We start from the raw sequence: 127,304 nt of genomic DNA, 5'->3' as shown, positions 1-127,304 counted from the left end.
AGGCGAGACATGCTAATGAACAAATCCGGTTATTCATTCTGGTTAAAGAGGTTAAACCCAGAGGGTCTCAACCAGGGGCAATTTGTCCCCCCACTCCCAGGGGACACTGGGCGATCTCTGGGGACATTTGTGGTTGTTATGCCTGGGGTTCCTCCTGGCATCAAAACCTGGGATGCTGCCAAACACCCCACAATGCATAGGACGCCCCCAAAGCAGCCTCCCAAATTGTCCACAGTGCGGGGGGGGGGGGTTGGAAGACCGTGGTTTAACCCCACTGCTAAGCAAGGAGAAAGATTTAGGTCTAGAAGGACCCTGAAGAGGGAAAATTTTCAATCTTTCCATTTTCTCCCTGCTCCACTCCTGCAAGAACCAAGGTATCCGTTCAACGTCTACCCTTGGAAGGCAGTGGCTGGAGGGTAGAACCCACCTCCTAGAGTCCCCCCCGCAGCCCAGCTCCTCAACCCTGTAGGACCCTGAGAGTCCAACCCCCTGTGTTTCTCCTCTTAATTTGCAAAGCATCTCTTGGTGTCCCAATCTATTCCTATGTGAAACAGCACTCCAGGAAACCATCCTGCTGGAAGCTAATCACTCTTTTCTTTTCTAAATACTCAGATTAATGTATGCTTTAGTTTAACTTTTTTTTTTTTTTTAGAGACGTCTTTCCATCCCTGCATGTCCCACTCAAGCTAGCCAAGCTAGCCAAGAGTCCCTGTTTTGCTGATTTTTTTTTTTTTTTTTTGGCCCTGCCACACAGCTTGTGGGATCTTGTTCCCCAACCAGGGATTGAACCTGGGCCCTTGGCAGTAGTGAAAGCACGGAGTCCTAACCACTGAACCGCCAGGGAATTCCCTGCTGATTTTTTTTAATGCTCTTTAACTGGTATGTTATTAAAAGCAATGCCTAGATTATTTGCCTCTAAAAAATGAATCTCTTCAATGTATCTTTCTGCTTACTTTTAATTTCTCAAATGCAAAAACACATACAGGTACGGATGTAAAATGGTGCAGCTGCTGTGCAAAACATTGTGGTGGTTCTTCAAAAACTTAAACAAAAAATTACCCAAAAATCCAGCAATTCCACTTCTGGGTATATACGGAAGAGAGTGGAAAGCAGGGACTTGAATGGATACTTGTACACCCACGTTCATAGCAGCATTATTCACAATAGACAAAGGGTGGAAACAACTCAAGTATCTGTCATCAGATGAATGGATGAACACAATGTGGTCCATCCATACAGTGGAATATTACTCAGCCACGAAAAGGAAGGAGATTCTGACACCTGCTATGACATGGATGAAACTTGAGGACGTGACGCTCAGTGAGAGAAGCCAGACACAGAAGGACAAATACTGTCTGATTCTGCTCACAGGGCGTCCCTGGAGGAGTCACAGCCACAGAGACAGGAAGTAGATGGTGGGGTCAGGGGCTGGGGGAGGGGATGGGGAGTGCCTGCTAATGGGCATGGAGTTTCCTTTGGGGTGATAAATATGTTCCACAGTTAGATAGGACTGATGGTTATACAACATCGTGGATGTACTCTCTATCCCACCAAATTGTACTGTCGAAACAGTTAATTTTGTGTTGTGTGAAATTCTCCTGAAAACAAGAAAGACATAAAAGAGAGAAAAGAAATGATCCCTGTCTCTCTGCCTCTTGTTTGCATGCTGCCTTCATTTCCTTACCGGACAGGGACAGACAGGATTTCGGCAATCCTCTGGCTGCAACCTGACAGCTGCTGGCTGGCCTCCAACCCACCTGTCTACCAGTGGGGTCCCCTTGTCCAGGGACCCTGCTGTCAGGCTGTCCATGCAGACAAATGTCTGCCTACAACATAACATCCTCTGTGTCAACACAAAGAACTCCACTTTGGGGAGAAAAACCAACAAAGACCCACTGAATCTTTCTTTTTTCTTTCTTTTCTTTTTTCTTTTCTTTTGGTTGCACTGCACAGCAGCAGAATTTTGGGATCAAACCCGGGCCCGGCGGTGAAAGTGCTGAGTCCTAACCACTGGACCACCAGGGAATTCCACACACACCCCCGATGCCTGCCACTGAATCTTTCTAATGGAAGTCACGCACCAAGTCTGTGCATCCACAGGGCAGCGCTAAGGCGGGGAAGGAGAGGCAGTGTGGCGGGTGGGCAGAACAGGGCACACACACATAACAGCTTGGTCCAGGGGTGTCTCTTTCACTCGGGTACTGCCTGGTCATCGGCATGGATACAGCAGAGGGGGTGAGAGGGGGGTGAGACTGGAGTCAGGGCATTGACTCTCAGGTGCACACCCCAGAGAATTAAAAACAGGGACTCAAATACTTGTACATGAGTGCTCCTAGCAGCTCTACTCGCAACAGCCCAGACCTGGAAGCAACCCAAGTGTCCATCAATGGACGCGAGTGGATAACCAGAACAGGGGCCTTCCATACACTAGCGTATTATTCGACATTGGTCCTGGATCAGGAAGATGGGGGAGCTGCCTGTGCTTATGTTTCCAGGACTGGGATGGGGTGGCAATGGAAATGGGTTGGCATCTCCTTACTGGAAACCCCATCAAAGCCGGGCAATTGTAAGTGGTGTCTGTGTTCTATTCTCTTAGGATCCAGCATACCCTTCTGGACATGGCACTCCAATGTTTGTGGGGGACTGTCCTTCTCACATGCTCATGTGGCTCTACAGATCCATTATCAACTTAGCCCCCCGTCAATCAGAGAATTTCCATCCACAGAGATTCCATCCACAGTGATTGGTTCGGGGAATGAACATGTAACTCAAGTGGGACCAATGAGAGTCATCCCAGGCACTTTGTCTGAAATATAAGCAGTGTCGCTCATGGTGCCATACAGTGGAAGCCCGGAGCTTCCATGAGTCATTTTTTGCCACCCAACAGCTCTGAGATCTGGAGGGCGTGACCATGTCGCACATAGACTCTGACCCTAGATACTAGCCACTCTGCTGTTCCTCGTTTGTGCATTCACCCCCACCTATCAGCTGGACTTAAGCCTTCTGGGAGCATCATTGTGGTTGTTTTGCATTTGTATGTCTGGACCATGAGCCTCAGTTAAAAAAAAATGGGGGCTTCCCTGGTGGCGCAGTGGTTGAGAGTCCGTCTGCCGATGCAAGGGACACGGGTTCGTGCCCCAGTCCGGGAAGATCCCACATGCCGCGGAGCGGCTGGGCCTGTGAGCCATGGCCGCTGAGCCTGCGCGTCCGGAGCCTGCGCTCCGCAACGGGAGAGGCCACAACAGTGAGAGGCCCGTGTACCGCAAAAAAAAAAAAAAAAAAAAAAAAAAAAATGTAATGAGAATGAAGACAAAACAGAAGAGGGCGGATCTTAGAGAGAAAGAGAAGTTGAGGAGTCCATGCCTTCACAACATTGTTTAAGCACCTTTTTTTTTTTTTTTTTTAGCTGTGCCACACAGCATGTGGGATCTTAGTTCCCAGAGCAGGGATCAAACACGTGCCCCCTGCATTGTAAGCATGGAGTCTTAACCTCTTGACTACCAGGAAAGTCCCTGTGTAGGCACCTAGATCCAGCCATACCTGAAGCAGGTGGCCCTTAGCCCTTCCTGTGTATTTTGTTTTGGTTTTTTGGTTTAAGCTAATTTGAGTCATGACTTCAGTCTTTTGTAAACCAAGAGTTTCGACTGATAGTGTCCCTTTTGTTTTTTGGGTTTTTAAAATTTTGCATTTATTTATTTATATGTTTTGGCTGAGTCAGGTCTTAGTTGCAGCACTCATGCGGGCTCTCTAGTTGTGGCGTGCTGGCTCAGTAGTTGTGGCATGTGGGCTTAGTTGCCCTGCGGCATGTGGGATCGTAGTTCCCCGACCAGGGATCGAACCGGCGTCCCCTGCATTGCAAGACAGATTCTCAACCACTGGACCACCACAGATGTCCCATGTCCCTTTTGTTTTGATGTGATTCATCATCCAGCACCTCTCACAAGTAACGTGATCCTCAAAACTCACGGTGGTAGGTTAGTGTCTGCCACCAAAATGTGGCGAAACCATGGAATCGGTTCCCCAATTGGAAGCTCAACAGCAGCAGAAAGCACCCTGGAGTCAGTCAGAAGCCTGTGTCAGCTGCAGAGGTAAGACTTCCACCTCTGCAGGGCAGTCAGTCAACAAATGAGTCCAGGGGGAAGAGAGGCTTCCCCCCAAGCCACCTCTATCTCCATGCGGCTGGGGCCAAAGTCAACATTTCTTCAGCCAAGTTGTGTGGCTTGTGTTTATCTGGCTTTTCATCCTGTTGACTTTCTTAGGTTGCCATGGGCAGCTGTATAGGCCCCAGGTGTTTCCCGCCTCTCTGGGGATCTTCCTGGAAATGGGTTGCAGGGGGCTTCCTTCAACTGCCCAGGAAAGGCAGATTAAAGGCTGTGAGAGCCTCACAAGGAGGGGAAGGTTGCCATCTCCTGTTTCCCGGAGGTTACAGGACACTTTCAATAAATGAATCCCTGCCTACCTACCCAGACTCTAACACACACACACACACACACACACACACACACACACACACACACACAGCTCATCTGGCCATTCCCCCAGGCCGGAAAACATTAGTTTCCAAAAAGCAAATTCAAGTGTTGTAAAATTCTAAAACACAACCTCTTTTCTCACAGCCCTTTAACACTTAGTTTACACACAATTAAAACCTACAGCGTCCTCTGCGTTCCCAGGTCTCAGATGCTGAAAGTAACGTTCCCAGGTCTCAGATGCTGAAAGTAATGATAATAATTAATAGAGGTTAGGGACTTCCCTGGTGGCTCAGTGGTTAAGAATCTGCCTGCCAATGCAGGGGACATGGGTTCGATCCCTGGTCTGGGAAGATCCCACATGCCGCGGGGCAACAAAGCCCGTGCGCCACAACTACTGAGCCTGCATGCCGCAACTACTGAAGGCCGCATGCCACAACTACTGAGCCCATGTGCTGCAACTACTGAAGCCTGTGCTCCTAGAGGCTGTGCTCTGCAACAAGAGAAGCCACCGCAATGAGAAGCCCGTGCACTGCAACGAAGAGTAGCCCCCACCTGCCACAACTACAGAAAGCCCGTGTGCAGCAACAAAGACCCAATGCAGCCAAAAACTAAATAAAATTTTTTAAAAAATAGTGGTTAATATTGAGACTTCCCTGGCGGTCCAGTGGTTAGGGCTCCATGCTTCTGCTGCAGGGGGCTTGGGTTTGATCCCTGGTGGAGGAACCAAGATTCTGCAAACTGTGTGATGCAGAAAAAAAAAAAGTGGCTAATATTTACTAAGTGCTTATTTGGAAACAGACACCATTCTGAACACTTTATATCATCTCATTTAGTCTTTTCAGCAAGTCTGTAAGACAGCAGTGTAACCTGTTTTAAAGATGAGGAAACAGAGATGCAATCTCCTAACCACCCAGCTATCTTTCATTGAATCTGTGTCCTTTTGATTATTTTACATTTATGCTTACATTTATGTGTGCACCTCCCCAACTGACATCCCAAGGTCTGCCTAGCTGTCCACTGTGGTTCTAGCTTAGCCAAAAACAGGGCCTGGCACAGCTAGGAAGACCACAAATCTTCGTCTCTGAGTTTTGCGGCTGCGGAATCACCCACCCCTGGCCACGTGGGATTGGGGTGTCAGAGAGGAACCCTCATCTCTAGTACTCCCTATTCTTTCCCGGCCAGCTCTTTATTGTATTGTCTTTCCAGCATTTATATTAGCTGGTGATATTTACCTAGAATGTCTGCTCCATGTTGTCTACGGAGGTGTCCCCATTGTCCAGAGTGAGAGCGCAATTCGTGCGAAGGGACCACGTTATTATTGTTATTATGCTGACAAGTCAGTCGCTCACGCATCCCGCCCCGCCCCCACCCCCCACCCCCACCCCCGCCGCATCCCTGCGCCCCTTCCCCGACCTCCAGGATCAAGCGGGCACTGTCGCCACCTAGCGACGAAAGGCACCATGGTCCGAATCCCTGGCTTCAGGCCCGATCTGGAGATGCAGTCATTTGAGCACTTCCCCCCCAAACATCTACCCCCCCCGCCCCCCCAGTCCCCCCCACCCCGCCTCTGGCTCCTCCCGGTCAGAAGGAGGCAGCACCTGGCTCCAGTGGCTCTCAGTCTGGCAGGGGCGGCGTTACAGCAGTGGGTCTCCAAGAGGGATTGCCCACCACCAGCAACACCTGCATCACCTGAGGTCCTTTAGAAATGCAGATTCTTGGGCCCCACCTCAAACCTGCGGAATCAGAGACTTGGAGCGAGGCCGGACCTTCTGTGCTTCAGCGGGGTCCCCGGGGGATACCCCTCCAGCCCTGAGCAGCAGTCTTCAACCACGTTTGCTCCCCAACATTTTCCACAATTGGGGAGTCCTCCAGGCATCGTGCAGGTGGGGACCAGGGATGCTGCTCAACACCCTACAGTGCCTAGAAGGGCCCCAACTCAGAGAACGATTTGGCTCCAAGTATCAGCAGTGCCGAGGTTAAAAAGCCTCACACTATTTGGGGGGAAAAATGGAATCTGACTCAATTGAGTCCCTGCTCACACTACGCACCAGGACAAATCCCCAATGGTCAGACAGGGTAAACCAGGGTGACCCCCAGTGTCTGTGTCTCCTCCCCTCCCTCCCACTCAGGTGTGTATTTAAATGTGTGCAGCATTCCGGGACCTCAGAGGTCAGATGGTTATGGAGTACACTGTCCTGGGGGGGGGGTCCATGAAATCCCCTAATCCAGTGAATCTCACCCATGGTGATCTTGCCAACCCCCCAGGGACACTGGGAGATGTCTGGGGACATTTGTTACTGTCATGACCGGGGCACGGGGGTCCTGGCATCCAGTCGGTGGGGGGCCAAGGATGCTCTCCACACCCCGAAGAGCCCAGGATGCCCCCCCGCAAGAATCATCCACCCAGTCTACTGTCTAGACTGAAATTCCTGCCCCAGAGCCAAGCAGATACGCTAATCATAGTGGGGGACCTTGGGCAAGGGTCTTGGGGCTCCAAGCCCCAACTTTTGTAAGTTGGGAATGATAACAGGACCTATCCGCCTAAGAATGTTGCAAAGAGAGCGACGAGCATGGACAAGGAAAGACCCAGTCCCTGGGTCTGGGAGGAATCTATGGGGCGGCAGACCCCTCCCCTTTAAAACGGAGGCCCGTATGGGACTTGAGGAAATGGGGGCCCTTCTGCAGAAGCCCGTGCCACTGTGCCAGGGACTGGGGGAGCCCCTTGTCCTTCCGCCTTCTGCTCTATCCTGCAGGTACAAATACCTGGCCGCGTCTCTTCCGCGAGAAACGCGGAGACCTACTGGCTGCCCGTCCCGCCTCCGCCTGGAAAGGCTGCTTTCTATTGGTCTCGGGCAGCAGAGGCGAGGGCCGATTGGCCTAGAGGCGGGCCGTGGCGCGTGATGGACAGACCTGGGGGCGGGGCCTCGGGGCCCTGAGAGCTTTCAGCGCGCATAAGGCTGGTCCTGGCCGCTGGAATGGGGGGCGAGGAGGGGGCGGACAGAGCGCCCCAGACCCCGCGGAATTGCCCAGGGGCCGATTCGTAGGGGTGGAACCGCAGCCGCGGGGACATTGCCTGTCTTGCTCCCACCCTCTCTTTTCCTTTCTCAGATAGGGAAACTGAGTGTTTATCCAAAATTTTATTTCCTCCACCATGGCTTTTTAGCATTAATCTTTTTTTTAATTAAAAAAAATTTTTTTAATTGAAGTATTTGATTTACAATGTTGTGCTAATTTCTGGTATACAGCAAAGTGATTCAGTTATACATATATATACATATCCTTTTTCATATTTGTTTCCATTATGATTTATTACAGGATATTGAATATAGTTCCTTGTGCTATACAGTAGGACCTTGTTGTTTACTTATTTTATATAAACTAGTTTGTATCTACTAATCCCAAACTCCTACTCCCCCACCCCCTTTTCCCCTTTGGTAACCATAAGTTTGTTTTCTGCATTAATTATGATTTTTAAAATATATTGCAATACAATGGTATTTACCTCTATGACTGAGTTTTTCTGGCGTGACCCAAACCCACCTCTGCAGAGAAGGATCCAGGCAAGTGAGCCCAGGGGATCTGCTGCTGCTTCTTGGGCCTCCAGCTGCTGGGGTCAAATCATCACTCCCAGATCTGACCTTTGTGGGGCAGAGGGAGGGGCCCTGGCTCCTTTGGCCTTACTTTTTTTTTTTTTTTTTTTTTTGGCGGTACGCGGGCCTCTCACTGCTGTGGCCTCTCCCGTTGCGGAGCACAGGCTCGGACGCGCAGGCTCAGCGGCCATGGCTCACGGGCCCAGCCGCTCCGCGGCATGTGGGATCTTCCTGGACCGGGGCACGAACCCGTGTCCCCTGCATCGGCAGGTGGACTCTCCACCACTGCACCACCAGGGAAGCCCCGGCCTTACATTTTAAAATTGATTAATTAATTAGGTACAATGACTTAGTTTTGTAACATGTGTATTGAGACATAATTTTCATGCCTTACAATTCACTCATTTAAACTGTACAATTCAGTGGTTTTCACAAGGCTGTGCAACCAGCACCAGGATCTATTCTAGAGATTTTCATCACCCCAAAAGGAACCCTGCCCCCCTCATTAGCAGTCACTCCCCACTCCCTTCCCCAGCCCCTGGCAACCGCTAATCCACTTTCTGTCTCCGTGGATTTGCCTGTTCTGGAATGTTATATAAATGGATCAGACAACATTTGTCCTTTGGTAACTGGCTTCTTTCTCTGAGCATCATGTTTTCAAGGTTCATCCACATTCTAGTGTCAGTGCTTCATTACTTTTTACTGCTGAGTAATAGTGTGTGGACAGACCACACTGGTTTATTCATTCGTCAAGTTATGGACATTTGGGTTGTGTCCACTTCTTGGTGGTTATGAATCATGCTGCTGTGAGTTTGTGTGCATACATTTTTATGGGGCATACATTTTCATTTCTTGTGGGCATGTACCAAGGAGCAGAATTGCTGGATCATATGGCAATTTTGTGTTTAACCTTTTGAGGAGCTGCCAGACCGTTGTCCACAGGGGCTGCTCCATCTTACATTCCCACTTGCCACGTGTGAGGTTCTGATTTCTCCACACCCTCACCAACATTTGTTATCACCTACCTTTTTGAATGCAGCTGTCCTAGTGGGCATGCGGTACCATCTCACCATGGTTCGGATTTGCATTTCCCTGATGGCTTATGATGTTGGAATGCCTGCTGTGTGCCAGGTTCTCTCCTGAGCTTGGACATAGAGCGTGGACAGCAAACTTGGTCCCTGTTCCAGGAGTACTCACGAGCCGTAGAAGGAGACAGGTAATAACCAAGTAAGATAAAATTGGGACTTCACAAGCAGTTCAGTGGTTAGGACTCTGAGCTTCCACTTCAGGGGACCCAGGTTCAATCCCTGGTCGGGGGACTAAGATCCCGCATGCCACGTTGTGCAGCCAAAAAGAAAGATGAGGTCACAGGAAGTGCTCTACGGAGAATGGAAGGTAGTTGCTGCCTTCAGGATGACCATGTGGCCATGGTAAAGGGAGCGGTCAAGAAGGTTGGGCTTCCCTGGTGGCGCAGTGGTTGAGAGTCCTCCTGCCGATGCAGGGGACACGGGATTGTGCCCCGGTCTGGGAAGATCCCACATGCCGCGGAGCGGCTGGGCCCGTGAGCCATGGCCGCTGAGCCTGTGCGTCCGGAGCCTGCGCTCCGCGACGGGAGAGGCCACAACAGTGAGAAGCCCGCGTAACGCAAAAAAAAAAAAAAAAAAAAGAAGTCATCTCCGCAGAGTGATGCTTTCCCTGAATCCTGAACGATGAGACGTTTTCTGTTGGAAAAGCATTCCAGGCAGGACCTGGCTCTGCATATTGAAACCAGGAAGATTCCCTGGGATTTGAGTTTGGGGAAAACAGGGGCAGGTGGAGGAGATGAAGCCAGGGAGCCAGAGAGCCCGGCTACTCTGAAAAACCATTTGGCATTTTGGACAAAATCTAAACTCATGGGTATTCCGTGACCCAGCAAATAAGCTCCCGAAGGCGTAGGTGTCTGTTAGGGACTAAATTTTGTCTCCCTAGATGCATACATTGAAGCCCTAATTGCCTGGACCTCAGAATGTGGCTGTATTTGCAGACAGGGTCTTTACAGAGTTAATTAGGGTAAAATGGGTCTAGACCCTAATCCCATCTGACTGGTGCCCTTGTAAGAAGAGGAGATTAGGACACAGGATTGAACAGAGGGATGACATGGGGAGAAGATGGCTGTCAAGGAGAGAGACCTCAGAGGGAACCAGCCCTGCCCACACGTCAATCTTTGGAGCTTCCAGAACTGGGAGAGAATCAATGTCTGTCGTTTAAGCCCCCAGATTGTGGTACTGTGTTATGGTGGCCCAGGCAAACGAATACAGTGCCCAATAAAATATGAGTGCAGGCTTCCCTCGTGGCTCAGTGGTTAAGAATCCGCCTGCCAATGCAGGGGACATGAGTTCGAGCCCTGGTCGGGGAAGATCCCGCATGCCGCGGGGCAACTAAACCCGCGCGCCACAACTACTGAGCCTGCGCTCTAGAGCCCGCGAGCCACAACTACAGAAGCCCGCACACCTAGAGCCCGTGCTCCACAGCAAGAGAAGCCACTGCAATGAAAAACCAGTGCACTGCAACGAAGAGTAGCCCCCGCTCACTGCAACTAAAGAAAGCCCGGGCACAGCAGCGAGAACCCAACTCAGCCAAAAGTAAAAAAAAAAAAATATATATATATATATATACACACAACCAGGAAAAGACTCATAGTAGCTGTGTCCATAATAGCCCTACAGTGGAAACCACCCAAGTGTCCATTTGCAAGAGATGGGTCATGAAATGGTGGTGCGTAATAAACAATGATAAACCATAGTGAAAAAGAATATATATTTAAAAGAAAAGAATGTAAGTACTTCCCTGGCAGTCCAGTGGTTAAGACTCCACGCTTCCACTGCAGGGGGCACAGGTTCGATCCCTGGTCAGGGAACTAAGATCCCACATGCTACACAGTGTGGCCGGAAAAAAAAAAAAAAAGTATATATATGTATAACTGAATCACCTTGCTGTACAGCAGTAAGTAACACAATATTGTAAATCAAGTATACTTCAAAAAAAAAAGAGACATCATAATTCTTAGGTCAGTGCATCAGAAGAACAAGAATGCTTCTGAATTCTTGAAATCTGTATTTTGACTTAGGATCATGCAGTGCATTGTGAAAGAGTTCATTTAGACTATTTGTGAATTTAATATATGTCAATTAATAAAATTGAACGGTTTTTTAAAATAAATTCATTTATTTATGTATTTATTTTTGGCTGCGTTGGTTCTTCGTTGCTGGGCGTGGGCTTTCTCTAGTTGCGGCGAGCAGGGGCTACTCTTCGTTGCCGTGCAGGGGCTTCTCATTGCGGTGGCTTCTCTTGTCGTGGAGCATGGGCTCTAGGTGCGCGAGCTTCTGTAGTTGTGGCACTCGGGCTCAGTAGTTGTGGCACGTGGGCTCTAGAGTGCAGGCTCAGTAGTTGTGGTGCACGGGCTTAGCTGATCCGCGGCATGTGGGATCTTCCCAGACCGGGGCTCAAACCTGTGTCCCCTGCATTGACGGGTGATTCTTAACCACTGTGCCACCAGGGAAGTCCCTTGTGTGCAGGATTTTTTTTTAATTTATTTATTTTTGGCTGCTTTGGGTCTTTATTACTGTGCGGGGGCTTTCTCTAGTTGCGGCGAGCAGGGGCTACTCTTCGTTGCGGTGCGCGGGCTTCTCATTGCGGTGGTTTCTCTTGTTGTGGAGCACGGGCTCTAGGTGCATGGGCTGCAGTAGTTGTGGCTCGCGGGCTCAGTAGTTGTGGCGCACGGGCTTAGTTCCTCTGTGGCATGTGGGATCTTCCTGGACCAGGGCTCGAACCCATGTCCCGTGCATTGGCAGGCAGATTCTTAACCATTGCACCACCGAGGAAGTCCCCCTTGTGTGCAGTTTCTAAAGACAATTTCTCAGAGCAGTTTTAGGTTCCCAGAAAAATTGATCAGAAGGTACAGAGATTTCCCACTTCCCCTCCCCCCCCCCCACGCACAGCCTCCCCCACTATCAACATCCCCCACCAGATGGGACGTTTGTGACAAGGATGAACCTTGTCATTATCAGCCATTGTCTGCAGTTGACACTCGGTTTCACTCTTCCTGGTGAACGTTCTACGGGTTTGGACAAATGCATAATGAGAGGCATCTATCATTATGGCATCACAGAGTATTTTCACTTCCCTGAAACCCCTCCGTGCTCCACCTGTCATCCCCTCCATCCCCCGACCCCTGGCCACCGTGGATCTCTTTACCGTCGTGACATTTGCCTGTATGTGTGTAATTTCATTAAGTCGTGCGACATTACGCTCTGTAAGATACATCTCTTTGTTTTTTCTTTTTTGTCCTCACCATGGTGGCTTGCAGAATCTTAGTTCCCCAACCAGCGATTGAACCCGCGCCCTCTGCAGTGGAAGCTTCGAGTCCTAACCACTGGACCGCCAGGGAATTCCCAATATATCTTCATTTTTTAAACTTGATTTCTGGTGTGTCTGTGCAGGGCTTTCCGGATGAGGTGGTCCTTTGAATTGGTGGACCCCGTAAAGCAGATGGCCCTCGCCTAAGTGGGCATCAACCAGTCCATTGTGGACAAGAATGAAAAGCAAGGCAAAAAAGGGAGAATCTGTCCCTTCTGCCTGACAGCTGGCAGGACCATCCATCACCTCCTGCCTTTGGCCTTACAGCACCAGGTCTCCTGGGTGTCCAGCTTGTAGACGGTAGATCCAGATAGAGGGACTTCTCAGCCTCCATAATACTGATTATACATCTCTTTCTGGGTAGCAATATATCTATATCTATATATTAATAAATTTTCTTTCTTTATTTTTTTGGCCATGCAGCATGTGGGATCTTAGTTCCCTGACCAGGGATCGAACCCACCCCCTGCATTGGAAGCGCAGAGTCTTAACCACTGGACTGCCAGGGAAGTCTCCACAATATATCTATATTTGTATCCTTATATATTCTGTTGGTTCTGCTTCTCTTGAGGACCCTCATCCAAGCTCTTAGGGTGGTCCACCGGCACCTCTTTGCTTTGAAACCCAACTCCTGAGGCTGGGCTGGTAGGGCCATGGTGCAAGGTCTGGCTGAGTCCAGGGAAGGAGCAGGGCTGGGTTCCGGGGAGGGGGCTTCCTCAGAAAAGTCCCATCCAAGCCCCTCTCCCCGTCCTCACCCACAATCAGCTGGGTGAGCAGTGCTATTTTCAGACCCTCCTCCCCCCACTTCCTTCCGTGCCCTGTCAGAAGCCCACTTCCTGACTGGGTCTCATCCTCTCCCCTCAGGGTGGGGCAAAGACAAACTTGCATATTGTGGCATTTCTCCACCGACTTCAGTGTCCCAGACCCCGATCTTGAGTCCTTTCCCCGAACCAAGACTGGCCACATAATGTACAGATCCCAGTGCAGAATGAAAATGAAGATGCCCTTGCTCAAATACTATGAGGAATTTCAAGACACAAGCCACAGGGCAGTAAATCATGGGTGCAGCCCTTCTGAGCGTGAGGTCCTGGGTGACTCCATGGGTCTCAGCCCAGAATGCTGGCACTGCCCCCAACCACCTGCAGCCCTCCCTCCACCTCCTGGTTTCATAAAGTTTTATTTATTTTATTGTGTTAAAATACACATACTATAAATTTTCCATCTTAACCATTTTTAAGCACACAGCTCAGTGGCATTAAGCACATTCACATTGTCGGGCAACCGTCCCCACCATCATCTCCAGAACTTTCTCATCTTCCCAAACTGAAACTGTGTCCCCAAGAAACACTGACTCCCCGGGCCCTCCCCCAGCCCCTGGCCCCCACCATCTACTTCCTGTCTCTGTGGATGTGACTTCTCTTGGGACCTCACATGACTGGAATCAGACAGTATCTGTCCTTCTGTGTCTGGTTTCTCTCACTGAGCATCATGTCCTCAAGGTTCATTCGTATGGTAGCAGGTGTCAGAATCTCCTTCCTTTATAAGGCTGAATAACATTCAACTGAGTGGATGGACCACGTTTTGTTCATCCATCGATCCACGCATGCTGCTTCTACCTTTGGCTGCTGAGAACCATGCTGCTGTGAACATTCCTGTACAGGTATCTGTTTGAGTACCTGTTTTCAGTTCTTTTGGGTCTGTACCCAGAAGCACAAACATTAATTTTAAAAAATTAATCAGTTAATTAACTTTTGGCTACGTTGGATCTTCATTGTTGCACGCGGGTTTTATCCTTTCTTTTTTTTTTTTTTTTTTTTTTTGCGGTACGCGGGCCTCTCACTGCTGTGGCCTCTCCCGTTGCGGAGCACAGGCTCCGGACGCGCAGGCTCAGCGGCCATGGCTCACGGGTGCAGCCGCTCTGCAGCATGTGGGATCCTCCCCGACCGGGGCACGAACCCACGTCCCCTAGCATCGGCAGGCAGACTCTCAACCACTGCGCCACCAGGGAAGCCTCGCGGGCTTTCTTCAGTCGCGGCGAATGGGTGAAACCCTTCATTACAGTGCGCGGGCTTCTCACTGCGGTGGCTTCTCTTGTTGCAGAGCACAGGCTCTACGCGCGCGGGCTTCAGTAGTTGCGGCACGCGGACTTCAGTAGTTGCGGCACGCGGGCTTCAGTAGTTGTGGCTCGTGGGCTCTAGAGCGCAGGCTCAGTAGCTGTGACGCACCGGCTTAGTTGCTCCATGGCATGTGGCATCTTCCCAGAACAGGGCTCGAACCCGTGTTGCCTGCATTGGCAGGTGGATTCTTAGTCACTGAGCCACCAGGGAAGTCCCACAAACATTAATTTTTAATAGCCAGCCTTCCCTTAGGCATCTAGTTTTATCTCAGCTTCTGGCTGATCCTAACAGTGAAAACACTCCCTTTGCCTGGCAAAACCAACGAAAACTCAGAAGACACATCAAAGAGTGAAGAAGAGAAAAAAAACAAAATCTCCTGTAACCTCATGCCCCAGCGTCCCCCTCGTTTCCACTGTGGCGTGTGTTTGGGGGCGGGGGTGTCGGCTACAGTTGCGCTGGTTGCGCTGTTTGCTGGATGTGGTGCGTGAATCTTCTCATTAGAATCCTCTGCTTCCAGGAATCTTCCCCTCAAGTCCCGCCCACAAGTGGTAAATGCCCCAAGTGCTGTTTTTGTCCCGCCCACAGCGGAAACAACCTAAGTGTCCAGCAAGAGCGGACTGTGTACACAAACAGTGGGCCAGCCCTAGGGGTTGCATGAGAGGATCGCAAGAGCAGTGTTGCTGAAAGCTACTATATGTGTCAAAAAATAATAATAATAATGGGGATTGTGTCTTTACACCTGCTCGCAGGTGAACACAGATGCCTGGGTTTCTCAGCACTGAATGGGTTGCAACTGAGAATATTGGCCGCCTTAAGATGGGGTCATCTGTTTCCTGTGCAACAGGATTGGGGGAGAGAGGTTTTCTGCACAGCCTTTTAAACCCTTTGAATTTTGAACCATGTAAATATATTTCCCATAAAAACATAAATCAAAGTAAAACTTTTTTTTAAAATTTATTTATTTTTGGCTGTGTTGGGTCTTCGTTGCTGCGCGCGGGCTTTCTCTACTTGTGGCGAGCGCGGGCTACTCTTCGTTATGGTGCGCGGGCTTCTCATTCCGGTGGCTTCTCTTGTTGCAGAGCATGGGCTCTAGGCGCGCGGTCTTCAGTAGTTGCAGCACGTGGGCTCAGTAGTTATGACTCGTGGGCTCTAGAGCACAGGCTCAGGAGTTGTGGCGCTCGGGCTTAGTTGCTCTGCGGCATGTGGGATCTTCCCAGACCAGGGCTCAAACCCGTGTCCCCTGCATTGGCAGGCGGATTCTTAACCACTGCACCACTAGGGAAGTCCCCGCAAACTGTTTTTTTTTTAAAAAAGACCGACAGCCTAGTATGGGTCCGCATACCTCAGGGCTGCAGTTTTTTTCATCAAAGGTTGACCATAATCTTTTTACTTAATTTCCTCTCTTCACTTTGAGGGTGTTTTTTCTGTTTTCTTTTATATTTTCTTTTATTTTTTTATTGGAGTATAGTTGCTTTACAATGTTGTGTTAGTTTCTGCTGCACAGAAAAGTGAATCAGTCATACATGTACATACATCCCCTCTTCTTTAGATTTCCTTCCCATTTACGTCACCACAGAGCACTGAGTAGAGTTCCCTGTGCCAGCAGTCCCCAAACTTTTTGGCACCAGAGACCGGTTTCACCGAATAAATTTTTTCCACGGACCGGGGGCAGGGGGCGGGGGCTGGGGGGTGAGGGGGTGGGGGTGATGATTCAGGCAGTAATGCGAGCGATGGGGAGAGGCAGATGAAGCTTCCCTCGCTTGCCCACCGCTAACTTCGTGCTGTGCAGCTGGTTCCTAACAGGCCAGGGATGGGTACCTGTCCGCGGCCTGGGGGTTGGGGACCCCTGCCCTGTGCTATAAAGTAGGTTCTCATTAGTTACCTATTTTATACATTGTAGTGTATATATGTCAATCCCAACCTCCCAGTTCGTCCCACCCCCACTTCCCTTCTTGGTAACCATAAGTTTGTTCTCTACATTTGTGACTCTATTTCTGCTTTGCCAATAAGTTCATCTGTACCATTTTTCTAGATTCCACATATAAGCGATATTATACGACATTTGTTTTTCTCTTTCTGACTTACTTCGCTCTCTGTGACAATCTCTAGGTCCATCCATGTCTCAGCAAATGGCATTATTTTGTTCTTTTTATGGCCGAGTAATATTCCATTGTATATAGGTACCACAGCTTCTTTATGCATTCCTCTATCGATGGACACTTTTCACTATTGTAAATAATGCAGGGATGGACATCTATGGATAGAACTTGCTATCTTCATCAGATTATTTACTTTGATTCCTACAAGGAGAATTCCTTCTTTCCTCCCTCCCTCCTTTAAACATTCATTGAGCACTGACTGAATGCTAAGCTCCAAGCTAGGCACCAGAGACGCAACAGGAAACCAAAAGGATACCAACGCAGATGCCTTTCCTCTTGGAGCTCAGGGGCTAGACCGGTGCTTCCAGAACTTTCTGGGTGATGGACTTGTTCTCCATCTGTGCCATCCAAAATGGGAGCCCCCAGCGCCAGGTGGCTCTTGAACACTTGAAAATGAGCCCATAGCGACTGGAGAAGTGAAATTTAATTTACTTCTAATCAAGTCATTTCAATTTATTACTTTTTTTTTTTTTGCAGTATGTGGGCCTCTCACTGCTGTGGCCTCTCCCGTTGCAGAGCACAGGCTCCAGATGCGCAGGCTCAGCGGCCATGGCTCACGGGCCCAGCCACTCTGCGGCATGTGGGATCTTCCCGGACTGGGGTACGAACCCGTGTCCCCCTCATCGGCAGGCGGACTCTCAACTACTGTGCTACCGGGGAAACCCAAGTCATTTCAATTTAAATAGTGGCTTGGGGCTGACGGCCTCCATATTGGATAGTGCGGGGCTGAAACTTATGGCTCCAGGTGGGATTGATCTCGGAGAGAGACAGCAGTGAGCGGGGGCTTGAAGTGTGATCTTAGTTCCCCACCCAGGAATTGGACCTGGGTAGCCTGGATGAAAACCAAGAATCCTAGCCGCTAGTCCACTAAGGACTAGAGGCTAGAAGCAAGGTTCCCCTGGCTCTCGCCCCCATTGAAAAATGCATTTCTCAAGGAGGCAAAAACTGTAAGAAACAGGTACAAAGTCTGTTATTAGAGACACAGCACAACAAGCGAGAGAGCACACAGAAAAACAATTTGTTTAGTTAAGACAGAAGCAAGGCAGAGATGCACCCCTGGACAGAAAGATATGGGCGTCCCCACTAAAGAGGAGGAGCGCAGCAAAGGGGCGGTTAAGTCATTCATATAGGGCAGTTCTTCCGGTCTTTGTTTACCTTTGGCCAATTATCTGGCTTATTTTTCCACACCTGAACCTTTGGCCAATTATCTGGCTTATTTTCCACACCTGAACTAGGACCTTCCCCAGCACGCGTGCGCAACTTTTTTCCAAGATGGATTCCAGTCCAGAGGCCTATGGGCGTCCTTGGCATCACCTATTATGGGGTGACGCCCCCTCCTTTTTGTCCCCGAAGGAAGGTTTCTGCGCATGTGCGGTGTCTCCCTTTCCCCAAGGATGGGAAATATGTGACCTCTTGATCTTTTCCTCAAACAGGATTGCTTTTAAGACCATTGATTCCCGTGGTCACGTTATTTTGCCAATGGGTTGAGTGTCTCGGGAGAGAAGGAAAAGCACAGCATCCCGCCAGCCTGAGGTCTGTGCCAGTGGCACCGAAAATCTCATGGAGCCTCCCTCCACCCTCCCGAAAGCCTTCCTCTGGGCTGGGAACTACCCTTCTCCTGTGCATCCATTGATTCATCAGACAGCATGGGAGACAGCTGGGGACCTGGTGGGTAAGAGCCTGGGTGTCTGCCCCGGGGAGCTCATGGAATGGGGGGAAGACAGATGATAAGCAAACAACTCAATAAAATGATGTCAAGTTCTATGATGGAAATGAATAGGGTGTGGTAGGGATTTTGACTGGGGGTGGTCAGGGAGGGCTTTCTGAGGAGGTTATATTTGAGCAGGTGCTTGAAGAGGAGGAGAAGCTGGCCATGTGTCTATCTGGGGGCACTCCAGGCAGTAGGCACCACTTGTGCACAGGCCCTGAGGTAGGAACAAACTTGGCAAGGATGGTTTGGATGGGGCAGAGAGAGCAGGGGCAAAAGAGGTGGGGAAGGGACTTCTCTGGTGGCCCAGTGGTTAAGACTCCACATTTCCAATGCAGGAGGCATGGGTTCGATTCCTGGTTGGGGAACTAGGAACCCACACACCTCGTGGTGCAACCAAAAAAAAAAAAAAGAGATGGGGAAAATGGGCCAGCAGCTGCATGGCAACACCAAGCAGGGGCTTTGGGGAGGGGAGGAGAGAGGGGTGACTGACCTTCTGAGACCTTGGGGTATTCACAGCAGTGCCTTCATCCTTTCAGAGTGTCCTCTGGTTGATGGGGGATCTCCGTGGGAGCGGGTCAGGCCACATTTGGGTGGGGACTAAGCCTATCCCCACATCCTGGCCACCCTCTTCACAAGTGTTCCCCTTGGGGCATTTCAGTCCTGGTTGAGCTGGGCTTTCTGGAGGCGCCACTGCTCTGGCCCTTTCTAGCCCAGGCCTGGAGGGGAAGATGGGCAGGGGAAGGAAGCTGCGGACAGGCCTCTTCCTGTTCTGGCACAAGGAAACTGGAAGGAGCCTGGCCCAGGTGTGACCTTTGGACCTCAGGAGAACAGCTGATGCCAGGAGCCCTGAGGGGGGCAGCCGAGGCAGGAGGACTCCGGGGCACCCCTCAACAGCCCCCTGGCACATGGTGTGGAAGGTGGCAGCTGATCCCGGGGCCAGGGGCCAGAGGAAACCGGCTGGAAACTACCTCTGGACAGTGTCCACTCCTGAGCCTAAGCCTCTCCGGGAATGGGGCCCTGGGGGAGGGCTGGCCAGGGAGGCTTATCTCTGCAAATGAAGCTGAAGGTTAGGCGTCCCGGGGAGGAGAGGGGCCTGGGGTTGCCTGCAGCTGGTGGGGCGGATTTTGAGCTGGAATAGGCTTGCCGGCCCAGGGAAAGGAACACGCAAAGGGCGGAGGCCTGGAATGACGAAGCTGTCCCACTAACTCATCTCCCTGACTCAGGCTGGGCCCTGTTGGCCTCTGCAGCCTTCCTGCCCCTGTCCCTGTCACTCCTCAGGAAGGCCTGCCCTGACTACCCTCGAAGGGATTCCCTGGTCACCTTCAGCCACACCGCCACTTTGCTCTCAACTGACATCCTTTTTCATCTCCCCTACCTTCAGCTCGGTAACCATCCGCCTCCCTGCCCGCGGGGTGAGCTGAGTGGGAGGGGCTCGAGATCCATAATATTTTACTATATTATTTATTTATTTGGCTGCCCCGCGCGGCATGCGGGATCTTAGTTCCCTGACCAGGCATGGAACCCGTGCCTGCTGCAGTGGAAGTGCAGAGTCTTACCCACTGGACCTACTGGACCGCCAGGGAAGTCCCCGATCCATAATATTTTAATTGCACTAGTAAAAAAGCCAAAACCAAGGCAAAAGAACCCATGATGAACAAAATAAAGGCAGGATCACTTGCCTTACCCCAGTCAGGGGCCTGGTTCCAACAAAACTTTGTGGGTTTTTTAGTAGTGCATTAAAATATATTTTTTTACGTTGACTACTGAGTTTTTTGGCACGCTGTAAGCTTATTTTCTAGGAGAGTGCCTCACTTGCCTCACCCGAGTCCTGGCGCTGGAATGAGTGAAGGATCGAATGAATGGTTGTGAGTCTCCACTGCCTGAAACCTAAGGGGAACCCAAAGCCCGGGCCCGCCCACCCACTCTTGCCCCGCCCACCACGACGTGGTCCCGCCCCTCCAGGGAGCCAGCTCCACCCCCAAACCCTGCCCAGCGCCCAGCGCCCGGCGCCTGGCCCCCGGCCCCTCCGGCCCTCGCGCACACCTGCGCGTCACTTCCGGGGCGGCGGTGGGAGTGAGGTTCACTTCCGCCAGCGGGGGAGCGGCGGCGGTGGCGGCGCAGGAGACCGGGCCGGGGCCCCGGGGGATCGACGGACGCACGGGCGGGCGGCCGGGAGCCATGGAGCGCGGCCCCGGGGCCGGGGGGCGCGGGCCGCGGCGGTGAGTGTCCTGTAGGGGCTGGCGTGGCTGCGCGGAGCGGTCTCAGTGCTTTTCGCGGCCGTTTGGAGAGCCGGGCCGGGCCGCGAGGCCGGGGCAGTCCGGCCGGACGCCCCCGAGACCCCGCACTCCCGGGGCGGCCGAGGTCGCAGCCGGAGGACCCCAGGATCAGGGCCAGGGACGGCGTCTCAGACTCCGGCAGAGCCCCGTCCGCCGTCCATTCAGCCCTCCGACTTGGGGTGTGTTCCCACCTTTCCGGGTACGCGGCCCCGCCTTCGGGGAATGCGCTGTCCGAGCCAAATACTCTATCCCCGGCCCCGAACCAGTGCCCCAGCCTGACACCCGGACCCGCCGAAGCAGCCGGAGCCCTGCTTCCTAAACGTCTCCAAGACACCTCTGCCCTTTCTCGGGCGTCCTCTGGCGCGCTGGGACACCTGGACAGGCTTCCCAGCCTTTGCTCCAGTCCCATCTCCAGGCTACAGCTAGGGCATATCCACAGCTTCTAACCCACGGGCTCCATTCCCAGCCCGGGACTCCTCCAGGGCTCCTCCTTTTCCCCCAGGATGAAGTCCAAACTGCAGCAGGGCTTACGGGCGCGGCCCGACCCAGCTGTGGCTCTCTCCAGGATCCCTCTGCTCTCCTCTTCCTCCCAGTGTCCCTCTAGCCTGGGACCCGCAGTTCCTGGAACCCGCTGTCACTTCTGGGTTTTGCCTGTTTTCTCCCCTCCCGGCACCCGGCACTTTGCCTGTGCCTTTCAGGCTGACTGGCTGAATGAGGTGCGGTCATAGTCGTCCGTATTTAGGTCGTCCTGGAGTATTGTAATTGCCTGGTTCCATGTTGGTCCTCATGACACTGCCAGCCTGCACCGGCCCGGCAGCGGGGTGTCCGATTATGTGCTTGTGGGTGAAATCGCTGGGCTCTTGGTGCCAGGGGTGCCTGCCCAGTGAGTGAGGTATCTGGATGTGCTCTGTCCAGTCCGAGGCCAGGCTCTCAGGTCACATTCAGTGACATCCATAAAAGACAGCGGGAGGTCCCAGGTCTGCGTGGCTTGAGAAGAGACCTTCCCCCCTCTCTGTCAGATGTCAGACCTGGCGGACTGTAGCGTCCCCCCTTCCCTTTTGCCCCTGGTACTTTGTCCATTCGTTCAGTCAGTGTTTACTGAGCAAGAACAGGTAGTAGTCTTGCCCTCATGGAGTTTCTCTTTGGTTTGAGGGGTATGGTTGAACATGCAACTACAAGCTGCAGAGACAGATCTGAGCCATGAGAGTGTGTATGGGGGGCTGACCCTGTTTGGAAGGGTGCTGGAAGGGAGATGTGAAGGGTGGGTGGGACAGGGGTCACGGGCTCTCTGGTGAGATTAGGGGAACTACTGGGGCTTCGGCTCTGAGTCAGGAGAAGGCAGTGGGGCTCATCAGGGGAGAGTGAGGTACAAGATGCGTGAGGCTGGAGAGGTCGGCCCCACGCCTGGTGCCAACCTGGCAGATTGTGGTGAAGGCTTTGATCTCTATCCTGAAAATAGTGGGGCTACTGGGGCACCCCAAAAGGGAGGTAGCATGATCAGATTTGTGTTGTGAAAAGATCTTTTGGCAACTGGGGTGAGAATGGCCCAGAGTGGGTGATGGTGGCCCAGCCGGGGGTGGGGGTGGGGACCGGCGAGGAAGGAGACTGTGCATGCCCCAGGCAGAGTCAGCAGGCCCTGTGACGGGCGGATCTGAGGGTGCAGGGAGGTGTGTCAAGGATGGCATCCCGGTTTCTGGCTTGGTCAGTGGGACCTTGTCCACCTTAGTATGCCTGTTCATCCTCGGGTCACCAGAGGCCTCCTACCTGCCCACCGGCTCTCAGCCAGACCTTCCTCTCAAAACAAGCCTTCCCTGTGCCACCCAAACTCCAGACCCGCCAAGTCACCAAAAGCACCAGGGCAGTGTCCGCTGTTGGGGCCTGGGCCTCTTTGAGAATGTGTTGGAGCAACATCGGTTTGGTTGACACTCTGGAGGGGGAGGGAGGGTGTCCTGGGCACTGTGGGGTGTTGAGCAGCACCCCTGGCCCCACCCACTCAGTGCCATTAGTAACCCCCTCGCCCCCAACTCATGACAGCCAAAGATGTCTCCAGACCTTGGCAAGTGTCCCCGGGGGGCAAACTTGCCTTCGTCTGAGAACAGTGTGATGGACTTGTAAAGCGAGCATCCCACCTGGGAGTCTGGGGGCTCCTGGAGGCGGTCCGTGTCCCCTCCTTGGCTTTAGCCACCCTCTCCCACACCCCTCCGTGTGCCCCCATCCGAGTGACTGCAGTGCGGCTCTCTGCAGCCCCCGGTCTCAGATCACAGCTCTGGAGGGAGCAGGTGTATTTCTGGGCCTCGGACTGCGCCGACCTGCTGTGCATCCGCGTGTCCCTGGCCCAGTGGTTTACAAATGCTGTGGCCCCGAAACAGAACAGGCTCAGGTGCTCTGCTGCTGACACTTGAGTTGTGAGCGTGTGTCCCTCCCTCACTCCAGGCTGTAGGGAAAATGTAGTAAGCGAGTACTCCGTATTTTCAAACCTCTGTATTTTCTTCCAGTCTCCCTGTTGGCAGCTCCATGTACGATTGTAGTTGCTTTAGCAATTTTGCTGTAGTCTGTTCAAGGCCACGTTTCACATGACATTCTGCATTTCTTCTCTGAGCCTGGCCCATTCCACCACTTTCTCCTCATCTTATTCACTGTCTCTGTGACCTGAGTGGTGTCTGATTGATAGATGAGGAAACTGAGGCCCAGGGATGCTAAGCAACTTGCCCAAGGCCACAGACACCTAAGCTGGCAGAGCTGGGGAAGGAACCCCAGGCTCCCATGACCCTGCCCTGCCTCCCCCCTGCAGCAGGCTGACCCCTGGGCCTGGCCCCAAGCACTGGAGAGAGCCATTGTCTCAGCCCAGTAGGCCTTCCCAGCCTCGAGATGTATCCTGCTTTTGTTTCCAGAGCCTTTGTTTGTTGTATTTCCTCTGCCTGGGCTCCTGTCTCCGGACTTCGCAGGCCCTGGGAGCTGGGAGCGTGCTCCTGGGTCCCTGTGGTCAGCAGTCGGTCCTTGCCTGGCTGAGCTGTGGCACCTGGGGGTGGCAGATGGGGATGGGCCCCAGGGCAGAGTCTGGGCCGGCCGTGTGGACAGAGGCATGGGGCGGGGGTGGGCTGGGGTGACATTTCCCAGGGCCTGGAGCAGGAGCTGTGCCCGGGAGAGCTGGGTGGGCCAGGGCTCTGATCGCCCCGCACAGCCTGCAGGCCGAGGCTGGGTTGATGAATGGGCTTAAATGGCAAGAGTTGGTGTCTGCCAGCGGAGGAAGGGTGGTGGCAGGCGGGGTCCTGGTCAGGTTTAGGTCCCACCAAGGTCACTTGGGAGCCCCGGGGGAACTCCACATCTTGCTGTCCCCCTGCAGGGTTTCCCTCTGTGCGACATGGACACACGAGGCTGCGAGGCTCCCAAGGGCTCAGCTTGGACCGCGATGGGGCTGGGCTGCAGCCTCCTAACGGGGCTCTCGTCTGGGGCGGTGGCCGGGGGTCGCCCTGCCCCCTGCCCGTGTCTCCGAGCACCCCCATCCCTCCCCTGCCGGGCAAGGCCCGCCCCGGGGCCCGGCGCCCGCCATGAACGGCCTGTCGGTGACTGAGCTCTGCTGCCTCTTCTGCTGCCCGCCCTGCCCCGGCCGCATCGCCGCCAAGCTCGCCTTCCTGCCTCCAGAGCCCACCTACTCGCTGGTGCCTGAGCCCGAGCCCGGGCCTGGTGGGGCCGGGGCCGCCCCCTCGGGGACCCTGCGGGCCTCGGCCAGCACCCCCAGGCGCTGGAAGCTCCACCTGATGGATCGCGCCGACTTCCAGTACAGCCAGCGTGAGCTGGACACCATCGAGGTCTTCCTGACCAAGAGCAGCCGGGGCAACCGCATCTCCTGCATGTATGTGCGCTGTGTGCCCGGCGCCAGGTGAGCCACATGGACTCGACCCCCCCGGGGTGGAGGGACCGGGTGAGGGGTGGGAGCCCAGGATGTGCTCCATCCTCAGGGCTCTCGTTTCGGCCACTGGTGGCCCTTGGAGGGCCAGAGACTGGCGAAAGCCCATCTGGAGGTGCGGGTGCCCCGGGGATTCTTCTCGCCAGAGGGGCAGCAGATGAGATCTGCCCATGGCCACCGAGGAACTGCCGGGGGTCCTTCCACTTGCAGCCCTCTGGGGGGCCCTCTCGGCACCCTGTCTTGTGGACAAGAACCCTGAGGCTCGGGGGTGGCTCTGAGTGGCTGCGTCACGTCACCTGCTCGATGTGGAGCCGTCTGCTTCCGGGTCTCGGTGTTCACCTGCCCAGGGCTGGTCTCCTGGGCCCTGGGTGCCTGGTGAGGCCCGGCACCCGCTTCGGGCCGGTGGCCCCTGAGGCCTGGCTGGCGGCTTGGGCCAGGTCTGACTGCCGGAGCCCTACAGTGGTGCAGAGGGGGACCTTCCAGCTGCTTCCGCCTCAGAGCAGGCTGGGTCCAAAGGGCAAGCTTTTACCTTTCAGCTGGGCTGGGCTAGGGCCGCAGTGGGGCTGGAGGAAGAAGGCTCTGCAAGGCTGTCAGCCGGGATCCAGCCTGGTCACCTGCCATCGGCATGACTGCCTGGCAAGGCCGCCATGGGGCACAGGGCAGAGGTGGCGGCCCGGGTCATTCCCTGGAGGAGCGGGAAGAGCTGCACCGCGGTGACCGGGGCTTGGCTCTCTTCGCCTGTGGTCGGAGGGCCGCGTCTCATCCTCCAGGATGGTTCCGAGCAGTAGGCAGACGTGCCTCCCATCCTCGGGCCGTCAGAGTCCCTCCAACAGGAACAGTTCCAAGGGAGAGGTGGCTGCTGCTCAGGGCGTCAATGTGATGGTCACTGCGGCTTCCTGGGCTCACGCTGGGGGTCCACCTGTGGCAAGAAGGTGACTGGTGGGCCCAGCGGCCCCCTTAGATGAGCGGAAGCCCGAGGCTCCACTGTGTGTCATGGCCTAAGTCACACCGGGCAGAGCCAGGCACTGTTCCCCTTGGCAGGGCTCCTGCCCCCTCCGCCCTTCGCCGTCTGACCTGTGCTTCCCCACTGCCCACCCCAAGGTACACGGTTCTCTTCTCGCACGGCAACGCGGTGGACCTGGGCCAGATGAGCAGCTTCTACATTGGGCTGGGCACGCGCCTCAACTGCAACATCTTCTCCTACGACTACTCGGGCTACGGCGTGAGCTCGGGCAAGCCCTCCGAGAAGAACCTCTACGCCGACATCGATGCCGCCTGGCAGGCCCTGCGCACCAGGTGAGCTCACGCGGCGGGGAGGGGCTGGTGGACGTGTCTCCTCACAGGTGGCTGGTCCTGGTGAGACCAGGTGGGAGGAAGCCCAGGTGGGTAGCCCCGCAGGAGAGGGAGCTGATCTGCGGCCACACTGGGCCACAGGAAGAAGCCCGACCCCTGTTCCCCCTGCAGGGTAACAGGCATGCTTGGTGTGCAGGGGGAGGGCGGTCCTCCAGCCTCCCTGGGGGGGGCCCCTCCTGGGAGCCACTGGCCTGGGACTGTCCCCATGGGAATGGAGGTTCCGCCTGGAGGGAGGGGGCAGGCAGAGGCCGAGGCCCCTCCTGAGCCCAAGAGGTGGCGTGTGAGGGCGGTGTGAAAGGACTCTGGGAGCCCCGAGGCTGAGGGAGCACTTGGGGTGCGGGGAGGGGCTGGGCCTCTGCATCAGGGTTCTGGTCGTGGAGCTTGGCCTCATCCTGAGGAGGGTCTCCTCTGGGCCTGGAAGGTTCTGTCGGGCAGCTTTGTACCCAGCACAGTCCTGGTGGCTGGAGGGAGGTCAGCTCCTGGAGGCTGGGTCCTCCGCAGGCATTGTGCCCAGCACACAGCTGCTTGCTTGACTCAGACAGGGCCCCCACTGTCTGGTCTACACCTCCGTCCCCAGACCCCACTGCCCCGGTCATCCAGGTCCTGGCAGCCCCCTTCCACCCCGTGCTCGCTCACTGAAGCACAATAGCTCAGTCTCTGTGCAGAGATGGCCCGGCGCCCTGTGCTGCTCTAGAGAGAGACCCACCCAACCCCACCCTCCCAAAGGTGGTGCCCTCTGCCTGCCCAGGGCTGCCCCATCTTGGCCCTGCCTGGCCGACTGGCACAACCAGCTCCTTCAGGGACCACAGCCAGCCTGCCATGGGGAGGCGGGGCCCTGGTTGCTGGAGTGATGCACCAGGCAGTCCCTGATGCAGGCCCTGGGAGCAGGGTCCGCTGGCACCACCCTGGCACTGGGACCCGTGCTGGGTGGCGTGGTGCAGGTGTGTGTCCACACTCGGCTGCCGCAGCCTGTCCCCACTGGCTGGGGGTTGCTGGCAGAATCATATCCCGCCGAAGGGTCAGGGGTCTGAGCTCTGTCATCCATCCATCTGTCCTGCTGCCAGGCTTGACCTCCAGAGACCTGGTCCCTCAGACCCAACGGCTGAGAATCAGCAGGAGGGTGGGAGGCTGGGGCCCAAGTGGTGGCCTGGGGCGGGGCAGGCACTGGAAAGAAGAGCTGTGTCATCCGGCACCTGTCATGTTTGTCCAGGTGGAGACAGCCAGGTGGCAGCTGGGGGTCCCTGCCTGGAGCTGGGTGATAGGACGAGGCTGGTGCTCAGCACAGCAGTACTCATGGTGAACCAGGGAGCAGGTCGGGGAGGAGCTTGCAGGGTGGTAGGCACAAGGCCAGATGGCATCCCCGAGGCCTGGGGGTTGGGACCGGAGGACAGGGACAGGGGCAGATGGCGCCTGGGTGCCCAGGTGGGTTGCCCAGGTGAGACTAAGACCTTCCCTGGCCACTCGGAGAAGGGGCACCCCCTTTGAGATCAGGATGTGGGTGTGGGGAGGAAGGCCGTGGAGGCCCCCTGCAGTGGGAGGGTGGTGAGTGGGTCCTTGTGGGGTCAGGAGAGGACTGTGCTGGGATGGCGCTGGGGGAGGCCCGTGTGGAGGGGGTGTGTGGGGGGGGTCAGGACCTGGCCACTGTGTAGGAAAGATGCCCAGGGAGGGAGGTGATGGCCACCCACCTCCTCCCCTCAGGAGCCGCTATGCCTGCTCACCCACGTTGTACTAAGCAGCTGAGGGGCTGCAAACTGGCTGAGATAAGAGAGGACGAGGCTGCCTCCATTCCCCGAGGCCAAGGGGGTGGGTGAGGGTGACGGATGCTGGGAGGAAGACACACCCCCTTGCCCTGCGACCTGGAAATGCTGTCGAATTCCGAACAGCGAGGACAGGAGGGCCCCAAGCAGGTTCTGCATGTGGCCCTGGTCGAGTGTGTGTAGGGGTGGGGGTGGCCTGGTGACCAGGAGGAGCAGGAGAGGCCCCAGGGATCTGCCCCCAGGAACCACACAGCGCAGGTACGGCCCGCACAGGTGTACTGCCCAGGTGTGACCAAGTAGATGCTGTCGAAACTGAGGGTAGAGCTGGGGGCTTGGGGCTGCGGGCAGCCAGCTCCCCTCACACCTGTGGGTCCTGCCTCCCCTGCTGAACGGACCGCCTCGGGGCTGGGAGGCAGGGGAGGGTGCCTGGGCGCCACCCTATTGCTTGGAGCCTAAGCGGAGAACAACTGGGGACTGCACTAGGAGGGCAGGCAGTGGGAGGGGTGTGCGTGTTGCGTCGCGGCTGATCTGCCCCCACCGCCGCCAGGTACGGCATCAGCCCAGACAGCATCGTCCTGTACGGGCAGAGCATCGGCACGGTGCCCACCGTGGACCTGGCCTCGCGCTACGAGTGCGCCGCGGTGGTGCTGCACTCCCCGCTCACCTCGGGCATGCGCGTCGCCTTCCCCGACACCAAGAAGACCTACTGCTTTGACGCGTTCCCCAAGTGAGCGCTGAGGGGGGCGGGGCCGCGGGCGGGGGCGGGGACCCAGGGGGCGGGGCCGCGGAGGGGGCGGGGCGTGGAGGCCTAATGTGCCCCGACCCGCAGCATCGAGAAGGTGTCCAAGATCACGTCGCCGGTGCTCATCATCCACGGCACGGAGGACGAGGTGATCGACTTCTCGCACGGGCTGGCGCTCTACGAGCGCTGTCCCAAGGCCGTGGAGCCTCTGTGGGTGGAGGGCGCCGGGCACAACGACATCGAGCTCTACAGCCAGTACCTGGAGCGCCTGCGCCGCTTCATCTCCCAGGAGCTGCCCAGCCAGCGCGCCTAGCCTAGCAGCAGGCCCGAGCCGCGCCGGGACCTCAGCAATAAGGCGGCGCCCGGCCCCGGCCCCGGCCCCGGGGGCTGCATGTGAACCCCCGGGCGCCCCACGTCCTCGAAGCAGCTGGCCGGTAGGGGTCGGGACCTGACCCGGCCCCTGGGCCGTGGACAATGTACAGGCGACGGAGCTATGCGCTCCTTTCCTTCTGGAAGAAAAACGAAGGAAAAACGTGAGAACAGAAATTAAAGATTTAAAATTTTAAGGTTCCTCTCCCTTTCTTGGCTCATGCGTGCTCTTCCTGGGGCTCAGCAAGCACGAAGAGGGGGCCGGGCTTTGTCCCCAACCCCCCAAGGAAAGTTCACAACTGCGGATGTCAGGTCACTCCCTACAGAAGAGGGGTCCAGTTCGGGTCCTTGGGGCTGCAGGTTGCCTGGGTGGTGACGGAGGGGCAGCAGCATTTGAACCCAGGACGCTGCGTGCTCAGAGGGCGCGCCTGGGGAGGGTGGTGGGCTTCCTGTCTCCGAGACAACCCTGGGGGTGGAAGTGGCCGCCGCCGGTTTAGGCTGGGCCTGCTCCGGGCCCCCAGAGAGGCAGACAACCCTTCCGTGCCCGTGTGGTAGACATCGCAGGGCTGCTCTTCCCATCCCACCCCACCCGTCCTCGGCTCCCGCTGCCCAGAGAGCTAAGAGAGTCTTGCAAACGGGGACGCTTGGGTCCAGTGGAGGGCAGTGGCAGGTCCGAGGCCGCGTGGGGCCTCCCCAGGAATGAGGTCACCATGAGCACCCCGCAACACGCCTCCGGACCTTGGTCTGAGTTGTATCCTCCGCCCGGGGTGCCCTTGAAGACAGGGTCGGTCCGCGTCACCCTGGACCCTGGCCAGACGCCTGGCTCATCAACGGCCTCCGGAGTACCCCTTGCGACCTCCAAGGGCGGCACTCTAGAGTGGGTAAGGCCTCAGAGGCCTGTCATCCACCCCGAGGTCGGGCGGCGGCTCGGCGTGTGTGGCGACACTAGGCAGTGGCGAGGCCGGGAGCCGGCGATGCTTCCGCCTCGGCCCCTCGGGGTCCGCGGCCCCTTTAAGAGGGGGCAGTGCTTCGGCCTGGGGGCGGGGAAGACGGCAAGGGGCGCGGCCGGGCGAAAGCGGAAGTGGGGTGGCGCGCGCACGGCGGAGGCGGTGGGTGGCGAAGCGCGAGGAGACCGCGGCGTGCGCGGTAAGTGGCAGCGGCTGGGGCTCCGGCTGGCCGGCCCTGCCCTTGCCGCCGTCCCGGTCGTGGGGGCGCGCCCAGCGGGCCGGCCGACGGCGGCGGGTGTGTGTCAGCGCTCTCTGTGGCTCACAGCTGGCCCTCGGGCCTGGGGCGCTGGAAGAGCCGGGAGTGGCCCCGGGCACGCCGTCCCTGACCCAGGACGGTGCCCGCCCTGACCCTCCCGAGCCCCACGGGCCCTCCCGCTGGGAGGCTAGGCTCGTGTTTGATAATCCAGGACGTCTAGGAGCAAAACTGAACGTGGGGTGTGTTCTCTCGGGAGCAGAGAGCATCGGGTCCTTTCCGCCGCGGGGCCTTTGCACGGAGTGGTCCTCGTGACCGACGTGCCGCCACTATGGCCCGGCCTTTGCCGATCCCCCTCAGCACGTCCGGCTCCTCAGCCTCCCGCTGCAGTATTTCTTCCTCGAAGCCGCCCCCCAGCCCTGTGCTCCCACTGACCCCACTGCTGCCCGTGTCACAAGAGCCCGCCGTCTTTTCACCCCATCAGAATGTGAGTTCCCTGAGTGCCGGGGCTCCGCAGTGCAGCAAGTCCAAAGCGACGGCCCACGATTGAACAAAAATGTTTTCAGACACACAGAGTAATTCAGAGTATAGAAGAGTGTTGGGTGAAAACTCAGTGTTCTTCCCACCCCTGACCTCAAGTGCTCCCCTCCACTGGGGCAGAGAGGAAGCAGTTTCTTATGTGTCAACAAAGAAAGTGCATGTGTACCTAATGAGTTTATACAAAAGTGTGATCCTCTTACTCAGCGTGCCTTGGAGAGTGTTGAGTTTCCCCTACATAGATAGACTGGATCCAGTCCTCCTGGTGGCCACGCCAGTTTATTAGCACTATAATTTATTCATCCTGTTTCTTGTTGGTTGAGATGTAGGTTTTTTCCAGTCTTCTGTAGCAGGCAATGCTAGGTCCAGTATCCTCGTACAAATATCTTCCTACCCAAGTACGAGTACTTCTGGAGGCTGAATTCCTTAATACAGAAGGACTAGATCCAAGGGCTTTCCATAGAACTCTAAATGGGTATGTGAGCCCTTAAAATAGTATTTCATTGTAGCTTCATTTGTGTTTCCTAGAAGTATAATCAAACATCTCAGTGCTTCTGTCAGATTTGTTTTTATGTTGATCATTTCTACCACTAATATAATCATTTTGAAACTGGAAGTCTATTATAAACATGTATATACTTAAAAAGCCATTTGTATTTCACATTCTTTGTCCATTGGGTTCTTGATGTTACTATTGGGTTCTTGGGTTGGGTTCTGTTGGGTTCTTGGTTTACTGTTTTATAGGAACACTTTACAGACGAAGAAAATTAGCCCACTGTCTTAAAAAAGATATATATTTTTTCCAACTTGTCATTCGTGTTTGACTTGGATTGTGTGTGGGTTTCTTTGGTTTTTTTTTTTCGTTTGTTTGTTAATTTTATTTATTTAGTTTTGCCAGGCACTTAAAATCGTTATCAGTCATTACCTTATCAATATGGCTTCTGCATTTTGTATAGTGCTCAGAGATATCTTCCCTACTCCACGATTGTAAAACGTTTGATGTTTTCTTATGTAAATATAATGGTTTGTTTTCTAAATATGTATTTAAATTTTTGGTCTAACTCTAGAAAGGACTTCTGAGAAGGAGTAAGGTAGGAACCCAACCTGCTTTTTCCCAAATCGTTCGACCCCAAAGCCATTTCCCGATAAAGCCATTCTTTTCCCCGACTGAAGCACCGCCTTTACCGCACGCACGAGGGGCTCTCCATGTCCGGGGCTCTGTTTCTAGACTCTATCACCCCAGTCATCCTGAACCCTGCTGACTTCTTTACTGTCTGGAGGCCCCAACTCCCCTCGTGAAAATCAAGAAAAGTTCTGTCATAATAAATAGCTGACGGCTTGAACATGTTCCCTGTAATGCTAGTTCTGACAGATAGGATTCTGAAAACTTAAGCCTTTGGGGCCTCCCCCCTGGCCCCCATGTACAGTCACAGTGCGAGGTGCTGACCTTGCTTGAGGTCAGCACAGTGCTTTACTCGCCGGTGCCTGCCCATTGCAAGGAAGGGATAAGCTAAGGCCAGGGGCTCCTCAGGCTGGCCCGGCCGGCGGGCTCTGCCCTTCTGCGGGGGACTCGCCTTTCCCACGGGGGGTGCTCAGCCTCTGAGGGGCTCAGCCTCTGAACCGCAGGGGCTGTGATGGGGGAGTGGTACCTTCCGGGATGCACCCCCCCCTTCCTTTCCACTTGGTACGGCCCATGAGCCAGGCCGCCTGGGACAAGGGCCAACTTTCGGTTCTCCATTTTGTGAATTTCCCAGGACACACGTGTTCACACCGGGCAGCGTTCTTGCGCTGCTCAGCAGGCGCCCCCCGGCTCCCCAGAGCCTCGCGTCCTCCGCTCGACACCTGGCCTGGCGCACCTCACCTGACACCTGGCCCCTGGGTCCCGGAACCAGGGTCCAAGCTCTCTGATCCGCGGCCTAGGCACGCCTGGCACCCAGAGACCCCGGGGGACACAGCCCGCCCAGGGGGTGGGGCTGCCTCAGCCAGGCACAGGCCCCTCCCCGAAGGTGGGGTCCGGGTTGTGCGCATGCCCCTCGCCCTCAGGAGCCCCGACTGGACTTCCTGCAGGGCCCAGCCCCCGAGGGCCCTCCGTCCATCCTCCCTTCCTTCCTCCGGCGACCCTGCTTCACTGCCCACCCCCCATCAGGCTGAACTGGTGGGACCCACCCCTCTGGTTCTGCTGTCTTCGTGTTAACTGGGGGGCCCCAGGGGTCCCAGAAGAGGATGGGGAGTTCAGTGTCCTCCCTGACGCGTAGTGGCTAAGGTTATGTGAGGAGCTGTGGTCCCCCCAGGGCCCAGATCTGAGATGGGGCCTCGTGGTGGGTGCCACCCCTCAGGGCCCCCGGCACCCCGACCCAGGGCCTGGGCGCTCCCCCAGGGCAGGCACTTGTCTGTATGCTTCACGGTCAGGGTGCAGGGCCAACGTGTTAATTGTGCGATTCCGTCAGGTGGGAGTGCCAGCCCAGCATCAGCGTCCCCCTTAAGTTTCGAAGCTCCTGCCTTGTGCAGTGGATCTTCACGACGACAACCCTGGGCTACTGGGGTCGCCGTCCCCACTGTCCCAACTTCAGGGGAGATGGCTCTGGCCAAGCTGCCCAGAGAAGAAGGCCTGGGACCCTGACAGGACTCAGGCCTGGGCCCTCTGGTGCTCAAGTGGTCTTGGGACACAGGGACCACTGCCCTGGACCACTGCCCCTGGACCACACTTGGGACGTGTCCACAGCACGTCCAGGTGAGGTGGAAGGGATGGGCCTGTCTGTGGTCATGGTCATCGCTGGGAGGAGCCGAGCCAGGTGCTCTCTGAAGCCCAGCAGAGCACCGCGCAACCCACGTTACAGGAGAGGGCCTTGAAGAGGGCTTGTCATCTCCCCCAGCAGGGCACAAGGAGGCCAGGCCCATAGGTGGCCCCCACTGCATCTGGCCATCTGAAACTTTCCTCCAGAAGCCCCTGCTTTCCAGGGGTTGGTCCCAGGCCAGCAAGGAATGGAGGATGAGCAGGGGCCCTGGGGAGGGAATTCACGGGGCTCAGGCCATACCCGCCCCCTCCCGCTCCTAGAGAAGGGACGGGTTGCGGGGGTGGGCGGGTGGGCTGGGTCTCTCCCCAGAAGCTGGGAGCAGGGACCTGGCACCTCCTGTGGGGGAAGTTAGCCACATGCCCACTGCCCGGCTAGGCCTGGGCTGGGGCCTTCTGCACCTCCTATGTGTGACCAACCCCTAGGACCACGGTGAGTAATCTGACACAAGTTAGAAATAAACAGGGATGGGGGCTTCCCTGGTGGTCCAGTGGTTAAGACTCTGCGCTCCCAATGCAGGGGGCACGGGTTCGATCCCTGGTCGGGAAACTAAGATCCCGCACAGTGCACGGCTTTAAAAAAGAAAAAATATTTTTTGTGTACCTTTGCAGGCGTGGAATTGCTGGGTCACAAGGTACCACATTTACGGCTGTGACAGCTCTGTACACAGCTGTGAAAATGTAGAACTCCTGGTGCCTCCGATGTGGACTGCTAGCATCCACTCCTCGTGTTTAATTTCAAATGTTCACCTCGGACTAGTTTGGGGTTTACAGAAAAGCTGCCATGTCTAGCCTTCCCGCAGCGCCCCTCGTGGGAGGGTCTCGTGAACCAAGGACTAACTTGTGTACCTGCCCATTCTCATGCTCCAGACTTTTTTCCCTGTCTCCGCAGTTTTCCCACTAACGTCCTGTTCTGTTCCAGGGTCCGACCCAGCAGCCCACATGGCCTTCAGTCATCATGTCTCCTTACCCTCTTAAAACCTGTGACGCTCCTGCAGTCTTTCCTGGTTTTTCATGGCCTTGACAGTTTGGGGACCAGTCGGGAATTTCTGTAAATGTCCCCTAATCTGGGCCTTTCTGAGGTTTTCTCGTGATCAGACCAGGGCTATGGGTATAGGGAAGAACACCCAGAAGTGAGGTGCCCTTCTCATTACATCCCACTGGGGATTGCTGACACCCTGAAGACGACCTTGACCTCCTGGCTAAGGTGGGGTCCCCAGGTTTCCCCACAAGCAGGTTACTGTCCTCAGCCCAGCCCACACCAAAGCAGGGGAGTTATTTAGAAGATAACTTTTCAGGGACTTTCCCGGCAGTCCAGTGGTTAGGACTCTGTGCTTTCACTGCCAGGGCCCAGGTTTGATCCCTGCTGGGGGAACCAAGATCCTGCAAGCCGCATGGCATGTCCAAAACAAAAAGAAAAACAAAAACTTTTCATACGGAAAAGTATGAAAGGAAAGGGCCCATGGCCCATGATTGCACTGCCTAGATATCTACTGACATTTAAAGAAAATAAAAGTAATAAATCCACATGGATTAAAAAAAAGGTTGAACTATACAGAAAGTATTATTAAGACAAAAAGTGAAGGGTTCACTGTCTTTAAAAGAAAAAAAAAGCTATGGTCCTTCCAGAATGTCTATACATACAGACACACAGACGTACACGCAGGTACACGAGCCTAGATTCCCACTCTGACCTGTTGGGGCCCCAGGGCATCCATGTTTCCAATGCGCTCCACTTTATATTGCCTTCCCCTCACTGGCAGCTGGAAGGCTCACCCTCTGAGCCCCCTTCCCTTCCACACCTCCCTGTGTCTGCTTCTGCCCAGCTTGGCTCCATGGGCCTTGTGGTCTGGCGAGAGCCCCCCCTGAACTCCTTGGTGCCAGAAGGGAAGGCTAGAGATGGGCCCCCATCTACAGGTGAGGAAACTGAGGTCTGGAGAAAGAAGGGACTGACCTCTGTGTGGGTGCCCCGGCCAGGACAGAAGCTCAGGCCCCTGAACCCTCTGCTGCCTCCTAGCTCTTCCACGTGGGCCAGCCACTTCAGGCCACTTCTGAGACCTCTCCCAGCCTTGATGTCTTCATCTATGAAATGGGGTGACAACTCCTGAAGGGCTGTAGTGAGGATAGGGTGACAAAACATAAGGCAGAGGTGGGCATGGGGTCAGGGTGGGGCAGGGGGGGTCATCAGGGGTCACCCAGGCATCCCCCGGGGCCTGGGGTGTGAACAGAAACACTGTGGGTGGAGTGTGGTCCCCCGCCTGGGGTCTCCTGCCTGCACAAGTGGTCCGTGGAAGAAAGCCACAGGTCCAAGACCCTGATTATCCGTGGGAGCGAGTGCACACCTGGGGTTCTGAGAAAATGGTCTGTCTGGGGCTGTGCTGCCAGGCACAGCCGGGACGGCAGTCCTAAGCCCTGCTTTGCCATGGTCCACCCCTCGCTTGCCTGTGGGAAGTTATTGCCCCAGTTTCCCGTGGCTGCCCCCTTGAACTGCAGGCCCCAGGTGGAGCCATCTCTGGGATGCTACCCCCACTTGTTCTACTTGTCAGGCCTGTGTCCATCCGCTGTGCCACTGTCTTGAGTCCCAGCTGCCTTGCCCTAGACTCTGAGCCCCTGGAGGGCAAAGCCACTGGGGAGATCTTGCTCGGGGTCCTATAAACATCAGTGGAAGGAACGAACAAAGGGTCCCGGCATCTTTCTTGTCCTGCTTCTTCCCCACATGCTGGGGTGAGCTGGGGCCTATGGGGGCAGCCTCCAAAGCACTTCCTGCCTTGTCTGGACTTGGGAGAGGCCAGGCACAGGGACTTGGGGAAGACCTGAGGGTGGCTGTGCTGAGATGGTGGAGGGTGGGGCCCTGCCCAGGTGGGCCACCCTCCTAGACTTTCAAAGGCACAGGAGGCCCCGGCCAGCAGGAATGCTGACAGCCGGCGCCCACCAAGTGCCCACCTGGAGTGGGAGTGGGCTCATCTGTTAAAGGAAAAAGCGGCGTCTCCTCTCTGAAGCCTGAAGTCATTGCTCCAATGCCCCTCTCCTCTCCCTCCCTCTGTCTACCCTTGTGCAAGGGCGGGCCCCCAGAGGAGGCTGGCACAAGCTGGCACCACCAAGGATGGTCGGGCCTAGACCAGGGGGACGCATGGGGCGGAGCCAGGCCTTGTCAGCCAGCGCGTGGAGGGGGTATGTGTTGCAGGTGGCCAGGGTGAGTATTCAGTCCTGGGATGGGGTCTGGGCTAGAGCCCCCGGCCTCTGTCCACACCCAGCTCAGGGCGGGTCACCGAGAAAACAAGAACCCGTGCAGGAAGGTCCCCTGGAGGCCGCTCCTGCCACTGCACGGTCCCCGTGGCCTGCCTAGGAAGGGGCGGGGGCGTGGTCGCAATGGAGGGGACCACCCCATCGCCCCACTTCCCCGCGCCCGCTGCTTCAGACCTGAGGGTTGGGCGGACCCCGGGCATCTGCGTTCCTGGCGTCATCGACATTAAACAACTTGGCCAGGACGTCCTCGGGGTCTTGCCGAGGCCCCACTTGCCCCGTCTGCGCCCCAAAGATCCCTGACTGGCGCCGGTACTGATGTTCCCGACCCCCTTGTTCTGGCGGGGCCGACCCACTCTTCCAACCCAAAGCACCCCGCGCCCCACCCTTTGTGACCCCAACCATCTTCACTCCCGAATGGGTCAAAAAAAGAGGAACGAGCGCACGTTAGCTCGACGCTACCAGGCGGGGAGTCCTCCCCTCCCCTGCCTAGCTGTGGGTCTCCGGGAGCGGCGAGGGGGACACCCACCATGAAAGCAAGCGGGCGAGAGAAGGCAGGGGGCGCGCGGTCGAGCAGGGCCACAAACTGGGGAGAAGAGGGGGAAGGGTCGCGCACGTGGCCGGGGGGCGGGGCTAGCCGCTTCCGCACCCCCACCGGGCCACGTGGGGAACGACCCCTCCCCCATCTTGACCTGGGGCGCGCCCGGGCCAGGGTGGAAGCGTCCGAGGAAGGGGCGGGCCCCCGCCGGCCGCGCGCCCCAGCGTGGGGTGGGCGAGCCCGCGGGGAGGCGGGGCGCGCGCCGAGCAGGGAGGGGCGCGCCCTAGGGGGCGTGGCCCTCCGAGGAGGGAGGGGCGTGCCGGGACGGGGCGGGGCGCGCCCCGGAGGCGGGACCGTAGCGGGGACCGGGCGGAGCTTCCTGGTGTGAGGAGAAGGTGCTCGGGGAAGCGGACCAGGGGTGGCCGCAGGGGGAAGGGAGGGCCAGAGGGGGCTAGCTCCCCGGCCTGGCGCCCCGCGTGGGGAAGGAGCGCTAGGAGAAGGAGGGAAGGCGTACTCCGTTGCCAGAGTAGGCGCGCCAGGGGGCGGCTCCTTCGGCCCGGCCCCGCCCCCGGCGGCCGCGCGCAGCGGGCAGGGTGGTGGAGGGCGCGCCAGGCGGGGGGCGTGGCCGTGCGCCCCGAGGGGGCGTCCTCCGGGCGGGGCGGGCCGCGGCCGCCCCCGCGGGCTCCGGTGCGTCAGGGCGCGTCAGGCGGGGCGGGGCAGGCCGAGCGCGGGCGGCGGCGGCGGCGGCGCGCGCCGGCCTCCTCCTCCTCCTCCTCCTCCGCCTCCCGCACTCGATCAGCCGCCGCCGGCCGGACGGGCGCCGCTCCCGCCGCCTCCGCTCCGCCCGCTCGGCCGCGCCGCCCGCCCCTGCCTGGCATGTCGGCAGCCGTGGCGTGCGTGGATTACTTCGCCGCCGACGTGCTCATGGCCATCTCCTCAGGCGCCGTGGTGCACCGCGGGCGACCGGGCCCCGAGGGCGCGGGCCCGGCCGCTGGCCTGGATGTGCGCGCGCCGCGCCGCGAGGCCGCCCCGCCCGGGCCCCCGGGGCCGCCGCCGCCGGCCCCCGTCGTCCCGGGCCCAGGCCCGGGCGCCGCCGCCGCCGCACCCCACCTGCTGGCCGCCAGCATCCTGGCCGACCTGCGCGGCGGGCCCGGCGCCGCTCCGGGGGGCGCCTCGCCCGCCTCCTCTTCTTCGGCCGCCTCGTCCCCGTCCTCCGGCCGCGCCCCCGGCGCCGCGCCCGCCGCCGCCAAGAGCCACCGCTGTCCCTTCCCGGGCTGCGCCAAGGCGTACTACAAGTCCTCCCACCTCAAGTCGCACCTGCGGACGCACACAGGTGAGTCTGGCCGCGCGCCCGGCCCGCGCGAGGGCGGCCTCCCGCGCTCCCCCCACCCCCCCGCCGGGACCCCGAAACTGCGTGGCGCGTCGGGGGCGGGGAGGGGGGCGCGCCCGGGCCGCCGCCGCGCCGGCCGGGAGGGCGGGGCCTTGGTGGGTGGGGCGCGCGCGGGGGGCGTGGCGGCCACGCGGTCGGGCGGCGAGCGGATGGCGGGCGCCGAGGCAGCGGCAGCGGCTCGCGGGGCGCGCGTCGCGGCGGGGTCCGCGGGCGGGATCGGGGCTCCCGGGCAGTCTCCTTCACTCTCGGCCTCGTTTCTCTTTTATTTTCCGTTGGTTTCGGATCTGGTTGGTGGGTATCGTGGTCGGAGCGTCCAATTCTGAGGTTCTCGTTCTCTCTCCTGCCTTGGTTTCCTTCTCTGTAGAAAGGCAGGAGGAACCGCGCGCTGCCTCCGAGGTGGCCGCGAGGATTCACCCCAGAGAGCGGCGGAGCGCCTGGTGCAGAGCCAGGTTGGGGGGTGCCCGACACGTTTTTTTTTCCTTTATATGTATTTTAATAACGCGGAAGGCAGGGCTGGGAGTGCGGGTTAGGGCTTGAGTCTGGGGAGGAGGGGGACCCCTGAGGGTGTCACGTCCTCAGTGCGTTTCGCAGCTTCCTGGGTCCCCCCCACGCCCCCGCCTGCAGCGGGAGCCGGGAAGGCTTGGGGGCGGGGGTGGGTTCCGCGCGACACTGTCACGTCTCACAGCCCAGCCGGGGGTGGGGAAGGGCCGCTAGGGAGCCGGAGGTAGGGGGGCTCTGGCCACCCTTTCACTCCGTCACCCCCTCTTTTTCCTCCTGTGGGTCCCCCCAGTCTTCCCCACGGAGTCCCACCCTCAACCCTGAGGATTTTCTCTTGGGCTGGGGGTCTGGGGATGGTGGGCCTTGGTCACCAGCCTGAGTTTGAACATTGGAGGTGTTCGTTCTGTTGGAAAGGGCAGGGGGGCTGGGTGGGCGTGCACTTGGACTTGGTGGTTCTGTCCGTTTCTAGCACATTACCTACCGCCTCTGGGCTGCCTTCTCCTGAGGGCCGTTATGGGGGTCACGTCGGGCAGTAGGGTGCATCAGCTTGGCTCAGTGGACACGCTCCCACTGTAGGAACACGTGGAGCGGGTGCATGGAAGCGGGGTTGGACCTAGCGTTGTGGCAGAGACATGGATGGTGTGACCCCTGAGAGTGGCTCAGACCCCCTAGTGCTCTAGTTTGGTTTGTTTTTTTCCACATTCTGTTTGAGTCTCTGGGTCTGGTGAAGGGGGTGGCCACCCCCCTTCCCACTGTGGCTCTGTAGGGACACTTCCCCAGGGTATTCTGGGATCCTTGAGAACCTCGGTGGGCCCCCAGGCCGCCCCCGTAAGCCTTTGGGGGAGAAAGGACTCCTTGTCGAGCGCCTGGATGTCAGTATTGCCATTCTGGTTTTAAAGAGAAAGCGAGGCCCAGGGGACTGAGTTGGGGTGTCCCAGTGATGGGTGGGGAAGGGCAGGGTGCCATCCCCCCATGCCTTGCCCCCTGGATAATAATGGTGCTGGGCCCTGGGGTGGGGGGGGTGCTGCTCCTGAGAGTGAAAGTCGTGCACCTAGGCACCTTTGGTGCCGGTTTTGGAGGGTTTGGGGCACCTTTGTGCTCAGTGATTGCTAATTCAGCATCTGTTTAGTGCTCAGGACCACCAAACCCTACCCAGGGTTTGTGTCAAGGCCTTTGGGTTTTTCCAGCCCCCAGGGGAGGGGGCAGCTGTTTTTATGCCTGTTTTGGGGTGGGGAAGCCATGCTTGTCTGGACCTTGTTACCCACTGCTGGGGGCAGGCCTGGGGAGTGATCTGATGAGGAGCTTTAATTAGATGATGGCTGTCTGCTGCACCGTTGTCCCCCGAGGGCCTTTGGGAGGGAGTCCCGTTCCACCCGCCTCTGCCTGATGGCGGCTCTCCTCTCTGTAAAGTAAAGAGAGCTCCCATCCTGGCCTGGCCCCATTTTACAGATGAGCAAGCAGGCCCAGCAGGAGCCAGGCGAGTTGAGTGTGGTGCCTCATCATCCCTGCTCCATTTGGCACAGAGGTTTGGGGTGGGGAGACCAGGAGGGGCGATGGGGTCCTTCACAGGGCCACCCAGCTGTGGGGGAGCGGGGACGGCTGTCCTCCGGTCCCCTGTGTCTGGCCCGCAGCCCCTGGCCCAGAAGGAGCTCTCCTGCCTCCAGTGTGGGGCACGGAAGGACTGGGAAGCTGCAGGAGATGTTGACGCGGTTGCCGTGGATACCGAGAGGGAGAGGGAGGGAGGTGGGGCGGGGGCGGAGAGGCTGGCAATCTACTCCTCGCTCTCCCAACCTCCCTCGTCTCCGGACTGCTCCCCTGCCCCAGTGCCCCCAGTGTCCAGCACCTTCTGGTGGGCTCAGGCCCCCTCCCCGCAAGGAGCTGAGATCTGGAAGTGGGGCTGTTAGTCTAGGGTCTCCCCTTCGGCCCTGCTGACTTCGGGGCCGGCTCATTGTGTGGGGCGTCCTGGCTACTGTAGGGTGTTGAGCAGCCTCCCTGGCCCCCACCTGGAGCACCCCCCGTTGTGACAATGACATATGTTCTCAGACATCATCCAGTGTCCCCTGGGCGTTGCGGCAATACCTCCAGCTGAGACCCCCTATAAAACCCTGTCTGCTTGAGCCAGAGCAAGAGTAGCTGAGCCTTTACAGTGTGTGAGAGGCACTGTGGGGACGACCCAGTCCCCGTCCCCCGGGACTCCTGGAACACTGGGGGGACAGTGACAGCAGCGGTGATGGAGGAAAAGGCTTCCTGTAGGAAGAGGCCGCTGAGCGACACCGCGGGGTCAGATGTAGCAGGGAAGGGTGTGTCCCAGGAGAGGGGCTGGCACCCTGGCTGCAGGGGGTGGGGGCAGGGACCCTGGGGCGTGGATTTGGAGGGCTGCGGCTGTGGTGGGTGGGAGGTGGGGAGGGGGCAGAGTAGGTAAGTGTGCCCTTTAATCCCAAGGGCAGGTGGGGGGGGCGGGCAGGCCCGGCTTTGCAGAGGAAAATCCGTTTATGGGGAAGGGATTAGGATCCGGCAGAGGGATCGAGGAGGGGGGCCACTGTGTTGGAGGGAGAGCAGTGGGCCACCGCACGAATTGGGTGGGAGGGACAAGACCCAGGACTTGGGGGACAAGAGGCGGCTAGGGCGACCCCTGTTTGCCGAGCGGCCTAAGGGGGGTGGTGGTGGTGGTATTCTTTGCTGAACAGGCCCCCAGGAGGAGAGGCAGACAGGGAAACTGAGGCCCAGAGGGGAAGTAGCCACCGCACCCCCCAGGGCTGTCTGAGTCAGCAGACCCCACCTCCACGCCTCGCAGAGCTGTGAGCGCCCCTAGCGTGCCAGGTGGGGCACAGGAGACTGGTGGCTTATCTGGGGGGCCAGAATGGGGCAGTGTCAGGGCGTGGGGTGGGGTGCGAGTGCCCAGGACTGCCCGCCCCCCAGCCCCCTCCTCCCGCAGCAGGGTGCAGCGAGCAGCTGGGACTGCTCACGGTGCTGGTGCCCCAGCTGGGGGGCGGGGGAGGGTGCCCCCAACCTTGCAAGGGGCGATAACCACCCCCCACCCAGGCTCCCTGATAAAGCTGGCCCAGATGGCCCGGGAGTTGGCACACGATACCAGCCTGAGGAGCTGGCCTCCCGGGGAGGGAGGGGGCCACCCTCACCCAGTCCCATTTCCAGAACAGCAGGGCTCCGGAACACACATGCTCTGGGGGGCCTGAACACACAGGCACTGAGTGGGCCATCACCCCCGATGCTGAAGATGCCAGTCCGAGTGGGGAAGCAAAGCGAGGGCAGCCTGGGTTCCCCAGGAGGGAGGAGAGGTGTGGGGTGGCAGGTGGCCCGCTTTTTATGTAAACGGGGGTAGTGGTGGCTCCTACCTGGGGGGTGGGGAGGTAAACCAGATGACGCACCAGCAAGCTAGCTGGTTAGCTGCTGCTGGAGCTGTAGCAACCTGAGTGCCATTCTTGGGGCTTGTAGACGCTTTCCACGGATGTGTTAAGCACCCACGGTGTGCCAGGCCTGTGCTGTCAGCTTTATGGTCAGGTGGGGGGCACATATCATTCCCAGGAGAGACTGAGCATAAGCATAAGAAAGCCGAGAACGGGGACAGTGGGGGGGGTACCCCAGCGGGATAAGGAGCGTCTGCTCTGAAGGGTGACGTTAGCACAGAGAAGGGACGGAGTGATGGGGGAGAGGTTCCAGGCGGTGCGTGAGGAGCAGCTACCGGGGCTGCAGAGAAGCGAGGCCACAGTGAAGACTTCAGCTTCGACTCCGAGCCAGGGAGCAGAGCACAGGCTGGGCGGCCCAGGCACCCGCCGATGGGCTGCCGCCTCACTCCTGGGCTGAGCTGGGGGGGGGGGGCTGGACATATTTTGAAAGGGGCTCTGATGGGATTTGCTGCCAGGTACCACGTGGGGAGGTGAGGGCCTGCAAGACCCCTGCCTACGGTTTTTGGTGGCAACCGCAGAGCAATTGAAATGGAAAACCTACAGGAGGGGCGGGGACAGGGAGAGAGATGGGGGTGGCTAACGTCTAGGGAGTATTTAAGATCACAGAGCACATGAACTTCGCACGGGTTGGTCTTTGTTAAAGCCATCAGGATGGCCAGCCGCACGGGGACCCTGTGCTCTGACCCCCGGACCTCACCATCAATTTTCAATCCTTTTGGCTGTATGTCCGTACTGTCCTTCGCGGCCTGCTCAGGCCTGTCTCCTTTGGGAAGCCCCCTGCCCCCGCACCTGCTGCAGTCCCAGCCTTCTCCAGCTCTCCTGGGATGCTACCTTACCTGGGCCCCTCCCCCGGTGCAGTCCACCTGGTAGGTGGGCATTTGCGCAAGGGTTGGCTGTGGGCCACACACCCCCCTCTTAGGTTAGTGATGACCTCAGGAGGTCACAGTGAAGGTCAGCTGTCAGACCCTTGGCCCCCAGCCCCAGCCCGGGGAGGTGGGGCACTGTCCCCCGTGAAGGCCGAGCACACTGAGCCAGGCCTGGCGCACGGTCGCCAGGACCTCCTTTCCGGCCGTCCTGAGCTCACCCCTAGTCCCAGCCCAAGTCAGAGGGTCAAGTCCACCGCAGCCCCGCCCACCGCATCCTCCTCCGGCACCCAGGTGGACTCAGCAGACAGGCAGCTGCACCCGGCATGCCGGCTCTGAGCCTCTGAATGTTACCGCCCTTCCCGGCCAGAGGACTGAGAGGGTGGCAGGCCCTGGCATCCTGCAGGCATCCGCCCGACGTTGTGGGGAGGGAAGCCTGCAAGCCCCGGGCCGCGCCACCCACGTGTGCACGTGCGCTGCGCTACCCAGCAACCCGGCGTGGGGCGGGGTTGGCAGGCGGCCAGCCGGCGAGGCGACCCCCGGCCCCGGCGGGAGCGGGACCACGTGAGCGGGGCCGGCTGGGGCTGCGGATGTCCCTGCCGCCGCTGAGCTACGTGCGGCAGCTGTGTTCCCGGCGGCTGCAGGCGTCCGGCCCCTGCGGGCACTGGCACCGCTCTTGCAACCTGCTGGTGGCAAAGTAGAGCTGCGGGACGGAGAGAGGGGAGGGCAGGGCGGGAGGCGGGCCCCGCTGCCCTAAATGGGGAAGTGAGCCAACTGTGGGGCGCACCCGTGTCGGGCTGGCCCCCCTCTCCCCCCCTTCTCCCCCGCCTGCGTCCTGCAAGATGGCGACAAGGCCGCATGCCCCTCGGAGGGGCGTCGCTCCCCCAGGCCCCCGTTTGCTTGGAAGCCAGCAGCCCCGCCCCCAGACTTAGGCCCTCGGGACCTGTCGATTCCAAGTGGGGTGGGGTGGGGTGTACCTTCTGGGGCTGTTTTGAGCCCCGTGATTCTATGGAGGACGTCCCCGCCGGGGCCCCTCCCCCAGCGGCTGCGGACTCTGCCTGCTGGATTGTTGCAGGGGAAGCATGGGGGGTGTGTGTGTGTGGGGGGGGCAGCCCCAGGGATTTGGGGCCACCTGTGGTCTTGGACAGTTGCTCTCCCCCCAGCACCATGATTGTGGCCTGTGACCCCTGGGGGAGGTGGCACCAGCGCGTCTGGGTCCCCAGCCTCCTGGGGCGTGCCCTCCCCCAGACGTGAGTATAACCGACAGGTAACCCACAAGAAACTTTCTGGGGGAGGCTGCTGGGCTTTGACCCCCCCCCCCCCCCGCTTTTCTGCCTCGCTGGTGGTGTCCGAGTGCGACCAGGAGGAAGGGGTGGGGGAGGGGAGGTTTTAGTCCCGCTCTCTCCTGGGCAGCCCCTCTGAAGTCCACTGGTGCCCCTCAGTGGTTCGCGATCCCTTCCCCCTCCCAGCCCTTTCCCCAGGGCGGGCTTTGAGCTTCCAGAGCAGAGATGTCACTGGGTCACCCTGAGAATGCAGGTTCCCCCCACCCCACGGCTGCGGGTCTGTCCCATGGCCCCCACCTCCGGCTCCTGGTCAGCGGTGCACGCCCCCACTAGGGTGCTGCTTTTCAGGTGCTTCTCTGATCCTCGGCTGAGGATACCCTTCAGTCTGTCTCCCTCAGCACCTCCCCCACCGGTGGGCGTGTTTCCTGAGGCAGGGTCAGCCTGGGTCACCGCAGTCCCCAGTGCTCGGTGTGGGCCTCCCAGTGTGTAACCTACCCTGACCCCACTGTGGCTCCCCCTCCTGCCCCCCAGCTGGCCTCCCCCTCTTCCTCTGCTGGGTTCCGTCCAGTGCCACGAGGGGCGACCCTGCCCACGTGTCCACACTCTATCCACCCCCAACACACCCTGCAAACCCCCTGAGCATTGGGCAACACAACGCCTGGGGATTCCAGGGTCCCAGGTACCCGGCGCTGGGTCCAGAAGGGTGCAAACTCTTGGGTGCTTCACGGCCCCCGGGCCTGGGGCGTGGCGGGGGTCCCCCTGGGTCGGCTGGGGACACGCTGACAACACAGACGTTGATGTGTTGATGAGGGGGGTCGGGTGACCCCCCGGGTTGATGAGGGGGGTCGGGCGACCTTGTTCCGGGGCGGAGACCCCCCCAAGGGATGGGCGGGTGGGGACTGGCAGGCGGGGAAGGCCGTGGCCCGCAAGGGCAGGATGGGCGAGGCCGGCCTGGCGGTGGGAGGGGTCTGCGGAGGAAGTTGCCGGTGGCGGCGCGCCCCTCCCCTCGCCTTTGCTCCGCTGGGGCGGGGCGAGTCCTGGGCTGCCTCGGGCTCCGCCCCTTCCCCGCGCACACCCAGGGGCTGTCCCCGTCTCGCCTTGCGTGCCTCCGCACCTTGCGAGTGCGGCCCCGGGGTTGGCCGGGGTTGGGGGTCCCTTCACATGTCCTTCAGCTTGTAGAGGGGCCACGAGGGTCAGCAGTGGCGTAAGGCATGGGAGGCTGCCCAGACGGTGCACCCCACGGGGTGGTCATTTCCAAAAGGAAGGGGCTTGACTGGGATCGCGAGCACCTGGGAGACCCCGAATGCCCCCACAGGAAGGGCAGAAGGGAGTTTCGCGGGAGTGGGGACGGCAGGACCCGTTTGCATAAGAAGCCTCTCGGAAAACTCGACGTGCGTTCGGAGCGGACACGTGTGTGCCAAGTACACATGACACCGAGGTGGCGCCTTCCTGGGGGTGGGGGCGCGCGGGCGCGCGGTCCTGGGAGAACGCGGTCTCTGTAGATTCTCTTTTCAACCCATGGCAGCTGCTCCCAGTCTGATTACCATTAGTCGTAGGAAACAGAGGGGAGAGTATTCACGGGGGTTCGCGAAATGAGTTGGGGCCGTTTTCTTTAAACATCTACACGTTTTAAATTCACGCCCAGAATTCAGCCTCTAGAACAAGGTGGGGAGGGATGAGGCAGATGACGAGGACCTTTGGGGATCTGATGGGACTTCCTCCTCTCCCTCTCTCCCCCGACATTGACCAATGTCTGTCTGTCCTCCGCCTCCTCCGCGCAGGTGAGCGCCCCTTCGCTTGCGACTGGCCGGGCTGCGACAAGAAGTTCGCGCGCTCCGACGAGCTGGCCCGCCACCATCGGACGCACACGGGCGAGAAGCGCTTCCCCTGCCCGCTCTGCTCCAAGCGCTTCACCCGCAGCGACCACCTGACCAAGCACGCGCGCCGCCACCCCGGCTTCCGCCCGGAACTGCTCCGGCGCCCGGGCGCCCGCAGCACCTCGCCCAGCGACTCGCTGCCCTGCAGCCTGGCGGGCAGCCCCGCGCCCAGCCCGGTGCCCAGCCCGGCTCCCGCCGGCCTGTAGAGTCCCAGTCCAGCCGCCCTGAGCGCGCCCCCGCTGGGCCTGGGCATGGAGTACCAGCAACACGCCTGCTGTCCCGGCCCGGGGCGGGGAACGGACTGACCGCCAGCCCGGCCCCTTCCAGTGTCCCCCTGAGGGCCCCCCAAGATGCCCTTGCCCCCTCGAGAAAACAAGGAGGGGTCTGAGACTGGACCGGGGTCATCCGGGCCTTGGAGTTTGCTCTCGGGAGGGGTAGTGGCCCCGTGTCTGTATATAGCCATGATCGTTAACTCTCTTCCCAGCTGTTAAACAGGGACCCCGGGTGGGTGGCCAGGAGGCGTCCCCCTTCCCCCTTCGCCACCTCCCTGCTTTGAGGGACGTGTGGGCCTTGGGGGGAGGTGGCCCAAGAAAGGCACCCCCTAACCGGTGTTCACACTTGGTCCCCAGGCCCCTCTGTCCAGGTTGGGATGAAGTGTGCAAAGAGCCATAGGTGAACCAGGGGTTACCGCGGGCTGCCTCGTGTCCCCCCATCCCCCGCCCCGGGAGCCCCTCACCCCACCGAAAGCCATTGGAGACGTTCAGGGAAACGGGGGTGTGGCCCGGCCGCCCCCATTCGGGTACTCAATCTCAGGTGTCCACAGGTTCTACCCCACTGCTCATGGGAGGGGCCCCTCAGCTCCCCAGCCTCGAGGGCTGGGTGGGTGGGGACGGGGGAGGTCGTAGGGTTTCCATAGGGGTACCGGTTTTGCTTCTGAGACTTGGGGTAGGGAGGGAGAGAAAGGGGGGTTCTTCCAAAGAGCAATTTGACTCACGGTGGGGGCGGGGTGCGGGGCGCGAATATCACCGGATGGGAGTTACTGCAGGCTTATTTATTTTCCTCTGTCTGCTGGCTTGGGGGGCTGCCTTGCCCCTCTGGGTGGGTGTGCGAATGTGTCAGTGAGAGAGACTGTGGGGAAGCTGGCCCCCAGTTTAGATGGCTGGCTCCCCTCTCCTGAAGGGGAAGAGTCCCCGACTTTGGCCTTGTGCAGCATCACGTGACAATCAATCCCTCCTATTTGGGACCAGGCCAGCCTTTGGGCGAAATGCACCCCTTCCCCGCCCTGCGGATGGGGGTGAGGAGGCCCCGGGCCCTTGCTCCATCCTGCCCCGGGCATGGCCACTGGACCAGCGGTTGAGGTCCCGCCCACGCGGGCGGGCAGGCGGGCGGGAAGTGGGAGGGCTGACCCCCGAACCCCCTGGGATAGCTCGATTTTTTTGGACCGGGTAGAATATTTTTTCAGGCGCCAATCTCTTCCTTGATCTGGGCCCCGGTGGGTGGTCTGTTGTCCTCAGGCTTTGTGGGTGTGGGGGGGAGGGCCTGCGTGGTCTGAACTTAGGATGAGGAAGGACAGATGTCACGTCCCCTCCTGGTGTCTTCCCACCGTGGCTGCGGTTGGATTTCATTTTGGACAGAGGGACTGAAGACCCCGGCCCTGGAATGGGAAGGGACCCAGGCTCCCTGTCCCATACCCTGAAAAGGCCTATCCCGCCTTTGGCTGCACGAGGTCTGTGACACCCCTCTGTGTTCCAGAACCTTCCTGCCTCCCAGTTGGCGGCTGGGGCGTTTGGATGGCACTAGCGTGGACCGGAACGGCCCTGGCAGGATCCAGGGACAGGTGCCTGGGGTCCTGGGGAGGGCGGTGGGGCTGCGGAGGATCTTCCCGCGGTGGTGAGATGCCTTAGTCCAGGGGGCAGAGGGCGGGCCCGGGCCTTGTTTCCTTTTGTGTCTGTCTGGACGCCCCCCTCATTGTCCCAGCCCTGGCCGGTGCATGTCCGCGGGGGTTGGACTGTGGTCTGAGGACCCAGGGAGCTGAGAACTTGTCCCTGCCCCCCCTCCCCCCCCGTGTCCAGGAGTCTGGAGGGACCGATGGTCATTGGGGTCTGGCTCCAGCCATTTTAGCTGTGGCCTCTCGAGGTGTGGGGGGGTAGGGTCCTAAGGGATTTGTGCTTTCGGGTGACCCCCCCCCTCCCCTTGCCCTGCCTGGCCTCATCCTGGTATTTAATTAATTAAACATGTCTTTTTTAAACCCGATTTCCAGAGCCTTGTGGTTTTTCCCATCGCTGGTCCGAGCCAGTGGGCCCTCTGAGTCCCTCTGTCCCCCTCGCCAATGGGGTCCCCAGCCTCCTCTTGGGGAAACTGAGGCAGTGGGCTAGTGAATTCGGGGACCCAGTGGCGGTCTTGGCAACGCCCCTCCAGCCCTAAGGTGCGGGGGGGGGCTGCCCTCTGCGGCGCGTGGCGCGTGCTGCCGTCCAGCGGCACCCACGCCTCGAGCAGCTGCGCCCCCAGCCCGCCTTCCGGCTCCGTTACCCGGCAACCGAGGCGCGGTGACACGGCGCCCGGGGGCGTCCGCTGCCCGCCCCCTTCCGGAACCGGGGGCGGGGGGAGCCCGCGCTTCTCTAGACTCTAAAGGACTCGCGGGCTCGACAGGGCTCCTCCCCGGAGGTTCCCCTCGACCCCTGCCTGGCTCCTGTGCCCATCGTCTGGCCGCTCCTGTATCGTGTATGCCTGCTGTATGCCGGCTCCCAATTGAGAGGGCAAGGGGCCTCGGGAGCGTTGAGAAACTGGTGAGGGCTCTGAACCCCTTCTTAGGAAAAGTGCATCCCAGGTTCCAGCGGTCTCCAGAGCCCGGATGGTGTGTGGGGGACTGCGGTGGGGGGAGCGCGGACCCTCCCCACGGGTTTCCCCGCTTCCCGCCCCTGGGAAGGCGGCAGACCTGCCATCTGGTGGCCTCCCCTGGTACTGCACCACCGGCTCCGGCCCACCCCTCCCCAGGGTCCTGTCCTTGGGGCCGCCAAGGTCGCCCCAACCTGGGCACGGGGCCCTCGCCTTTAGTCGATGGTGGCCTCCCTCTGGCACTCCCCTTGCTCCCTTTCTCCTGGAATCTGGCCCGAAAGCCCGCAGATCTCGCTCCCTGGACCCCTGTCCCCCTCCAGCTCTGGCAGGCTTCTCTGCTCCTTTGTGGCAGGGTTCCTGGAATGCTGGGTCCACGCGGGCAGCCCCCCCTTGGTCGCACTCCCACGTGCCCCGGAAACAGCTCGAAGATGCCCCCTCTGCCTCCTGGACGCTTCATTGGCAGGTGGCCTTGGGACCCCTGGCCCTCCTCCCCAGGTGTGCTGAGGACACCCCCTGGTCCATGCCAGCTGGGCCTCACCCTCAACTCCAGGCCCGGAATGTTCTTACCCCTGCTCCCAGTCTGCCTTGGTCGGCTTCCCTTCATCACTGCAGCTTCATCTTTCCAGGTGTACAGGCCAAAATCTTTGGGGTCACCCGTGACTCCCCTCTTTGTCTCACCACCCACGTCCAGTCCACCCGGAAATCTCCCTAGAGCTCTACCTTCAAAACATATCCAGAATCCACCCACTTCTCCCCCCTCCTCGGCCTCCACCTGGTCCCACCTCATCATGGCCCACCTGGACCAGCATGGCCTCCCCTGTGGTCCTTGACTCCCACCCTAGCCCCTGACAGTCTGTCCACCCTGTAGTGGCCACAGGGCACCAGTGAGCACCTGTACCAGGTCCAGTCCCTCCTCTGCCCATAGGCCTGCAAGGTTCCCACCTCCCTGGGGATAAAAGCCCATGCTCTCCCCGTGGCCCACAGGGATCTGCACGACCTGCCCCGTCCCCTTCCTGCCCTCCCCTCCTCCCTCTCTGCCCCTTGCTCACTCTGCTCCAGACACATGGACCTTCTAGCTGTTCCTCCAACATGCTAGGCCCGGCCCTGCCCCAGGGTCTTTGCACGGGCTATGCCCTCTTCCTGGAAAGCCCCTCCCCCAGATGCCTGCTTAACTTCCTCATTCGCTTCCTTAAAACTGCTCAAATCCCACCTTTCCCATAGGACTATGTGAACCACCCCTTGTCCCAGCCCCCTACTCTGTTCTACTTCCCCGTCATAGCACTTTTTACCTTGTATCAAGATATTTACTGATTTCCTGTTGTCTGCCTGTCTGCATCTATAATGCTACAGCCACCAGGGTGGGGATCTTTGCTTTGTTCAGGAGCCCACCCTCCTGTTGGCAATGGAGGAGAGGCATTGAGAGACCCCTGGGGTGAGGGGTCTCAAGCCCATATGTCTGCAGAGCCAGGTGGCTGAGGTAGGGAGAGAGGTGGGTTGGGAGAGCGGGGAGGTGACCTGCACAGACTACCGCCTGCTCACAGGAGGATCCTTGGTAATTGCCAGCTGGTGGACAGGCTGGGAATTGTAGTTGTATGTGACATCTCCCTACATTTTAAAAATGGGCAACAGGGCTTCCCTGGTGGCGCAGTGGTTGAGAATCCGCCTGCCGATGCAGGCGACGCGGGTTCGTGCCCCGGTCCGGGAAGATCCCACATGCCGCGGAGCGGCTTGGCCCGTGAGCCATGGCCGCTGAGCCTGCACATCCGGAGCCTGTGTTCCGCAACGGGAGGGGCCACAACAGTGAGAGGCCCGTGTACCGCCAAAAAAAAAAAAAAAAAAGGGCAACAGGCAAATTTACATCATTTGAAAAACTAGTACTGAAACAAAACTGGTACTGAGATACACACATGTTCACAACAGCACAATTCACAATAGACAAAAGGCAGAAACAATCCGAATGTCCATCATTTGATGAATGCATAAAATACGATTTAGGGCAGGGCCTTGGTATACAGTAGGTGCTCAATATTTGATGGATAAATGAGTGAATTGGAACAGGTCTCCTCTGGTAGACCTGGGGATTAGACTGCTGACAAGAGTCCAGGTGGGAGAAATGAAGCGGTTATTGCCAGTCAACCAGGGAGGAGTTGAGTTTCAGAGCCTGAACTGGGTAACTCAGGTGAGGGTTCCCAGGTGCAGGTGAGATGCGCCCGCAGGACTCGAATCGACCCGCAGAGGGCGCTTTAGGGGGACAAGCTAATAGAACGCAAATTGAATGCAAATGAGCCGCAGCCGAGCCGTGTGGGGCGTTTTTTTTAATCAGGCGCGCCTTGGACAGCCCAGGTGCCGCAGGGGCCTGGGGCTGAAGATGGTGCTTCTGCCGCCGCAGAGGCCCGGGCGGCGGCGGCGGCAAGACACCCGGAAGCCGCAGGCAGGGCAGCCTGCGCCCCCCATCACTCCCTCCGCAGCCGCCTGTCCCAGGCCAGGGGTCCGTGACCCACCTCGGTCCCGCGGGAGCAGGCGCTTCTGATCAGGCGCACTTCGGGCAGCCGCTCCCGGGGTCCCTTGCGGCGTCGTCCCGGGGGCCTCCGGGGACCTCGGAGCAAGATGGCGGCGGCGGCGGGGTCCGTGAGCTGCGGGCGGCGGCGACCGCGGCGCCAGTGAGGGGGCCCGGGGGCCCGGGCGGCTCCGGGCCGGGGCCCCGCCGCGGGACGGACCATGCTACGCTCCACCGGCTTCTTCCGGACCATCGACTGCCCCTATTGGGCCGGGGCGCCTGGGGGACCCTGCCGGCGGCCCTACTGCCACTTCCGGCACCGCGGGGCCCGGGGTCCGGGCGCACCTGGCGAAGGCGGAGCGGCGCCCCCCGCAGCAGGTAATGTCTACGCGCCCGCCCCGGGCTCCGTTCCCTGGCGCGGGCCTGGACCCCAGCGCCCGGGTTTCCATGGTTTCCTGTTCCCCGCTCAGCCCTTTCCCTGCATGGTCGCGGGCTTCGTCCCCCCAAGCCGGGACCACCCACCCCGGGGCCCAGTGCCAGTCGCGGGACCTCTGTAAGCCACCGTTTCCATGAGTGTAAAACGTAAACAATGGGAGGACCTGCTCTCCTAGAGGTGTCGCGAGGGTGGAGCGCGCGGGGATCGGGAAATGAGCGCGGCCGACACTGGTCTGCAGGCCCGGGACTCCTGCCCGGGGAACCGTTCCCGCCGCCTCCCCGGCCCGGGGTGTTGGTTGCAGCCGTTGTTTATTTCCGCGCTTCCTCTCGCGCCGCGCCTCTGCTCGTGGCCGCTCCTGTTTACTACAGCGGAGTCGAGAGGGTCTTGTTTAGCGGCCGCCGACTGTGTGTCGAGCCTGGTGTGTCATGCCAGGGTTAGGGAGTGAGTCAAACCCGGTTGACTGTGTGTTGTGTGTGTTTTGGGGTCGGGGACCGCCTTCCGAGAGAACGCTCAGAGACTGCGCATCCCATCAGCGTGGTGATTATCAATGTCATGGCAGAGTTCGGTGAGAGCTGTCAGGGGGCAGGCAGTGCTTCTCGTAGGAAGTGTGGGCCTTGAGCCGAGACGTGAAGAACGGGGGCAAAAAGAGGGACATCACAAGGAAAGGCCCGCCGGGAGGATCGAGTGTGGTGTCATTCTTTCCGAGGGGAATTCAGGCTCCCGCTGTGGCCCCTGTCCTCCGGGACTGGCTCCCCCTTTCCATCAGGGCCCAGATTTCCCCCATAAGGCACTGGTCCTTGTCTCAGAGTCTTCTTACTTGAAGAGAGGGGCGTCATTGCTAGGATGAAACCATAGGGCTGTTTTCCCAGTTTGCCAGAAAAAAAAAAAGGTAGAATTTTTTTCAAATTTCCACTGTAAATTTGCTCAGACCGCTGGCCCCTGTAGCCCAGTGTTTGCTACAAGGTCGGGCTCCACACCTGCGCTGGGCTCCAGCCTGCGTCTCAGGAACCTTCCCTCGAGGAGGGAAGACAGACGTGCACGCAGGTGCCTGAGCTTCAGGTCTGGGAGAGGGGAAGGGGGTGAGTGGGAGGCCTCTCGGTGGTCACCCTGTCACAGGGCAGTTTCTCACTCCATCTGTTGAGTTATTGGCGTGGTGTGTGGCGTTCTGTAAAGAGCCCCTGGTGTCTGGGTTCCTCACTGTCAGGACAGACCGGGCGGGCCGGCTCCCTGAGACCCCGGGACTGACTCTTCTGCAGGCCCACAGGTGGCCTTCCAGCCGTCTGCGCTCTGGGGCGCTGACTTCTCTTCCCGTGCATTTCTCTCGTGCCAAGTCAGTCTCTTGATTGCTTCCTACACCACAAATGGCCATTTTCCCAAAGGATCGTTTTTGAGAATCCATTCGGTTGATGTAGCCCTGTCTGCTTCACTTTCCCGCAGGAAAAAGTGCAGCTGCCTACCCCTCACCCCAGTGTGTCTGCATTTTCCTTTTGCAGGTGAGAATAAGCAGCCCTCTTCCCATCACAGAGGGTGGGGCCTGGGGGGCGTGCTCTGGTTACCTTCTGGTCGAGGGCTACCTTGCCCTGCAGAGAGGCAGGGGCAGATCCCAGCCTGGCCTCTTTCTCGCTGCGGGGCCTCTCTGACACTCTCTTTTCTTCTCTGTGGCGTGCTCGTGGGCCAGGGGGAGTGTGTGCCTAGACCTCCCCCACCCCTTCAGCTCCCGTTGCTCCAGATTTTGACAAACCCACTTCCCATCGGGCTTGGAGAGACTGCAAAAATCCAGGCTTTGGGGGTCCACTTTTGACCAGATAGGCACGGCCCAAGCACAGGTGCTTTGGCAAGGGTGGGCTGCGCAAGGATGCTGAGGTGCTGGGTGATGGCCACCTGCAGGCAGGATGTGGGGGTCCCTGTGTAGCCCAGCACCTCTGGCCTTGGGTTGATGGCCTCCTGAGGGCTGGGTGGGCATCCCGTTCTTCCCGGCCCTCAAATCTGCCCTCCTGTGCTCCAGGGTCCCCACCTTGGCACTCAGCTGGGGGATGCCCAGTTACCGCCACGCACCCTCAGTCGTGCTCTTTAACCAGTGGTAGGGACGATTGTCCCCATTTTAGGGACAAGGAGACAGGCCCAGAGAGGGGAAGCCACGCACCTGTGTACACATGGCTGGTAAGTGGGGGACACGGGGTTGATCTGGACTGTCAGGCCCTTGCCCCTCACCACCGACGGCCGATTCCTGCTGCCTGACACATGTGGGACCTGGGCACCTCGGTACCCGTTACATGTGGGCTCAGTGCTGTGCCCTGAGGCTGGGAGGTAACAGTGAGAGCTGGGAAAGACGGTATAGCAGGGCCTGAGCACTGAAACCTTCCAAGGATGGGCCGGAAGGAGGCTGGAAGGCGGGGGTGGCCCCAGCTGGGTGGCAGTGGCAGCTCCCTGGGCAACCCGCTCCCCGGGGTCTCAGATTTAGGCCTCGGCAGCGGCCCCTTGTGGTCTGGAATCCTGAGAGCAAGCCCTGCTTCTCCAGGGAAGGTCGCAGCCAGGAGTCAGGCAGGGAAGGGAGGGTGCAGCCAGAGAAACGAGTGCTTCCAGCACAGGGTGGGTTTTGTTTGATTTTCTCCGCGAGCTGACTTGGAACAGGAGGGGGCAGCAGCCCCTGCAGTATCACTGCCCCGGGCCGCTGGCCACGCTGCCCCTTAGCTGCCTCCCCCGTGGGCTGGGTGCCAGCAGCTTTCCCACTGCCCTGATGACAGTGCTTTCCTTGGTTTGACACTTTCTCTTCCAGAGTGAACTGCCGTGAGCACTTCCCTCCCTCCCCTTCCTGGGAGAGAACTCATACTGAGAAAACCTCAGCAGAGAGCAGAATCGCCTTTGTGTCTGGAGGCCCAGCCAGGGTACTTGAGGACCTGGGAGGGATTTTCCTAGCTGGTTGTCAGGTGTGGTCTTTGGTCAGGCCAGCCATGGCCTCTCACTTCATCGGGGGGTCGGGGGGAGCTATGAAGAATAGCAGAAACTGGGGACATGGGGGGTTATCCTCTGGGCCAGTCCTGGGCACTTTGAGGTGTGGAGCAGCCTCCCTGGTCACAGCCCCTCGATGCCAGCAGCCCCCCCAGTCACAACGTGCACAGATGTCAGATGTCCCCAGACGTGGCCCAGTGTCCCCTGGGGGGGTGGGATCACCCTGGGTGAGACCCCCTGGTCATAGGCTGCTTCTTGCTGAGGCCACTTTTTTTAATTTAAAGTCTCCTCCCTGCCTCTCCCAGGGAACTGTGTGCCCAGGTGCAGCTCCAGCCCCAGGGAGCCCGGGCCACCAGGCTCAGAGGACAGAAGCTGTGGCCTCCCAGAGGAGGGGCCTTCACTGCCATCCCGTGGGTGGTTCTCTTGTTCTATTGTTCTTGACTTTTTTGTAAAGAGAGAGTAGAGGAGAGGTACTGATGGATTTTCAGGGCAGAGTTCGTCTCTTACACCAGGATGAGAAGAATCTAGGTTGTATTTGTGGTTCAGCCCCACCCAGATGCAGCCCTTGTCTTCGGGGGCAGTGTCCCAGCCAGCGGCAGCCTGGACACGTTGTCTCTCCATTCAGAGCGCTTTTTTTTCTGGACTTGGAGAACGTTCATTTTAAAACCACTGGAGAATGCCGCAAAGTCAAAGGAAAGATGTTTCATATGTTGTCGCAAGTCCTGCATCTGCCGGCTTGTTGTGCGTCCTCCCAGCCTCAGAAACAAAAGGCTCTGTGTCTCTTTTCTGTACTCGTGACCCTGCCTCACTGGTGAAGTTGCATTCTTTTGTGGAGGCTCCAGAGACTCCAGTGAGGTGAGAGGCCGTCCCCAGGCCTGCGGCCCCTCTTCAAGCACTTGGGGAACTTTAAAAACCTGCCTTCTTGCCCAGATCCAGGCTTGGGACACTTGAATAAGGGTACATCTGCCCTTAAAGCTGTTTTTGGTATTTTAGGAGTCTTTGCTTCGTGTCAGTAAAGCAGTGTCTCTCACCGTGGACAGTCCTGATCCCCTGGGGGACACAGGGCGATACAGGGACATCTGCGGTTGTCATGACTTGGGGGTGCTCCTGGCAACAAGGGGGCGAGGGCCAGGGATGCTGCTCAGTGCCCGCGGGTGCCCAGGATGGCCCCCTTCCCCTACACACAGACTTTTCCAGCCCCAAACGTCAGTGGTGCCAGGTGACATGGAGCAGCCTGATCAGTGTCCCAGCACCTGGCCCCTTTCGTATTTGAGAATAGGACAGGAGGGCTGGCCACGCCTGCAGGGAGCCAAGAACCCCGAGAATCGTCGCCGCCCCAGCTCCTCCGGCTCTGGAGGTGAGGCAGGGCGGCCCAGGCGCCCAGGTTGGGGTGGACAGGGACAGCACCCTGCTGGGAGAGCTCAGAGGACCACGTGGGTGCCCGAGTGTACCCCCCACCCCCAGAGCATCCTCCAGAGAAGAGGTACAGGCGCCACGGCTGGCTTTCAGCCCTGCAGGTGGAGTAGGGCCTCAGATGAAGACCTTTTGGCTCCACCTTCCGTTGTGCGAAGAGCCTGGCGTCAGTTACTTCTGCAAAACGGGGTCGCGACGCAGACCCTCTACACACAGTGCGCCTCTCTCGTCTCAGCTGTGCTTCGCAATGCTCCTGCTTTGCCGTCCTCCTCCACTCCCATTCTGCCCTCAGAATCCCCCACACAGGATCATTTCCAGTGACGAGCGAGTGCTGGGTGCATAGGAATTTGGTTTATTATTATTTAAGCTGTCCAAGTGCGGAAGGTAGACTTCTGCTGGTCTGATCTGACTCAAAGCAAAACCTGGAACGCTAAAGAGGAAAAGTGCGGAAGGAGGATCACGGGAGCTGGGAGGTGGTCAGGGCAGATCCGGCCGGAGCCCCACAGGGTTGTCTCCTGGTCCCCTGTCCTCCTTGGTGGTGGCAGGTCCTCAGGCTCCTGCGGTAGCCAATCTGCCCTTTGAAGAAGCAGGCACATGTGCCAGCGGTTTTAGGGCACTGGGTCCGTGGCTTCCTCTGAGCACTGAGGCTTTCTGTAAAGGGCCATGTGGAGCACCCTGCCCCCGAGGGCTGCGCGGGTGGCAGGCAGTGTCGAAAGCCCAGGAATGTTGCTGGGGGAACTGCCCTCCTGCCTGCTGCTGTAGTTGCTGGGGGGAGCAGGACGGGTGGCTGATGGACCTGGGTGCTCTGGGGGCTGGGACTTGGCCATCTCACAAGCTGTGGCCTCAGCCTGGGCATGCACGTGGGCACGGCACAGCTTCTGTGTCGTCCGTAAAATCAGGAGCTGGCTCTGGGGCCTTCCAGGGGCTCTTCTGGGTCTGTCTGAATTCAGTACTTATCTGGGGACCAGGCTGTGGGGACTCTGCAAGGGAAGGAGGGATGTCCAGCAGCACAGATAACGGCCCAGAGTCCGGGAGAGCGAGCCGTTGGCACCTGAGGTTGCAGGGAGTCGGGCGAGTATCCCCAAGCAAGCAGTTACCGAGCTGGGCTTTGAAGGATGAATAGAAGTTTGCCTAGTGGCTGGAAGTGGAATGTCCTCCATTCTTTATGCCTTTGAGGCCTCTGCCACTTGGGTAGCTTCCTGGGGCAGGGCTGGTCTAGTTGCTCTTCTTCGACTCATCCTTGTGTCCTGCTTACCTCTCGTGTGGCGGGATGGTGTCTGTCTTCTCCTGGCCCCCCTGCCCACCCCCTTGTGTTGTGACCGTCCCCTGGGTTGGAGGAGTCCCCACTGATGTCTAATCAGAGCACAAGTGGGCGGGGGGTAGGGGTGGGACCACTGTGTGCTTCTTGTCTTTGGAGGTGCAGTGGGGAGGAGGGGTGGGGTGATGGGGAGTCTTTCGGGGCCCAGAAAGGATCGCGCGGCGCTGGGTCTTCTGGTCTGGGGGCGGGGAGCCAGGGTTTGGGGTTAGGCAGATCCCTCACCCGCTGCCCTAGACCCAGCCTCCTCTCTCCTCTGTGAGGGGGGCTGACGCGAGCAGGGCGAACGTAGAGATTAAAGGGGAAGGCCTCGGAGCCGGCTGGGTGGGGGTCACGTGCCTCCCAGTGGGGTCTTCACGCTCATGTGTCTGCTCATTTTCGCTTGTTAATTTTACGTGCAGCTAGAGCTTGTGGGCCGGGCGTCTGCGCAGTTATGGAAGGGTGCGGAGTGTTTTCTGGAATGGAAGGGCGTGGTGGGAGCAGAGAGGAGCAGGGGGAAGGCTTGGAGGGGTTGGAGGTGGCCACCACCCCGTGTTGTCCTTCGACCCGCCGTGGGCTCTGCGTGATCCGTTCCCTGAGCGCTGTGGCCCCGAGTGTTTGCTTTTCCCGGCGTGGAGGTGGGGCAGCTGGCCTGGGCCCCGCTGTGCCGGATGCTGCTCAGAGCTGGTGATCAGAGCCGGTCGGGACTGGGTCACTGGGAGAGTGTCCAGCAGCACCAGAGCCGGGAGTGGGAGCTGGTGCACACAGAACTGGGCACAGGGACGGCTGAAGAAGGCTCGGCCCCATGAGCTGGCCGGGAGCCTTCCCAAGGGGCGTCCTTCAAGCGGTGGCCCACCTGGGCAGGCCCTTGGCCTTGTGGGTGTCCCTCTAGTGGCAGTAGCCAACCCCTTCCTTGCCCTGGGCCGGGGGCAGGAACTTCTGAGAGTGTAACCCCAGCAGCCAGGCCTTCAAGGTGCTTTTCCAGTCATCCCGAGGTTCGCCCCCTTTCCGAAAAACAGCCCAATTAATCTTGTTTACCAAAGGCATGCTTCCCTGGTGCAAGCCCCGAAGGAGCTCCCATTGGCTCCCAGCCAGGTTAACTCCCCAGTAATGGGGAGGTGCTTCTGAGGTGCTCCCACGGCCATTCCTGACCTCTCGAGGGTCACCTGTCGAGTCGCTTGTAAAACATTTTCTTGGGGAGCTTCTCCAGTTCCTACTGGTCCCTGAGGCGGGGTACGGCGGGGGCGCTAGGTAGCATCACAGATATCTTCTCCATTTGCCCGCCTCCCCCCACGAGCCTCCAGTAGCCTTGGCAGGGGCTTGGGGCTGCAGCTCCAGGGACCAAGCTCTGGGCCCCATGCACTAGCTTCTGAGCTACAGGGGGCTGCTGCCGAGCCCCTGGCAGCTGTGTCCTTGATGCGGCTAGACCTGTCTGGAGCTCCTCGGGTTGGTGATTTGGCCTTATGGTACCTTGGGGACACTGAGGCCCTGGAGGGGAGGGTGTTGGCCTAGACCGGCTCACGCCCACCTTGGGCTGTTTCTTTTGCTTTTTGGTGTAGCCTGATGGGGTGTGAGGAGGCAGCCTCCCCTGGGACTGAAAACACCCCCACGCTGACAGAGCTCCTGGAAGCTCAGATCTAAGGGGCTGGGGGCTGGGTCCCAGGGCACCTCCTTCCTCTCCTTGCTTCCAAAGCACAGACTTGTTTGTGGGTGGATCCCTTTCAAAATGCAAAGTGCAGGGGTTTGAACTCTGCCCTTACTTGGGAAGGGCTAGAGGCACTCCTGGGTGATTTGCCTGTTGTCTGTGGCCCTTTGTGACCTGTTCCAGAGCAGGTCAGAGGTGGGGAAGGACCCCCATCCATTTGATCCTCACCCTGCCCTGCCCACCTCTCCTGGGGGAGGGCATTCCCACCAGCTGGGCCCTTGCTCCTGTCCCCCACCTAGGGGAGCCGGCTGGGGTGGGAGCCATCTTGGCCTCAGGAGGGAGGTTGGGAGTGAGGTGGGTTGGGCTGGAGGCCCCCTGAGACCGGCAAGACCCGACCCACCCCTCACTTGAGATGCCCTGTAAGTGCCCCCTGGCTTGTGTCCTGGGCCCTCCACTCCGAGGGGACGGCCTGCGGGGGCGCTGGCTCTTCTGTTCCTCCGGGCGGTGGTGGGCTAGGGGTGGGTCTGCTTTAGTGCCTTCGGACCCGTTGAGGGTTAGGGTGGGCTGGGAAGAGGGCCCTGGATCTCGCTGTTGGGGTTTCTAGCCTTTCCTCTCTGTGGTGCCTTCACCTTGAACCTTGTGGGGGGGCAGAGGGCCCAGTGGCTGTGTGTCCTGACCTGTCCCCCACTCCGCCCTTCACCCTGGCATCCTCAGCTGGGAGGTGGGGGCATGAAGTGACTGCTCCCCGGCACCCCAGTCCCGCTGCCCCCTGCGGCCTCTGCAGCTTGGTTTTACCTCCCCATCTATAACCCGCATCCTGGGTGTGTCCTCGGTGTTCTGAAGCACAGATGTACGCGCGCGTGTCCTTTCTCCTTTCTAAGCATTGTTTGAAAAATAGGTTCCAAGGTACAAGCCAGACAACAGGCCTGCAGTGGGCCCCGCCCCACCTTGGGCCCCCAGGCGGCCCAGGCCCAGCCACTGGCCCCGGCAGTGCCGGGTTCTCTGGTGCTTCATCGGTGATGCGTGCGTTTCCCGGGGCTTCTGCAGCAAGACCCCACTCACCGGTGCCTTAAAACAACACAGGGTTTTTCCTCTGGTGGTTCTGGAGCTCAGAGGTCCAAAGTGGGTCTCCCTGGGCTACAGTCCAGGTGTGGGCATGGCTTATCCCATCTGGAGGTTCTGGGAGAATTGGCTGTTACTTTGCTAACCAGAAAGCACCAAATCGATCCACTTTTCTGCCAGAGGTTTTACAGATTATGTCTGGCAGACGCTCTAACAATGAACCGTCTCTACGTTCTGGAATATTTGAACACGTTATCCTTTCTCAGAACGTTGGGCTTTATTTGCTTACATCTTACTGAGAATTTCCGCACCTCTGTCCTGAGTCTCCCGTGAGCTTCGTGTCAACGTGGGTGGTATTGGGGTTGGACTGGTCTCGTGGAATACACCCTGGAGCCAGGTAGCCCGCCAGCCGCTCCGCCACCCCTGTTCAGCTTGATACAAACCTAAGTGTGTGCTGTGCCCGCCTTGCCGTCCGCCCCACTTCGTGCTTCCCCAACATTGCCCATTGCCGGAACGTCTTTCACGCCGTGGCGCTGTTCCCTGGACATCGTCGTGCCTCGCTTCCCCCGTGAGATGTGCTGTGCTGTCCTTCGTCCACCCCACCCGCTGCCCCTTCCCAGTGGACGCTTCGGGGCTTTCTGTGTCCTCACTGGTACACACGCAGCCGGTGGAGTTCTCTGTGGGCGAGAGTGCGTGTGGGGGACAGAGCCCTAAAGGCGCTGTCACCAGGCAGGGCCGTGTGCATCCGCCTGTCCACCCGCTGCTGTGGGTGGGCTGTGTCGGCCCCGCCTCCCGCTCCCTCTCGCACCCCTGTCGCCCCCCAGTCAGGCGTCTGTGCGCTCTGCGCTTTCTGCCCTGGCTCGGTGTCCGGCCTCCCCGGCTGCAGGGAGCAGCGTGGTGTGTCTTCAGTGTGGGCTGGGCCCTGGGGAGAAGCCACCCTCTCGCCCAGCTCCCCAGGCCTCACCATCCCCTGTCCCAGGCAGTGAAGTCCCCGGGATCTTGTGGCCTCCTCTGGGGCCTGGGCTCTGTGCCCTCACCCTACCTGGCAGCCTCTTCGGGGCAGGACCTGCAGGGAGGGGCCCTCTGGAAACCCTGACTTGCTGCTGGAGCCTTGGTGGGGGTCGGCCGGAGGTCTGGCCCCCGGTAGGTTCTGGAGGCTGGTACTCTGCTCTTCCTTGCTGGCACCTGGGGTCGAGGCCCGGGACGAGGCAGTGACCGATCACTGGCTCGTCTGGCCTGCTGCTATAGCCACCTGCTCATTGCTGTTTTCTCCCTCTCCGTTTCAGGGCTCGGTTATGACCCGTACAACCCCGAGCTGCCCAAGCCCCCTGCCCAGAGGGAGAATGGCGCCCTGGGCAGAGGTGCCGAGCCCCGCTCAGACATCCTGGAGCTGGAGCTGGTCAACCAGGCCATCGAGGCCGTGCGCTCTGAGGTGGAGCTGGAGCAGAGGCGCTACCGGGAGCTCCTGGAGACGGCCCGGGAGCATGGCTCGGCCGAGGCCCCCGCCCTGGCGCCCCACGGCCCCACTGCCGGCCTGGATGGGGACACCTTCTCTCTATCCTTCGAATACAACCCCGGCGGCCGTGGCCTGTTAAGCCCCGATGCCAGCTACCAGCCCACGCCTCTGGCCAGCCCCACCGAGCCTGGCACCAAGTACTCGCTGGCCTCTGTGGACCGGGGTCAGGGCCATGGTGGAGGGGCTGGTGGCACCCTGGAGTACGTCCCCAAGGCCGTGGGCCAGCCCCGGCGGTATGGCCGCCCCATCTCCAGCGGCAAGTACGTGGTGGACAACTCCAAGCCATCTACAGACCTGGAATACGACCCCCTGTCCAACTTCTCCGCCCGCCTGCTCAGCAGGGCCAGCACCAAGGACGACAGGGCCCCCAAGCGGCCCCGGGGCTCCCGCGGCAGTGAGCCCTACACACCTGCACCCAAGAAGCCCTGTGACCCCTTCGGCGGCTGCGACGCCAGGTTCTCAGACTCTGACGATGATACCGCTGCTGCTCCGGGTGACAGGCTCGCCACCGCCAGCCCCCCGAGAGCCCGAGTGGGCCCTGAGAGCAAGGCCCTGGGGAAGCCGGGCTCTAGGGAGGGCCCAGAGCCTGAGGAGGGCAGCCTTCGGGAGACCAAGGAGATGGCCGTGCAGTACGACGTGGGGGACCTCGGTCAGCCTGCCAAGGGCCCAGGCGGGCTGCCTCCTGCCAAGCCCAGTTCCCCGGGCAGGGCCTCGCAGGAGCGCAGCAGCCCCAAGGAGGGGAGACCCAAGAAGAAGAAAAGCGGGGGGCCGCCGGCCGCCGGCCGCAAGGATGGTGTCGGGAAGACAGGCAGGGGTCAGGATGGAGAGCATGGGAGGCCAGCCGAGAAGCCCTGTGTGGACAGGAGGGGCCCGCGGGCCGGCAGCCCCCGGCACAGGGCGGAGCGGCCCCAAGGGACCAAGAAGAAGCCATCTTCAGCCACTCCGGTGGCCAGCTCAGGGAAAGGCCGGCCCGAGGGGCCGGGACCGCGGCCCAGCCCCGCACAAGGGGCTGCCCACCAGCTGCCAGACAGGATGGGCAGGAAGACCCCGTCAGGGAAGCTGGCACAGCGGAAGGCCCGCTCGCTGGATGAGGGTGCCCCCCGGGGTGCCCCCAAGCTGCCGAGGCGGGCCCTGAGCCACGCCGAGCTCTTCGGGGATGAGAGCGAGGACGAGGACCCGGGGCCCGAGGCGCCCACCCCGCGGCCGCCCACCCTCCCCAGCCTCAGCTCCAGCTCCGATTCCGACTCGGACTCCAGCCTGGGCCCCTGTGGCGCGCAGGGGCCGCCCAAACGCCTCAAGGCCTCCCCACCCCCGTCGGCCAGGCGGTCCTCCCCTCCCCGCCCCTCCTCCTCCTCCTCAGGGGCGGGCTCCGACGTGGACTACTCGGCCCTGGAGAAGGAGGTCGACTTTGACTCCGACCCCATGGAGGAGTGCCTGCGCATTTTCAACGAGTCCACCGCTGTCAAGACGGAGGACAAGGGCCGCCTGGCCCGGCAGGTGAGGGCGGGCTGGGCTCGGGCAGCCAGGCTCCTTCCTGGCTTCCCCCGTGACTGGAGTCCCAGCGCCTGGTGGAGACGGCTCGCTCAGCGTCGGCCTCTCAACTCGTTCAGAATTCAGGACCCCTCGCTGGCTGCCTGCTGCCCCCCTGCACCCCGTCCAGAAAGAGGACGCTGGCTTATGGCCCACCCAGCGGGGTTCCCACGGCAGCCTTCTGAGAGCATCCCGGCCAAGGGGTATCAGGCACTACCATCCCGCCTTCCCCAGCCCTCTCTCCCCACTGAAGCGTTGCTTCTCCCCTGCTTCTCTTGCCTCTCCCCTCCTCCCTCCTTCCCCGGCTTCCCCCCCCCCCCGCAACCCGTCCCTGACCCCCCCAAACTCAGCCAGCCTCCACCTTTCTGGTCTCCTGCTGCAGTGTCCCCACCTCGCCACCAGAGGGAGCTTGCTCTAAACAAAGCAGGCTGAGCCAGTCAGTCCCTGCAGAGAACCTGCGGCTTCTGAGGGATCCCAGGGTGGGACCCTGGCCCCGCCCCTTACTGCCTCCACCCTGTTCTTGGCCCTTTGCTTTTCTGATTTCTTCCCCTTCATTCCCACGATTCTGAGCTTGTCCCTGTGCTGGCTGGGTGGGAGGGGAGCAAGAGGCAGGCGTGAGCGTGGGCTGGGCCAAGTCTGCAGAACTCACCATCCGCAGGGCCTGGGAGGGGGGCCCGGGGTTCAGGCAGCAACTGGGGGCCTTGGCTCCGGGGCGCCAAGTCTGTTTGCTCACCTGGGAGGTGGGGCAGATGCCCCAAATCGCATCTCTAGACGCGGCAGCCCTCCCTCAGCACGGTACTGTCTTCCACCCACTACTCGGGCCTGGGAGTCAGGCGTGCTGCGGGCCAGGGTGAGAAGAGCCGCAGCATCGGTGTGTGTGTGGGGGGCCTTGCTGAGGGCCGGATGTGTGTCTCAGCCCCCCAAGGAGGAGAAGACCGAGGAACAGGGGCACTCGGGGCTGACCACTCTGTTTCCTGGGCAGAAGAGGAGGATCTCTCACCTCTCCAAGCAAGGCAAGGAGGTAAGGGAGGGCCCGCTTCTGGGTCCTGGGTAGAGGCTGGCAGGGGGGAGATGGGCCTCGCTCTCCCTTGCCCATGGGTGCCTCTGGCAGCCGTGGATCCAGCACTGCCTGTGTCCTGCAGAAAAATGCCAGGGACCCACGTCCAGTCATCAAGTTGCGCTTAGTGCGCAGAGTGGGGCACAGAACAGGGACAGCGAGATGAGGGGCAGCCCTCCAGCAGGGTCGCACTGCCCCATCCCAGTCCCAGTTCAGAGGTACGCTGTGTGATCTTGGGCAAGTGGCGTGACCTCTCTGAGCCTAGGTTTCCTCCCTTGTGGTCCAGAGACAGGATCAATTGTCAGTCACTATGGCGCTGCTCAGTTAGTTAGCACAGGGAAGGCTGGAGCAGAAGACAGGGCTCCTGGCTGAAGAACTGCAGGTGATCCAATCACCAGACCCCTGCCCCACCCGGATGGGGATTTTGGAAGTACAGTTCAGAGAAGATTGGATCAAGCAGGATCTAATCTAGGTGCTGGGGGTTCCCACCCACTCTGTGTCTATATAAGGGCTGAGAGCACAGTCTGGGCACTTAGAAGCCAGGACAGCAGGGCTGGGAAGGGACCTGGGAGAGTGAAGCATCATGGTGAATTTGAGAGCCGAAGCACCAAGCTGGTTCCCTCCCGGGTATCTGCAGACTTGGGGGGAAGCTAGTTGGTGCCTTCCAGGGTATCAGCAAACTCAGAAGACCAGCTGGTTCCCTCCGGGACCCCTGCACACTCAGGAGGAGGAGAGCTGGTTCCCTCCGGGACCCCTGCACACTCAGGAGGAGGAGAGCTGGTTCCCTCCGGGGCCCCTGCACACTCAGGAGGAGGAGAGCTGGTTCCCTCCGGTGCCCCTGCACACTCAGGAGGAGGAGAGCTGGTTCCCTCCGGGGCCCCTGCACACTCAGGAGGAGGAGAGCTGGTTCCCTCCGGGACCCCTGCACACTCAGGAGGAGGAGAGCTGGTTCCCTCCGGGGCCCCTGCACACTCAGCAGGAGGAGAGCTGGTTCCCTCCGGGACCCTTGCACACTCAGGAGGAGGAGAGCTGGTTCCCTCCGGGGCCCCTGCACACTCAGCAGGAGGAGAGCTGGTTCCCTCCGGGACCCCTGCACATTCAGGAGGAGGCTTCTGAGGTGGCCTGCTCCATCCCAGCCCTGGAGCACCTGCCGCCCGCCCCACAGTACTACCTCTCTCCTGACACCCCTCGAGGCCTGCTCTGGGTACCTCTGATGTGCAGTCTGGACTTGAAATTTGTCACCCAGGCGGAACCCACAAGCAGAGGCCCAGCGCCTCCTACCCGTCCCCCGACTGCCCAGGAGGTGTGCTACCGCCGGGCCCAGCAGGCACAGAGGGAGTCAGCCAGCCGGCTCCAGGCTGCCCAGCCGCTGGCCGAGAAGCAGTCCTCCATGCACATCTCAGCCCCCGGAGAGAAGAGGAGGATTGCCCACGTCCCCAACCCCCTCCTGGCTGCAGGTGGGTCCCAGGGTTGTGGTCTCGGGAGTGCTTCTTGTCCAGCAGGAGGACCCCAAGGCCGGGCTCCTTTTATGCCAGTAGTGGTGGCCTTGAGCAGGGTCTGGCTGCATCTCGGTGATTATATGTCAAACGGGGATAAAAGTCTCCCAGCTGTGTGGGAGGCTGAGGCAGGCCTGTTGTGGCGCCCGGCAGCTCTGGGCCTCTGTGGGCTTTGGTGTTAGCAGTGGGGCGGGCCGTAGGGAGTCTGAGGGGTGTCTTCCTCTCTTCCCTGTCTGTCCACCAGCCCCAGAGGTCTGCCTGTGACTCCGCTCTGCCCCTGCTGCCTGCTCTGTTGGGGGCTCCCACCCAGGTGTGGCTTGCACCTGGTAAGGTGTTAATGGGGGGGGTGGTCCTGGAGGCCTTCACCCTTGAGTCAAGCCAGCTGATCTGGGGTGGGAGTTAGGGGCTGGTTTTCCTCCCCCTCCCACCCTGAGGGCCACTTTCCCCCCACTTGGGCTTGTCTGAAAGCTGGGTTGCCCTTCAGCAGTCCGATGCGTGAGGTGCTCAGTGGTGTGTCTGGGGCTGAGGACGTGGGACAGGAGCCGGGGCTCTGCAGCCACCTGGAGGCTCGTTCAGATGCAGTCGTTTGCCCCCTTGGACCAGGGGGACCCTTACTGTCTGAACAGCTGCCTGGGATGTCCTTCCTGCTAGTTCCAAGACCCCTTTGAGGAGTCAGCCCCGAGGAGACGGCTCCACACGCTGGTCCTGCGGATACAGACTTCCGCAGGCCTCCTTGGTTTCCCTGGGTGCTAGAGCCTCCTTCAGGAGAAGCTGGCCAGATCCCCATCCTTCCCCCGCCCCAGGATGCTGGAGGGAGCGCTTACAGCCAGGCGGCTTGTCAGCCAGGGGCTCTATCTCCGGCATGGGTTTTAGCAGTTGTTTGGCCCTGGGGATGTGAACAGAGATCGACCTGAGTTGTGGACCTGAGACGCACACTGTCAAAAGCCTGCACCTGCTCTCAGGTTGTCTGGTCATCACCGATGGCTTGGGACAGTCCTGCCACCGTTGTCACTGCACGCGCTGTGGTGGGGTGGCGGCTCTCCTGAGCCCCAGGGGGACTCACCTGTCATCCGATGCCTCATGCTCCAGATGACCGTAAAAGCGTTCCTTCCTCCATCACTGAAAAGTGTGCATTCTTAGAGCCGAGGCCGGTCGGCAGCTGGCCGCCTTTGTGGCCCGAGAGGCTGGGCCTGGTGTGGGCCCCGCCGCTCTGTATCTGTGCCTCGGTCTCCTTGCTGCTCCTGTCCTTCCTCGGGGCTGAGCCGTCCCGCCACCCCACCCACCCTCCGAGCCCTTAGAAACAGCCCTGCTGGTGGTCACAGGAGACTGTCTGGTTTGTGACCTCATCAAAGAGAGAGACAGAACAGAGGTCGCTGGGGGCAGGCTGGCCGGTCACAGTGAGCAGGCCCTCTGCCCAGGAGCCAGGGCCTTTCGTCCCTCACACTTGAGTGCCTCGGGGTCGGGGCCGCAGCATGTGGCAGAGGCTCCCCTCACCCCCCCGCCACTTGCAGGGCCACCCCAGTGGCGACCTTGCCTGAGCTGGCCTCCGAAGCCCCGTTTTCGTCGCGTCCCCTCTCGACGGACTTGCCCGAAAGCTGATAGAGCCTAATGGCGTTCCACAGCCCACAGGCCAGACCCCGGCCCTTCTGCCTGTGCCCCAAGACGCACGTCCTGCTGGCACTGAACGGCCGCAGCTGCCTGGTGCTCTGCAGCTCAGTGATGGGCGTGCTCTCCTCCCGTACTCACGTCCCCCGTCCCCCTCCAGCCCCTACAGGTGCCAAGAGGACCCTCTCGGCCGGCAGCAGCCAGCCCCCCAATGGCCCTGAGCCGGGCAGCCAGCCCCTGAAGACGCGTACGTTGTCGGGCATGGCGTCCAAGACTACCGCCACCGTGGCCCCCAAGCGTGTGGCGCACAGTCCATCCTTACAGGTGAGCCCTCTGCTTAGCTTACCTCTCCCTGCTCCCCTGTTGTTTCCATTTAACCCGTAGCCTTACTCCTTCGAGCAGTTTCAGTTTGCAGACCCTGAGTGGGGTGCCGACGGGAGCGTGCCACGCTCTGCTGGTCTCTGTTCCCCTAGAGTTTAAAGAAGCCCGTTATCCCAAAAGAGTTCGGGGGCAAAGTTCCCACTGTCATCCGCCAGCGCTATCTCAACCTGTTCATTGAAGAGTGCCTCAAGTTTTGCTCTTCTAACCAGGAAGCCATAGAGAAGGTGTGTGGGGCGGGGCTGGTGGGAGGCGGGGCTGGGCTGGGCTGAGCCGAGTGTCCTCCTGCAGGCGCTCAACGAGGAGAAGGTGGCCTACGACCGGAGCCCCAGCAAGAACATCTACCTGAACGTGGCCGTGAACACCCTCAAGAAGCTGCGCGGCCTGGGCCCTGGCACCGGGCCTGGTCTCAACAGTAAGTCGCCTCCGGAGGACCGGGGCCCAGCCCTCCCCGGGCCACCGGCAGGTTGTCAGACAAAGGCTCTGCGCGCCAGCCACCCGGTTGCCAGGCTCCTGTCAGGATGGCGCTGGGCCCATGCCCTCAGAACAGCCTCCTCTCGCTGTTAACCGCCCTCCTCAGCGAGCCGAGGGCCGCCACTAATGGGGGCCTCTTCAAAGCGCAAAGCAGGGGGGCATTTCCTGAGCCCTCTCGAAGGATGCATTAGCGCCTGTCTGCTCCGCCTGCTCTCCGGTTCGGCCCGCTTCCCTGGCAGGCAGCTGCGCACAGCGCCCGAGGTGGCCATCAGAGCCTGTGTAGAGTCCTTTCCCTTCCTTCTCCAAGGGGTGAAGACCCCCGGGGGGTCCAGGGGCGGTGGAAGGGCTGCCGGGCAGCCTGCTGCTCCCCAAAGAGTGCACATCACAGGAGGTCAGGCCGTCCCCTTCTGGAGGAGGGTGGAGGAGCACTTGTGAGGGCTGAGGTCTGAACCTCGTTTACCCTCCCCTCCCCTTCCAGAACCCAGCGGCCGGAGGGTGGTGTCCCATGAAGTGGTGCTGGGGGGCAAGTTGGCTGCCAAGACCAGCTTTTCGCTCAGCCGTCCCAGCAGCCCCCGCGTGGAGGATCTGAAAGGTGAGCTTGGCTCTCCAGGTGCGGCCCCTGGAGGCTCTCCCACCCTCCCCGGCCACTGGGTCCAGCCTCAGCCCGGCTGGGGGCTGACCCCCTCTCCCCTGTCCCCAGGGGCCGCCCTGTACAGCCGCCTCAAGGAGTACCTGCTCACCGAGGCCCAGCTCAAGGAGAACGGCTACCCCTTCCCGCACCCCGAGAAGCCAGGGGGCGCCGTCATCTTCACGGCCGAGGAGAAGAAGCCCAAGGACTGTGAGTACCTCCTGCGCCACCGCCCTTGGGGCGGAGGGGCCATCTGGGGACAGGGAGCGCCAGGCCCAGGCTGGCCTGACGCATCGCCCTTCCTCCTGCCTCGTCCCCACTCGCAGCCGCCTGCAGGGTCTGCTGCCGCTGCGGCGCCGAGTACCTCGTGTCCTCCTCCGGCCGCTGCGTGCGCGACGAGGAGTGTTACTACCACTGGGGGCGGCTCCGCCGGAACCGAGGTGAGACCCCCGCTGGGCCGGGCTGGCGCCAGCTCTGACCATTTGTAACTTTTTTCTGTTGGTTGTTCTTCATGGGAAAAGTAACACAAAGGTCTTCCTGTGACAGTGTTCCCGGGTAGATAAAAGGAAGGCCTCCCACCCCATGAGGCCCCCACGCATCCTTTCCACGACTGTCCCCATGGAACGACGTGGGCGGTTCTGCCCCAGTGGGAACAAAGCGTTCGTCCTGTCCTGCGGCTGCTTGTTTCATTTTGTCGCCGGTGTGGCCAAATTCCCTCTCCTGGGAACACACGGGGTGGAGCTGCCGGCTGGCCGCCCGCAGACACGTCTCTGGGTGGGCAGGCCTCCCTGGGGGCCGCGCCAGGCGTGTCCTCACTACCAAATGCGAAGGGCTTGCGCTAAGCCTGCGCAGGGCGGTGGGTCTGCGAGCTGTCCTGGCCCCTCACTGCCTGGTCGGGCCTGGCGCCCTTCCAGGGAGGGGCACTGGGAAGCCCCTGCCCCGCGCAGGCAAACCAGCTGGCATTTGTAGTTCCCTGCGGGAGGCTTGGGCCCAGGGCATCAAGGAGGTCTGCTGACCGCGTCTCCCTTGCAGTGGCAGGGGGCTGGGAGACTCAGTACACATGCTGCTCGGCCGCCATCGGCTCCGCCGGCTGTCAGGTCGCCAAGGTAGGTGTCCTGGGCCCTTCCTCGTCCTGGGAAGCCCCTCCCCGATTCTGGCCAGAGCCCTGACCTCTGAGCTGCCCTTTTCCCATCCTTGATCTACCTGCCTGGTCTGGGGGCTTTGGGAAGAGGTGGACAGTCTGAAAGCCACCAGCACAGCACAGGCCCCTGAGCCCGGCCTTGCCCTTCCGAGCCTGCCGCCCTGACCTTCCTTTCCTCCCACCCTCAGCAACACGTGCAGGACGGCCGGAAGGAAAACCTCGAAGGGTTTGTGAAGACCTTTGAGAAAGAACTTTCAGGAGATGCACACCCAGGAGTCTACGCCCTCGACTGTGAAATGGTGAGGCGGCCCGGCTGCCCAGCGGGGCTGACCCAGTCTCTCTACCCAGAGCCTCGGGCCAGCGCAGGTGCCGGGATAAGTGCATGAACGGCAGCCGGGCCCACCTGCCCGCTGAGCACCCGTCACAGCCTTGCCTGCGCCCGAGGGCCTGGCACACAAGGTCCACCTTGGCTCTCGGAGGCTGTGTGGGCCTCATGAGCACAGCTCTGGCTTTGGGAGGGTGCCTGGGCTCACGCCCCCTCCGACCCGCAGAGAAGCCCCGGAAGGCCTCTGGCCTGGTTTCCGTATCTGAGAGTGGGAGCTGAGCCTCCGCCCGCAGGGTTCAGGGACAGGGTGGCCTAGGCGGGAGTGCTGGTGTGCAGGGCGGGGAGGGCCACCGGGTGCTCCATCTGAGGCCTGTCCTCTGGCCCCGCAGTCTTACACCACGTATGGCCTGGAGCTGACGCGCGTCACGGTGGTGGACACAGAGCTCCAGGTTGTGTACGACACCTTCGTCAGGCCGGACAATGAGATCGTCGACTATAACACTAGGTGTGCCCCTCCCACCCTGACCCCCGACCCCTTGACCAAGGAGCTGGGAGCCCTGGCAGGACCCCCATTCCCCACCACGGCCCAGCCTTCCTGCCCGCAGCCCAGCCCCGGGTTGGGGTCCCCGTGCCCTCCCCAGCTCCCTAAGGCCTCCATCCTTCCACCCCAGGTTTTCAGGGGTGACTGAGGCCGACCTCACGGACACGAGCATCTCGCTGCGGGACGTCCAGGCCGTCTTGCTGAGCATGTTCAGTTCAGACACCATCCTCATCGGCCACAGCCTGGAGAGCGACCTGCTGGCCTTGAAGGTACCCGCCTGCCTCGTCTTCGGCTCTCTGAGGGTCCTCAGAGGGTGGGTGGGGCCGTCTGGGGCCCGCTGCCCTCAGCCCAGGGCGGAAGCTGTAGGGTCGGGGAACAGGCATTCGGCGTCCCCCTCCCCCCTTTGCCACCCCAGCCCTCCTGTGGTCTGTGACTGCCCACCCGCCCGCCCGCAGGTCATCCATAGCACCGTGGTGGACACGTCCGTGTTATTCCCGCATCGCCTGGGCCTCCCCTACAAGCGCTCCCTGCGGAATCTCATGGCCGACTACCTCAGACAGATCATCCAGGACAATGGTGAGTGCCGGGCCGTGGGGCCGCGGGGGCCACGGGAGCCGTGGGCTCCCTGCCCTGACGCATTTGTCTGCCCTGCAGTGGACGGGCACAGCTCCAGTGAGGACGCCAGCGCCTGCATGCACCTGGTGATCTGGAAGATCCGCGAAGACGCCAAGACCAAGCGGTGACCGCCGCCTGCCCGCCCGCCCACCCGCCCGCCTCTCCTGCCGCCCCGGCCCGTTCTCTACCCCAGGCCTCTTCCAAAACAGTGCAATAAATCTTGAGATCTAACCCTGTCCACGTCGCCAAGACACAGAAAACCGAGAGAACGGGACAAGGCGGAGGCCACGAGAGCCCAACGCCGAGACTGACCCCGGAGCCCCGAGCCCCCGCCGCACCCCGTCGCCCATCCCTGCCTCTCTGCCCCAGACCTCTGTCCTCTGGAGACTGCTGCTGACTCGACGGGCGAGGCCAGGGCCCTCCCGCCCGGCACCTCCAGCGGGCCCTGCTCGTGCCCCAGGCAGCAAGACCACCTGCCCCTGCTCCTTCTCGTGGGTGGGGGGGCGGCTGGGCAGGCTTGTCGAGGGTTTGTTTGTGACAGGAGTTGTCTTTTTATTTTGTATTGTTATTTTTATTATTTGTAATTTAAACCTGATAACTTGCACAGTTGTCTTCCCCCACCTGGAGGAGCAAGGCCCTGGTGCTGCCTTCCCTCCCGGGGGACGGGGGTAGGGCTGGGAGTGGAGCACCGGCACCCCGGCAGCTGCCAGGACCTGGGAGTTCTGGGAACCAAGCCAGCCCCTCCATCAGCCCCCAGGGCCTTGCCTTCTGGACACCCCAGGGCCCATCAGCCTCTGGACACTTGTCTTCCCGCCAGAGCCCCGCCCTCCTCGGGGGGCTGTCTGTAAAGGCCCGCAGTGCCCCAGTTCCTGCATCCCCTCTCCCCCACCCCCAGGCAGGGGCAGAATAAACGTTTGTATGGATTTTAGAGCTCATGGCGTCTGGAGGTGTTCTTGGTGCCAGGTGTGGCTCTACACACACAGTGGAGGTCACCATCACCCGTAACAGGGGGAATCAGGAATGGGACCTTGCTGTCCCTCACAAAAAACAGCCCAGTGCTCGGGTTGCCCCCAGGACCAGTGTCCAGAGCAGACCAGGGCCCCATGCTTCCAGCCCCTCGGCGTTCCGTGACAGTGGGGCTAGCGGCCAGGCCCTGGGACTGGAGTTGCCTTGCCCACTCATGAGGTGGGGCCTGCGTACGGGGCTGGGAGTGGGGAGACCCCGGCCACCGCTGCATGTTCCCTGTCTGAGCAGCTAACTTGGGAAGGGAAGGGCAGCCACTGGGTAAAGCAAAAAGTGAAGCCCAAAGAGCCTCATGGGTCGGGAAGATGCTGGGGGGCCCCCGGTCCCTGTGCAGGAGCACAAAGGTGCTGGAAGGAGGGCTGCCTGGAGGAGGCCCCCTTGCCACTCCACTTCCGCAGAAGTTCCTCTGGCTTTTGCTAAAGGCCAAGAGGGCAGGCTCCCATCTGAGGACACAGCAGCCGGGGCTGCAGAGTTCCCAGGGGGCGTCGACTGAAAAATACAAGACCTGAAAGCTGTGAGTTATGTTTTATTCCAGGAACTTACTGAGGACTGTAGCCCAAGACATTGCCTCTCATATAGCTCTGAGGAACTGTTCCTCGGAGTTTTTGCTGAAAAAAACCCCATAGAGTCAAACATCAAAAGGTTCCTGCTACTCACAAAAAGCTGACATCTCTAGTTAATGATTGCAGTGCTTTTCTGTGTATGGGAAGATGCTAGATGCTGTCTGGGCTCACTGAAATCATTCCTTGGATATGCACTTCAGCTATCCAGGGCCAGTATCTGGTTCTTCTCCATCCTGAATCCCCTCACGGCGCACCACTGTGGGGAAGGGGGGTGGCGCTGCAGTGGCAGAAGGCTTGATGGTGAGCAACATTCTCTGTCCACAGGGGCCCTGAGGGGAGGGTTCTTGGTGAAGTCAGGCCTCTGCCAGCATCGTGTCCCTCCGGGGCTGTGACCAGTTGACTTTCCCCCACCCTCTGTGAACAAGGAGTGTTCTTCTAAAGAAAGGATGCAGGCAGCATCCCAGGACCCCCGTTTCTGTGTGGTCTGTCCCCCTCCCCAGAGCATGAGTGCCCCAGGGAGGCCTTGGGCAGTTGGCGGAGGAGCTCCCGGGTGTGGGGGGGGGGGGTTGGGGGGGGTGCAAGCTTTCAGCTTGCCAAAACTGCTGCCTCTTGGAGGCCAAAGAGCCTTTGCAAACTCGCTGCTTGGGAAACTCCTCTCCCTCTGTCACCGTCCCAGGGGGGAGAACCGATCCCGACCCCCTCCTCACAGGCGCCCACCGGGTGAGGTGTCTCCTAAAGGCTGTTAGAGCAGTTTGTCCAAGACACTCCCCGCAGTGTCTTTCTCTGTAACTGCTGGGTAGGGCTGGATGAACGTTTCTCCAGTGAATGAAGGAAAGGAGAGGTTTACCTGGCATCCCCCAGAGGCCGCTGGGTGTGCAGGTCTTCCCAAGAAATGGGAGTGGGAGGCTGCTGCTCTGATGGGGACGGTCAGCTCCTGGGTGCTGTCACCATCCCCATCATTCATTCCTTCACCCAACATCAGCTCAGAGGGGATGCCCGTGCCCCAGGCAGGGCACAGTCAGACAGGCACCCTCGGTCTGTTGGGTGGCGGCTGGGCCAGAGGGAGAGAGCAACCCCGAGGCTGGGGAGAAAGGGTGGTGGAGGTGTCCAGTACCTTCCTACTTTATGCGCTTCAGAGGGTTCCTAAAAGAATATGAAAAACAGAGCTTAATCACCTCCCCTGAACCCCCAAGTTTGACCCTCCTAGGAGGACCCTACCTTCAGTAGCGCCTCCCACACACCCTCCCCGCCCTGGCTCAAGTCCCCCATCTCCGGCCTGGACGCTGCCCCAGCCTCATCGCTGTCTCCCACCCCTGTTACCACCTCCAGGAAGGCCCCCGGAGTCCCGGCCGCGTGCTGGGTAGACACACACCGGGCTAGAACCCTGTGGGCTTCTTCCTGGCGGGATGATCTCTGGTTCTAACAGCCTCCCCCAGCCTGAAGTCCAACACTGTACCTGCGCGTACGACATGCTCGCTGAACTGGAACGCGCACACAGCTCAGACTCACGGTCCGCACACCTGCGATTACCTCTCCGTCCTTTCTCCGCCCCTAGCCTCTCCCCCGCACACACACCCGGCCCCGCCCAGCTTCAGCCGGGTCCAGCCCACCCCCGCCAGCGACTGGCTCCTTAATTCCCAGGCCCAGATTAAGACTCCATCCCGCCCCAGCTCCTCGAGGTCACGCTCGGTCCCGCCTTAGGCCCCGCCCCTTTTGGCCCTGTTAGGCAAGGCCTAGCTCGGCCCCACCTCTGTCCCGCCCCGCCTTCTGTCTTGGCCCCACCCCTGGGGTCCCGCCCCGCCCCCTCTACCCCGGCCCCACCTTCCACCCTGGCCCCGCCCTCGGCCCCCTGCATTCTGCCCGGCCCCGCCCCTAGGCCCCAACCTTCCGCCCCGCGCCCGCGCCGCCCGTTTCAGGCCCGTTTCAGGCCCGTTGGCACCGGGCTAACAGCTCCACCACGTCCGTCGCCCTGGACGCCTGCGGACCGCCCCAGGAGGCCCGGCCCCGCCTGCCCCGGCCCGCGCAGGTGAGCGGCGGCGCTCCCGCAGCTGTGCGTCCCCGGGCGCCCGCGCACCCTCTCTGGACTCCGCCCGGCCTGAGGGCGGGAGGACGCAGCCGCGGCGGCGGGGGCGCCCCCTAGAGGTTCGCGTGGGCCAAGGTTCGGACGGGCGCCGGAGCGCCTGTGTCGTGTGGGCCCGGATATCCAGGTGCATTTCCCAGGGGCCTGGGCGTCGAACCCTGAGCCGCTTCGCTGCGGGAATGCTCAGGGCTTCCCGGGGGGGGGGGGGGGTAGTGGGCGTTCCGGTGAGCTGAGAATGCGAGGGAGGAGGGCGTGTCCCTGCCCCCTGATACGCTTTGATTGGATTCTGGCCCACAGCATTCGTCTAACCCCGGCCGGGTTTCCCCCGGCTCTGGCTCCGGTGGGGCCAGAGCTCATCCCGGCTGTGGCCCCACGGGATGAGCCTCACTTTTCCTCATCTGGTGAATGGGCACTGGCCTTGCTCGGGCCCCCAGGAGCATCAGAGCTGGCCCTGAGCCAGGCCCTCCCTCCCCCTGGGGGCCCCGGCACCAGTGACCCAGACGCCAGCAGTCCCTGCCCTGGGAGGTTCCAGTTTCATCAGGCAGCCCAGACAGGGGAAGAAGCAGAGGAGAGAGGGTGATCAGAAATGGGATGGGGGATCCCGCAGGCAGAGGGGAAGCCCAGAGGAGGCGGCAGAACAAGGCTGGGCAGTAGGAGAAGTAGGGGCTGAGAGCCGAAGGGTGAGAAAGCTCCGGCCATGCGAGCAGGAATGGTGCTCCCGGCAGAGGGAACAGCGGGGCCAGGGCGTGGGGAGTAGGGAGCTGCTGAGTGCTGGGGGTGGGAGTCATTTGGGGAGCTGCCAAGGGCACGGAAGGACTAGGAGTGACCATGAACTAGCTGGTGGGAAGCCTCCGGGCTCTGTGGAGGGCTGGCGGTCCCTGCCCCAACACCACACTCAGACCTCTCAGCCCCTTGGTCCTCAAACACACTTTGAGACATGATGGAGAGCCCTGGGGCCCCATTTAGTCTGTCAACAAACATTGACTGAGCACCTGACCAGGCTGGGCGTGGTGTGCCGTGTGGGGATTGGGGCAGGAGGGGCAGCAGGGGGGCCCGGGAGGATGTGGGTGCGATCGGCCCCGGAGAGGTGATGGGGGACGACCATGGGGGGCCATGGGGGGCCATAGGGGTGGGGAGCAGCGGCCAGGTGACCGGCTGTAACGGGGAAGGACTCACAGCTGGTGACTGGACCTCCAGAACCTGGGGAGGGGACAGCAGATGGACGTGGGAGGTGACATTTCAAAGAAGGTGGAGTGGTGGGCACTGTCCGGCTGCCAGTGTGACCTCAGACCCCTCTCCTCGACAGCCCCACCAGCACGGGCAGCCTCGCGTACCGAGAAGACCTTGAGGAGGAGAAGAACTTGGGTGCATGTCTGGCCAAGCGCGGGCGCAGGGCTGGGGGTAGAGTGAGGGGGTGCCAGGGGGACCCTGACAAGGGGCGTTAGAGTGCAATGACTGAAGTGGGGAGATGGGAGGCCAAGCACGCGGTTCTCAGTGGGTTACAAAGAGTTCAAAATCCTATCACTGAAAGGTGGACTCAGGATTTGTGGGCCTGTGAGCCCAGAACTATCTGGGCAGGGAGTGGAGCCTCGGACACCTCGGCACCCGTCCCTGGGCCTCAGTTTACCCCTCTGTAGAAGGAATGTGCATGAGTGGGTCTCCCAGGGCCTAGGGATTGGCTCAAGGGGAGCCGGATGCTCAGATCCACCTGGGCTCCCCGAGTGCCTACTGTTGTGCAGGGGCCGCGTGGGCCCTCTCATCTGTTTACGGGCTGGATCCCCGGGGGGCCCCTTAGCCCTCCTCCGGGGTGTCATTAGCCCGTGTTTGTCCTCTCGGGCCTCAGAGTTCACCTGGGAGGTGCAAACCAACAACTGGTCCTACAACAACCAGTTCAAGGAGAAGGTCTTCCTGTGCTGGCAGAGGAAGAAGTACAAGGTGGGCAGGCCCAACCCCCGCGGGCCTCCGGGACCTGCCACCCAAGCTCTGCATGCTGGGTCAGTCCACTTAGTCCTGAGGACTGTAGCGCCGCCCTCGCCGAGTCGTGGGGTCCAGTGCTGGCGCTTCGCGTGTCTCCTCCGCCCTAAATAAGTTACTAGGCAACCTTCACGGTACAGCGTGTCCATTGGGCTCTACCTGAAACCCCCGGCCTGCGTCTCACGCGGGGAGTCCTGGGGTCACAGCTCGGCTCACTGGGTCTGCACCCGCGCTGGTCATGGCCGGAGGGAAGGGGGAGGCGGATGGGGCTGGGTGGGAACCCGGGCCCTCCTGGGCGGCGCCCCCATGCCGGCTGCCGGCTCTTGACCCAGAGGAACGTCATCCACAGGCCAAGTACAATGTCTTCTCCTTCCTGCCCTTGAACCTGTACGAGCAGTTCCACCGCATGTCCAGCCTCTACTTCCTTCTCATCATCATCCTCCAGGTGGGGCGGGTGGGGCAGCCCCAGGGGTCAGTGCCTGTGCCCACTCCACTCCTTCTACCTGCTCGAGCCACCTCCTCCAGGAAGCCCTCCCTTCCCACCTTCCCACGTGGCTCTGTAGACCCAGGGTGGTCCTACCCCGTGTTTGTCTGTGTGGCTGGTGAGTCAGTGTCCAGCCCCCCTCACACTGGGAGCACCCTCATGGCTGGGTCCCCACTGCCCAGCCCAGGGCCTGGCACACAGGAGGCGCTCAATATATGTTGGATGCTGAGGGTGCATGGGTGGCCCCTCCGGGTCTAAGGTGGCCTCCTGACCCCTTTGGCCCCAGCAGGCTGAGCTGATCCCAGAGGGCCAGGAGGAAGGATTAGGTTCTTGGGACCCGCCGGGTCACTTCCTGGCATCAGGCTGGTCATGGATGGAGATGGGTGAGGGATGGGCAGTTTCCAGTGCCTGCAGAAGAAAGGCCTGATGGAGTGGACCACGGAAGAGGCCTTGGCCGTGAGTCCCTGTGGGAAGGGAGGGTGGAGGGGCAGGTTCAAGGGCACAGGGACAGGAGGAGAAGGGCAGGAGAGGAGAGTGTGCAGAGAAATGGCCTCAGGTACCCAGGGCGGCCATGTACAGTTGATCAGGTTGTGCACTATTCTGCCCAGCACGCGCGCGCACACACACACACACACACACACACACACACACACGCTGGAGAGGGAGCCAAACTCCAAGCTGCACCTGCCCAAAGGGAATACCTTTTTCTCAGTCACGCAAGGACACCCTGTGGTTAGGCTTTTGTTCTGGTTGCTACCCCCCTATCCCAGCCAGGCCTAGTTTCCAGGACGTGCTTAGCCCTCTCTGCCCCAAAACTTTTGTCTCCGTGGGTGAAGCCCAAACGCCTTGGCCCAACTTTCCAGACTGTCTTTCTGTGTTCTGCTATCCTGTCTATCCTGGTCCCTCCTTGACCTCGCGGGGTTCCCCAGAACCCCAATTTCTGGCTTGCAGTTTCCTCCACGCTCAGGTGTTGCCTCAGGACCTTTGCACACGCTATTCCCTCTGCTAGGAATGCCTTCCTCCACTCTAGCGCTCAGTCACCATCCTTTGGTCCTCAAGGTTCAGCCATAGGTCCCCACCTCCAGGGAGCTGTTCCCGCCCCGACCCTGACATGGGGCTGTCCTGCCGTGCTGGCCCAGCCCTGACCCTGCAGGTCCCCAGCCTCACCCAGCACAGGGGCCAGTGGGGCTGCTTGGGGAAAGAAATGTCCTGTGTCCCTCCACACGGGGGCCTCCCAGACTGCCCTGTTCTACCTCTGCCGGGAAGTGGGTGGGGGGTGGGGCGCAGGCAGCTGGTCTGTGACCCACAACCGAGGAAGTGCAGTCAGAACCATGACCCAGAGCCCAGGAGCTCGACAGGACGGCTTGGCTTAACCGCCTATGGAGTGGATGGGGAAACTGAGGCACGAGAGGAGCACAGGCCTGTCTGGAGCTCCTGACCTGTCCAAGCTCAGCCGCTCAAGCCCACCTCCGGTCAGGAACAGAAGCAAGACCCCAGGCAACAGGCGAAGAGCCTGGGGGAGGGTTGGGGCGTAGGAGGGAAGGAAGGAGCCACGATGGGCCCCCCTGGGGCGAGCGAGCTCTGGGTCTTTCCTGGGGTCTGGAGACAGAGTCCCCAGGATCCTTACAGTTCCACCCACCCCAGAGGCCTCAGCTCCTTGAAAAATGAGGCAGAGGGAGGGGTCTGGGGCTGGGGGAGCCCTGACGGCGGAGGGCTCTGGCAGGGCTGCACCGAGTGTCTTGCGGAATAGTTAGAATTTGCCTGTGAGGTCTGGGGGCAAAACAGCTGGGCATCGGCGGGCGGAGGGTGGGGGGGGCAGGGGGCGGGCTGAGACAGAGCGGGTGTGGAGCAGGGCGGCACGTGGTCCTAGCTCCCCCTGCCCGGGAAGACAGACTGTGGGTGGTGGGTAGGTTGGGTGACCCCAGGCAGAGGGAGAGGTGCCCGGGTGAGGGGGCAGGGGCTGGCGGGGGTGCCAGCGCCGCCTGCCCGCCCGGGGCCCAGTCCTTGGCCGAGCAGACCCTGCGGACACTGTGCATGGCCTGCAAGGAGGTGGACGAAGACATGTACGAAGAGTGGTGCCAGCGGCACCAGGAAGCCAGCATCCTGCTGCAGAACCGTGCCCACGCCCTGCACCCGCTGTACGAGGAGATGGAGCAGAACCTCCAGGTGGGTGGAGCTCAGGGGGAGGGGCGCCCGCACCCCAGCTCCAGCCCCTCAGCCCCACCAGGGAGCTGGCTCCCTGCTCAGGCTGTCCCCACGCCCACCCCCGGCTGCTGGGAGCCACAGCCCTCGAGGACAGGCTCCAGGACGGTGTCCTCGACACCATCAAGTGTCTCAAGCAGGGGAACATCAAAGTGTGGGTTCCCACAGGGGACAAGCAAGGTGGGTCCCAGGGCGGCCACCCCCAACGTGGGGAGAAGGGAGGCGCGGGGAGAGCTCACCCCTGCCTGGGCACCACCGTCGGCCCATCTCTCTTTTTTTTCCAAAGATTTATTTTTGTTGTGGACCATTCTTAAAGTCTTTATTGAACTTGTTACAGTATTGCTTCTGTTTTATATGTTGGTTTTTTGGCCACAAGGCATGTGGGATCTTAGCTCCCAGACCAGGGATCGAACCTGCACTCCCTGCATTGGAAGGCGAAGTCTTAACCACTGGACCGCCAGGGAAGTCCTGGCCTATCCCTCTTGTCTGAGTTCAGCATTGCCCTCCACCTTGTCCCTGCGAAGGGAGGACCGGGAACAATGGACTGGGGTCCCCTGGGCGCCTCCCTCGGGCGGGCCGGTGCCATGCTCAGCGTCTCCTTGGGGTTTGGCCCCCTGGCAGCGCCATGCAGTGGGGCCCTCATTACCCCTGCCTCATAGATGACCCAGCGGGGCTCAGAGAGCATGGGCACCTGCCGCAGTTGCTCAGCCACCCAGGAGCCAAGCTGGAATGGAACCTCAGGTCCTGTGGCCGTGGAGCCATGACTCCACTCCAGTGAGGCTTCTCCGGGGCCCCACTGGGCATGGGTGCCTGCAGGGCTGCATTAGAACTTCTGCGGACAGGAGGCACGTACACACAAAATATTTAGGATGACGTTTAACAGCTGTGCTGGAGTAAAGACAAATATCCAGGCTGCATTTTTATATTCATTTTTTTCCCTCTTCTTTATTTTTTTTAAACAAATTAATTCATTTTTGTGGGTTCCTGGAAGTGCCTTGGGGCCCTAAGCACGATATGTCTAACGATCCCTTGGCCCTGGCCCCAGACCCACCTCTCACTGGCAGCCCAGCTCCAGCCAGGCAAGTGGAATGGAGCCCCCTCTGCTCAGAGCTGCAACCAAAGTCTCAGGGCTGACTCTCATTGGCTGGCCTGGTCACATGCCCTCCTCCAAACCAATTGCTGTGGCCAGGGGGAGGGGCATGCTGCTGTGATGGGCAGAGTGGGCATGGCCGCCAGGCAGGGGGCTGTGGAGGGGCTGATCTGGGCTGGTTTGCAGAGACAGCGGTGAACATCGGCTTTGCCTGCCAGCTGCTCTTGGAAAACATGATAATTCTGGAGGAGAAGGAGATTGTGTAAGACGTGGGGGTTGGGTGGTTGGGTGCATGAGCCTGTGTTGGGGGGGTCAGGGTTGGGGCAGGGCACCACCCATGGCCCAGGCATGGCTCTGGGGTCTGCAGAATGCCCTCAGCCTCTGCCTGGTGGGGCTCCCAGAGGGGGAAACCAAGGCACAGCTGGGGAGTGGGTGCAAGGAAGCCCGTGCGGCTGGTGTGGCTGAGCCCCTGCTGGACCCCTGCAGGCAGATCCTGGAGGTCTACTGGGAGAGCAGCAATAGCCTGCAGGGTGGCAAGAAGGGCCACCTGAACAAACAGCTCCCCCTGCAGGTCAAAATGGCCTTGGTCATTAACGGGGAGTTCCTGGTCAGTGTCAGCTCAGGGTGGGCAGCGGGGCCCTGGTACCTGGGAGGGGGCTGGGGACGGCCTCCACCAAAAGGCCCCCAGATGTGGTATTGGACCAGCCAAGGCGAAGGGCCTGAAGCGTCACACCGAGAGATGGTTCTCAGCAGGGCGAGAGCAAGGGAAGGACGCAGTCAGGTCCAGCCCGGAGGAGGGCCCAGTCGGGGCGTTCCTGGAGGGCAGCGGTGCAGCTGAGTGACGCGCCCCCTGTCCCCCGCGGGCCAGGACCAGCTGCTGCTGTCCCTGCGCACGGAGCCCCGGGCCCTGGTCCAGAACGTGAGCTTGGAAGAGGAGGAGCCCTGGCAGGAGCCCAGAGAGGAGAGGGCGGACTTATTGCAGGCCAGACGCCTGTCCCTGGTGTGACGGTTCGTGGGTGGTGGGCAGCAGCGCGCGGGGAGGCCGGTGGCTGGCAGCAGGCGGGGGTGGTAGCTGAGGGGCCCGGGGCCGACAGGCTGCGTGTGCCCCTGCAGCTGCGGACATCGGCATGGGGCTGGCGGGTCAGGAGGGCATGCAGGCGGTGCAGAACAGCGACTATGTGCTGGCCCAGTTCTGCTTCCTGCGGCGGCGGCTGCTGGTGCATGGCCGTTGGTCCTACACGCGCGTCTGCGAGTTCCTGCGCTACTTTGTCTACAAGACGCTGGCCAGCATGATGGTCCAGATCTGGTTCGCTTTCTACAGCGGCTTCACTGCCCAGGTGCGCTGGAGGGAACTCCCCTCTTGGGGCGGGGGGGCCGGGGGGGTGGGCTCTGGGATTGCCGTGTCCTTCCCATAGCCTCCAGGAAGGCAGCAGGCAGGCTCACACTCGGGTCATCACGGGGCAGAGTTGCCTGAAGTCACAGAGCAGCACAGACTTTTATTTGGCCGCATTCATAGAGGTAGAGATTCCAGATGAAGGGAAGGGATGGTTCCACGCCCAGCTCAGTGCCAAGCCTTTTCAGGGATATTTGGCAAATTTGAGCTTTGGAGCAAGGGCAGGACAGGTGCTCCAAATATACATCCTTCAAGGGGAGACAATGAGAGCTTGAACTTGAGAGAAGATAAGACTATGGGGGCTGGCTCCCTAACTTCAAGACTCTTGACAGTATCATGGTGAATACTGGCTGTGCTCTCCAGAGCGTTAGAGGAGTTGTAGGGCAGTGATGTCCCCTGTGTGTAAGGAAATTGTCTGAAGATAGACTACAGTGAGAGGGAATGAGCTCCCCATCACTAATGCCAAGGTATTTGAGAGAGAGCTTTACAGCAGCAGCCCTCATAAATATATATATGTATATATATATATTTATAATTATTACTTTTTTTTTTTTTTTTTTTTGCGGTACGCAGGCCTCTCCCTGCTGTGGCCTCTCCCGTCGCAGAGCACAGGCGCCGGACGCGCAGGCTCAGCGGCCATGGCTCACGGGCCCAGCCGCTCCACGGCATGTGGGATCCTCCCGGACCGGGGCACGACCCCGTGTCCCCTGCATCGGCAGGCGGACTCTCAACCACTGCGCCACCAGGGAAGCCCATAAATATATATTTTTGCTTTACTTTTTATTTCTAGATATTTTCTTCTTTTAGATGCTGCTCTAAATGGAATTGTTTCTTTAATTCACTTTTGAGATTGCTTATTGCTGGTATATAGAAACAGTTTTGTGTGTGTGTTGATCTGTGTGCCCTTCAGCTTTGTTGAATTTGTTTATTGGCTCTAGTAGCTTTCCTGTGAATCCTTTGGGATTTTCTGCATATAGATCCTGTCCTCTGGAAATAGAAATAGTTTTACCTCTCCCTTTCCAATTTGGATACTTTGAATTTCTTTTTCCTGCCTAATTGCTCTGGCTAGGACTTCCAGTGCAATGTTGAATTGCCATGGTGAAAGCAGGCACCTTTGTCTTGTTCCTGATCTTAGAGGGGACAGTGTCCAGTCTTTCTGTATTTGTTAATTGGCATTCTTCCATGGGAAGAACTGTTCCTTCTCCCCTATTTATTTATTCAATTATTTATTTCTATCAGTGTGGACTCATGGGTGTTTATTTTATTCTATGCTTTGTTGCTCAAGTTGTCCCCGATTTGCCCCTTTGCCACGTGCCTGCTCTCCTCTGAGTACATCCTCACTTCCTGGTGCTACAAGAGGTTCCAGGCCCATTTTGTCTTTTCCGTGCCCCAACCCTGGAATGAGCCATTCCCATATGGAGCCCTGGTTCTCTTCACCAGAGAATGGTAGTTAGACACCAAGATCCAAGTGCTTAGTGTGGTCATTTTGCTACTGGGATGCCATTATCCTCTCGGTAGACAGAGCTAGGAAATGCACACATATTAACCCATGTTTAGATGCAAATCTATATCTCTATCGACACCTATCCATCTATCTATTTTTGTGTATGTGAGTTCACACTGATACCTCTGCTTCCTGACCCACAGAACAAGGCTCAGCTTAGCCTTTTCCGTTTACTGCTTTGTGACTCTTATCTCTGATGGTGAGAAACTTGATTCTGGTAAAAAAGTTCGATCGTTACTTATTTGCTCAATCCCACAATGCACATAAAGTGGTTTTTGGAACTGAAACTGACATTCTTTTAACTAGTCTGGATTCGTGCATTCGGGAAGGGAGGTGGGCTATTTGTCTCTGAGGTCTCTTCCAACTCTTCTACCCATCAGTGATTTCCTAAATCGAAAATGATCTAAAAACACACTCTCTAGCCGTTTTCCCTCCTGTAGCTTTTTATTGAAGTCATCCACTTAGAACAGGCTCAAAGGTGCTGCTTTAAAAGAATTAGACCAGGGCTTCCCTGGTGGCGCAGTGGTTGAGAGTCCGCCTGCCGATGCAGGGGACGTGGGCTCGTGCCCCGGTCCGGGAAGATCCCACGTGCCGTGGAGCGGCTGGGCCCGTGAGCCATGGCCGCTGAGCCTGCGCGTCCGGAGCCTGTGCTCCGCAACGGGAGAGGCCACAACAGCGAGAGGCCCGCGTACCGAAAAAAAAGGACAAATACTGTCTGATCCCACTCACAGGGTATCCCTGGGGGAGTCACATCCATAGAGACAGGAAGTAGATGGTGGCGGCCAGGGACTGGGGGAGGGGGTGGGGAGTCAGTGTTTCTTGGGGACAGAGCTTCAGTTTGGGAAGATGAGAAAGTTCTGGAGATGATGGCGGGGATGGTTGCACGACAGTGTGAATGTGCTTAATGCCACCAAGCTGTGCACTTAAAAATGGTTGAAATGGTACATTTTATGTTATGTGTATTTTACCACAGTGAAAAAAGGTGGGGGAGAGGACTCACTGGCTCATAAAATCAGAATCTAGAAGGATGGGTCGCAGCTGGGCTGGGCCCCAGAATTGACTGGAATGGTGGACTAGGACATGGCCACAAACCTGCCACCTTCACCCACACAGGCTGGACATTGGGCTGCCCCAGACTCTGATTGGCTGATCCAAAGTCAGGTCCTAGGGAAGGAATCTGATTGGCTGGTCCAAAGTCACGTCCCATGGGACTTCCCTGGGGGTCCAGTGGTTAGAACTCTGCACTTCCATGGCAAGGGGCACAGGTTCGATCCCTAGTTGGGGAAGTAGGATCCCACATGCTGCGCGGTGTGGCCAAAGAAAAAGAGAAAAAAGTCAGGTCCCACGGAGGACTCCATGGGTCAACTTGGGTAGGAAAGAGCCTGGCCAATCCATGGTGGCAAAGGGCTCTGATTGGCCCCCACTGGAGGGGCAGGTGACCCGAAAGCAGTCAACATGGCTCAGGAGCCTGATGACTCCTGCTTTCCCCTTTGCTCTGTAGAAGGAGGAGGAGAGCATCACCGTGGAGCCCATACCCCATGTCCTCCAGGAGGCACAGACCCGGCACTCCAGCTATGCCTTCTCCCACCGGGAGGGCTATGCGGACCTCATCACACAGGGCACAATTCTGTGGAGGTCACCAGGGGTCAACAGCGACATGCTGGTTGGTCACACGAGGCCACCTGATGAGCTGCCCTCAAGCATGGAGGAGTCCTCCTGGTACCCCAGGAGGATGTCGTTCCTGGGGAGGAACAGGTGCCAGCACCAGGGGCAGGTGTCCTCTGAGGATGTTCAGCCTGCCTCTGAGGTGAGCTCATCCTTGCCTGTGGATGGGCAGTCCTCTCCTTATCAGGAGAGCCAGCACTCTCTCACCGAAAACCGGCTGTCCGGGTCTCTCCAGGAGAAGTTGCCGAAGAGGCAGGAGAGGTCACTGTCATAGGAACCGTGGCCATATACTCCCCAAAGTCTGCCACCAACCAAGGAGACACCACTATCAGCGGAGGAGAGCCAGATGACTTCTTCTGAGAGCCAGATGCTGCCTTCAAGCCAGCTGTCTTTGAAGAGCCAGTCAGCACACTTGCAGGAGAAGACATTCCTCTGGAACATCCGGAAACTGTCCTGGAAGAACTGGCCATACACCTGGCAAAAGGAGTCCGGGCCCTCCCAAGGAGGGGACGGTGCCAGTTTCCAACTCGAACCTCACTGCTCTGATGGAAACTCCACCACCAACTGCGAGAGGATCATCCACCAGCGAGCAGCCGATGGCGGTGGAGCCCTCCCCTGTGCAGAAGCAGCCGTCGCCCATGGAGTGGCTGCCAGGGCCCAGTGAGGGTCAAACCCCACCTGATTCGGCAGGGCTGCCGCCCTCACCTGAGGAACAGCAGTGACTGCCCAGGCTTAGTAAGTGTCACCCAGCATCGTGAGGCCTTCCCCCAAAGACAGGGGCTCCACCTGCTCCTCTTTCTCTAATAAGCCACTGTCTGTCTGACCCCAGGTCTCCTTGAGGCTCTCTCTTCCTATACTTCTTTCTGTGATGTCCCATGAAATAGTTCTTTTCTGGTTTTAAAAATCAAAACACTGACCTCTAGTGGCCTGATGGGGGATTTGCAGGGAAAGCTGCGTTTCTTTGGGTTTCTTTACCCTGGGGCAATGTGGATAAAAGCTTTATTGCTCTCAGAAGGGAGAAAGGTGCTGAGCAGACTCTGCTTACCAGCCCTGGCTTCCTGCCTGCAGCCTGCTGGCCTATCTCAGGGCAGTTTATAAGGTCCAGTCCTGACACCACCCAGCCTTTTCCTCCACTGGGCTGCCCTGGTTTCTTCTCAAACAAACCACCTTACACTTTAGGCTCCAGAAGGCAGTGGTCCGTGACACCTCAGAAGCAGAGCCCAGCAAGATCCGAGGCTCAGGTGGCCCAAAGGCCCTGTGGAGGCAGGGGCTCAGGGAGGGCTGAGTTCAGAGCAGAGAGGGGTGGGCTGGGAGAGGCCCGCTTCCACTTTCCCTCGTCCCCTTCCTCCTTCATAGAGGGTGAGCCCCATGCCTCCCACTCCTGCACCAGCCCCTCCCCGCCCCTCACCATTCAGCAAAGGCACAAGCCCAGGTGAGTGACTAGAAAATAATTTATTGGAGGGAAACAAAACAACAAATCCAGCACAGCAATGGTTCACAACGATGATGATATATATTTTTTAAACTTTTAAGCCTGTCGCCTGAGGGTAGGGTGGAGGGGGCCTCTGTTCCCTCTAGCCCTGGGGGTTCGGGGGAGGACTTTGGATGACCCAAATCGTGTGTCCCCTGAAAGCAGCCCTAGTGTCCAGTTGTGATTACACACTCAGGGCCACGTGGCCTCCTGGCCGCTCTCACCCCTGGTGGAGACAATCCTCCCAAAGACCAGCCCTTGGGGGGCCTGCCAGGGATACAGGAGGAGACCAGGGAGCTGATGGGCTGGTGTGGCTGAAACTGCTTTGGGCCAAGAATGTGAGTGTCCCCAGTTCCAGCCGGTGCAGGGGCCCCGGAACACGCCCCACCCCCACCCCCCGCCCTCATTGCAGGTGGGTTGAACCTGCACCCCCAGGCCCAGCCCTCCAAACTTGGGCCTTCTGTCCTTCAGGGTGTGAGAGACCCCCTTTGGCCACCCAAACCCACCTTACCTGGGGCCTGTCCTGGAAAGTGGGCTCTCCCCTGGTGGGAGCGTGGGCCCCGTGGCAGAAGAGTCACAGTCCGGGAGACTGTCCCAGAGCCCCCTTTCATGATTTTTTGGGGGCCCCTTTGTTCTCTGGGTACCAGTGGGGGCTGGGAGGGAGGGCTCCACAGGTGTGCACCCCCTACCTCCCAGGCCAGACAGAAAGGTGAAGGCCAGGCCTGAGGGAGCTGGGGCGTGTGGGTGGAGCCCGGGCAGGTGCCTGCCTTGGGGGGGTTGTCTCAGGAGGGCCCTTCAGATCTGAGGAAGTAGGGGTACACCCCGCCCCCCACCAACCTAGGCGACAAGACTCGAATTGGTTGATTGTCTGTCTCCTCTGAACAAGACACTTGGGAATTCATGCTAACGTGAGACCGACCGACCGAGCGGGGGGCCCGAGGTGGCAGTGACGCCCACTGGTGCCCCAGGACCAGGAGCCGGAGGGACTCTGGTGCCAGGAGCTGGAGGCCCCGCCACCGGCCGCCTTCCTTCTGCACCTGAGGCCCGTCCTCCCACCGCCGGCTAGACACAGATCCTTGGAAAGGGGGGAAAGTAACACAGAGCAGCGCCGAGGAGCACCGAACAGCACCGACTGGGGCATGAAACACAAGATGCGACACGGAATCCCGGGGCTCCGGCCCCGCGGCCCCGCCCCACCCCCACCCTTCCACCTAGTACATTATCTTCAAGAAAAAGTACATTAGTCATGCATCAAATCAAATTCCATTGCGTCTTTTTTTTTCATTTTTCTTCCTTTTTTTTTTCTTAAATTACATTTGAACACAGAACACATAGAATAATAAATACTCTTATAAGACATGACTTCAAAAAACAAGAAACAGAACACGCCAGAGAACAGAAAGGTATCCAACGCTCTCTCTCTCCTCTCTTTCCTAAAGGACTCATTGAAATAAGAAATCTGTAAACGCCGCAGGTCCTTCCTCGTGCGCTCCCAGACTCTCTCTCTCGCTCATGCTCCCCCGGCCCTTTGCCTCTGACCACCCAGCTTCCCCTGCCCTGACATTCAACGCGTCTCCCACGGAGCTCACCAAAAGAAATGACATACCATCGTCTGCAAAATTATAATTTAACGGTATAAAGCTTCAAGTCACGTATTCCAAAAACTAGCTAAGGATTTTTTTTTAATCACATAAACTATACATTAAATATCTTGAGGTATTTCAGAGAAAATTGTCAAAGGCTCGAAGGAGCTGTGCTGGAGGTGTCATTCCCTGTGTGGAGAATGGTCTTTGGTATGTGACAACCAGCTGGGTGTTGGGGCAAGCGGGGCTGGGCGGGGCGTCAGAAGGGAGATGGTGTGTGTGCACGTGTATGCGTGCGTGTGTGCATATGTAATAGGAGGGTGTTTGAAAGGGACGCAGGGGTCAGGGACGCTTCTGTGACCCATGTCACTGGGGCTTGAGGGGTCCCGTCACCAGAAAGGTCCCATGTCCATTCCTAAGTGTCCAACACGGGACAAACCCAGGAGGCCCTGGCCTCTGACGCTTGGGTCTTGAATGCAGGACCAGCAAGTGACTTAACCAGCAGAGAATCCCCGTCCCCCAAAAGCAGGTGCTCTCTCAAGTGGGGCCCACGTGTTCGTGGCAGGCTGAGGGAGGGGCCGTGTCCACCCAGACCCCAGCTCCCAGTGTGGTGGGACCAGTGTGTGCACAGGAGTGTGTACGTGTGTCTGGGGGGAGGGGTTGTTGCTGAGCGGGAACGGGGACCCTTAGGATTCTGCCCCAACACCCAAAGGTTCTAGAAGCATCACTCAGATCCGGTTGCTTGAAAAGCGGGGAGAATAGCGAGTCGATAAGGACAAGAGAGCATCTCACACACGTCTTTGGTTCAAGAAAAAGGCACTCATCGACCTCACCACCCTCTCCCTCCCTCCCACTCTCTCTCTCTGTCTCTCTCTCTCTGTCTCTCTTTCTCTCTCTGCTCTCTCTGGTGGTGGACAGGTGGCACCTGGGGGGCAGGGCCCAAAGCAGACCCTCGCCCACACCTGGTCCCCAGGTGAGGGAATCCTAGCATCCAGCACAAGTCCTTGGGGGAAATCTTTGGTATCAGGCGTGATTTTTCCAATCACAGACATGAACATTTGAGTGAGGTAGCCTTTACCTGGGGAGGAGGAGGGGCATTTCATTAGAAATGTCTCTTGCATTCTCAAAGGGGAGGGGTGTGGCCACCTCTCTGGGAGGCGGTGGTCAGGGGGTGGGAGGTGGTGGTCGGGGGTGGGAGGCGGTTTTGTGGGGAGAGGTTCCTTCTAGCCTCCAGCTCTTGAGCCCTGGGCGGGGGAGCAGGCTCTTGGGATCCAGCTGCCGGCCAGTCCTGGAGGTCACCTGGAGAGGGTGAGCAGGGGAGGGGGGCGTGCTCATCTTCATTTCTGACCCTTCCTTCCCCTTTGTCATTTTTTGTTTTTCTTTTGGCAAAAATTAGAGCAAGCAGATTCCACCTTGTTCATCATCTTCTTTCTCTCTTTGGAGAAAAAGCAGCAGCAGGACCGGTTCACCCCTGCGCCCCTGCAGGCCCAGCGCCGCACCCCCGAGCGCTGGGAGGTGGGGGAAGTTCCGGGGGGTCCCGAGCAGAGGGCGACGCCGCGACCCCAGCGAGCAGAGGCTCAGGTGTGCCCTGCTCTTCCGGGGCCCGTTTCTCCGTGGAATCTGGGTGTTTTCTTCTGTTTCCTGGGGTCTGTCTCTCCCCGCGCGTCATTCATCAAGGTGCCTAGCGGTAAAGTGAACTGGCAGAGGGATGTGGGGAGGGAGGCGTCTGGAATTACCCGCTTGTTTGAGCTGCCGTCCCCTCCGCTCTGGGACAGGGTGGGGAAGGGTGCTCGCCGGTGGGTGCTGGGCGGTCGCCACTGCAGGGCACCCCCGCCCCCAGACGTTAAGGCAGGCAATTCTTGGCACAAGGAATCCCGGCTGCCGGGAGGGGCGGCTGGGTCTTGGCTGCGGAGGCAGTTCTGCCGGCGGACCCGGGGTGGTCTTGGTGGGGTGGGGGCAGTGTGAGGCTCCAGCTCGACGTGGGCTTTGGCGACTTTGGAGGGGTTGAGATCTCGGGGAAGGGTCCGTGCCGGGGGTTTGGGGGGGTACCATTGTAGAGGAAGCCTCCCTGCCTCCTTCCGTGGGGTCGGGGGGCCGGCGAAGGAGGGATTATTCTTTAAATTCCTTTTTTAAATACCCGGTTTGTTTCTAGTATGTGCTTCTTGACCCGCTTTCGGGACGACAGGTGAGCCCTGGTTTTCCTCGAAGCCCCCTGGGCGTCCTGCCTTGAAAGGGAGCCCGGGAGCCCCTTTCTGTCACCCCCTCCCCTCTGGCGGGGGGGTGGAGGGCTTCCTTTGGCCTGAAGGAGATTGGGACGGAGGGAGGAGGGGGGCCCTTTTTGTGCACTTGGGCTGGGGGTGTGCTGCGTCCCTTCCCGGGGTGTGGGAACCCGGACGGCAGCCCCTCCAGGTGCCCCCTGGCGCGGGTCTCCGGGCCGGCAGGGTTGGGGCTGGGGGACGTGGGAGGGCAGCGCCCGGGCCGTGGAGGCTGGGAGGGCGCGGTGGGGGAGGGGGGAGGGGAGGGCGCGGTTGGGGGGGGAGGGGAGGGGGCGGGGCGCCTCAGGCCTTGGAGAAGGTGGCCGCGGCGCCGACGGGGCCCCCGGGGGCCGCGCCTGGCTCCTCGGCCCAGCGGTTCATGCAGCGGCGCCGCGCGTTCATGAAGAAATTGCTGACGGTGTTGAGCTCCAGGCCGAGCTGCTGCGAGATGGTGACCTGCATCTCCTTCGACGGCCGCTTGTTCTCCTTAAAGATGGCGATCAGCGTGCGCCGCTGCAGGTCGGTGAACACCAGGCGCTGCTTCTTGGGCTGCAGCGCGCGCTCCTTCTGCTGCTCCTGCTCCTTCCGCTTGCAGGCTGCGGGCGAGCGGGCGGGCGGGCGAGCGGGACGCAGCGCCACCGTGCGGCCGCACGGAAGAAGACAGGCCACGCGTCCCGGAGCGGAGAGACACGAGGAAACACAGAAATACGCGGGAAACGCGAGAGATGGAGGGAGAGACGACCCGGGGACAGGGCCAAAAGAGACAGGGAGACACAGAAAGAGGCCAGGAGGCAGCGAGTAGAGACCGCCAGTAATGGAAGGAAGGGGGGGGCAGACAGTCGTGGGCAGGAGACAGAGACAGAGGAGGCAGATGTGGAGGTGGGGAGAAACAGAAGGGGACACAGTGTGAGCACACCTCCACAGGCACGGGTCGCCACCCCTCCCGTCCCTCTTCTGCATGCTTGGCCCCCTCCCCAGCCTCATATCCCCAAACCCCTCCCCACCCCCCCAAGAATCCTGACCTCAAGAGCACCACTGGTGTTGGTGGCTTTCCGCCCTCCCTTCTGCAGCCCACACCTGGGGGGTGCTGGGGGAAATGACATGGAAACTCTACATGTGAGTTATTTGGCTCAGTGTAGACCTGGGTGGAAGAAGTGGTTAATTCACAGGTCCTTGGAGCTGTGTCACAAAGCCCAGTAACCTCCCCCCGGAATGACGGGGCAGGGGGGTTCTCAGAAGGGGGGTGACAGCCCACGCTTCCTTCCCTGGTGTCCTCTGGCGCCTGGCCAGCTCAGGGACCCTGAACCAGGCTCACATGGGCAACCACTGCCTGATTCTGATATCTGAGCCCCCACTCTGGCCTCCCCCCACCAGCAGACTGAGACTGAGGTTTGGCTCCCCTCGAGTCCCCAGAGGAACTTCTGGAGCTGGGAGGATCTAAGGGGGGTTGAGAGACCAACCCTCCCTCTCCCAGGGTCACCTGCACGGAGGACCGGGAAGGCTGCAGGAGGCTGCCCTGTGGTCGGTGGATGCTTGCAAAGGGGAAATGGCAACATCTCAGGGTGGTGGAGCTGGGCTGGAGCCTGTGGTCCTCCTCCTCCCTGCCCCAGCTCCAAAGCGGACCCCTCCCCTCAATGCCATGGGGGCCAGTGGGTGGAAAAGATGAGCTTCACCAGCCAGAGCAGGCTACTTCCCCCCGGGGGCTGCTGACATAAGCACAAACTCTATCAGAGTCTCAATTCCTCATCCACGTAGCAGTCAGGGGCAGTGGGTGGTGGACACCTGCCCTATCCTGCCTCCCTGCCAACCGCTTGCCCCAGCGACTCTGTCACCCCCATAGTGGCCGGTGGCACAGGCTGTACTAGCAGATCCCTGCTGCCAGGCCCAGTGGCCTGCTGGGACCACAAGCCAAGCTGGAATTTTTGGTTCCAGGACAGCCTGAACCCGATGACATGCCAGATCAATGTCCACACACGTCAGCAAAAATAAATGAATGTCCCCTGCACTGTGGCTCGTTTCTCGGGGACGACAGGTTCCCCTGTGTGACCTGACGCACCACGTCCCTCCCTGGCCCCCTCTGACCTGGAACACACACGGGGCTTCTGATTGGCTGTTTCAGGTTTCATGATTAAAGAAGAGTGATGATCAGAGGTTACTGGACATTTCAGAAAAGCCTCTAATGAAGGAGAGAGAGAAAAAGTGAGAAAAATGGCAGGAGGATTGGGGGATGACGCTCTCAGAAGAAACAGACAGGTCAGGCACTGTTATAAGTCAGATTCTTGGAGAGGTAAGAGAAAAATACTGTATCCATGAAACAGGACCATGAAAGGGGAAGACAATGCTTTTAGAATTTAAGTATATAATAGCTGGAATAAAGTCAATGTAAGAATTGGAACGTAGGGAATTCCTGGTGGTCCAGTGGTTAGGACTCGGCGCTTTCACTGCCAAGGGCCCGGGTTCAATCCCTGGTCGGGGAACTAAGATCCTGCAGGCCATGTGACTGGGCCAAAAAATTAAAAAAAAAAAAAGGATTGGAACATAAAGCAAATATCCCTGGAAATACAGGTGGACACAGAGATGGAAAATGAGGGAAAGGTGATAACAAAGTTAGAGGATGAATGTGCAGGTTTGTCATCGGAGCAAGAGCCCATCCAAAACTAGAGGAAGGGAAGCCCAAATAAATTATATATATATATATTTTTTTAAAATCCATGGCTGGAAGACATGAGAGTTCAGTTTAAAAGAGCCCATGAAATGCTCAGCTCAATGAATGAAAAATAATACACTCCCTGAGGTTCATCCTTGTGAAATGTCAGGGACCCAGGATGAAAAAGAAGATAAAATGTCCCAGAGAGGAAAGCCACATGCCATTTGGAGACCTAAGAATCAGAGTGGCTTTGGGCTTCTTGAAAACTGGGAGCCAGTGGAACAATGCCTTCAAAATTCTGAGGGAAAACTGTATTCAGCTAGAATTGTGTGACCGGCCAAACATAAGCATGAAGGTGGACTAAAGATATAGTCAGACATTCAAGGTCTCCAGAAGTTGACTTCTTTATACCCTTTTCTCAGAAAGCTACTAGAGGGTGTGTTCCATCAAAATGAGGAAGTAAATCAAAAAAGGAAGGTGCGAGAATCAGGAAATGTGATTCAACCTAGAGGAAAGGGAAAAGCGGTCCCCCAGATGAAGACGGGAGAGCCTGAAAGACAGCAGGACAAAGGCACCAAGGGCACGGAGGGCAGTCCCATTCAGGTCAGAGCAGAAGAACCAAGGGAAATGGAAATGTCCTAACATGCGTTGGTTTCGAACTTTGATGGAGGATGTGGGAAGAGTTCGTGATTGGCAACAATTAACTCCTGGAAAAACAAACAGCCGTGCAAGAAAGGAAAAGCAATCCTGGTACTGTATGAGGCAAAACCTAGGACATGAACAGTGTACCGGGCAGCCTTTTGTATACAAAACAGGGGAGTGAGAACATTTGTTCGTATTTTGTCTGCTTAAAGAAATGTTCGAAGGAAGCACAAGCAACTGCCTTGACCTCCCATCTCCTTGGAACCTGGCAAGCCTGTGAGACTCACGAGAGGAGGCCACATCCCCCACTCTTTCAAGGGAAAGCTGGGTCTCAGGCAGCAAGGCCAGGGAAGAGTCAAAACTCAACCAGGCCTTTACGTTCCAAAAGAGGCCTTTCTTGCCCTCCTGTTGCGATCATCAATTCATTCATTCACTCATGCATTCATTCATTCTCTTAGCAATTTTCTCATGAGTTCACTATGCATTTACACTAGGGACGGATATACAAATGCTCCTTTGTATCAATGCTCTAGCTTGCAAGAGCTTTGCATGTGCAGGGCCTTATAATTCCATAGGGCAGGAAGTTTCCTTCTTACTTACTCGGAGAAGGTAAGCCCCTCGCCCAAGTTCGCCCAGCAAGTCCTGGCAGGGGCAAGACAGCAGCCAGAGTTGACTGGCAGAGGGGAGGGAGGTAAGATGTGGGTCGCCTCTTTGCCCCCGGCCTCCCGCTTCTCCAACCCAGAGTCTAATGGGGGCCCCAGAGGCAGAGGCTGGGGGAGGGGCCGGGCGAAGCAGAGCGGTGAAAAAACTTCGCGTTTTGTCGATCGCAGCAAAAAGAGGCTCCGCTCGCCCCCCTTCCCAGCGTTCAATCTAATTACAGCTCCTCACAGCCTGGATCGATCCGGGCTCCAGTCGGAGCTGTTTACCTCGAGCAGCTTTTGTCACCGCTTCCCTCCCCCACAGACCCCGGCGGCGCCGGCCTGGAGGCCCCTGCCCCTGGCGGGGGTGTGAGTGCCAGCACGGGAGGTGCCCCAAAGCCCCCCAGCAGCGGGTCCTATCGCTGCCCTGCCCCTCATCAGTATCCCTCCCAGCGCCCAGCATCACCCGGGTCAGTCCTAATAACCAATGCACCCCTGGAGGCAGCCCCAGAAGGAGGAGAGGCCTGGGTATGGGCCCCTTTCACAGAAGTGAAAACCAAGGCTGCCAGAGGACCGGCCAGGGAGCAGGGCTGGGGAAGAGGAGCCCGGGGAGCAGCCTGGGATGTACTCATGGCACCAGCCAGCAGCCTCACACTGCCATGCCACGGCTGCGGCCACCTCTTCCACGATGATCTCCAGTGGGGACCGCCACTGTGGTGTACCTGCATCGCCTCCTCCACCTGCATCACTTCTCCCTCCATCACCTCCTCCACCACCCCCACCTCCTCCACCTCCATCACCTCTTCTGCCATCACCTCGTCTCCACCACCATCGGTGTCCATCTACCACCATCCCTTCCATCATCTGCATCAGTTCCACCACCAGCCCCTCCTCCTCCACCATTACCACCACCTGTACCACCACCACCTCTCTCCGCAGCCGAACTCCATCATCAACACCACCTCTGCTCTCATCACCTCCTCCACTTGCACCTCCACCACCGTCTCCTCCAAAATCCTCACCGACACCATCAAACCCCCTCCTAGAGTCCACCTTGTATGTGCCCAGCACAGGGGGACTCAGCCCAGGTTCCCCCACCAGGGCCACCCAGCCTGTGGTGGGGAGACAGGGAGTGGCCTCAGACACAGGCCCTCACCACCAACCATGGCTGCCGTGACAGTCAGCAGAGGAGGAGCCAGCTGGGCTGGCCTGTGGGATTGGTGTGGTGGGATGGCCTTCATACATGCTCTGGGACCCTGGGTGGGTCAGTTCCCTTGCAGGGCCTGCCTCAGTCTCCTCAGTGGCAAAATGGGACGTTCTGCCTCCTTCAAACATTTTTCAGGGCACATCAGCTGCCCCAGCCCTCCCCATCTCGCTCGGCCCCTGGTCCCCCACTGCCTCTCTGTTCTCACCTCCTCCTGCTGCCCCTCACTCAGCTCACTCCTCCGTGGCCACACTGGTCACATCCCCCGGGCACAGTGCAACCTCAGGGCCTTTGCACTGGCTGCCGCCTCTGCCTGCATCGCTCTTTTTTATTTATAAATATTTATTTATTTATTTGGCTGTGACAGCTCTTAGCTGTGGCACGTGGGATCTAGTTCCCTGACCAGGGATCGAACCTGGGCCCCATGCATTGCGAGCACAGAGTCTTAGCCACTGCGCCACCAGGGAAGTCACTGCCTGCGTTGCTCTTCCCACGTTTCTTCATTGTTCCCTTGCCTCCTTCCATTCTTCGCTCAAATCTCTTCTCTGTGAGGCCCACCCTGACCCCCCCCAATTTAATACTGCAACTTTCTCCCTCCTCTGCTTTTTTCTTTCTTTTTTCCACACCATTCTCCCACTCTATCCAGGGGTGCCACAGAGTGAGGGTTTTGGACCCAACTTTCTCTCCTGTCCACCCTCCCTGACCCCAGGGACTGAGAATCTGATACTTGGAGCTGCTGATTCCAAGATGCTCTGATCTTAAAGATGGTGGGGAAGGTGATGGAGATAGAAATGATTCAGGTGGAGGAGGGGATGCAGGTGCACCACAGTGGCGGCTACACCCCATCCTGTTTCCCTCATTGCTATCAGTCTTTTTGGAGTCCAGGGATGAGGAGGGTCTGGGGCTGGCTCCTGGGGGGGTCCCAGAAGCCCTGGAGGAGATCAAAGGAGATACAGAAGAGACCTTATTCCCAAATCAGCTGCCTCACGGGGAGCCCAGCAGGCGCTAACGGCAGGCTTTTCGGCTGGTCTGGCCCGCGGGACTCCAGGTAGGAGGGTGGGCCCTGTTGGTCCACGTTTTGGGTGGCGGCAATGGGAGGTGAGTTGGGGGGACCCTCAAGTTCCCTTTCATTTCAGACCCCTGGAGACTTGCTCCCATGGCACCTCTGTCCCTCCTGCCTTTCTACAAAGCTGCTTGCGTCCAGGGGCCCAAGAGGGCAGTCAGACCCGTCCCCACCGTGGATTACTGCGTGGTGACGGCCTCTGAGTCTCAGGTTCCTCAAATGGAAAATTGTCTTAATCATGATCTCTGCCTTACCAGGCTCTGAGAAGGGGTTTAGCCAGAAAAGTCTTGAATACGATGGTGGGGCTGGGATGAGGCTCCCAGCTCCCATATGGGGGCCCCGGGGAGGAGCTAGGCTCTGGGCCCCACTTGCAGGGCAGCCATGAAGTTTCTCCCCCTCTCAGGGCAGGCCTCAAGCCTCAGCACCTTCCCTAGAATCTTCCTGGAGGGGGGAGGGATGGAGAAAATGAGGTCTGGAGTAGGGAGCTGGGCTGCCTCAGCCAAAGAACTCCTAGACATCCCTCAAGGCCCAGCCCCAGTTGCCCTTGCCCCAGGAAACTCTTCCCCTCACCCTCAGCAGAACCCCAATTCTCTCCCCTAGGAGCCTTCTGGTGCCCAGCACAGAGTGGATCCACGGGAGGCTGCCGGCTGGCTGTGTTGTCCAATGCCTGACACCCCTGTGTGGGTGGTAGGGGACTCAGCCCAGACTGGAAGACCCTGCGCAGGGAGACCCGGTTGGTCACTGCCCTGGAGGGTCCGGTAAAGCAGGGGGACCCCAGGGAGGGCCCTCAGCAGGGAGCACCCTGTCCCCAGTCAGCCAGGGAGAAGCTGGGGCTGTGCAGCAGGAGGGGGAGGGCTGTGTCCCTGGATTCAGTCGCCCCTCAGTGGATGGAGAGGATCAGGTCCGCAGTGGAGGGAGCTAGAGTTGCACCTGTTCACCCCCATCATCACCTGACAGACACCCATCTCCTCCCCCCCTCCGTCTCCCCCTCCCCTCTGGCATCCTGCACCATCCTCCTCTCCTCCTCCAGAGGCCCACTGTGGTCTGGGTGGGTGACATGGCGGGATGAGTGCCCCTGCTGTGCCTGTCCTGGGCCATCCCTGGCCCCAGCCGGCTGAGCATGCGGGCGTCTGCCTGTCCCCCATCAGTTGGGTGTGCCCGCGTGGGGCTGCACAGGGCCTGGCCGGGTGGAAGGCGGCGTGTGCAGTGCGGCTTTGCTGTGTTGGAAGGGGTAGCCACACACCGCAGACCACACGCGTGTGAGGAACGGGTAAACTGGGAGGGTAGCCAGAGCCTTCGGTGCGATAGGCAGACAGGTGGGCAGCGGGTGGGGACCTGGGGGGCGGTGGGGGCAGAGGCTCAGAGGATGCGGCCGGTCCGTGGGCAGCGGCGGAAGACCCGGGGGCCAGCAGGCCTCAGCGTGACGTTTGCTTGCAGCTGGCCTCGGGGGTTGGGGACACAGCGTGGATGTCAGACAGAGGATGCAGTGTGAAGAATCAAGGGCGGAACGTGACTTGCTGGGTGTGACAGCCAGGGTGCGTGGCGCTGAGCCCACTGGGTCTGAGTCTACAGGACGTAGGATGGGCCGTGGAGACCCCCGGGGTGGCTCCTGTCTGTCTTCCGGCCTTGGGCCTGCTAGCTGCCCCACTGCCCTGCCCTTCCCCATCAGCGGGGACGCTGGGCCTGGGCTCCGGGGGCCGAGTGGCCCTGAGCACACAGTCTGTGGACACAGTTTTCCTGGTTTATAAAGCGGGCCCAGCGACCCCTGGTCCTGATGTCCCCATCTGTCCGTGGGGTTGGGGGTCCCAAGCAAAGCTGGCTCCACATGCGGGCCAGGGCGGACCCTGCAGCTGCTCACTCCTTCCCCCTCCCGCTTCACTCACACAGTTACCAAGCACCTCCTGTGTGCACTGTATGCAAGGTCCCACGGAGCCTCGATGTGGTGTGAAAATACTGTCACCCGAATAATCGCACAGATACAGGGAAACCGATGACTGACTGTTCCCAGACGGGGCTGCCAGCTGCCCCCGCTGTGCAGCTCGGGATGGAGGTGGGCATGGTTGGGCTATGGGTGGGGTAAGACATGAGCCCGGCTAGGGGGGAACAGATCTGGAAGAAGCCAGGTGGCATCAGGAGGGTGGCTCCCCCCACTGTGAAAGCCTGGGTCTGACAGGGGAGGACAGCAGCCAGACGGTGGCCCGAGAAGTGCTCATCCCTCTGTGTCACCCTCCGTGCAGTGTCAGAGCCACCGCGGAGCCACTCTCGCCTGCCCGCAGGGCCCCGGCCCCGTGTGCCGGTACCACCCCCTTCCCAGGATCTGTCTACCTGGGCACCGGGTGGTGGTGTGGGAGCGGGAGCCAGAGCCACTGTCCCGTTCCCTCCCCTCCGGCCACCTCCCGCGCTCAGCTCAGCTTCTCGGGGCAGACAATTCAATACGGAGCCAGGTCCCCGGCTGGGATGATGACCGGTTTCCTTGGCGACACGTCCCACCCCGGCCACCAGCTGCTCAGCCCCAGGTGTGGGCCACATTGATGCCACCACCCTAGTGGCTTGTCCCCACTGGGCTGAGCTGCCCTGAGCAGCCCCCGCTGGCCTCCCCTGGCCAGGGACAGTGAGTGACTTGCCCAAGGTCACACAGTGAGTCACTCGGAGGGGAGCCTGGAGCATATACAGCCTCCGACCTGCTTTATCCACACCCCGCACTCCTCAGGGCACCGGGAAGACGTTCCCATGGGTGGGGGGGAGGGGAGTCATCTCCAGGGAGACGGTGCTGAGCCAGGCCCCTGCCCTCAGATGTGGACCCCCTGGAAGCCTCAGCAGCCCCTCCTCTGTCTCCGATGCCTCACCACTCTCTGCCCCTCCACCCCTCCCCTGCCCGCCAGGTCCACCCCTCCCCCTCCCCCAGCCTCTGAACGCACCTTGGCTGTCACCCAGCCTCCCTCCCCACCCCCCTGCTTCCCCTGATGGGATTTTAATGGCCGCATTTTCAAATTAGTTCTGAGCCTTTCAAAGACTTATCAGGGAAATGAGCGTTTCCACCGGGTTCTGGGCTGCCCCTCCCGGGGGGTGGGGGGGGGGCGCTCCATCTGGTGGTTGCAACGCCTGGGGACGGGGGGACGGGGGTGTCCAGGGTCAGCTCTCACGCCTTGAGACCCGCCCCCCCATTCAGGCACTGGGGGCAAACCTCATCAGCGGGTGCACACAGAGCTTTTATTTTTTAAAAAAATGTTAAGAGTCGCAGCGGCTGACAGCTGTAAATGGATTTGAAAAAGATGACAGGAAAGGAACCTTCGGTGATAAGAAAAAGCATAGAGAAGCCAAAGCAGAAAAGGCCAGCGTGGGGGGGGGGGGACCCAGCATTTCAGTGACTGGGAAACTAAGCCACAGATAAACTCACAGGCAAAACTGTCGTGCTGCGCGTGCTCACTGCAGCCCTGGGGGCGACGACAAACCACCTGGAACTGTCCTAAATGTCCATTGGGCAGGGACGTGGTTGAAGACAGAAGGAAAGGGCCAAACAGAATACTATGCAGCAGGCAAAAATGCCTTCGAGGCTCTCTCTTTCCTGATGTGGATGTGCCGGCTGTCGGTGAAGCAAAAGCACAGCAGAACCGGTGTTTTTTAAAAAGAGGAAAAGGAAAAGGAAAAGGACGTGCATTATGGCTGCCGGATGAAGTGTAACCTCTCTTTCGGAGGAGCAATACGAACTGCGGTTTACAGAAAGGGGACTTGCTCCACTTAAATTTGGAACTTGGCGAATGTGTCCGCTGTGTGAAAAAAAATAATACAGCATTTTTTAAAGAACAGGGTGGGTAGACAGGAGGGAGGCGGAGGAAGCAAGCAGGGACTTTGCCGTTGCTCCGACGCGCGCAGGAGGCTTTTCTTTACGTGCTTCGTTCTCAGCCGGGCTGAGGATTCTAGTCTCCATTTGGGGAAACGGAGGTGCGCAGGGGAAGCGCCTTGTCCACAGTCCCGGGCCTGACCGCCGCCGCACGCATCCCTCCCCAAGCGCCCCGGCCCCCGCGCTGTGCTGTCTGCATTCCAGGAGCTGTGAGCTGTGACCCGACGTTCCGAGCGCACAGCCAAGCGCGCCAAGTCCGCCGCCGCCCTGGGTTGGGCCAGAGGGAGGCGAACCCAGAGGCGGCTCCCCACGGGTGGGATATGACTTCCCCCGGGGTAGGATGCGGGCACTTGTTGAGGGCGCGCCGGTGACCCTGAGGCTCGGAGGCCGCGGGTGTGCAGTGCAAGGGGCCGGGTCCTTACACTGGGCTGCGTGCGCCCATGTCCCTCCAGGCTGTGGAGGGCGGATGCACGCTAGATCCTTTTGGGTTTGTGAGATCCCACGTCCGCTGAGGACAGACGTGCGGAACGTGGCGGCCCCGGCTGCACTCCGCGGCTTTGCCGGCACTGCGGGGCGGCGTTGACCTGGTGGTGGAAACTGAAGCACCGACATCTTCCCTAGTGGGCGCGGATGCGCTAGGGTGCGTAGAAAAGCATGAACCCTGCTGTGCCCGCACCAGGTCCCCCATCACCTACCACCGTCACCGCGGGCGGACGTGACCCTCTCCCAACCCCCCCAGCTCTAGGGAGTGGGGTCCGGACCGCAGCTACCCGGAAGTGGATGGGTAGGAGAGGTGGCCCAGCGGCTCAGCTGGGGGCCCGTGAAAAATTCCCAGGCGCCAGCGAAGGTGTCGGGGGGACGGAAGTGGGTTCTTCCCTGCTCCCCCAGCACCGGGATGTGCCAGACCCCGACCGGAGGGCGGTGGGGGTCCTGGGCCGGAGTCTGCGCGCGCTTGCCGTAGTGTGGGTGTGGGCGTCTACACTTGTGTCCCGTCAGGATCTACACTTATATCCCCCGTTCCTTTGCATCTCCGCTTGCGTTCCCCGCGTGCAACTACACTGTGTCGCTGGCACTGGCATGTCTACACTCCCGTCCCCTCTCTCCAGAGGCCCGCGCCGGCCATGGGCGCCTCTCCTTGTCCGTTTCCACCTGCTGCCAATTTGTGGCTTTACGCGTGTGACTCTAGGTCTAAGCCCCCGGCCTACCCCACATCTGTCCATAGGGCAAGACACCAGCAGCAGGAGAGTCCCCCCTTTTCCTAGCCCCACCACGTCCACACCTACTTGGCAGAGGGGAAACCGAGGCTGCAGGTGTCCCTGGACTGCCCAAGGTCAGGTGGGTCACCCAGGCTGCCCCTGGCTCCCGGCCAGCCTCTTCCCTCCCCCACGAGCACAGCCTTCCTTATTGATCAAGGGCCATATTTAATTAAACACTTGATTCAAACCAGCCTGAGCTCCCCTGGTTCAGCTGAGCTCGCTGCTACGTACAAAGACTCCAGCCGCAGGGGTCCAGCCTCCATCCTTACAGCAGCTCTGGCTTCCCACCTCCCAGCCTTTGTCCTTGGTGGTTCCACCTGCATTGACGCAGGACAGAAGGTTAGGGCCGTGGAAGGAAGTTTCCTCTACTTCTGGGCCCTTGGGAGCCACGAGGCACGGTACTAAGCAGAAGAACGATGAGCTCTGACTTACTGTAAGAAGCCCCCTCCAGCTTTGGAGTGAGGACATCAGGGGAGGGAGTGGAGCCTGGAGACCAGCAAAGAGGAGGCAGCGGCCAGAGATGGGTTGCTCAGACTAGAGTGGTGATGGTTGATAGGGAGGGAGTTTAGGGAGAATGGCTGGGTCTTGGTTAGTCCTAGGATTTTCAGGTAAGGGGACTGCAGAATAAAGGAGCCAAAGCCCAGCTCCAACCCCTCACCCGGGAGATTCCTCTGTGTGCTTCTCTGTGACGTGGGAACGACCATCCTTGTCTCTCAGGCAGGAAGGTACTATCGGGACTGGGGTCCAAGGAGGGCTGGACCTCCAGTTCAGGGCCCAGGTTCCCCCTGAGGGCTGGCAGCCAGGAGGGGGCAGTTCACCAGGAAAAGCAGAAGCGGGTGGCTCTGAGTGCAGCAGGAGGACCCATCCCCAGGGTCTCTGGTGGTCCCTGAGGGGACTCTCATGGGTCCGTGATCCTGTCCAACTCTGAGTCGGAAGGACAAGTGCAGGCCTGCCCTCCCGGCCCAAGGGTCACCCAAGCGGTTTGTAAAGTGGACCTTGACACGACCTTGAGAGCCTCCCTCCTGTCCCTGGCCTCAGTCCACTGAGCTCCCCTCCCAGCCTTTGTCTCTGCCGGGCCACCTGCCCGGAATGTCCCCCCGTCTCTGAGGGAGGTGGGAGCCTGAGCATCTCAGGCCCCATTTACTAAAGGCTCTGAGTCACCCTGAGTGCGCAGCACTGGCAAGCACCCTTCTTTCAGCCTTGGCTTGCTGGTCTGTAAAGTGGGCTCAACACCCAAACTGGCTTAAAAGGTCCCTCCTTTGTGGTGGGTGAACCGAGGGGGAGGGGGAGGGCTTCCGGGCATCCCAGCCCGCCCCCTCCCCATCTGACAACCTACCCCTCTCCTCTCCCTCCCCCTCTGCGTGGAAATGAAAGCCAGAATCAGTGAACCTGGGCAGGGTGCTGGTGCCGCCCCACTTGGGTCTTGTGGTCTAGAAGGAGAGACTGGTTTGGGGGACCCAAGACATCATGCACAGCCCCTCATGGCCCTGGCACACACAGCCCCGGACAGTATCCCCCCACTCCCTGCTTCCCTGAGGAGGCCTGCAGTGTCCCCTCCAGGTCCCAGACCCCTTCTGGCTCCCCTTCCCCACTCTCTGTGGGTCCCACAAAGCACAGGCTGCCAGGGATGACCCAGGTCCTCCCTACAGACAAGGAGATGTGGGTTGAGTGGGTGATTAAGCAATGGGGCCTCAGGGTACAGGGTCTGTGAATACATCCTGAGGGGCTCTGGGGGGGGCGGGGTTGATAAGAAAAACCTCAACAAATACCTTGGAGGTGGTATCTGATTCTGTCCATTTCTCAGATGAGGAAACTGAGACTCAGACCCTCACCCAAGATCAGTCAGTGACTGAGCCCGGGTGAGGCCAGGTCTCCGAATTCTCTACTGGGGTGGCTTTCTGGAGGGGTTTGCAAGAGGTGTGGACCCTTGTGGGTGGATCAAGGTCAGGTTTTACTGAAGGTACATTGGTCTTTGCAGGGGTGGGGGGATGGGGGGAGGGGAGAGGGGGTGGAGAGTGCTTGCGGGGGGGATGGATAGTGTCCCTCCAAGTGGGACTCTGGAATTGGACCTTGTGGGCTGAGTCTCTTCTTCTCTTCCCATTCAACACCTGTCCGGGATGGTGGCTGCAGAATGGGGGGAGGGGTGGGGGAAAAGCCTGTCCTAGCCTGGAGGGGGGCAGCTGGTGTGCCTTTCCCCTTTCCATCACCATCCCTTCCAGACTCCAGGCCCCTGGCCACCGCACTGCAAAGCCACCGCCAACCCTGACATCTGCCCTCACCGTGCCCACCCCCTGTCACCTCCGGAAATGGCTCCCTCTCTGCCTCAGTTTCCCCCACGGCCGGTCTCCCACAGCCTTCAGGGATTCTGGGTCTGGGGCTCATCGGCAGGCGAGAAGGAGGAGGAGAAGGCCCTTCTTTCAATCGCCACCATCTGATATTTTATATATATTTTCTGATCAGTTACAAAAAATACTTTTCCTCCGGAGTTGCAATTTAAACAATATTTGAAGACGGCCGAAGTTATCGACCCGGCGACGGTGATGAATTAGAGACGGTAATTCGAATTCATCGACCGCCCCGCCCCCGCGGAGTCCGCCAGCCCCTCCCCCAGCCCCTCTCCCGTAATTACTGTTTGAGACAGAGTCGGGGAGGGCTTCGAAGAGGCGGCGGCTCCGAAGCTGTGGGAATCTGAGGATCCTGGGGTGGAGTACGGCTAGTCACCCCCCCCCCCCACCATGGCAGTGGGGTTGGGGGGGATGCAGGATGGGCCATCCCCAGAATGTCAGAGCCAGAGCCTGGCTCCCCCAATGCACACACATTGTACAGGGGGGTAAACTGAGTCACAAAGAACAGGCAGGCCTGGCGGCAACGGAGTGGGGGACCCTCAGGTCTACCTGGCCAGATTTCTTGGGTGCTTCAGAGAAACAAAGAAACTGCTCTTCCCTCCTAAGCCCCAGAGTCGGGAAGGAGAGAGGCGGGGGAGCTGGGAGGTGACAGGGTCCAGGCTAGTGGAACCCAGCAGCCGGGCAGCCGCTGGGACCTCTCCACTCCCCTTTCCAGTCTCTCCTTTTCTGTCTCTTTGACTTTCTCGCTTCTTTTTTTTTTTTTTTTTTGCCACTCTCTGTCCTTCCTTACCTATCTCTCTTTCTCTCTGTCTCTCCGTGTGTCTTTCTCCCTCCTGGTCCAGCGCAAGGACGGGACTACCTGACGGGAGGTCCGGAGCAGCTCGGCCAAGAGGCGAGGCCGGAGGCGGGCCAGCGCGAGGGGGTGGGACTGGGGCGCGGAGCTGCAGGGTCCCGGGATGGGGCGGGGAGGAGGGAGGGCGGCGGTGAGTACTCCCTGCCGGGGTTGGACTGTGCGGGTCTGGGCGCCGGGAGGTGCTTTTGGCTGTCGCTTGCGGGTCGGCGCGTTGCGGAGGGATGTGCCCCGCCTCCCCCACCAGCCGCTGCGATTTGCCGCCACTTAACCGCTTTTCATTCGCGCAGCGACCGGAACTAAAGGCCTCTCGGCCGGTCGGTGCTTAATTACCCCGGCCCGGCCACCGCTGACATCCTAAGGCCAGCCCCGCGCTGTGGACGGGGTCCTGAACGCGCTAGAGGTGTGGCGGGGGCCCAGGGCCGGGCGCGCGGACCAGGTGGACGGGGGTGGGGTGGGGTGGGGTGGGTGGGTCACGCGTAGGCAGCGGCCTGGAGGAGCCGGGGACAGGCCGGGTGTCGCGGCTCAATGTCGCCTGGACCTGAGCATGTGCCAGGTCCTGTGCTCATCCTCTCCATTCACCCCACGTACCCCTGAGACGGCCACTATTCTGACTCCCACTTCGAAAGGGGAAACCGAGGCTCAGAGAGGTGAGGCGTCTGACTGCCGCCGCAGAAGCCAGGGAGGCCCGGCTGGGATGCAAACGCAGCCTCAGTTTCCCCTGCCCTCCCCGCACTGACACCGACTCTGGGAGCTGGTGCCCTGCTGGCTGGCACTGATCCCTCACAGCAGGCACCCGCCACAGGGACTTCTCACCTGAGGCTTGTCGTTCTAAGACGCCCTGGCCAATCTGTTGGGTGGCCCCGAAGTGTGCCACTCACATACCACAAAGAGGTCCAGTTAGTTAAATGACAGTGACGGTGGAAAAAAATGGAAAGTGGTGTGTCCTTTGGGTACACACATGTCAGACACGATGTCCCCAAAATACACGCGCCGGGGAGGAGGCCGAAGGTGGCCAGTGTACAGTAAGTCAAACCTCACAAGTGACCCCATTCGCTGGGGGCTGCTTAGTACCTACAGCGTCAGAGCCATGCCCTTGACCTGCTCCCTGATCACCTGCTTCACACACGGCACGCTGTGGCTGTGTGTTGGTGTGACTGAGTGTCCCCCGTGAGCACACCTGTGTCACTGCATGTGTCATGAGCAGTGGGTACTGCCCTTACACACAAGACCCTCCAGGTTCCTGATGCCATTTCTAACATTTCACGGCCACCTTCCCACGCACTTGGTTACCTGCCACATCAAAGGAGGATTTAGTCCCCAATGTGGAGAATCTAGGAAGCCTATCCGGGGCTCAGGCAGTCACCTTGTTCTGCAGAAGGGGCAACTGAGGCCCGCGTGTGGGTGCAAGTCCCCCAGGTTGTCCAGGACGCCTAGGGGGAGGGGAGCAACGAACACCGACCCCTCTCCATCCCCCAATGGCACCCCCTCTTCCCCAGCCCCCCTGCCCGGCCCTTCACAGCCAAGTGCCTCCCTGCCTCCCCGCTTACGGGGTGCCTGGTTTGAGCCCCAGTCCACTCCATCCAGCCCCACTCGCCCCTGTGCGCAGAGAAGCGATCGATCAGGCGCCCGGGGCCGCTATTGTCCCCGCTGCTGGGGCAGCTGCAGCCCCTCCCCAGAGTGGCCAGGAAAAGACTCCCCCCCACCCAAGCCAGGCCACCGTGGTGAGAGTGGGGGCTCTCTCCTGCACCCCACCACGCACACCCAGGAGAAGTGGTCCTGGCCGCCGGCTCTCTGGGGGCAGGTGTGGACCCAGCTGTTGTCAGCTGGGAGGGAGGAGGGAGCGAGGGGAGGATGAGCATCAGTGTGAGTGAGACACGGAGACAGAGGCAGAGAGAGGTAGAGAGGGAGCGGGACAGAGAGAAGGAGAAAGAATGAGACCAGGAGGAAAACGGAGACAGAGCAAAAAAAATAGATCCCAGTTCGCCCGACAGAGAGAGAAGTGGAAGCGAGAGAAACACAAAACGGAAAAGAGAGGCCAGTGGGGTGCGCGCACCCTAGCCAGGAGCAAACGCGTGGGGCGGGCGGCCGGCTGGGGTGTAAAGGCCTCCGCGCCGCGCGGGCCGAGGGTCCCCCGGGCTGCCCCTCCCCCGCCCGTTCTCGGGTGACCTTTGCTAGCGGCCGGAGAGGGGGAGGGGGCTATCGATCGCAGAGGCCCAGCTACAAAGAAGCGCGCGCTGGGGCCGGGGGCTGAGCGCGGGCCCGGCCCTGGCTGCTAAGGTTCTGGCACCCGGTGCACGGTCCCGGCGCTCTGCCCCGGGGCTGGAGGCGCAGCGAGGGATCGTTTGGGAGGAGGGGAGTGGCACCCCGAGCTGAAAGCGGCGGCGCGTCTTGGGCACCCACCCCCTAAAACACACACGCACACATCACACACACAATGAGCGACCCTGCTGGCAGCTTGGGGATCCTCCAGCAGTCTAAAAAGGGTCCAGGAACCCCCTCCCAGTTCCCGGAGGGGCTGGGCGGGAGTCTACGGGAGGGACGGCGGCACAATCCTTTTCCCCCTTTTGCTGACGGAACTGACGGGCAGGGGCGCAGATCACGCTCTAGCCTCCTGCAGGGGGGTCCAGAGTGGGGGGGCGGGGCGCAAGGCCGCCGACTGGGGAGGGAGCCGGGGCTCTCCGCTGCCGCACTGCTTGGTGCTGGGGAGCCCCGAGCCGGACCCCTAGGGTCGGGCGGTACGCGCCGCGCTCCTACCTGCGAGGCGCAGCGCCGACATGCGCTGGAACTCGGGCTCCTGCAGCCACTTCCACATCCTGCGGAAGGTCTCGCGGCCCGACTTGAGCTTGCTCCAGGGCTTGGGGTTGCGCAGCAGGTCGGAGAGCGTGCCCTGCGAGCGGCACAGGATGCGCTGCGCGAAGATGGCCTGCGGGATGCTGTAGCGCTTCAGCTCCGCCGTGATGCGCTGCGCCACCTCCTTGGTGTTGATCTCCTCGGCCGCCGCGCCCGCCCCGGGGCCGCCGCCTCCCGCGGCCGGGCCGCTGCCGCCGGAGTGAGGCCCGTGCGCTCCGGCCGCCGCCAGCCCGTCCAGCGGCGCCAGCAGCCCCCCGGTGCTCCCGGCGCCCGAACTGCTGCCGCCGCCGCCTCCGGGCAGCCCGCGGGCCAGCGCGTCCTCCGCGCGACCCAGCAGCGCGGCGTGAGGCTCGAAGGCGGCGGGCGGCAGCAGCTTGTCCCCCGCCAGGTGGCCCGGCGCGCCATAGGCTGCCAGCGGCGGCGGCGGCGGCGGCGGCGGCGGCGGGGGCTGAGGGGCGCCGTGCAGCGCGGGCGGCAGTGCGTTGGGCAGCGGCGAGAGCGGCGACCCCATGGCGGGCAGCTCCTTGCCGTAGGGCCCGTAGAGGTGGCCCATGGAGGCGAGCGCCGCGCGCTCGTCGCGCATGAGGGTGAAGCTGCCGCTCACGCTGGCCGCCAGGCGCTGCGGCGGGGGCGGCGGGGGCGGCGCGGCCGCCGGGTGCGGGTGCGAGTGGGGGTGGCCGCCGTGCGCCCCGGCTACGGCCGCGGCCGCCGCGTGCTGGTGGAACTTGTCAGCCACGGCCGCGAGCGGGGGCAGGTGCTGCAGGGGCGTGAGCGTCGTGTAGGTGCCGCCCAGGCCGGGGGCCTCGCAGGCCATGCCCATGGCCGGGTGCAGCGGGCCCGCCAGCTCCCCGCGGAAGTCGGCGCCGCCGGCCGCGCCGCTCGAGCCGCCCGCGCCCCCGGCGCCCCCGGCGGCGCTGCCGCCGCCGCCGTCCAGCAGGCTCGCCATGCCGGCCACCAGGCCGGGGCGCCCGGGCGCCACCAGGCCGCGGTGCGGCGCCGCCGCCGAGCGCGCGTGGCTCGGGCTCAGCAGCTCTCCCGCCTGCGCATGGGCCACGCCGTGCAGGCCCCCCAGGCTCTCCAGGCTCAGCTCCATGCTCGGCCGCCGCGCGCGGGCCCCTCGCCGGCTCGGCCGCCCGCCCGCCGCGCGCGCTCCTTGGCGCCGGCCCGGCGCGCTCAAGGCCGACGCATGGCCCCCGCCCGCTCCCCGGTGGCTGCGCGCGAGGCTGCCCGGCTGAGCGGCGCACGGCCCGGCCCGGCTGCGAGCGCGGCCACCAGGATGTGGCGGGGGAGCGGCCGCCGGCGCCCGGGCCCGGGTCTGACGTCAGTGCCCCCGCCCACCGGCTCCCCTCGCCGCCACCTCCCGCCGCCTTGCTCTCCGCCCGCCCCGGCCCCTTTCAGCGCCAGGCAGGCCGGAGTGGGCCAGACTCCGGGCTTCTGGGGTCCCCTGCCTCTGTCTCCGCCGTGCCCCCTGGGGACTGGTCGTACCCGGGGACAGTGGGCGCGGGTCGAGGACAGACTGCCGAGGTGAGACTGGGGACCTTGTCTCTGGGTCTCTGATTCCCTGTCTCTCCCGAGGGTCGTGAAGGTTACTTTCCTACCTGGCACCTATGAGTCCATCTTTAGGGAGTGCGCAGGAGCGTGGCTGAGTGGAGGTCTGTGATCGTGCGCCCCCCGACCCACACAGACCCCCCCAGGAGGTGGTCCCTCTGCTCGCTCACCTCCCTCTATCTCAGCACAGGTAGGGAGTCACAGCCCCCCACAAAGGTCTCTCTGGAGCGAGTGTGCTGAAAGGGGGTCCTCAGGCTGGGTCACGGCCTGTGCCTCCCAAGTGTCTGGATCTGCCCCCATGTGTGGGCACCTGGGCCTCAGTTTCCCCAGCTGTATAATGGAGCGCCTGGCCTCAGGGGTGCCCAAGGCACCTCCCACTTCCAGGTCCTTCTAGTTTCCTTCATCTCCAGCGTGGGAGTGGCTTGGGGGTGACTCTTGAAGAACCCCTCTCCCCCTCCAGATCAGGCAGGCTGAAGGCACATCCTCCCAGCTTCCCACAAAGCCCCGGTCCAGCTCCACGCTCTCCCTGGGGTTTCTCCTATTTTTTTTTTTTTTTTTTTGCAGTACACGGGCCTCTCACTGTTGTGGCCTCTCCCGTTGCGGAGCACAGGCTCCAGACGCGCAGGCTCAGCGGCCATGGCTCATGGGCCCAGCCGCTCTGTGGCATGTGGGATCTTCCCGGACCGGGTCACGAACCCGCGCCCCCTGCATCGGCAGGCGGACTCTCAACCACTGCGCCACCAGGGAAGCCCCGCTTTTAGGGGGGAGCGAGGGTGATCCTTTTCCTCACCACGTGGAGACAGGTGAGGCCCAGGGATCTCTGGGAACTGGGATAAATGAGGGGGCCTCCCACACTCAGAGACACCCCCCCAAGGTGATCCCTCTATTGGAATAAGATGCAGATCAGGGAGGGGAGTCTGGAGTGGCCAAGCCAGGCCCCAAGGGGTGTCCCCATCTGAAGGCCAGAGTGTGGGCTGAGGAGGGACTCGCCAAACCGGCCCCACCCCTTCTTCCTTCCCCGTACATCTGCCCCAGGGGGAAACCTTTGCCTTTTCCAGAATGGGGAGGGGAAGGGTAGAGCTAGTAAGCCCTCTGCTAGGGTACCCCGGGAACCCCCACCTCGAGGGGAGGACTAGGGCTCTAATCTGCGGGCAGAGGGAGGGGAAGACCCCATCAGCGAGCTAGCCCCCCCCCCCCGCCGCAGACCATTGGGGCAGCCCCTCCCTCACCACCTTCAACAGGATTCCCGCCCCTGTAGACGCGGCTACGCACTGGAGGTTTGATTCTCTGAACTGCCACTGGGCTTGGACCCTGTGCCAGGGCCCTTTCTGTGTCTGTTTCCCCTTCTCTGACGGGGAGGAGGGTGCCTTCCTGCCTGCCCCAGCTGAGAGCCCGGGGCACATCTGTGTTTTCCATCATAGCGGGAGAGGGAGGTGGGGGTCTCTGAGTGTGAGGGAGCTGGGGAACCAGGATGAGCTGACCCCCAGCTTTGGAGAATCGGACAGTAGAATGGCCTGGGGTGGGATAGGGCTACAAGGGACCCCTCTTCGTGCCTTGTGCTCAGGACTTAGCATTTAGCGGCTGCCTACGCTGTACCAGGCACACACACTCTTCCCCGAGCCCCAAGGGGAAGTTGCACGGCTGCTTTGCTTCTGCCTCCTGTCCAAGGTAGACTGTAGCACTGATTGTTCCGGCATTCTTCCCAAGGGCCAACACTGCCCGCAGGTCCAGGTCCATGACGTTTTCAATTCAGGACTTATATACAATTTCAGGTTATAGATCAGTACACCCATATTCCAGGTAGGAAAACAGAGGTGGCAGAGATGGGCAGGTCTGGACAAGTGAATATCCCCCTCCCCATGGAGATTCCAAGTCTGGGAGGTTGGGTTCTGGCTGTGCGGGGCTCCAGCCCCCCGCCCCCCCATCTCACTCGCCAACAATCACAGATAATTAAAAATAATCGTGGGATCTAAAAATCAATCAGCCTTCATAAAATGATCGCATCCCAGGCCCAACAAGCGCAGATCAGGCGGGTGCGGGGGGGGGGGGTCTCTATGGGTGGGAAAGCTAAGGTGGAAGGAAGTGCTCCCAAAGTCAACCAAGGGGTGCTCTGTGGGGGTCAGGGCCATGCAGCCTTTTACCTCCATCTTTATATAAATATTTCCTCCAGCTTCTCACTTTCACTTTTATAACAAGCATGTGTGCCTTTTCTAACGGGGAAAGCGTCCATTTTGAAAGAGGGAGACCAGCAGCTTTGAGATGAAGGAGCCCCCTCCCCTCTGCTGCCTCAGGACACCCTGAGCACCTCCACTAGGCAGGGGATGCCAGGCGGGGGAACCAGGCTCATCCAGGTGTGCGCAGTCCTGCACCCCTTTTAGGCTGGACATTCAGACACCCACAGGGACAGGGATCCCGCTCCCGCAGAGGCTATGGTCCCCCTGGGAGATTGAGCAAAAATTTGCCACCCTCCAGAGAGTGAGCGGAGAGCCCCCCTGGAGCTCCGGAACCGGCTTCCCCCACCAGTGGCCTTTTAGTAATTAGTAAAATAGAATTGAGCTGACCACGGACGGGCCGGTGGCTCAGGCCCTGATCGATCTTGGGTCATTAGGCAAATTGCGGCAGGGGGAAGGGTGGGCTGGATGGGGGCAGGGCGACACGCATCCTCGCCCCTGCCCCGACCTTGGCCACGTGGCGGAAGCTCTCTGGCCTCAGTATCCCGTCCAGGAAAATTGGAGTTTGACGCTTGGAGCCTGCGTCTGTGCCTGGGGGTGCCTCGGCCCACGCTGGGCTGCCTCTGTCAATGCCCACCCTCTCTGTGCACAGCCGGGCCTGGGAGAAGCCGGGAAGTGCAACACCGCATCCCCCTTACCCGGGGGCTTGCAGCGTCCAGCAAGCGGCAGGGAGGCTTGGCTGGAGCTCGGGCCTCCTCCCCGCTCCGGGGGGCCCAGCCGTCTCCTCCGGTTCAACACCCCCAATCCGCCCCAACTCGAATCAGTACCGTCCACCTCCTCTCTTCTTGGACAGGCAACATTCCTTGTTGTTTTGACTCCAGATCGCAGCCAAAAATATGGGTGGGGGGGTGTTATACTCAAAGTTTTCCCTTTCCGGGCCTCTGCTAGGCCCCTGCACGGTTCTCTGCTGATTCTGTGATTCGATTTGTCGCCCACGGAAATGAAACTCACCAGCCGCTGCGCACCTTCCTTTTTGTTTAGAGCGAGGTTTTAATAAATAGTGACGATTAATGTCCCCCTTCCAGTCCCGCCCAGCCCGAGATCCGTGTCAGCCCCAGGTACAGTCCCCCAAACCTGCAGACGCCCCAACTTCTGGCCGGCTCGCACTTGGCTGGGCCCACGTGCTCCGCCAGACTCCTGCGCCTTCGTTCGGGCGGGGTCGGAGGACTTTATTTAGATTGGGGGTGTGGGGGGGAGGGCGCTAGACTTTTCCTGCCCGGCCGGGGGTCCCGGCCCGGCTGCCCTCGCGGCGCCCGAAGGTTCCAGTCTCGGACGTTGGGTGTGCGGACATCCCAGCGCCGAACCTGGGGCGCCACGACGTTGGGGTTTCGCAGCTGGCGGGCAGAACGTCCGAGCTTCCTGCCCGCGGTCGCGGGGCGCCGGGTCGCGCTGGCCCGCGGGGTGGATGCTCCCGCGGGCGTGTCGGCGACAGCTGCGCCCGATCGATCCCCGCGCCCGCCCTGGCTCCGTTGCCCGCGCCACGCCGCGCGGCTCCATCGAATCCTCATCGCTCCTGGGCCGAGCCTCCCGCCGCGCTCTCCGCAAACACCAAGCTTGTTTGCGCCGGGGCACCCGAACCGGGAGCCCGCGGCCGGCAGGGGGTTCCCTGGGGCCCCGCGTCCTCGTCCCTCTCCCCCAGCAGCTCGGCCTCCGCGGGCCCGGGAGTTCCAGGCACAGATAGCGGAGAGAATTCCACCCCCACCACTACGACTCCGGGTGGGTGGTCGCGGCCAAGCCCGGGCTGGAGCGCGGGGCGCCCGGATTGCGGAGCTTGGGCCCGCACCTCCTGCCAGGTCTGGAAAGTGACCCGCAGGGGCGAGGGGACCCCAGGGCTCTGGAGATCTGCTCGCTCACCTCCCGCCCGCTCCGCCTGCTTTCGCTCCCTCTGCGCGCCGGAGATCGCGTGCAGGTCCCGGAGCTGGGCTGGGGGCCTGGAGCCTAGGACGCCGACCTTGTAAATACGGAGAGGCCGAGTTGGAGGCGCAGCCAAAAGGGGCTGGGGACACGAAGACGCCCCCCTCAGGCCCGAACCCCTGGTCTCTCGGCTCCTTCGTGATCACAACCCGTCGTCCCCACCCCCCCCACCCCCCGCCGCCTGCTAAGTGAGGAAACTTCGACCTTGTTCCGCGGTGTGCAGTCGGGGAAATTGAGGCCAGGCCAGGCAGGGCGCGGGCTGCGGCCTCCCGGAGGATGGGAGAGGGGGATGCCCCACTACCCAGCTCCGCTGACCGCGCGGCCCGGGCATCGCAGGCCGCTGACTTCCCCGGCGCAACGAAACCCGCTTCTGGCGCCCGCTCCGGAGAGGCCGGGCCATCCCCGCGGCCAAGCTCCGGCCCGACAGTGAAGCGAGTCCCCCCACCCTGGGCGGTCCTGAGCGTCCTCTGCCCTTCCCGGAAGGGACGCTCCTTTGACAAGTAAAGATGTAAATATATATATTTAATCCACTACGCTTTCGTCCTTGCAGAAAGGCGGCCCGCGGATCTGGAGCTGGGGGTGGGACGGGGCGCGGTGGATGGGTTCGGGGAGGCGCCAGGCCGGGTGATCCCGGCCGGACTGCAGCGGGGCTGACCCTGGGGTACCTCCAGGAGCTACCTTGGCCCGGGTCGCAGCGCGGGCTCTGCTGAGCCCGAGCACGCCAGCTTCGACCCCCGGGAGGGTCCTACCCTGGATCCCCAGAGCCCCGGACGAGACGACAGAGGCGGGGGTGGGCAGCACAGGCCTGGGAGAGCGCCCACTTTTCCGATACGGAGACGGAGGCCCAGCGGGGACGGAGGAGTCTGCCCCCCCCACTCGGGGAGGGTCCGACGCCCCGCCCCCGTGGGTTACCCTCCGCGGCATCCGGCAGGGGAGCCTCGCCCTGGCCTGGCGCCCCATTAATGCGCCATTTATCTGAACACACCCGTGCCCTTTCCGCTGGGCCAGGAAGGGGGAGGGGAGGCAGAGGAGGCTTCCCGGCCCCATCCCCAAGGCTGCCCGCCCCCTACCTCCTAGCTGCCCTCTAGGTCTGTCTCTTTTGCTTGCACCCCTGGGGGTTGAGGGGATCTAGGAGACTTGTCTGAGGGACACTGAGAAGTTGAGAATGGGACCGGGGTGCGCGCCCCGCCAGGCAGAATCTACACGTCAAGGACGGAGGAACGGATCTGGGCTGTTCACCTGATTTAACAAACCCCTCTGCGCAGTCCCCACCCCGGAGCTGAGGCTGCAGCCCCCGCCCTCCAGGTGTAGCTCCTCTACTTGGGGAGGAGGAGACAAAGATTACAGACACTCTTGCCCCTGAGGGCAGGACTGGGGGGAGGGAGCAAACTTCCTGGAGGGGAGGACCTCGAGGCTGGGTTTTGTACAACGTGCAGGAGTCTGAGTCAGGTAGGCGAGTCCACGGATGAAAAGACCCCTTCTAACTTGGGGCAGAAGAGAATGGAGCAGGGGCAGGAGGCTGGCGTTAGCTCACAGGCCTTCATCAAGGAAATATTTGTTAAATGAGTCAATGAGATAAAACTGGGACCTGACAGGAGGGGGTGGGTGTCAAAGCCAGGCCTTGAACGCCAGGCTAAGTGGGGCTGGGCTTTCTCTCCTGGGCTGGGATGCCAGCAGGAGGGGGTCCCAGTGGCCTCTAGAACAACTCCTTCCAGCCCCAGTCTGTACAAAGAAACATCCTCATGGATGTGGTGGGGGCTGAATGCCTCCCCCTCCCCCCAGGGCGGTGACAGTGGGGGAGGGAGAGGTGTTTGTTCCTGAGCCCAGCAGGTGAGTCACCGAGGTGTGCGGGAAGGAAACAGTTTTCTCCTTCCTTCTATCAGCTGCCGCCTTCTTCCTCCCTCCCCAGGTGTGTACATGAGGGGGTTCCCCGAACCCTGGCGGGTCACGCGCCCAGCAGAACCCGGTTCTACCTGCCTGCCCTCCCCCCACCCCAGCAATGCTTGCTGTGCGCTTGGGGAGGTGAGACTCTGGGGGAGCAACGCTAATCATCCCCATTTTTCAGATGAGGAAACTGAGGCCCTGGGAGGTTCAGGGATTTGCCCCAGACCCCCAACCGGTGAGCCGACCGACCCCAGGCCTGAGTCCCAGTGTGCGCCCAGTTTGCATGTGTTGTGGACACACCGGTGTGTCCAGCTGGGGATAGAGTTGGTCTTGGCGGCAACGCTGAAGTCCCAGCCGAATCTGTGGGGCACGGGGTCCAGCTACACAGAATATCCCTGCCTGCGGTCCCTCCCTTCAACCCAGCGCTTTGGACAGTCCCAGGGACTCGGGGGAGGGGTGATGACGAGGAGACTGAGAGGGACACTCCAGCCTGCACTTTCAGGGCGTCCCCTATTCAGGGCCTGTGAACCAGCAGCCGAGCCATGGGGGCTAAAGTTTGGAGGGGCTCCTGCCTCCTCCCCCATGACTCCCACCCAGCCAGATAATCATTAAAGGAACTGGGGAAAGGTAGGGTCAACTGGGCTCCTCCAGAAAAGGCCGCTGCAGTCCCGCTCGAACTCTCTCCAGCTTGACTTCTGGGGAGCCCCGGGAGTGGGGAGAGCAGAGCCTGGCCCAGACACCCCAACACGGAGGGACTGAGAGGGTCTGCCAGGAAGGAGAGGGGGGTCTTGATGCCTCCCTCTTCCCTCCCCATCCCTCCCCTTCCCCCCACCTTCTCCAGCTATTCCTCCCCCTCCTTCCCTCCCCCACTTCTCTCCTCCCCTTCCCCCTCCTTCCCTCTCTCCACTCCCCTCCCCTCCGCTGCTAACAGCTGTAACTGCTGGTTAACCCACTTCCTTAACAAGCACCCTGGCCCCCAGCAGTCCCTGCCGGCTCCCTGTGTAATTGCCTCTGTAATAAATCCCTTACTTTGGCTGGGTAGGGACCCAGCTTCCTCCTCTTTACTTAAGATACACACACACACACACACACACACACACACACACACACACACACACACGCACATGCACGCATGCACAACATAACATTTCTATTATTATCGACCTCGAACTCCCTGTGCATCGGGAGGGAAGAAGCCAGGCTCCCACTGGCTGTGTCTCCCAGGGGAACCTGGAGGGAGAGACCCTCCAGCCCCCTCCTCGCCTGCCCTCCACATAGAGGGAAGGTAGGCGGGAGGGCAAGGGCCCTGGTGGAGCGAGAAATCAGGGATGTGCTCCCATCAGGAGGGTCCCCGTGTGGGCTGCTAGACCTGGGGGGCTGGGGGTCCCCAAGACCATAGCAGTGGCAGGAGGGGGAGGGGTTGGGGAGGGCCGAGGGTCATCTGATCGACCCCTTGCTTGTTTTCTGGGTGAGGAAACTGAGGCGGAACCCAGGCTCCTGCCTCCCAGAGTGCTGAGCAGCTCTTGGCTGCCCGGGAAAAGCCCTCTGAAGGTCCCAGAAGCATAGTGGGGGACAGGGTGCAGGGGGACGACCCATGTCAAGCCAGCTAAGTGCCGCCATGGCTGATTCGACCCCTCTGAGGGGCGGCCCATTTCACAGATAGGAAGATTGAGGCTTGTGCTGGCTGCTCCGGGGAGCCACTGACCCCCAGGGGCGCCAATCCCCTGTGGGTGCCTCTTTGGCTCAGGGTCCTTGGTACCAGGGCTTCACCCCCCCAAAGTCAAGGGTGAGTTCTGCATGTGAACCCCAGTTCTCCCTTACCCACCTCACGGACCCTCTCAGCGCCCCGACGTACTCATCTGTGGAACGGACACAACACATACACGGCGCAAACCCGAGGGCACCTGGGTGATGCCCAGGAAATGCTTGTGCGGGTGCGGCCACCGAGCTGTGTCTGAGGGAGAGCGAACCGGGTGGGGGTCAGAGGGCCCCCGAGGCAGGGCCAAGAGGACAGAGCCTGGCATTGATCTGCACATTGATCCCGGGAAGCGGCAGGAGAGAAGGGCGAGGGGCGGGCAGAGGCGAGGGAGGCTCCTCCTTTCCCCTGCAGGCCCCACAGGACCCCGGCCACACTTCACAGGAGGTTCCAGGGCGGCGGCGCCAGGCACCTGGTGGTGGATTCAGGCGCCTCTGGTTAGCCAGCCCTCGTTTTGTGTGTTGGTTCTGGAATTCCCAGTCTGCCTCTGTACGAAGCCCCTGATTTTCTGTTTCTTGTACCTTCCCAGGGCTATTTTTTCCCCCAGTTTCTCTGAATGGGGCAGAAATGACTGGGCAGGGGCAGGGCTAGGGCCCTGGTTTCAGCATCCTTGAGCACCATTGAGCTGTGGGCCTCAGCTCACCTCCTGCCCCCGATCCCAGCAGGTGGGCAAGGCCAGGGTGGTCACCCCCCTTTTATGAGTGAGGAGACTGAGGCCCCAGCTCCCCCGCTACCTTGACAATCACAGACTTGGGGTGTGAGCTCAGGCCCCCGCTGGTGGACTCTGGGTAACACACCCAATTCGTTGTGCCTTGGTTTCCCCATCTGTAAAATGGGGATCACGTTGAGTTACTGTGAATTGATTCAAGGGAAGTGCAGGGCCTTTGTTCTAATGAAGGTGGCTGGATGCATACTCAGGCCTGTGTTTGGAACCCGGGGCTGCACAAAGCTGCACGGAGGCAGCTCTGGAAGAGGGGACTGGAGGGTCTGAGGACCACACCCTGAGAGGCCCCACTGTGATCCCGTCGTGTCTCGCTCCATCTGCTCTCCACCCAGAGTGTGCGCTGCCCTGCCTCTTCCCTGCTGTCTCTCTCCCAGGCCTGGGCATCCCCTGAAGGCACAAACAGGATTTGGGGTGCCCTGGTGTCCCCATCGCCCCGCTCAGGCCAGGACCGCTCAGTAGGGACGGACACCTGCCCGGAAGGTCCGTTCAAGCGTGCTTCAGCAGTAGGCTGGGGCCTGTGCAGTCCCTGAGGACAGCTAAACACATGGTGTGAGCAAGCATCCTGCCTCAGCCCTGGGCCCCTCATCTTCCCTTTGGGGGGGCTCTGGGAGGGGCATGGGGCCGGGCCTTTCTCCGGGGGTTGGAGGGGGGTCCCCAGCAGGCTGGTGCAGGGGCTTCACGTTGCTCGCTGGATCAACTGTTTCCCTGAAGCAGCGCTTTCCGTCCTGCCCACAGATCGATGTGTGGGTGGAGGTGCGTTTGCAGAAGATTATTGATGCTGGGGCAGCCCCACCGTCCAGCTGTGGGTTCAGGAGCGGGGAGGAGGTGACGGCTGGGCAGCCTTCCTGCTGGTTCAACCCTCTACGAGGTTGCTTTGCAGATCAGTCTCTGTACGTGTTTTCACTGAAGGTCCGTGATGGGTGCCTATAGCCCAAGATCTCAAACCCAATCTCCTGGAATTGAGCCCAGCTTCTCATCCAGATTCTCTATTCCACTTCTTAGCTGGTGTCCCTGGGCTGGTTCTCACACCCGCTCTGTGCAACATTTCCCTCATCTGCAAGAGGGGGTTTTACTGAGGATGAAATGAGAGAATTCATGTCAAGCCCTTAGAACAGTGCTCATCTGCTGAGCAGATGGGAACTGCTATCCTTATCAGCCTGTTTTGGGTCCAGAAAGTTGCGACGGAGGAGGTTGCAGAGGGATAAGGCAGCCAGAGAAAATAAATTAGAAATGAGGTCAAGAGAAGCTGTAGCTGGAAGAGAAGTTAGTCCATAAAACCCACAGCAGGTGGTTCTAAACCCAGCAGGTGGGCCACAGTATTGGCTCTGAGCTCCCCAGCAGGCAATACGAAAAGAGAAGCACTTGCCGGTATGTTCATACTTATGGCCATGCATACTTTTGTGGCCATTGCTAAGCCTGGTCCTGGACGTGTGCATGTGAGTGTGTGCCTGAGCAGGGTGTGCTCAGCAGAATTTTAATGGCCACGGAACCTGCACCCACAGGTGTTGCATCCTGTGTAACCCCCTCCCCGTGAGTGTGGGCTTGCGTCCCACCAGTGGAATATGGCAAAGGTGATGGGTGTCCACCCATAATTACACTGTGTTATATAAGACCCTATCCCAGCAGAGATTCTCCTGCTGGCCTTGAAGAGGTGTGCTACCGTATTGTGAGGGGTCCCTGGAGGGGAGCATGTGTTGGGAAACAGCTGGCACACTCATTACTGAAAGCCAGAAAAAATAAAGCAACCCAGACTTCAGTCCTACAACCACAAGGATTGAATTCTGTCAACATCCACGTGAGCTTGGAAAAGGAACTTGAACTCTAGAAAAGAACTCAGCCTGGCTGATACCTTGACTGTGGCCTGTGGGACCAGAGCAGAGGACCCAGTGCCCTGACTCCTGACCCACAGAGCCTGACAGATCGTAGATGTGTGCTGTTCCAAGCTGGTAAATTTGCGATGCTTTGTTATGCAGCAGTAGCTAACTAATACATGGTGTGACGTGCTCTTGCTTTCTGCATTTTGATCGGGCATCAGCTCAGGGGAGGGTTCCTGTTCCTTAATCAGTCATGCACCTGATCATCATTGGCACTCACATTTATTGAGCACCTACCGTGTGCCAGGCTCTGCACTAAGTATTTGATCTGGGTCATCTTGGTTCGTCCCTTCTCCTGTCACAGGAAATTGGGATGCTCACCATGCTTGTTTTCCCTACAGGGAAGCTGACACCTGAAGGTTGAAGTGAGCCCGCCCCAGAGCATGCAGACGGTAAGCCGGGCCTTGAGGGTGTCTGGCCCCAGGGCTCCCCCTTTGCCTGTACCTGGAGGTATGGCCCTTGTCTGGATCTCACCAATCACTGGTGCTTCCCCTGGTGCGGTGGCCTTCAGAGAGAGGATCCCCTGTTGAATCAGTGCCCCAGAGGTGGGGGGCTGGCTGGCTGGGCATCAGGGAGCCTTCCATGGGACTGTGAAACCTGCTTATGTTTCAGAACCACTGAGAGTCGGTTCTGGTGCCTTGGGGTCCCACACAGGCTGCTCCCTTCGGAGGAGGTCTGAGCACCTCACTGCCCCTCTTCCCAGAGGCCGCTCCTCCTGGCTCATCGGGGCTCAGCTGGTGTCACGGCCCTAAGGAAGTCCCTGACCCCTCCCTGTTTCACAGTCTCACACACCTATGTGTCTCTCACAGCGGTCATGTCACAGTTGTAATGATATCTTTTTTCCTGGAATTTTTGGGTTAGTACCCTTCTCTGCTACCAGACGGTGAACTCCAAAAGGGCAGGGGTCAGGGGCCGCCTGGTGGTGGCTGTGGCTCCAGTGCCCTGCGTGGTGCATGGTACGTGCCTAGTAACCGGCTGCCGTACAAGTGAGTGAGTGAACGAGGGATGGGTAGATGGATGGATGGATGAACAAATGAATGGGCCTCCCTACCTTCCTGCTTCTTGATCGTCATGAAAATAAGGCAGGCATATTGCAAACAACCCGAAGATGTATCTCAGCCTGGAGCTGCTAGAAACACCAGCTCCCCTGGCAGGGCGCATCGACCCACCTTGGGGCGGGTGGGCATCTGGCTTCGTGCAGGCAGAGGTGGGGGGCTTGAGGCGGGTAGGGAGCTGCGATCAAAACCCACCCGGCAGCAATCAAAACACCCCCACCCCACTCCCAGCCATCTCTGCAGACACCCAGGCCTCCACAGCCAAGCGCGGGTCTGCTGATGGGGGGCTGCAGCGGTGTGTGTGTATGTGTGTGTAGGGGGGATAGCAGCCTCTGCGGCAACCAGGATGGAAAAGTCCTCTCAACACACAAAAGCAGGAAAGGCACATTAAAACCATTATCAATATTTTGCCTGGAAAAAATACAAAAAGCATTTTCTTCTCTGAAAAATTAATAACCTGAAAGACGGGGAGGCTGGGTTTGATGTCTGGCTAGTGGGGATAAGGTGAGGCTTTGGTCCCCGCAGTGGGTGCCTGGGCCCCTCTGAGCAGGCCTCCTCAGCCCCCACCTTCTCCTAGTCCCGGCCGAGGCCCCAGGGGGTCCCTCAATTCACCCCCATTCTCCCCTCTGGGGCGGGGGGCGTCCTCCTCATCTGAGTTCCTCCCAACCCTCCCCAAATGAGCCATGATCTCTCACCTGTGTTTCTGCTTGTCCCTCTGCTCACTCTAGGAAACTCCTATTCTACCTGCAGAGCCCAGTCCCAATGCCCCCACTCTATACAACTTCCCCACCCCTCCCAGATAGAACCTTCGCTGCCCTTCCCCAGCTGCCCGACTCCAGCACCCTCACTTCCCTGCTCCAGGGACTCCTGAACACTGGGGCTCGCACTCTGGCCCACCCAGTGCCCCCCGCCCATCTCCCCATCAGCCTGGGGGCTTCCTGAGATCCAGACCAGAGCTGGCCCTTGGGACTTTGGCATCTCCCAGCGCAGTGGATCAGTGTCTGGACAATGAACAGGGCTCGTTTTGGGAGGTGGCAGTTCCCTCAACCCTCTTCCCTCCCTGCCTCCCCCTTCCCATTCACCCTTAGGCCCGGAGAGAAGATTCTGGAATATGGCTGTGGAGGAGGGGCAGAGCCACACTCTCTTCAGGTCTCAGTTTCCCTGTTTTTGAACAAGGGGTTTGAGTCAGATTTGAAATTTTGGAATCATTTATTTACTCATTCACTCTGGCGTTGACTCTGCTGCCTCCCATCCCCCCCACCACAAGGGCGAGGCATTTTTCTCATCTTACTGGGGACACTGAGACCCAAGGAGGTCCTGGGAGGTGTCTCTCAGAGGTCCTGCGTTCTGACGAATGAGGTCCCCTCCCATCGAGAGAGGACTGGGGAGCTGTTCTTGGTGCTGAAGCTAGAACCGGAGGTCTTCAGTCTGGGGAGAGGGCTTCCCCACCCCCAACCTGGCCAGCTGAGCTCCCTCCCCTGCCACAGCGTTCAGAGGCCATGTCCCCCCTCCCCAGGCAGGCTGGACAAGCCCAGTCCAGTCACATCGGGTTGTCCGCCCTCCAGTTTGCTGCCATCGCATCCTGAGGGGGCTCCCTCTAGCCCTGCACCCTGTCTGGTCCCTCCCTGCTCTGTAGCTCCGGCGCCCCACCCCATCTTACCCAGCCCCTCATGTTAGCCCCACAGGGCTGGGAGTACCAGAGCCCAGCTCTGCCTCCCTCTCTGTTGAGCAAATGGACAATTGAAAGTGGTGGCATCTGGACACTGCTGGGTGACCCCACTCAGTCCCCGGTCCCTCTATGTACCCCAGCCTCCCACCTCCCAAAGCAAGGCTGCAGGAATCCAGAGCCTGACTCGGGTGGTCCTGGAGGACTTCCTGGGGGAGGTGACCCCACCAGAATCTGGACAGATGGGAAATAGGAATGGTTCTCCTTCCACCACCACCCTCAACCCTTGAGCTGAGCTTGAAAGCCTGGGAGGGGGCAGCATCTCATCCTCCCGGAGGGGAGAGAACGGAGCTCATTAGGGGAGGGGATCAGACACGCAGCTTCGGCTGGGCGGGGGAGGCGCTGACAAGAGGGAATGTTTTATCGAGGTGGCTGCAATCTCTCTTCCAAGGCCAGCGGCCCCTCAGATATTGAGTATCCCTGTCGATGCCGCTAGCTGTAAGTGGAGGAAAAAAATCGCTTAATGGGCTGCTTGAGTCTCATCAGGTGGGTGGGTGCCAGGTGGCGGTGGACCCTTAAAGGGGCCTCTGTCCCCCCCTCCTCGGGCTTGCGAGGGTTCATGGGGGGGGGGTTCCTGATGGCTGCTAATAACCCTTCAAACAGTGATCCCATTTGCTGAGTTCCTGCTACAAGAGGCTGTGGAGTCTCCATTTATTTTAATCTTATAATCGCTCAAAGGATCTTTACCGCACCTACTGTGCGCCAGGACTGGCAGGGGGAGCAGGGGAGTTCAGTCTGTGGATGACAGACCTTAAAGCATGACCCAGACTAAGCGGGGCTGAAAGGGGGACTGGGGGCTGGACAGGCAGCCTGAGGGCTCCCCAAGAAGAGCCCATTTGCCTTGAGAGCTGTAAGGAGAGCAGGAGTTAATTAAGTGAAGTGGGAACAGCATATGCAAAGGCTTGGTGGCAGGAGGAGGGCGAGCTTGGCAGCCTCAGTGTCCTGTATCTGTACGAGCCCCACACAAAGATGTGCCCCCGTTGCTTTGCTCAAATTTGAGCATCGTTCTCACTGTTTAGTACCTAGCTTTTTTTTTTTTTAATAATAGACTCTGCTTTTTAGAATAGTTTCAGTTTCACAGGAAAAGTGAACACTGTGTAGGAAATTCCTATATACACCCCCACCACACACACACACACACACACACACACACACACACACACACACCGTCCTCTATTATTACCATCGGTGTGGTACACGAGCTACAATTAATGAACTGACCTTAATACATTACAAGTGATTGTTATCGGTTGAATTTTGTCCCTTGCAAAAGACACTGAAGTTCACCTGTGAATGTGACCTTATTTAGTAATCGGGTCTTTGCAGATCAAGTTGAGATAGGCATTGGGGTAGGTCATAATCCAACGTGCCTGGTGTCCTTATAAGAAGGGAACATCTGGACACAGAAGCACACACACAGGGAAAAGGCCATGTGAACATGAAGGCCGAGATCGGGGTGGTGCTTCTATAAGCCAAGGTCGCCAAGGATCACCAGTGATCCCCAGAAACAGGAGAGAGGTCTGGAACAGATGCTCCCCCAAGCCCTCAGAAGGAACCAGCCCTGCCCATGCCCTGAGCTTGGACTTCTGGCCTCCAGAGCTGGGAGGGAATCATTTCTGTTGTTTAAGCCACTCAGTCTGAGGTCCCTTGTTAGGGCACATTAAGGTCCATAACTTCCATTAAGGCTCACCCTTTGTGTTGTAAGTTCTATGGGCTCTCATGACATAATACTGTTCATCCAGCATTACAGCGTCATACAGAATGGTTTTGTAGCCCTAAAAACCCTCTGGGCCCCGCCCATCCATCCCTCTTCCCCCAATGCCCGCATCACGGATCCTACTCTCATCTCCAGAGTCCTGCCTTGTCTAGAATGTCCCAGAGTTGGAATCACAGTGTGTAGCCCTTTCAGACTGGCTTCTTCCTCTCGGTCATGTGCATTTAAGGTTCCTGCGTGTCTTTCTATGCATGGCTTGTTAGCTTTCTTCTTAGTGTGGAGTAACATTGCATCTTCTGGACGATCCGTCCACCTAGTAGAGGACATCTCGGTTACTTCCGGGTTTGGGCAGTTAGGAATAAAGCTGCCGTCAACACCCCTGTGCAGGTTTTTGTGCGGACGTAAGTTGCTGGCCCCTTTGGGGCAACTAGCCTTTGCACTGAATACCTCTTGGGAATATTCAGTGCCGCTGCCTGGGCGGCACTCGCCTTTGGAACAGCTGTGTAGTGCTCGGAGCTGCCGGCACTCTGTAACTGATTTCAAGAGCATCTTATCCCTGGCTTTTAGGCTGTTTCCAGATTTTTGCTGGAACAATGAATGCCTCTAGGAACATACTCTTATGTAAATATTGCCCCACTGTGCATGCCTCCATGGGATGGGGTACATTTCTAGCAGTACACAGGCCAGGGGAATTCATTTACTATTTATTGAGTACCTACTGTGTGCTTGGCATGGTTTTAAGGGGCTCGGGACCCAGGGAGGAAGGGGGCAGATAGAAGTTCTTGTCTTCGCCAAGCTCGCATTTTCAGTTTGGGTTTTAATTTTTTGTTAGATGTTGACACATCATCTTCTGGAAAGGTCCACTCAAATGGACCCAATCACCACAAGTGTTTAATTGTGAGTAATTGTTTGTGTGTGTGATGGGCCTGTGAGAAGATCCTGGTGTCCCCTGTCCTCCTGGGCTGATGGAGATGGAGGTGGGGGGCTCCTAGTCAGGGTCCCTCGAGGAGCAGGAGTAGCCCGTAAGCAAGCACGTCAATCACTCGATCAGTCGAATCAGGTTAATAAAGCTGCCAGATGGAGAGATGGCTGCGGAAATGCATGCGCCGGGCCAGGTCCGACAGGGAAAGTGTTCCAGGACAGCTGACACCCAGCAGGGCCGGTGCTTGGATGGGGTGGGAGGCACATCCCAGGGTGGGGGGATCTCTTGTCTAGGCCTCAGTTTCCCCATCCATCAAGGGGGTTTCCACGGCCGCCCTTGGCACAGTGTGCCGGCACCTACAGTCCAGGCCACTGTTCTTATCTACGGGTGTCGTACTCTCGTCCGGTCGTCCTGTCCTGGGCTCTGGGGACTGAGGACCGAGCCATGCTTTGGATGCGGGGCCCTGCCCTCAGACAGCTCCCAGGGGAGGTGAACATTTATGGAATGAATGCGTCTCAGCATATTGTCCCGAGTGGGGCACCTGAGGCTCGTGAGAGACTGAGCAGGGCAGCAGTGAAGAGGTGCGGACCTGTGTCCCTGCGGCAGGGGCATCAGAGAGAAGGCAGGTAGGCCGGGCAGGGGCAGAGCGGTCTCGGGAAGCTGGGAGCTGAGCTTGCAGGAGCGAGGAAGGCAGGAGGGGCAGAGGCTCAGACACACAGCCTCACGCGCTCACGCATGTGCACCAACAAGGCACGTGATCCCAAGCACACGCACGCCTATCTAACCTGTAACCACTCACACACGGGCACGCACAGTTCTCACACACACGTGCAGAGGCATGCACTCACACACGATGCCTCCCACACACTCCTGCACATCATCCACATACTCACAGGCACACACACAGCTACACGCATGCATGCACCCACACCACACACACGTACCAACTCTCCCTCGCACACCCATGCACACACACTAAGAATACACGGTCAGGTGCACAGACCAGCCTCTGCCCCCTCCCTCTCCCCGCCCCCTCACACAGTGCACACACATACACACACTCACACCCGTTCCGTTCACACGCTCAAATGCACCCACATTTGCACACTCACACACACGCATTCGGGACTGCCTTGGAACCACTCACACATCACACACCCAAGCAGCCATTGTCAAGATTGCTCAGCCTGGGCTTCCCTGGTGGCGCAGTGGTTGAGAGTCCGCCTGCCGATGCAGGGGACACGGGTTCGTGCCCCGGTCCGGGGGGATCCCACATGCCGCGGAGCGGCTGGGCCCGTGAGCCATGGCCGCTGGGCCTGCGCGTCCGGAGCCTGTGTTCTGCAGCGGGGGAGGCCGCGGCGGTGAGAAGCCCGCGTACCACAAAAAAAAAAACAAAAAAA

At 60.0% G+C, this 127,304-nt stretch overlaps 5 protein-coding genes and 3 long non-coding RNA genes across 13 annotated transcripts; 5 read left to right on the top strand and 3 right to left on the bottom strand.

The window, feature by feature from the left end:
* The first annotated feature begins 13,956 nt into the window (after positions 1-13,956).
* LOC141278412 (uncharacterized) lies at positions 13,957-18,489 on the top strand. The gene is made up of 3 exons (XR_012331163.1): positions 13,957-14,117; positions 17,211-17,334; positions 18,167-18,489. It is a non-coding gene; the product is annotated as an uncharacterized lncRNA (long non-coding RNA).
* Positions 18,490-20,526: 2,037 nt separating this feature from the next.
* Positions 20,527-29,045, top strand: ABHD17A (abhydrolase domain containing 17A, depalmitoylase). Its single transcript, XM_033854800.2, has 5 exons — positions 20,527-20,663; positions 24,064-24,600; positions 25,729-25,923; positions 28,285-28,464; positions 28,567-29,045. The coding sequence occupies exons 2-5, from the start codon at positions 24,269-24,271 to the stop codon at positions 28,790-28,792; spliced, it is 933 nt and encodes a 310-aa protein (XP_033710691.1). The 5' UTR covers positions 20,527-20,663; positions 24,064-24,268; the 3' UTR covers positions 28,793-29,045.
* Positions 29,046-29,162: 117 nt separating this feature from the next.
* KLF16 (KLF transcription factor 16) lies at positions 29,163-48,746 on the top strand. Of its 3 annotated transcripts, XM_073803487.1 has the most exons (3): positions 37,546-38,490; positions 38,916-38,996; positions 46,398-48,746. In XM_073803487.1, the coding sequence occupies exons 1-3, from the start codon at positions 38,034-38,036 to the stop codon at positions 46,697-46,699; spliced, it is 840 nt and encodes a 279-aa protein (XP_073659588.1). In that variant the 5' UTR covers positions 37,546-38,033; the 3' UTR covers positions 46,700-48,746. The 3 variants fall into 3 exon arrangements, with proteins under 3 accessions (XP_073659589.1, XP_073659588.1, XP_033710692.1); XM_073803488.1 differs by lacking the exons at positions 37,546-38,490; positions 38,916-38,996 and adding an exon at positions 29,163-29,994; XM_033854801.2 differs by lacking the exon at positions 38,916-38,996.
* Positions 31,436-37,277, bottom strand: LOC117311823 (uncharacterized). Its single transcript, XR_004526094.2, has 2 exons — positions 37,149-37,277; positions 31,436-35,488 (listed from the first exon to the last, which is right to left on the bottom strand). It is a non-coding gene; the product is annotated as an uncharacterized lncRNA (long non-coding RNA).
* Positions 48,747-51,662: 2,916 nt separating the features above from the next.
* Positions 51,663-72,865, top strand: REXO1 (RNA exonuclease 1 homolog). Of its 3 annotated transcripts, XM_033854797.2 has the most exons (16): positions 51,675-52,203; positions 61,911-63,637; positions 64,587-64,691; positions 65,974-66,184; positions 67,989-68,152; positions 68,302-68,433; positions 68,498-68,621; positions 69,159-69,272; positions 69,381-69,518; positions 69,635-69,748; positions 70,341-70,414; positions 70,638-70,748; positions 71,164-71,279; positions 71,446-71,584; positions 71,771-71,891; positions 71,970-72,865. In XM_033854797.2, the coding sequence occupies exons 1-16, from the start codon at positions 52,047-52,049 to the stop codon at positions 72,056-72,058; spliced, it is 3,636 nt and encodes a 1,211-aa protein (XP_033710688.1). In that variant the 5' UTR covers positions 51,675-52,046; the 3' UTR covers positions 72,059-72,865. The 3 variants fall into 3 exon arrangements, with proteins under 3 accessions (XP_033710690.1, XP_033710689.1, XP_033710688.1); XM_033854798.2 differs by lacking the exon at positions 68,302-68,433 and having other exon boundaries at positions 51,673-52,203; XM_033854799.2 differs by lacking the exons at positions 70,341-70,414; positions 70,638-70,748; positions 71,164-71,279; ... (1 more) ...; positions 71,771-71,891; positions 71,970-72,865 and adding an exon at positions 69,855-70,334 and having other exon boundaries at positions 51,663-52,203.
* Positions 72,866-73,463: 598 nt separating this feature from the next.
* On the bottom strand, positions 73,464-75,239 carry LOC141278411 (uncharacterized). 2 transcript variants are annotated; one of them, XR_012331162.1, is made up of 3 exons: positions 74,889-75,239; positions 74,364-74,659; positions 73,464-73,845 (listed from the first exon to the last, which is right to left on the bottom strand). It is a non-coding gene; the product is annotated as an uncharacterized lncRNA (long non-coding RNA). The 2 variants fall into 2 exon arrangements; XR_012331161.1 differs by having other exon boundaries at positions 74,364-75,239.
* Positions 75,240-75,463: 224 nt separating this feature from the next.
* ATP8B3 (ATPase phospholipid transporting 8B3) lies at positions 75,464-89,005 on the top strand (the record flags this gene model as incomplete). The annotated part of the gene is given in 14 exon segments (XM_073801971.1): positions 75,464-75,723; positions 76,903-76,961; positions 77,440-77,531; positions 77,903-77,915; positions 77,918-78,309; positions 80,056-80,224; positions 80,302-80,436; positions 81,533-81,608; positions 81,833-81,953; positions 82,215-82,346; positions 82,441-82,683; positions 83,313-83,522; positions 85,745-86,395; positions 86,397-89,005. Coding segments are annotated over 14 exon segments (2,787 nt in total), but the record flags the coding sequence as incomplete, so codon positions are not given.
* Positions 89,006-91,520: 2,515 nt separating this feature from the next.
* On the bottom strand, positions 91,521-109,649 carry ONECUT3 (one cut homeobox 3). The gene is made up of 2 exons (XM_033855185.1): positions 108,461-109,649; positions 91,521-91,813 (listed from the first exon to the last, which is right to left on the bottom strand). The coding sequence occupies exons 1-2, from the start codon at positions 109,647-109,649 to the stop codon at positions 91,521-91,523; spliced, it is 1,482 nt and encodes a 493-aa protein (XP_033711076.1).
* Between the last annotated feature and the right edge of the window lie 17,655 nt (positions 109,650-127,304).

The sequence above is a fragment of the Tursiops truncatus genome, chromosome 3 (genome assembly GCF_011762595.2).
Source record: "Tursiops truncatus isolate mTurTru1 chromosome 3, mTurTru1.mat.Y, whole genome shotgun sequence".
In the NCBI taxonomy this organism is placed as follows: domain Eukaryota; kingdom Metazoa; phylum Chordata; class Mammalia; order Artiodactyla; family Delphinidae; genus Tursiops; species Tursiops truncatus.
Note: the sequence above shows the minus strand (reverse complement) of the source record. Positions and strands in the feature narration are given on the sequence as shown.

What these genes read in the sequence shown, in the direction of transcription:
- ABHD17A (XM_033854800.2), top strand. Translation starts at nt 24,269, where the DNA reads ATGAACGGCCTGTCGGTGACTGAGCTCTGCTGCCTCTTCTGCTGCCCG. An exon ending in TGGCAGGCCCTGCGCACCAG is followed by an intron (nt 25,924 to 28,284) that starts GTGAGCTCACGC and finishes CACCGCCGCCAG; the next exon opens with GTACGGCATCAGCCCAGACA. An exon ending in TGCTTTGACGCGTTCCCCAA is followed by an intron (nt 28,465 to 28,566) that starts GTGAGCGCTGAG and finishes CCCGACCCGCAG; the next exon opens with CATCGAGAAGGTGTCCAAGA.
- KLF16 (XM_073803487.1), top strand. Translation starts at nt 38,034, where the DNA reads ATGTCGGCAGCCGTGGCGTGCGTGGATTACTTCGCCGCCGACGTGCTC. An exon ending in GCACCTGCGGACGCACACAG is followed by an intron (nt 38,491 to 38,915) that starts GTGAGTCTGGCC and finishes CTCTGTAGAAAG; the next exon opens with GCAGGAGGAACCGCGCGCTG. An exon ending in AGCGCCTGGTGCAGAGCCAG is followed by an intron (nt 38,997 to 46,397) that starts GTTGGGGGGTGC and finishes TCCTCCGCGCAG; the next exon opens with GTGAGCGCCCCTTCGCTTGC.
- REXO1 (XM_033854797.2), top strand. Translation starts at nt 52,047, where the DNA reads ATGCTACGCTCCACCGGCTTCTTCCGGACCATCGACTGCCCCTATTGG. An exon ending in AGGGCCGCCTGGCCCGGCAG is followed by an intron (nt 63,638 to 64,586) that starts GTGAGGGCGGGC and finishes TGTGTGTCTCAG; the next exon opens with CCCCCCAAGGAGGAGAAGAC. An exon ending in ACAGATCATCCAGGACAATG is followed by an intron (nt 71,892 to 71,969) that starts GTGAGTGCCGGG and finishes TCTGCCCTGCAG; the next exon opens with TGGACGGGCACAGCTCCAGT.
- ONECUT3 (XM_033855185.1), bottom strand. Translation starts at nt 109,649, where the DNA reads ATGGAGCTGAGCCTGGAGAGCCTGGGGGGCCTGCACGGCGTGGCCCAT. An exon ending in GTCGGCGCTGCGCCTCGCAG is followed by an intron (nt 91,814 to 108,460) that starts GTAGGAGCGCGG and finishes GCTCGCCCGCAG; the next exon opens with CCTGCAAGCGGAAGGAGCAG.